The sequence below is a fragment of the Megalops cyprinoides genome, chromosome 22 (genome assembly GCF_013368585.1).
Source record: "Megalops cyprinoides isolate fMegCyp1 chromosome 22, fMegCyp1.pri, whole genome shotgun sequence".
Taxonomy (NCBI): Eukaryota; Metazoa; Chordata; class Actinopteri; order Elopiformes; family Megalopidae; genus Megalops; species Megalops cyprinoides.
This window is the reverse complement of record NC_050604.1, coordinates 4,140,492-4,284,670: the sequence shown is the minus strand read 5'-3', so window position 1 is coordinate 4,284,670 and position 144,179 is coordinate 4,140,492. Positions and strand designations below refer to the sequence as shown.

General features: G+C 42.2%; 3 protein-coding genes across 5 annotated transcripts; 2 read left to right on the top strand and 1 right to left on the bottom strand.

The window, feature by feature from the left end:
- Positions 1 to 29,337: 29,337 nt before the first annotated feature.
- On the top strand, positions 29,338 to 82,824 carry LOC118769581 (rab11 family-interacting protein 5-like). 2 transcript variants are annotated; one of them, XM_036516737.1, is made up of 6 exons: positions 29,338 to 30,281; positions 65,237 to 65,745; positions 66,675 to 67,290; positions 71,596 to 75,207; positions 79,330 to 79,486; positions 80,752 to 82,824. In XM_036516737.1, the coding sequence occupies exons 1-6, from the start codon at positions 29,905 to 29,907 to the stop codon at positions 81,007 to 81,009; spliced, it is 5,529 nt and encodes a 1,842-aa protein (XP_036372630.1). In that variant the 5' UTR covers positions 29,338 to 29,904; the 3' UTR covers positions 81,010 to 82,824. The 2 variants fall into 2 exon arrangements, with proteins under 2 accessions (XP_036372630.1, XP_036372631.1); XM_036516738.1 differs by lacking the exon at positions 71,596 to 75,207.
- Positions 82,825 to 85,835: 3,011 nt separating this feature from the next.
- On the top strand, positions 85,836 to 117,980 carry LOC118769894 (sideroflexin-5-like). Of its 2 annotated transcripts, XM_036517281.1 has the most exons (14): positions 85,836 to 86,006; positions 90,167 to 90,235; positions 93,141 to 93,218; positions 94,386 to 94,412; positions 95,028 to 95,082; positions 95,824 to 95,849; positions 96,220 to 96,273; positions 96,916 to 96,972; positions 97,332 to 97,397; positions 99,670 to 99,760; positions 102,510 to 102,625; positions 107,882 to 107,967; positions 110,055 to 110,172; positions 117,177 to 117,980. In XM_036517281.1, exons 1-14 carry the CDS (start codon positions 85,950 to 85,952, stop codon positions 117,252 to 117,254), a joined length of 978 nt encoding a protein of 325 aa, XP_036373174.1. In that variant the 5' UTR covers positions 85,836 to 85,949; the 3' UTR covers positions 117,255 to 117,980. The 2 variants fall into 2 exon arrangements, with proteins under 2 accessions (XP_036373174.1, XP_036373175.1); XM_036517282.1 differs by lacking the exon at positions 94,386 to 94,412.
- A 7,373-nt stretch (positions 117,981 to 125,353) lies between these two features.
- On the bottom strand, positions 125,354 to 132,962 carry emx1 (empty spiracles homeobox 1). Its single transcript, XM_036517279.1, has 3 exons — positions 132,479 to 132,962; positions 128,404 to 128,588; positions 125,354 to 125,778 (listed from the first exon to the last, which is right to left on the bottom strand). The coding sequence occupies exons 1-3, from the start codon at positions 132,822 to 132,824 to the stop codon at positions 125,611 to 125,613; spliced, it is 699 nt and encodes a 232-aa protein (XP_036373172.1). The 5' UTR covers positions 132,825 to 132,962; the 3' UTR covers positions 125,354 to 125,610.
- Between the last annotated feature and the right edge of the window lie 11,217 nt (positions 132,963 to 144,179).

The window sequence follows — 144,179 nt, the reverse complement described above, 5'->3', positions numbered from 1 at the left end:
TTGTTTCCTGCGGAAGAATATAATGACTTTTGTTGTTGTGCCGTGACATTGTTTCATAATATAACCAATATATGTTTAAGTTCTATGTCGACTGAAAGTTATGTGCTCGCTGTTCACAAATCTAGTTCTTTCCAGTTCTCTCAAATCCATTTGAACTTGCTCTTTGTTGTACATTAAAATGACTCCACTGAAACTTGTTAATTGAGAAGTCAGATCCTGCTCCTGCTTTAATCCACTTGAGACCGAAGTAGGCCTCAGTGTCGTAGGGTTGCCAACAGTCAAGTAAAATATGGAATCATCCCGTAATTGGAAACTAAAAGACGTGTTCCATATTGAACTGGTACGGGACGTGCTTTGTTCCCTATATCTGAGAATCAATTTAGTGCAAATCTATGGGAGATAAATATTACAGGTTAGACTATTAAGACAGGGTGATTTGTATGAGATAGAAGGAAACCCTGCTGTTCTCCCTCAGCCTGTCTGCCATGTTATGTGAGTCACGACCAATGAGAAGTGCTGTTAGCGTTGCCGTGATACGCCTGACAGCACTAATGATTGAAATTCTTTCATAATACCAGGTATGTTTTATTTAAAAGTAGGGCTGGGCGATAACAATAATTATCGCGATATAATTTTCCTCGATAGATATATAACAAATGTTCGATATAATTTCTTTCCATGCTTAGGTAGCATGTACAGAAACGAATCACGAACTGCCAATCATGTAGCAGGAGTAGAGGTATGCATTGCGCTGTTAGGTTGCACGGTGAGAGGTATAAATTCAGGCCAGCACGTAGTATTGTTTACACATACAGTGGCTGACAGGCATGTAGTTGGAGCGGAATAAGCAAAATAAGCGAAATGAGCGACACCAAAGAAAAAGCAGTGCCCATGACCAGCTCCAAGGACGAAGACATCGTCGACAAGAAAGGTCACTCAACTTCAGTAGTTGGGAGATATTTTTGCCATTTACAATCCGACAAAACACAGCAGCGTGCACTGCAAACTGTGCCGAAGACACGTGCCATCAAAGACAGGCAACACCACAAACCTGTTTCATGATTTGAAACAATATCACCCGTTAGAACACGCAGAAAGTAAGAAATTACAGTTCCAAACGAGTGTTGTTAGTGGACCCTCGACAAACACCAGGCCAGTACCCAGTGCGACTACCCAGCAGCAAACGATTGTATGAGCATTTTCCAGCACTGTGCCTTACAAAAAAAGACATCATAAATGCAACTGCATATTGCATTGCCAAAGACATGCTTCCCATCAGCACTGTCGAAAATGAGGGATTCAAGAAGGTTATCGGAGTCCATCAAATGTAGCTTTTATATAGGCCTATATTGTTTTTTTCTTAAAATACAGTTCTGTTTTATTCCAAAGAATGAGAAAATAATATATGTTAAATTGTTGTTTTGCACAGCCCAAATAAAATTCTTGAATGATAATCTTCGTGTTCAATTATTTTGACGACCACTAAGTTTATCACTACTGTCACTCTAAAAAAGCACAGATCAGGTCCAAAAAAGTTACACAATTTGGCAATAAAAGCGCTAAATAGGCAACATCGAACATTGCCACTCTCAAATGCAGGTATACCGCATAGCCATAAGCTGACATATACAGACTGGTCTGAACAGAGCAGTGAAGGGGACAGAGGTGGACACCCCGGCTTCAGAAAGTAAAAGTCCTGCCACGTATTTGTTCCACCCATGCACTACACCAGTTGAATTTAATTAGCACAACTCTTCAGCCAGGTAGAGGAGCTAATTAGTGAAATCACCTTGTTTAATGAATGGCTAGACCAAATACATGGTAGGACTTTTACTTTCTGAAGCCGGGGGTGTCCACCTCTGGAAGGGGAGGTTAAATGTCTAGAAAGAGGTGACCGAATGAGAAGGGGAGTCGCAGAGTTCGGTGAGAAATTGAAACTTGGAAAAAAGTCTTTCTGAAACTTGCAATCGTTGGTGGTCGAAATATGTAGTTATTTGTTTCAGACCTTATACAGTACATCGCAAATTGTGAACTGGTTTATCGGATTAGAAGGAATGATTGCAGGTTAAAAGTGATGATCCTTGAAAACTCCGAACAACTCTTCGGTGCACAACGTAACAGCAAACATAGGGGGAATTCAAAGCCCTTATCAGTTCACAACGTTATTTCATTTTTTGGTAATTGTCTTCAGAGATTTTGAAGACTTGAACCAGTTTAGTAATAAAGAAACAGAACATTTTCATCTCACTACACCTCATGTTTCAACTGACAACAAGCTGTGTATTATTTGTCTTTCGCCCAGTCTCAAGGCAAAGCAAATAATTGCACACATGCGCCTCAAATACTTCAAAAGATTAGGCGAGAGAAAGGCGACCACCTGCATTTCCGTCCAATTATTGAAATGTCACCTGATTTGATCGGACAAGCCTCGAAGACTCAGTTGTATTATCCAGAGAGCGGCTCACAAACGCTTCAGTTTTGCCAAAGACGTTGTTTTCAAATGGTTTCCTAGTTTACGACGTGAACTCAGTCCGTTTGTCTGCTCATTTAAAATGTCTACATTACAGACTGTTTACTCTCTGAGTTAAAAGTATGAGGGCAGACGGTACTATGTTTTCACAATTCAGGTTAGGAAATACTCCGTAAAGTAAAAGTACACGAATGCAAAGATTAATTCACCTGCCCCCTTTGTGTGCTTTAAAATAAGGATTTAGTTCTCCAAGCGCCTTTGTGTTTCTGTCCACAGGAAATTATTTTTAAGCCGTAGACATTTTACGTCGTATACACTGCCTTGATTTTTTATATTTGACTGTCACCGAGATCATTTTGAAGTACCTTGTCACAATGTCAATGCTAGTCACAGTGTGATCAGTGTTTATTTACAAACGAGGGTCGCTTGTAGACGGCCGTTAGGTGTCACTTGCCAGCAGACACCAGGATATTGTGTGGAACTATCAGTGGGAGTGAGGTAGGGGCAACTGCTAGTCGCTGGTGAGCAACTACAACATTACGGCGTAAGGAGGAATCAATACACAGCAGCCAGTCAACAGAGCCATTTTCTCACTATGTAAAGCAGGAGCAGCGATCATCCACCTTGCTGGGTCGCCAGGGAACTTCCTTCACTCACCTCAAGATTCTACCCAACGATACAGGCTCTGTATTCAGCTAAGCGGAAAGGAGACAACTGTGTCTAAATAAAAAGCAAACCTTTACTTAGGCTGTAGGCGTCGTTGTTCAACTTGCGGCTTTATTTGATGAAGACGTTCATGTAAAATTTATGTGATGATGTACATTGGAATGACAGATCATTATACCTGCATAAGTTAAAGAGCGTTGATTGACGCTGTTTTACACAGTCCTTGTATAAAAGGCACCGCTAACTGGATGCTGACATTTTCCGGCGTGATATAGGCCTAGTCCATAACAGTATTTACGGTTTTTAGGCTTCTGTAACGAAGGTCAGTCAGTGAGGTCATCCAGGTTCATGAGCAAGCGGTCACTTTATATCCTCTATAAACACAGCTGCGATTGCTAAATCTTCATGACTTGTATTTCCTATACATTTTTACACACACTTACACCCAGAATACACATAGTGAACATTTTAAGGTGCATCTGGAAGCATCATATATAGTTTATTTTCCATTTCCAAGCTTTTATTGAAGTACATGTCTGTCCTGACATTATTACTTTTTCGGAATGAAAACCTTTTACTCTTTTTTTATAAAACAGTCACTGCGGTACCAGGGTATGATACACAGCTGGGGAAATTTTGTAAATTTTGTTGAACTCAAAAATACCTTTAAATTTCCGTGCGGTGTCACTTAACATCATCGCTTTCATCTGGGACATGATTTTTTCCTCGTTTCGTCATTGCTGTATTCATCTTACTCATCAAAAGTTATATCTAGCATTTTCATGCCGTGCGCTAAGCACAATGGAATTTGATCTGAGTGAAAGCCTCCCATCTCTTTGCCTCCACTTGCGGCGTAGGCCTACAGCTTGTGTGAGGAATTAAACCTCCGCAGCCCCAGCACATCATCGCGGTAAAACACAAAAACAGGAAGTTACACTGAATATTCGCGGGCGGCGCGATAGGGGTGCGTATAGAAACAGCATCTTGGGGTGGCAGTGCCACCTCGGTGGGGGGGCAATCCTGTGCGGGCACGCGAAGCGGGTTAATGGTAAACAGCGAGTTTGGGATCGCTGAGGCGTCGAGCTGAGGGTATTCTTGAGGATCTAGTCCCAACGTCCTGCCGAGGTATTCATCACGGTCGGCGGGGTTACTCGGAGACGGGAGGAGTAAGTTGCGTACACTGCACTAATTACTCCATCCGCAGCGAAACTGTTACAAGTGCGTGTTGCGCAGCGGCGGGGGTTGATATCATGTCTATCAGCCTGCCACGCTAGGTTTCTCACTGTGAGCAGGTGTGCCGGTACATGAATAAAGATTACTGGGGGCCCACGGTGCCATTCAGTACTGGTTAGTGATGACGCTAAGATGTATCGCGTTGCATGGGCTCACCCAGGGCCAAGGGCGTAAAAAAGCTCATTAAAACAACAGACGTGTCAAAACGCTCACCAACTAACCAGAGTCTCAAATCAATGAAAAAAGGGAACGGGTCTGGCATGATAAGCTATCTTGTGATTAGATAAAACACCTTTATATGTCACAGATTATTAAAGTAGCCTATTATGATTTATTTTAAAAACGGCGGTGCTTACCATAATGTAGCTGATTAAACTGGTTTAAATTAGGAGCAGATGAGCAAAAGCATCGTAAACAACATTTGCAAGCAAGCAGCAATATGAACGTGAGCGAGGCAGCGCGTTCAGGGCCATCCATGTGGCCAGACGGTACGACATAGTGCCACAGTATCTATGTCCATGTCGATCACCATGGTCACTACAAGGTCAATGCATCATCCCCTCCGCTTCACAACGTGACCTTCGCCATTCGTTATTTAATGTGAAAGGCCTTTGCCTTTGAAAGAGAGCAGGCCGGACTGTGACCACTTTTGCTGGGAGAAGGTCAAACTAAGCAGGGGGGAGATAGGAAAGCAAACAGATCTCTGGTAATCCTGACCTTCCTTGCACGGCGCCCGTGAGAAGACCATGACGCTTAATAACCACCAGTGTCCACGAGGCACGTCCGACCGTCCCTGTCTTTGGACGTGGATAAACGAGATCAATTGAGCTGTTCAAACGCGCCCATTTTGGTGGGTGGGGCGTGGGGGTAATTTTATTCATTTATGTATTTGTTTTGTTTTGTTTGTGTTTAAAGAAATGGGGAGCGCTTCGTGCTCATCTGTCTCTCTGCGATCGCGCAGTCTGAGCATTTACGATCTTTTCGCTCATGTTCACGCGCAGTTAACGCAACAAGCACCTCTGATTCCGCCTTCACTCTGGTACTGCTACCCTGTGGGGTACACCAGTAGAGATTTAGGTTAAATGGAAGCTGATATCTCAGCCTCGTTTGAAGACACATTCGTATAAAATCTGTTCTGATTGTTGATGCAGCCATTGATGAATCTATAATGCAATTTACGATATTTAATTTATCAATATATTTTCCATATTTTTTATTCACAGTGCTTCAGTGTGGTACAGTACCTAAGGTACAAAACTCTGGTCCTGTGCCCTTGAAGCCTCGAAATCTTTAGCTTCGTGGCTATGTTGATTATCTAAGTTAGATTATGTGCATGAGTTTATGACTAAATAAATCATACTGGACAAAGATAACGCATATAAAATTTAGCCTCTTTACATGTGGGCATGCCCGAAAAAGCCAGCAACACCTGGATTAAGAAGAGCTTTGACTGGAACATCCCTGAATTCCTTTTTATAAACATAAGGGAATGGAATGCATTTTCCATCCCTCAATTTCTAGGATTTTCGATTTCAGTCGATTTCTCTTTATTCTCTCTTTCTCCAACAGGGGGAGCCAGCTAGTCTATATGTCAAACATACAATGGGAGTCAGGATAACTCTTATTAGCAATTAGCTCCTGCTTTGTTCTCCTCTGCACCCACACTTATCCAAGTGCCCACCTGCTGATCTTTTCACCAGAGCATGGGAATGCCTGCCTTCCTCTGTGAAGCCTGCATTTACACAGGGGTTTGTTTGTTCTGGAGTGAATCACCTCTGCATCTGTCAGATTTAAGAAAGTCTACAGTCAAGTGAGACCCTGTATGATTAGCAAATGTAAATATTAGATGCTCAGTTGATAACCCTCTCTGCAAATTGTCAGCACCATAACATGTCTGATTTCCTCAGCATGTATTGGTAGCTGAGAAAGCCATGCGATGTGGTTTTGTGGACTGTGGTATATGTCCATTTTCCTATGTAATGAGACTAGCAGCATGATATACTACATCAGCCATTTCGGTGATCGCAAGGACAAAATGAATTTGTCACCTGTGGTGACCTAGAGGCGTCCTTTCCCACCCCCCGCCACAGCTGGCAGCCAGTCTCAATCACCCTTCCGCCAACATGCGCCTCCCCCACCCTGTACCATAAGTGCTTTTGGCCCCATCTGTAGGAGGTCAAACAAAATGGCCTTACAATCCTGACTTTTTTTTTTCCCTTCAAAACCGCGACCGGTCTAACTAACCTCCCCTTCACTCCAGAGGAATTAACCCCCACCTTAGCAACTCAAAACACACAGAGAAGTATTGGGCTTACACGACTCACATCTCCCCCCAGGGAGATCAAAGGTCTGCCGGCTGGCTCTCTAACCTTACACCCAGGACTGGTAGGCCTCAATGGGACTGAGTCAATTAAAGAGGATTCTGACTCCCCCCCTCCCCCCCTCCCTCCCTCTGTCTCCCCTCTACTTATCACTCCATTGTGAAAGAATCCCCGCCTCCTAAAGACATGGGGTCAGCAGAGTCTCTGTCTTTTTTTCCATCTATCGATTATTGTCATCAAAGCAAATTAGCACCAAAACAAATGGTTGGACATCAGGACTCCAGGGTCACTCAGGAGAGCACGGGCAGGCCATGGGGACGTCTGACATCATGCAAACTCCATTCTGTTTACGTATCAGATAGAACGTGACAATAGTGCTTATGCCATCGGGTGGTGACCTTGGTGGACAACTGTCTTCATTCCCTTCATAGAAGCCCCGGGGGGGCGAAGGGATGTGGTAGCTTTGTAGACATCGACATGGGGGGCCTTGACCTCGCGGACTTTTTGAAAGGAACGGGCCAAAATAAGGACTTCAGTGGCCGTTGTGCAAAGTCAATGCAACGCTCACCCTGAATGACAGCTAAATGGCAGACATCAGACAGTACAGAGAAATTTCTTCATAAAATACTTAAGTGATCAGGATCCATAGTTATGTTGGACATGGCCTCTCGCATTATGTCCAGCATTGATTTTACTAATTGTAACAATTTTCCTGATATTAAACAATTGTCACGAAAATAAATGTAAAGTACATGTCAAGGTGGAGGTCGCAGTCAGTGATATAATGGGAGTATATATAATTTATGAATAAACTGTAATGATGCAATGTGCAAAATGTGACTGGATAAGGAATCAGATCGACGAAATAGATTGTGATGTAAAAAGTTCATTTTAATTTCCAAAGGTAGAGGTCACTCAAGCCTCACTTTCCAAAGAAGCTGCAAATCAAGTCAAAAAAGTATTTCTCCATTCTTGACCAGCAGAGGGAGGTAGATGGTCTGAGTGTTTTGGACGCTGGTAGCAAGTTGGGAATACCGCTGGTATTTGTCGCGCGAAACAAACTACAGTAATTATGTGTGTGTGTGTATGCGTGCGTGTATACTGTATATACACACAGTATATACACACACACACACACTGTCAGGTCAAACCTAACTTTAACTGCAGTTAATGCAGTATCATTTCCCAAGTAAATACAAAAAGAAAAACAAAATACAGCATATAAATTAAATATATCAAACATTGTGATGTGCTTTTGGGCATATATATATATATTATATTATATTTTTGTATTTGTATTTGTATTTAGTTATTATTATTATTATTATTATTATTTCCAATGTAATACTGCAATACTGTTGTGTATATATCTCAAATATATATATATATATATATATATATATATATATATCTATATATATTTATCTCAAATGATATATACAGCACCTGTATACCTGTATACTTATATTGTTACAATCAATTGCAATATCTGCGATATGACAGGTGGTTTTAGATGCAGGTGGATAACTATGATGCCTTCCGCGCTTGTCTATGCGTGATTGGTTTGGAATCGCATGCATTATGAAGCCCGACATTCACTTTTACCTTTGACTTAAAAATAAATGAAAGTCATATTTTTACATATCCCAACATAGTTTGTTAAGTCATTTAGGTTATTGTTGCAAATCTGTCTATAAAAAAAGCATTTGCATTAACTGCAAGTCGGTATTACCGACAAAGAAAGATTGAATCCAGGGGTAGTCTTTACGATGTCACGGGTTTTACTGTGCTGTTACAAGCGAGTAGTTAACGACGTTCTCTCTGGTTAAAAAAAAAGACAAAACGATGATCTATGATCTGTGACGATCAATATTAGTTTAACATTAACATTGGTACAGAATATTAAGGTTTTTTTTTTTTCTTTTAATGCAGCTTTGCAATATTTTCTGAATTATTCTATATATATTAGGCTATTAAGGGGCATAAAGTTTTTGTATTAGAACGACGGTGATGAAGAGAATTTTAAACATTCTCTTTCTTCCCACTTATCATCAGGGGGGTCTCTGCTCTTTATGTGACTGATTGACATCTGTGGAGGTCACAGCGTTGCGCATTCCCACAAATGGCTTCCGACCACAGTTTAGCGGATAATTAAAATATAAATCGAGTTAAACCGCTCAAAGAGGGCGAGCGTCCCCAAGCTCGTAAACCAACACCGAAATAAGCCCCGAAAGAAAAACACACGCCGCTCCGCCAGCTGTTCGGGACAAGTGGTCGCCGAGGAGACAGGTCCAGGTCTGCGCGCAGCCTAGCAGAGAGGGTAGCCTGTGGGCTCCGGGGCTATACCGTTCGGCGCTGAATTAATCTACGGCGCTGTTTAGATAGGATAACAGCCGTCTACAGACAGACAATAGGACAAGCCCGCTATGAATTAAACAGATTTCAGGATGGAATTTCAATACTGGCGAGAGCTTTCCCCTGCGGGCTGGTATTCTGCAATACCAAGCTTCTTGTGGCAAAGGAGGTCTAGTGAAATTGGCATTTAAGAAAAGACCTCTATATTACGTTGTATTCCTACAAATTGAACCCAAAAGGGTATTTCGAATTGGCTTTTAGTTTTGTTTTATCCGTTGCTATTCAAGTAAACAACCAGTAATTACACTGGATATGTGTGGAACACCGAAAAGAGATGAAATGCGACAGAGCAGGCACCCTTACCGAGAGTAGTTTTCAAATGGCCACACTGCACAGTACACGAATGAGAGCCATTCCAAACCAGAAAAAATGATATAGTTCAATATCAATGAATCTTAGCCTCTTAAAAGAATAATACAAAGCATGTACTTTTTGAAATATATTTTTATTTCAAACAGAAAAGCTATCAGAGAGTAACACTGACAAGTAACATTAATTCATCTGATTTAGCATGAATGATAAGCAATGCCTGAAGTGAATTTATTTGGGGGGTGGGGTTCCAAAGTTATCAAACTGAAATGGCCTGGCCCTTATTAAGAGAAGATCAAGGGAACTGTGTAGTTCTTGTGACTACCAAGAAATTCATGATGGCTATTCATATTGGGGAAGGTGCAGTAAAAACAACTAGGGCTGAGCAGGTAAGACACAGGTGGTTATGGGAGGTCACCACAACTGACCTTTGTTACAGGGAGAGGTCAAAAAAGTGAAATTGGGGAAAAAGGTAACTTCAGTTTTTGTAGCTGCTAAATAAAAAATTTATGGTGTCTAAGTACTAGTCCCCAAGTGAGTCTCACAGCCCAGTTTACATCTTGCAGTAGGCTACCTGATAGGAAAAGGTGGGAGGATGCATATCGCAGTGGCCATGATGTGACTGATTGCAACATGAGGGACTACAGTCTGTAATTACCTACGTTTCTGACCGCTCCTGGTCACTGCTGGGTCCCCGCCGCCCGACCCTGTGACCTTTCTCAAGATAAAAACTCATTACTAGGTTCTCACACAAGGGGCCTCCCTCCAATCGACACCTGATCTCATGCCAGCTCCCAAAATATTTGGATTCAACCGAAACTGGTCACAGGAACTGCCTCGTCCCAGAGGGGATGGGGCTCTGTGAGTTCTCACTGAGAAAGGAAAATTGGCTCATACGCAAGCATCGGGTTTGCCAATGCCCTCTCGAAGTCATCCAGAGCCTTTCCCAAATAAGCTGGTTTCACAAACCAACAAACTGCATTTGTCATACGGACCAACCAGTTTCATGTGACCATTGCATGTTATGAGAAGGTGCTGGCATGAGGATGACATGAGGAGGTATCACCTGCAAACCTTCAACATACAAAAACAGATTTCCATTGTTACCTAGCTGCCCTGTTGAGCTAATGTGATGCATTTTCACTAAATCTGCTGTACATTTTGATAACAATGACTGTGGCAGTTGATGCTGGCATACGTATTTTTGGTGCAAAATGAAGCAAACCTGACTTCCCATGAACCATTTCATGTTCCAGTCTGAGTCATACGGAGCACCTGCGGTAGAGTTGTGTACGCCGCTGTTAGAAACTAAAAGGGTGAACAGAAAAGCGGTCGCCCGTGGCACCCCCTAGGCCTATCTGAACATTTCATCTCAAACAAGCCCTTGTGCTGGCTGCAGATGGGGGGGTTGGCTCTCTCGCCATGGCCTGGAGCTGTCTCCGATGGAGAGGATAAGGCACAGACCTGGCCACCTTTCCCCGCCCAACACCACCACCCTCGGCCACAATTACAGCTCTTATCCCATCTTCCATCAAGCCTTTAGTACACTATTATGCACAAAGTCCAAGAGGCGGTCTAAGAAGGCAGCCTCCTGTTAGATGGCCATCACGATGGGCTTTAAACAGGCAGTAATGGGGGAACGGGTTGCGTTCCTGCTGGCAGTGACCACCCAACAGACTATAATGGAGCTCGAGCACAGCACCCGGGGACAGGGTCTGGCCTCTGCGGAGGGGAAGGGCACAGGGAGAGACACGCTTGCTTGCTCACAATGAGGCCTTTTCAAGTGTTAATCTTTACAGTGACCGCCAAGACAACAATAATGCCGGCTGAGTCAGACCCCCATGTCCATGTACCTGCTCTCAAAATGGGAGTCATTTCCTGGGATAATTGCAAACTTATTTAACTTGATTTGGCTATTTGAGAACTCATTACAAGCATACTGAGAAGTAGGCACAAATATTTGACAAATGTCAGTTGATTTTTTTTTTCAGCCTTTCCTTGTCTTTTTGTTGTTGGAACGGGAGTAACAAATGATCATTGCTAGCTTGAAAACAAGAGATACTGGGTGGGGTTTTGTGGCTTTGATTCTGAAACAATTACCTACAACCCACTGCTTGGGTACTCTGATGTTAACCCCAACTGATTGATATAGATCAGTTTGAGCTTTTGGCATGGGATTGGTCAAGGTTTGGAGCAAGACTCAATCAACTGATCCTGGAAACGAAGACAGTTCTACGAAAGTTTGTTACTCAGGGTTTTCCTGGATCCTATGACAATGACCCTGATTCCAGTTTAATTCCAGCATCTACAGATAAACAAATGAAGTTAAAAACACACCTTATTACATCCAATACCACACTTTCATCATTACTTACATGACTTTTTCAAAAACTGAAACAAAAAAAGACATTGGCTAAAGCAAACAACCCCTTTTGGCATAAGATATGCCTGGTAGTTCATTTCATCATATGATGGCAGAAAGAAAATATTTTAACACATCTACACACAGACTGCAAGGCGGTGTTTGGGAGGTGCTGTTTTGAGTGGCGTGGGGAGGTTTTGGCCCCCAGCTGTGTAAATAAATACAGAGGGGGAGTCAGGGACAAGGACAGAAGCCAGGAATTTCATTATGGAGCCCAGGATGTGAACCTCGATTAGATATCTAATTACCCAGTTTAGACCCTAAATAGGTCATTTGCACTTGTTGCTCAAACTGGATCCACCTGGCCCAGGACTCTGTTGCTTTTGGCCGTGACAGGGGCTCTGTGTGCTGACCGCCTGTTTCTAGGTCTCCATGGGTATTTTGGGGGTGTCCGTGCCCCCCCACCCCAAGTATGATTATGTAACAGCTGTAGGGGCCAGACTCTGCCCTTTATTTGAACTTAAGATAACAAGCCTCTGATGGAGTAAGTGACAGCCCCTCATCTAAGAATAGGCAAAGAGGCATCCTCTGTTAATTGTGTTTTAATTGAGGGGCTGTCCTGATGTGCAGCAGTGCTGCCTGTCGACCGTTTGATTCCGTATGTCTGCTCCATGATAACTCAATTGACCTAATGGGTGAGATTAGGTGGTCAAAAGGACCGCATATGTATGGTATTCAATAACTCTTGGATCATAGGGACTTCTGGAGCCCTGCAGGAATGGGGTCACCTACCATTGTGTAAATGGAATTACAGCATAACCATAAAAGTGATCCTCTAATACAATATATATTTTAAATTCTATAAATTGCATGTTTTAATATATAACCAACTGATATGTAAAATGAATGTAACAAAAATAACATTCAGCTTTAAATTAGTGGCCGTAGTATGACTAAACTTACAGCAGGGGGCATCACAAGCTACAACATAGTGTTGCTTAGTATCCAGTTACTGCTGCTTATCAGACAATGCTAGGCCAAGACCCAAACAGAGGCCTGAGGTGAGTGATGTTTCTAATTTGCTAAAATGTTTTCTGAAAGACAGCCAGGCCTGCATTGCTTCTCGTGGTTTGGTGATCAGGAGAGGCATGACATCACAGACAGCTGGAATGCTGCTAGGGATATGAATTATGAGACCTAATATCAGGAGGGAGAAAAGCATGAAACCTCATAAATATGTGCACTTAGCGTGCTCCTGTTTACTCAGATGCATGTGTGTGTAATCTCCATGTTGTTCTACTAAGCCAAAGAGCGACAAGATCAAAGGGTGTCCTTGTTTTCACACCATGCTTTTCCATGTGATTTCATTAAGGCTATTTGAAGCGAAGGGTGGATCTGGTTTTGGCACTTCTTGCATTAGGCATAGTCTCGTCACACAAAACCAAGGTGTTTTGCCTTCCCTATCTCACAGTTGAAACAGTGGAATATGGTTATGATTACTATGTCAGCCAGCCGGCTGATAAGGTTGAAAATGGCTGGGTTGAGTTGGCTGGGCAGGTAATTCAATAGCTACCAAACAATAAGATGGAAATGAAAAAAAAAAAAAGATTGAGTTGGCCTGCAAGCTAACTCGTTAATTAGCTTGCAAACAAGGTTGAACACAGATGGACCTTGTGGAAAAACACAGGCAAAATAAGAAGCAAGCAAGTTTATTAACTTGCTATGGCTATGGCTATCTATTTACAGTTTTGTTCACCAATCCAAGATAAGGCCAGCCAAATCATCATTCCTCAGAAATGGAAAGTGTCTTCTAATGTCCTTCACCTGTTGAACACAACCTTTATTTGCATCTTTCCCTAGCAACTCTTATTATCCAGTCCTGGCAGGTGCATCCTGGCAGTGTTGGGCAGTAGCTAGTTTAACTACATTTCTCGGTAACGTCGCTGTTTTCTGAATCAAATAGCTTTTCAGTAGCAAAGCTCTTTTATTGATCAAGTAGTGCGGTAGCGTCCACACAAGCTACATTTTCCCTAGCATTTCTGAAGCTCAAGCACAGCGGATCTTTCTGCTGCGGTCCGAAATAAACAGTACGTGACACCACCGCCGTACACGGACGTAGCCACAGAAGCTCAGAACCACTTCCGTGTGCCATCACGTACCAATCCTTGGGATGATGCCTACGACATGGGAGTGAGGGAATACAGACATTAGGGATAGTAAGATTCACCGATTCGCATCGGTGCACCGGCATAAAAATTCACGATGCGATTGCCCCGATTAAAAAAGTGTGCACCGGATACAATTTGGGATGAACCCGGGATGCATCGTTTCTAACTTCTTTGCATCAGTAAAATCCAATTTATTTATATATAATTATTAGTAGAGGCCGTATGCCTTTATTATTTAAAAATGTGATCAATTATTTTATATTTAGATTAATTCCTCCTCTCTAAACTGTTTCTCAAGCGCGCTCTCTCATCTCCACTGCTATCAGTGGCCAATTCTCGTCAAGTCTATCGGTCAAGTTTCGCGCGAGTTGGAGGCGTATCAGGGCGAGTCACAGATTATCATGGAGGAGAAAGAGTCACATGTTCCACCGAATTACTACAAATCAAATGTTTGGCGACACTTCGGATTTTTCAAGAGATACGGACAATTTCAGAAGACACATGCAATTTGCAAAATATGCCGTGCCGCTATAAAGTACACAGGCAGCACGACTAACTTATGTCAAAAAGAAACAGCATAAATGAGATGCTTACTGAGTTGCAGCACTAGAGCGAAAAACGTGAAGTAAAATGGCACTTTTTAAAGTTAATTTAAGATTTGCTGTCTGCTTAAGAAGAACCAAAGAAATAAAAGCAAACTATCTGTACCGTATTGAATTGCATAGCATCATATTCTTTTGCATCGCATTGTATCGCGTTGAATTGCATTGTGTTGAATCAAATCGTGTCGAATCGCACTGCATCGCAATAGGGGTGAATCGTATCATATGGCATTATTAGTTGCTTCATATATATCTTTAATGTATCGGATCGTTGGCAACGCATCGAGATGTGTATCGCATTGGCCTCAGTAATGGAGATGCACATCCCTAACAGACATAAGAGCTTGAGTTTACTTGGTGGAAAGATGGCAGAGGGAACCTGTAACGCTGAGGACGGAGAGGCCGTACCTTGACAAATACATATGTTTAACTGTACTCGACACTTTTTTGATATTATGTGGACCACGTTTTTTTTTTTTTTTGTCAAATTGGTTTTGGAGCAGTGAGAGTAACGATCATCGGTTATTATTTAAACAATTGAACTGAACATTTTTTTACCTGCCTATACCTGACAGTTATATTGATCACTGACAAAGCATTGACCATTTTTTTTTTTATTGAACCATGAAGTTGGTTCAATTAAAAAAAAAAAAAAAAAAAAAGTAGCTTCTGATGTAACTACTTTTGCCGTGTTGGTGTAGCTTAGCTTGCTACATTTCGCTGGTGCTAGCTTCGGTGTAGTGAAGCTTCATTTAATGTAGAGTAACTTGGTAGCTCAGCTCACTACACTTTACAAGTAGCTTGCCCAACACTGCATCCTGGTAATACTGCTGTCCTTTTTTGTCTGGTGACTTGCCGTAAGATCTTTAGAAATATAAGCATGCAATTGTAATGTATATGCACTTTGTGGGTAGCAGACCTCTAATTTCATGTGCAATGGCTGTAGGTGGCCAATGAAAACAACTGGAGGCAGTTGAGTTTTGATTCACATTTCCTTCTCCGCATCATATTTCTGTAATATTGCCATTGAAATTTACGGCTTCACCCTCTCTGGTGTGCGGAACATGCTTCATCTCATTAAAATATGAGCAGTGGCCTTTTCACAGTGCTTCCCCTGGCTTAATGACTGGTTTAATGTTCATTAAAAGCAGCAGATCTACAAATGGGGAAGTAGATGGAGGAAAGCTCTCCTTGAAGTGCAAGGTCAACCACAAAATCATCATCATTTTCTATACAGATTTTCCCTGATGTTTTCTACATCCTCCTCACTACTAATACCAATCTCTGACTAAAGGAACATGATGTCTTTGATAAATGTTTTGTACTGTTCCAAAGGCAATAACGTATTTGAAATAACTAATCATGCTTTTATTACTCCAAAACTACAAGCCTGGTTAGGTGTTGTTGCGTACCATTGACTGACTCAGTACAGTTCCCCCCTGTCTTTCAGAATTATGCCACAAGTTAGAACTGCTGTCTGCTTTGATCTTTTCTGCAATGGTCTTATCAGAATCATCTTCTAATTGAGAGTGTCGTATTCAACAGAACAAATTACAGGGTCTGACCTGAATGTTGCAGACATCACAGGAAATACTGTCCCCTGGTCTTTACATACCCAATTCGAAACCAATTTGTGAATAGAAGCCCATTTGCGAATGCTGGGTAATGTATATCACCTACATAAAAAAAAAAAATTATGAGGTTTCTCACAAGGAATATCAAATCATATCAAGATCATTCAAAACTACATATAGAGTGTCCCTCTCTTAGTTACATCTGCATTGATCATATGCTTAATGAACATCAAGAGCAGGACACAGGCAATTGTTTTTATTTTACAGATAAAGTTAGGGAGAGTTATGGTTCTACTCATAGGACCCTGATAAAATGTTTCAGCACATTAATTGGTTCCCTATGAATACCGGATATGTCAGAACTATAACTAGTTTCAGAATGAAACTTGACTCATTTGTGTTCTAAAGATAGAACTAATGTTCAGTGCTTTTTTACTACTATGTTTTTCAGATTGCCTTGACCACATGGTGATTAGCGTACACAGAAGACAAAATGTTGGACAGCACAGTGTCCCAGGTGGTTACAGTTTTCAAAAAAGGTGAGCCTCCTTTCCAAACTTTGTCAGTGGAGATAACCTTATGAAAATTGCCCTCAGTACAGAATAAAAACAGTTGTAAAAAGAGGGATCAGATTGGAACAAGTGTCCCAGGAGATGGAGGCTTTGAATGGACACCAGTAGCAAATGGATTAAATTCACCTGTTTTAGTTCCATGCTTGTGTAAGCCCATGAGCTGGTAAATAGTCGCTGATTGGAGGAGAGTAGCTGATCTCTGTAATTGAGTAATTAGCATGCCTTACCATTTTCTTGGTCTCACAGGAGATGGTTTGTGAGGTAGTGGTCTGTAACTATTCCCTCCACGACCACTTGGCCACCTGTTCAGTCCTGCTGAAGTCACAGAGCAGCTAGACAGCTGAGTTCAAATATCCTCTGTGTTCTCACATGCTCAGGACCCTCCTTTTTAGTTTGTGGTAGTTTGTGGCTAGAAGGATGTCATGCCACAGTACGTAGCCCCAGCCCCATCATTCTCATGGCCACCCCTTCCTAACAAACGTGCCCACAAAGGCACAGTTCTGGTTTCTTCAGATAGCACCTTCTGTCACTGAGGGGCTGATGAGGAAAGGTGAGGCAAGTACAGAATGGATGATCTTGGAAGTAGGAATTGCCAGGCCACCAGAGGTTGCCTAGAGCAGAGCTCGTAACGGTCCTCAGGGTCTCATGATAGCCTGCAGCTTAGAAGAAGCTGTACCCTTGGGTGCCCAACAGGCAACAACCAGGATCTGAAACTTGAGGCTTACTCCAATTAGCAGCCAATGGAGAACAATGAGGTGGAGCAAGACATGGGCATTTTTGGAGGTAGTCAGATAAAACTATTCTTCAAGGAGCCCTCACCAGGTCATGCAATACTAAGAACTATTTTCCCTTACCTCATAATAGCTGTGCCGTTGCCATGAAATCCGTCTCCATGAGGACTTACAGAACTGAAAGTTCCAGTGCAATACAGCTGCTCTGCTTAAGGAAGATGCTGGGTTCCATGGCTGCCATTCAGTGCCCTGTGATCACATCATTTTTCCAACATGGACTTGACACATGCCATGTTTGCCTACTGCAGATTAGAGCTTTTATTAGATCTGAGAGTGGTAAATGCATTATAAAAGGGGGGGGGGGGGGGGGGGGGGGGCTTAAATTAAATCATTTCAAGACTTTTGTGTTTGCAGATACAATCTCCCTGAGGGAGTTGAGGGGCTCAGTGGCAGCACCAGTGTACTAATTCTGTAAGTCATTTATGCAGACAGATTTTTACTGGAGCAAAGGAAGTTAAATACTGTCATCAAGGTTCACACTACAACCAAACCCTCTGCTCTAAAACTAGAGCCCAGAGCTGACACCACCGCATCACCTGATATCTAACAAGCGCTACTGCTGCGACATCAAACCAAGCCGCCAAGTTCCAACCACATACACAAGTATACGATACGATCAAATTACGCATGAATCTCTCCACCTCTTGTAAAGGAGCACTTGAAATTCTTCATCAGGACTTAGAGAGGGGTGAAGCACGTATTGTGGATTCCATCCTGACCCCCAGTGCTATGCCTGGGTCTCACGCAGGTGTTTACATAAACATCGTACTCTTCTGGAAAGTCTCAAGTGCTGCTGTCATCCCTCTGATCCGAAGCTGTCAAAATACCCTTCACACAGATATGGATATCTCAGGGGAAAAGGGCTTCTTTCTATCTGCTCTGGGATTTAACGCTCCCTTTAATGTGGTGGAGATCAAGGCACAGGTCCTCTGGGGCTTTACATATATATGAGAAATTTGTCACACCAAATAATAATAAATCAGGCATCAAGGCAACGCATGCCAGGACAGATTTGGGAATTGTCTCAGAATATCAGGATTTGATATTCAGATATGAATTTTGTAATGCTTTATGACATAAATGTTAGGATTTGATACAATCATTCTGAAATTAAGCCTGGACTGGGAATAATGAAACCAAAACAATGAAGCAATCTAAGAGTCCCCACAAAGTAAGCAATTGGAAACAGGGGCATGGAAACCCCTCTTTGTCAGAGGAAAAAGGCAGAAACTTTAGCTGGAGTTGGAGCCAGGCTAAGTGGGGGAGCCCATCCCCCTTGGACTGGTACTCATGCTGTCCAAACTATTTTACCTCAATATAATAGGGTATCTTTGAGAGAGTCAGCCATGCTGTTCTTTTTAGGTTTACTTTTGTCAAGGTAAAGTTTTGGAAAAGAACTTTCGCTATGTGGTCCTGCTTGTTCATAATTCCCATAATTTGTAGGCTGATAACTAGTCTTCTAAGACTAGGCTGAGCATGATAATGTTAGACCAAGATTCACATTTCTGTTGTTAATATAAAGAAGACAGAAAAGAATGCGAATGACAAGGAAGGAATGAAATTCATCAGATTATTTTTGAGGCTTACAAGTAACCTTTTAAGACCTATTTAAAAGCTTTGTTGTTTTTAAAACCTTGTGATGATATTTTTCAAAGGTTTCCCATATTATTTCTTAGAAAACAATTTCCTGCCACTGAAGATGACAGGAAATATTTTCCTAGCTTCTAGCTTCTAGCTTCATTTGTTTAATTCGCAATTGCATTGATGCTCTGAGGTTTAGGCAGCCTTAATTTCCTGTGATGTACTGTGCTTGTGTATTTGTCCAGAATATTGCATGTCCAGTACAGTAAGCTGCTGATTGTTCAAGAAAATGCCAAGCACAACGCTTTGGAGTTTTGAATAGCTTTTATTAGATCTGAGGGTGGTAAATGCATTTTTGGAGTTTGGAGTTTTGAATAATGATTTTAGGAAACAAAAATGGAGAAGGAATATAGGAAAAATATAAGGCCTCTACTCACAACTCAAAACATGGTCATGGATTCTTCTGTTCACCATGATCCCATTGTAACAATGAAATTCTAGGGCTCCCGAGGGGCTCAGTCGGTGGCTCAGACTGAACGCTATGGCCCAGGTTTGATCCCAACCATGTCACTAGCCGACAGTGACCGGGAGCTCACAGGCGGGGTGGGTACATCGGCAGGGGCTTCAGTCCCATTAGCAACAGTGACCCCTGCTGGTCGATCGGGCGCCTGTGGTCCACGTGCACCTGCATACGAAATGTCTTTCTCCGACTCATCTCTGTGCTAGCTTAGTTTGTGGACCGCAGTGCGAAAAGAAGCAGCGGCTGACATCACGTGTCTCAGAGGAGGGCGTGCTGTCCACGCTCTCCCGGATTGACAGTGGGGGTTGTGCAATGGGACTGAACATCGATGACAAATTGGGCATTCCAAAATTCGGGGAATTGGCCATTCAAAATTGGGGACAAGATGGAAAAATGGGGAAAAAAACAATGAAATTCTATCCCACAATTTTATAAATATAATTAATATTTATAGAAAAAAATATAGCAGTGCAGAAGACTGAACCGAAGTCATCTCAGGCCATCATAAGTGTTGTTTCAGGGAATAAAAGCACAGACTGGTTTTTATAAAAAAATTTTCTGATCACTAAATAAATAAATAAATAAATGTTGCAGTAACAGCCTCAGATGAGATACATTAGTTCTACTGAAAGTGCTTCTTGCAGATTAGAAGTAACAAATACTGTATTCTGGGTGATCTAGTATCAGGTTTGCTCTTTATGGTCATAAGCAGATCCCCTTGACTGAAGGTTCCCTCATCTCCCGAGTGGGGAAAAGCTGCATATATTTCTGCATATGATGCATGGGGTTTTGCAAATGGAATATGAATTCATACTTTTCCATAAGGTGCATATAACCTCATGATGGAAGCAACAGATGGTGGCACACAGCTACAATATATTCCCCTCAACTGAACACTATAGAGTGAAAGATCTAACCTTTTTAGGTAAACCCAACTTTTACTGGCCTCTTTTCAATAAAGCATTGTGGGAATTTTAATGGGGGAAAGTAAGTTGTTTATCTCATGAAACATTTTATTATAGAAAAAGCCATTTCACTTGTTTTCTTACATGTATTTTATTACCCTGAAGTTACTTGATTATAAAACCTGCACATTTTTAAAAACTAATTTTGTGGGTAATAAATCTTATTTTTACATTTGGGTTGTGACAATATTGCCATCATCTGTCCTGATGCAATCAAGTGTGTTTGCCACATGTGGGTAATTCATATGACACTAACACAGTGGGAATTCACACAGCGGGCAGCAGTGTGAGCCTGCTGTTTCCATGGGTGTGGATGAGTGTCAGTGACCGATCAGTCAGCAATGTGTTCCAGAAACAATGACGAATGCTGGGTCCAGTCACAGAGACAGAGGGCTGCCCAAGACCTACAGCCTAAAGTGTCTCCTGTAAAACAGCAGCTGTTTCTGTTCCAGGACTCTCTTTTTTGAAAGGCCCCATTCTAGTGTGCATTTCTCTGTGGGTCTGGCAGATTGAGGCAGCTCGGCCAATGACGTGGTGGCCTTCTCCACTCCAACAACCTCACCATGGTTACACCACTCTTTGACTAACATCCGCTGTGTCCTAATCTGCCGCTCGCACAACCACCAGCCATCACAATGTGCCTGCGGCAAAGAGACGAAGAGGCAGGAAGCACCGTGACAGCGTTCCGTTTGCTATCTGGAAACTCTTGCTGCGTATCCACATCATTCGCATGCCAGAGGACAGGACGTTGTGAAAGTTCACCTTCACTGACTTTGAGAGAGATGATCGAGGAGGAAGCCGCATCTTTGGGTGCCAGAGATATTTCACGCCTCCCATTAAAGTGGAAACAGTGTGATAAACTGAGGAGGTTTAAGGACTACTGCTGTGGCGGCTTATTGTTTCCCCCGATTGATGGCCTGTCTTTGAGCGCTGCGTTAAGCAGCTCGCAGATTCCGGGCATTGCACCTGCGACATTCCTGACATTCAGATGCTGACTATCCCAGTCAGTACTGTAGGCCAATTCATTCCCTGCCCACGTCTTATTGGTTCGTTGATGCCCCTCCCACATGTGCAATATCCACATATGTCTTGAATATCAAGTCACAGTCAAGTCATAAAGGAAAGAAGACCTCTTTGCTCATGGTCTTATATGTCGAGGGGTTTTAAGACAGCAGAGAGGACACACTTCTAGAGCAAACGAGAGAGGAGGGATTAAATGAATCCTTTAGGTTCATTTAATTTTTTAGGTTAGTTACATAACTGTCTTTGTCTTAAATGGTCATTTGTTTTCTTGAGTGTCTTCACTCCCCTTATCTCCTTGTCATTCACCTTGCTCCTGGATCAGGGTGACCATGCACCTTTCCTTTGTAAGGAGGATTAGTCTTTGTATCAGCTTGCTGTCTGTGGTCAAGCATCAAGGATCTGCATTTGTATCTGCAGTTACATGATTCAGATTATAGGCCATGCTCTGCCAATACAGAAAAACAAACAATACCTAAAACTCGTGAATGTATGTTAAATGTACTATTTTTAATGAAATAATGTACTATTATTAATGCAAAAATAATTGGATATTAATTAGTTACCAATATACATTTACAGTGTATGGCAGTGCTGGCAGTGATTGTGTGATTGGTCAGTCCAGGTAGAGTCTGAAGAGATGCGTCTGGGTCAGGTAGCGGGACAGCTACGGACAGCTCCGTTCCACCACTGGGGAGCAATGTAGGTGAAATGCCGTTGCCTAGCAGAGTGAGAACCTCCTGCTTTGTCCTTGCAAGGAGCAAGATGTCCAGTTGCTGCTGAGCGCAGAGGCCAGGCAGGTGTGTAGGGCTGGATGAGGTCTTGGAGGTAGGTAGGGGCTGTCCTGTTGATTGCAGAGAAGGCGAGGGTCAGGGTCTTGAATCTGATCCTGGCAGTGAGAAGAAGCCAGTGGAGGGATTTAAGCAGGAGGTAACGTGGGAGAATTTGGGGAGGTTGAAGATTAGTCAGACAGCTGCGTTCTGGATGAGCTGAAGAGGCTGGGTGGTGCAGGCTGGGAGGCCTGCAAGGAGAGCGTTGTAGTAGTCTAGGCGAGGGAGCACTGTGGCCTGGATAAGGAGCTACGTCGCGTATGTTGTCAGGAATGGACGAATCCTCCTGATGTTGTGGAGGAGGAATCGGCAGCCCCATGACATGCGAGCAATGTGCTCCTTGAAGTCCAGGTTGCTGTTGAGGATAGTGCCCAAGATCTTTGCTGACTGAGAGGATGGTATTGTATTGATGGTATAGAGGTGGTGCCATCGACAGTGATGGAGAGGTCTTGCAGGGGGGAAGGGCAGGCTGGGATGAAGAGCAGTTCTGTTTTTTTGAGTTTCAGCTTCAGATGGTGGGATGACATCCATTTGGAGATGTCAGCCAGGCATGCGGAAATACAGAATTAATGATATCAATACAGTATATGATTATATGCCAAATATAATGTTAACCCAACAGGTTATTATTATTACTGCTTTATTACAGTATATGCATAAATAAAGTATTATTGATTATGCATTCATTTGTACTAGGGGAGTATATTATGAAATAGACATTTTTGCTACAGCTCTTGGGTGTTCCATTTTTCCAAAGACTTGGAAGATATTCTTGTCTTTGGGATAATATATGTCAGCTGCATACAGTAAAGAGGAGCTCGACTTCACTGCTGTGGGTGAGAATATCAGCAGATCTTGAGCTTGCCCTTCAGCAAACTGGCTGGATCGTCCTCCACTTGGGAGCAGGGCGGAGAGGAGAGGAGACAGGAGGCTGCTGTGAATTCCTGTGGTGGTTCAGTGTTGACAGTGCTGATGTTCCAGCAAATCCTGTTACAGAACAGATGTGCAAAACATTTAACCTGAATTGCCTCAGTAAACATCCATCTGTTCAAATAGGTAACCTAAAAACTGTAGTGTAGGATATGTAAGTTGCTCTGGCTGAGAGTGTCTGCTAAGCAATTGTAATGTACTGTAAAGGTTATTGTCATTGAAATGTAGCACGAACAACTAGCGTCAACGTGCATTTATTTCCCTGAGTGCATAGCAGCCTTCATTCCCAGCAGACGTGAGACAAATACCCCCAAACCCCCCACACCACCCCACCCCATCCCCCCCGCCCACCGCAATTGATAAGCCACCCAATGCCTACTGGATCAATGCACTGAAGGACTGCCATTTTCACCAAAGCACTTTCATTCTGTCAGACTCATGCACCATGTAACATTTTTGGTTCAGGTGGGTCTGCAGAAGACCTGTGCATCTACCCTGACGGGAAAGAGGGGGCCAGCCTTGAAACTCAGAGCTTCCTGCTGAAGCTCCTGTAAGGTACATGTTGTGACCTGTATCAGACAGCTCTAGACATCTTGTGACTGGCATTGTCAGATAATTATCCTCACACTCCCCTCCTCTATGGTAAGAAAAGAGAGAGAGAGGGTACAGTTTTTGTCAGGAACTATATGTAATACAATGTTCTCTCCTGAGTTCACTGGCTCCCCTCCTCTTGAAAATATCTCTGCCGATTGTATAATCAGATCCAGACTGGATATTGACCTGATGCTTACTGAGGAGAGTACCCCTTAGGAAGCTGGACAGAAGACCTGTGTAACATTGACACATCATCAGAGTGACATTTAAAGTATGTTTCTTGTCTTCTGTATTGTGTTGTGTTAAACTAGCACATCAAAGATGGTTTCTTAAATGGTTAAATGACTTGAAGAGTCACATAAATAGTTGACAGTATTGGGTACTGTTTAAGGTACCCATGCACAAGTGCATAAAAAGCACATAAAATTGTATGCTCTGGGATGATTCTCTCCACTTTACACAAAGTAGCTGAAAATAAATGGAATATACAGCATAGTGGAATTTCCAAGTGGACTGCAAAAGAGAGCTTCCTCTTTCATACTCAGTCATTCCGTAACAGTGGCCTAAAAACACAGCATATACAGAATTAGACATATGTTTATTGAAACATGGATGGATATAAACCTCCTCTGTTAGGCAAACCAAGGAGAAGATGGGTGGTAGGGGTTCATTACAACAATCTTTCTCAAAAAAAAAAAAAAAAAAAAAACAGATGCAGATGTGATTTTAGGTGCACAATGCAATTGGTTCTGTACTCTTGTTCACTTATTCTATTAACAAAGCCCAATTTCTTATTCAAATAATTGTTAAAGTAACAGAGACACGCACACTCCAATGACAGAGATAACGCCTCCACTGGATCCCCCTGGCCGATATACACATAGCAGAGGTGTGCCTGGGATGGTCATTGCCATGGAACCAGTGAGGCAAGGCTTTTGTGGCAGCTGTCCAGGTCTCTGCCAATTGTGCTAATTTCCCTCTTGAATGCTCTGTTACCCCCTCAGCCCCTTCCAGTGCAGCTCTGGCCCCTCTGATGTTCTAGATAGCTCTTCTGATGAAGGATGCGTTTAAGAGACCCCCCCCCCCAGCCCTGCCTCCTCTGTTGGGAAAGAAGGGTTCACAAAGAGCTTTTTGGGGTGCTGTGATCCCATGAATGTCAGACACTTTAGAGCAAGCATTGTGACCAGAACGCTGACATTGCAAAATGAGCCCCCACTGTCTTTAATCCAGTGTCATAATCAGATTCAATGAGCTGGATTTAAAGAGTTCTCTTCTAAATGTTCTTAGCTCTTCATGGTTCAGTTGGATTTAGAGCTGCCATATGATCACACTTTAACCATAACTTCTTACGAATCAGGGCCATTCAGAAGACGTTTATTCTAAGCACAGATTTCACCTTGTGTGTGGAAACAGCATACATGAGAAAGTGTTTTTGGATACCCTGAGCATTTAACTACTTTGTGTCCATGAAAAAACCACAGACACATGTGCACTCATTCTGAATGCAAAATGATGGCAATCCAATCACAGCCATCATTGCAGTCTGAAAAAGGTTTGTTTTTTCTTCTGCTGAATGCCGATTGGTGTGTGACTCATAATATCAATTCTGCCTGCAGCAACACGCACGTGAAACGCAGCTTCTTGGCCTCGCACTGCAAACCCATCGATTAGCCTCATCATTGGTCAGACTGCCCGTGCTCCAGGCTGCGCCATACCGCCTGCTAAATCACGCTCCAGATTTCATACGCAGGGGGAGACATGGAGCTCATTTGGCATCCTCACCGTGTAGGGAGGACACACTGGCCCCCTGAGGAACAAAGGGTAATAAATTCATTTCCACGTCAGCTCCCCCCTCCAGCACTGGAAATTTGACCCTGTGTTGGCGCGATACAGCCCTCTCAGCAAAATTAAATGCTTACCAACACCCCCCACCACCTCTCACTCCACCTCCCAGTGCTGCTGCAAATCTACATGGTTATGTGGTAGTAGAGGGGGGCAGGGGGCTTGGGGGGCAGGAGGGGGGGGATGCTTTGCCCTTGCTGAACCCCTCACAGCCAAACAAAGACCTGAAAATGGTCTGGCTGCATGTAAGTGGTGACGGTTTGGACACTCAGTTCATGTCCAATGAGTTTTATGTTGTCAGGTGTGTCTGTGTGTGGGTGTGTGGGTGTGTGTGTGGGGTGTGGGGGGTCGCTCCCAGCTGTTCTTCTCTGTGAACTACTCCAATAAATATGCCCAGTTGTTTAAACATGCTGTGTTTTAATGAGCCATCTACAGCAGCTACAGAAAGAGGTAATAACACCTGGTGGTCACATTAATTCGAGTAAGCTTTCGTGGACTTTACTGGAGCACTTCTCAATGTCGCCTTGCTGAAACAATTAATTTCAAATCCCAAAAAGTGGGGAAAACTCTATGCTGTGGCAGCTCAGTAAAATGACAGAGGCCCAGTGAGCAACCACATTGATTTACAGCTAGCTCTGTTTCAGGACAGATTTGTGAAACTATACTTTAGTGACATTGTGCGTTCTCATAAGGGTCAAATGACAAAACCTCAAAGGAGCTGTCTGGCATATTTTGACATTTTCCGTGCAGAAAGCTGGCATCATCAGCACTCGTAAGGAGCACAGGAGCCAGTGATGATGATGAAATTATTTCTGATCAGTTTTGAGCTGCACCCACTGCCCTAGGAAACAAAAAGCAAAGGGGAGCTGTGTGAACCCCTGCCAAGCCATTGAGACCATATACGACCTGTCTGAGGAGAAAACCCTGCTCCTCAAAAGTACTGCCCAGCCAACCCATAATGCTCTCTGAATGTGCCAGCATCAGATTTTTTTTGGATTCCTGCACTTTTCCTGTTCTGCAGGATTTCAGATAATGATATTCATCAGACTTCATTGACTGCTGTAGTAAAAAAAAAAAAAAGCACGATTTAGCCATACTAATTTCTCACAAAGAATATCTATTGTGAAATGAAAGCAGGATTCTCGGGCTTCTCTGTAATAACCTGGATGAAAGGTTGGCTATACTATTGAAAATAAGCTTTGGAGAGCACATTATGAGCTTTGGGAGATCATATTTAAAATGTCAGTGGTCTGAAGATACCCCCAAAGATAATTGAACATATTAGCACTAGCAGTGCTTCATAGCTTGTGTCATGGCTATTTGCAGAGAGGCCTGTGCAAGCAAAGCAATTCATTTTAAATGTGAACCAATATTTATCTTGACAAACTCTGAAATTGGTCTCACTAGAAACCTCACCAAGGAAATCAGTGTGTCCTGTGCTGAGATGTTCTAGATATGTTGGTGTTGTCCAGATTTCCACCAAGTCATTTTTGGGCAGCACTGCTTATGGGCTGCGTCTGTGCCTGCAGGGTTCCGAGCAGCTGAGCATGCTTGGAAGCCGCCTTCATCATAAATTGCTCATTTGGACCTTTGGTCTGCCCTGCCATATGGTCAAGAGTTCATGCCAAAACGCACAACAGCCGAATGCATAAATGAATACATACAGTACAAAGGAGAGAAAACTGAGAAAGCGAATGACACGAATTCTAAATCAAGCTCTTTCACCTTAAAACTGATTGAAGCCCTTTCCACTGAGCTAATTGATCGGTTATGATCAATGTAATTGCTAGTCTGGTGCTGTGAGTAATCAGCCAATGACTACTCACATTCATACACACAAAGAAAAGTAGGGTGAAATCACATGTCATCTAAACAGGGTCAAGATGGTGTGCAACATTACAAGAGCCTTGTGTGAAAGGGGCAGTTTGTTTACAATAGGTGCTGCCATTTTACTACTTTCTTTAGAAGCTGCTGGAAATGTCACTGTATGTTTGTGTGTGTGTGTGTGTGTGTGTGTGTGTGTATAATCCTTTTTGCAGTATATAAACAGTATATTGATGGAAGGGACACCATGACCACATTAACGGATATCATGAAATATCTGGTCAGGTTGACAACACCCTAAATATCCCTGCTCTGCTAATTACTAACACAATAACAGGTCACTCTGTCTTTGTGTTGTTTCCATCATGTGCTGAATGTACTTGTGAAAGCAGCCCCTGCTCATAATACTTCCCGGCAAAACAACCAATCTAAGACAAGGACTTTTTAAACCCAACCCTCCTTGCCACGATGTTGTTTAAACTGCACATGCTGAATCAGAATCAGTGCTTGGGGGCATACACTATCCACACCTTCAGCTTTAGTGCTGTCATGTGACTGCACTGTGGGCTCTAGGCAATGTCACATGACCTCCCTGAGACAAGAACACTGCATTTAGCTTCAAGCAAATTAATTGTTTGAGTTAGCTTAGCTTTGTTGGTCCAAGTTTAATGTTACACACTCTGAAAGAGTACTCCATTGTGTTGTGACAAAGGGAGATTTGTAGTGTTCATTTTCTGGAAACAGCTGGAAACCATGCAGACCTTTCCCCAAAATGGAGAGGGGTACAGTGCTACAGGACACCATGGAGACCAGTGAGCAAAGCAACCATTTCCACACAGCATATTTTACATCATTATCACTATTAATAGATTTGAAAGGTATTGTGGCACTGTGAGATGGCTTGTTGGTTGTTGTCTCATCACTTGAAATGCTTGTTATTTGTTTCAAGACTATTCATGGGAAAAGGGAATAGTATGGTTTACTTGAATTATTCACATTTGGAAACATTTTGTCACAATTTTACTTGGTTTGTGTTGAGCTGCAGATATATTTTGATATGGAATGATTTTAAGCATATAAAATGAACATGAATATCTAGAAAAGGTTTAAGTGTTTTAATTGCATTAAAAGTCTTCAGTAATGTTTAGGGGAGTTAGGTTACTAAATTGTAGTCATAAGGCCTAGAAACATGCTGGTGTTGAACATATTTTGGCTAGATTAACAATATCAGTTGTGGTTCTGTGAGTATAAAATCGGTGTTAGACGTTAAGCTGGAAAACAACTCAATGTACCAGGTTTATAAAGTTAAACGCAATAAAGAACAGCACAGCTGGTAAATAGGACAGTGTAACAGAGCAAACATAACAACACATGTCTACACAAGCTCTTTGCGTTCAGGTAAATTCGTTTTTCAGGGGAGAGAGTTATATAAAGACTAATATGTTCCTAAACGTCCTCCATATTCCGCACTGGGCCACACCCGCGCGTTTCTTTAAGGTCGACAAACTTACTACGCTCCTGCATTGATGTTGGCTTCACTTGTATCAGCGAAAATATACACCACCACAACTTTCTCCTGAATTTTGCACGGGTATGGCAGAACATGAAGAAAGGGTTACAATATAAAGCAGGTCTCTTTCTATTACCACAGTACCATTTTACAAATATTCTCTTGAAACTGGGTTTGATATTTATTTGTAACGATCAAACGCAGAGCACCTGAGCATCTGCAATATTATGTCATCCGGGGCGACGTTTTTCAGCGCTAATGCAGTAGGCTACTCTTGTGGACGTCTTTTTTCGGAGGATGAGTCGGGGTCGCGAGGCAAGGCAATCAGACGAGCTTTCAGATAGTACCGTTGTTAAGACGATCGCGTATTGTTTATCGGTGCAGTAAAGAAAAAAAATACTTAAGAAGTTTGGGGGTAGGCAAGCGAAAGCAGCGGGCAGTTGTTACTTCCTCGTCCTGCAGGGAGGATAAAGGGGTGACGTCGGCGCCTGCTTTGGTTTGCACAGCCACTCAGCGGATTTTGTAGCGACTCTGCAGAGGGGAGCCTGCCCGGGCGAAGCGGAGCGTTGGCAGCAACCAAGCGCAAGCCGCGATAAGCTCCAACACACGCAGGGGCAGGACACCAGAAACAGGAGGAGCGCGGTCGCTAACTTTGGGTGGAGAAACAAAAATAATGCGTTGCTGTCAAGCCGCAGGCTAGGCTCCGAAGCTCGAGTGCTGTGTTGAAGGACGCCGCGGCTATCTTGTCTTTTTATTTCACGCTCCTCGCTCGAAGTCTGCCTCATTTTATTCTGAGGATTTGGAGATGTCTTTGATAAGTGTAGACGATGACCAGAGATGGGTTCCTACACACGTCCAGGTAACAGTGCTGCGAGGCAGGGGCTTGCGGGCGAAGGGCAAGCACGGGACTAGCGATGTTTACACCATTATTCAGCTGGGGAAGGAGAAATTTTCGACTTGTGTGGTGGAGAAGACAACTGCTCCGGAGTGGAAGGAGGAATGCTCGTTTGAGCTGCTACCCGGGCTGCTTGAGCCGGATGGACGGAGTGCATACCCCCCGGGAAGCAGCGACCTGGTCCTCACGGTGATGCACCGAGCGCTGATCGGACTAGATGTGTTTCTTGGACAAGCCACAATCCCCCTGGACAAAGTCTTTCAAGATAGGATATGCATGAGAAACGAGTAGGTTTGACTTTCTTTGTTATGTTGCGTACATGTTTTCTGGCCATGGTACCGTGGTTATATCAAGGAGTGCAGTATAGCATGTGCTGCCCAAGGCATGTGTCGTCGTATTCAGAGCCCTGTGCCAGTTAGCGAGTAATCTGTTGGTTGTCTTACTCCTTTGAAAGATACAAGGCGGACAGTTATTGGTGGAGAACAGTAAGCTGCTTTTTTGTGTTGCATATTGCCACAAGAGTTCAGTAAGCGTTATGGTGAAGACATAAGTGAGTTAGTGAGGTCTAATCAATGTCAATCTTGTCACGGTTCCGCTGACACGCCCTCCGTACTTTGTTTCGCTGTCCCCGGAGAGGGTACGATGAAGCTAAAATTTTGACCTCTTAGATGATGTTTTTTTGGGTGGGGGGGGGGGGGGGGTGTTGAACAGATGAGGCCTACATTGCCACAGTCACACAAGTCTGTCTCTTCTGTTCCGCTTTTATTGAATTTGACTGAATCTCCGACACGACTCATTCGTATTTAATGTGGCCGTGTTGCGTTCCAGGACGAACACACACAGAACAGCAATGCAGTATGCCTTTGCGTTCAGCAACGCATCTCAAAACGATAGCGTCAGACGGGGCATAACCATTGACGAACATTACCTTTAAAATGTAACGGATGTTGCTAGGAGTCGTCATAAACAATGTGCTGGCCCATTCATTGCGCAACGCCTACAAGCCTTGTGAAGTATTTAACAATGCCTCACTAATGGCAGGTCTTTCCAAAAAGAATGTATTAATGTCAGCTTTCTGAATGTCAAAGTTGTCTTGTTGTTTACAGTTCTAGTGGTTAAGGGAGGCAGCCATCTCCTTTCAGGAGAGGAAGGTGCAGAACCCTTGCAACAGAGTTACTGCAGTACAATACACAGCTGCTTCCTCTTGTGGCTGTTCAGTCATGGTTTAAAAGTTGGGCCTCGCTATTTGGCTACTTTTGAGGTCATGTTCACACCATAAGCTCACTGTATAGAGTAGAAACCAAATTGTCTTTGTACACATCTTAGTGTGCAGTCACACCTCTTGCTAATATCAGCATGTTAGATTTCTACTTGTTTTGAAGGTCTTCTCTGCTCTGTGTTCCACATATTGGAGCTGTGAAAGACTAATATTTGGCATTTGGTTCTATCTTGTAAAGTTAGGATCCCTATGCATAAAACAGTGCGAGTATAGCTAAGGACAGCCTTAACCATTTTGCTTAAAAGTTTGCTTAAAATGCTGAGAGTGACTAAAGATGAATCCCAAGGAACTCAAGAGTTGGATTAAATAAAGCTATGGTTTCTGTGAATGTATATGTTCAGGTGTCAGTCCACCTTTAATCATATCTCACTTCTCTCATTTCTTAAACAGCAAAAGGTTACATGAACACCCATGCAATCACTACAAATACACGCATGAACAGACACATGTTAACCTTAAAACCTGCAGGATGCTGTCACTCCTGAGCTGTAACCTAGCTGGATAAGTTTCTAATTTAGGCTTAATTGTGGTATTGTCCTATGCATCACAGTACAGCAGCAGTCCAAACCCACAATTTGCTTCTGCAACCAACTGATTGCCACCACAGTTCAGCAACCACGACCCTACTTCTGTTGTGGGGGGCTGATGTTTGAATTTTCGGGTCATTTGTTGCATGATGAATTAATGGGTATGTTCACCCATCCCTATTTGATTTGGGCCACTGCTTGGACTTTTCAGGGTCAGAGCTATGAAGGAGTAGTCCTGTAGCGTGTCATGATTTTCATGCAAACGGTGTTCCTCATTTAGGCATATATTGCTCCACTGAGACCGCAGAATTTGACTCTGCAAACTGCTTTTTATAAGTGTGTCATCTTGATTTACCATGTGATTGGTACAAGTTGAGGGTTACTAGCTGGTGGTTTGCAGTGGATTCCTATAAATGAATTAAAGATTGTCAAACAAATGAGGCTTTAGTTACAGGTGAATGGGTGGAAAACTATCACACCGTTCAGCCACAAAGAGGTAAGCGTGTTGATTGGTTTAAATTGCATGTGAAGGGTGTCACTGAAGCTTCATTTGTCTATGACTGCTTGTGAGGCTTTAGGCTGGCTCACATGAGCACGTGAACTAGCAACAAAATCTGCAGCTCACAGTAAAACCCAGCATTCAAACCAAAAAGACCCCGCTTAAGGCTCAGCTTGAAATGTGTTGCCGTTTGGGTTTTTAAAGAAAAATAAGTTATTTCATCCAACAAAAGACTTCTCCCTGAGTCTTGCTTAAATTCATGGTGTATTTATGTCTTTTAAAAACCAGAGTCATCCTTGCCAGACATTCCAGGTGCTTTGCAAGGAAGGGTTGTTCCTGAACAGATGTGGCTTACCTCAGTCATGGGTGTTTAGCGGCCTTATTTCCAGGCAGTTGGAGATGTTCAAGTTTTTTCACTTTTTCATCTTATCACTGGGCTGCAAACCTACTTACATTTTGCAAGTAATTGAGTGATCTGTAGGGCAGGGCTTTAAACCTAAAATGCATCAAGATGATCTTTCATAGCAGTGCCATCTCCCAGCAGGTTGTATGGTTTCCTGTCTTTCCAACTGCTGGTAGATGAGTAGTAGCATTTTAGCTTATTTTGTATGCCTTGAAAGAGTAGCAGTATTGGGTCCACTGCTTTTTTAGAGCATTTGTGTTTTTGAGGTGCACATGTGTCCACATCCTCCTGCAGCCACAAAGGTTAGAAGTCATGCAAGGGTGGGGTCACAGACTTGTTGCTGCAGGTTTTTTTCAGGTGGAGAATGTACAGAGGTCCCCCCTGAAGGGCCATATCAGGTGTAGCTGTTTTGTTACACATGAGCGCTTGACCACAGTCTAACAAGCCATGGTCCTTAATGGTATCGGTTCCTTAAAAAAAAAGAGGCAGGTGTGTACCCCGCTGGATGGCAGTCTGCCATGTCCAAGTGCAGGAAAAACTATCATCAGAACTTTCCAGGGCCATGAACTCCACATCTAGAAGAGGAAAATGCTGCTTCACTCAATACTGCAGCAGTTCCAAGCCCACAGAACTGGTACACATTTCTGATGAGTAATTCCTTTTGGCTGGGGTCATACCGTAGAGGCTGATGTGAGTGCTGTGTTATGCAACATAGCAGTGCTGGAGTAATGAGATTTAGCCCTTTCAGGCCTGATGAAGACTCGATGAGGCTGCATTCAGTATGATGGTCAGAAATGGCTTAAATTACTCATACAGTAGGTCTTACTGGTATATAGTAATAGTTTTATTATGTACACAGAGGATTTCAAAGAGGATGTTCAGCCTGTGTGCACCTGAAGCAGAGTTTACATGTGTTTTCTAAAGACAGGTTTGAGGTATTGCCTTTGGGCATCCAAAGGTTTTGACCAAACGCATACTTTCAGCATGAGGAGGCCGAGCAGAAGGAACTGAATGTCCACACGTTGCTTGTTCCTGAAAGCAATTTATGTTGGCGTGGTGCCCTGCCAAGTAATTCTCTTTTCGAAGCAAATGGCGTATGGACATTTGGATCTTTCTGGCTCACTACTTCCTGTCCAGCACCTGAACAAACAGGATGAGCTTCATTTGTAATGCTAAGTGTAGGGTGGTGGGCCACACAGAGATGCTGGAAAGGCTTGTGTTCTGTTCCATTTCAAAAGTTATCATGCTTTCTGTTTCTGAATTAGTGGTGTAACAGTACATAATCATGCCAAGATACCACAGAGAAAATCCTTTGTTTTGATATTTTAGTAGCCAGAGGATAAAACCTAGCTGCATTATATATATTATTATTATTATAATTATAGGGATCACCCATTTCCCACTGTTGACATGGGAAAATTAAGATTTAGACTCGGTGATACTCAGCTCATTGTGCAGAGCACCTCAGCAGTACAAACAGTAGGTCTGTCTGAGATGCTTATGGATGCTTACACCCTCTGGCTCAGTAACTACTCGCATTCTCCATTCAATTTAAACTACCATATGATGTACTTATAGTTAACATCCTGTCTACTGTGAAAATCTGTAGGTAAAATGTACTGCTACATCTGGGTTAATTTCACCAACTTGGATGAGGTTTTAGTTTTTGATGTTCTGTTGGGTTTCAACCTAGGCCTCAAGTAAGCTTCATCATAAATATCAGCAACGTGGACTTTGTCAGCTTCCATGATCACAAAGTGGTTGATTTGTCTTCTTTCTATTTTGAAATCTAATTTATTCTGTGTAAGTAGATTTCCAGCTGAATCCATTTCAAAAGCATTGATATTGTGAAGATCTGAGAGCTCAGCAGGATAAAGCAAAGGGGATCTGTGTCCATACTCAAGTGTTCAGGACAGCAATTAGGGTGCCTTGTTTTGTGCTGAGATTGTATTCAGTTGAAATTGTTGAATTCAAAAGTTAGTTGTGTCAACACTCTTAAAATCATGTCTAAAATTTCAAATATGAACAAACGCTGGTTTTTAAATGCTGCTGTCAGGTGAAAAGTAGCGAGCTCAGCAGTGTATTAGCAAGGGGGTGGTTACCAAATCAAAGAATGTTTTCAGACATTTCATGCAAATCTGTTCTAAAATCAGTGAGGTGCCAAGCGTAACGAACCATGTAAGTTACGCCCTTGCTTTTTATATATAAGTCTGTTTTTATCCCTAATCTTTGCACTAGATTCTCTATATGCTGAAGGTGTAAATAATTGAATAACCAAGATAATTTTGCACAGGGGATATGTTCACAATGAGCCATCTCCCCGAGCTCTGCAGCTAGAGAGACACCACAGTTTGTACACTGATTAATATTCATGTGAACGTCTATAATGGGGAGGGCTTCAGTGAGGGAGGCCAGCAGGCTCTCTAGAACATGTCACCCTGGTGGTGCAGCGCTGCTGTTTTCCTGTGCTCTCCTCAGTCACTGGGTGCCTCTTCTAAAAACAAAGTACAGATGACTTCATTTGTGAGGCTCTGAAGTGTCAAATTAATCTTGCATTTTCAACTCAGGAACTGTGCCACTTAAGGTGTTGCTTTTTAGTTAAGCCTTGTAGTTTATATAGCAGTGTAGCCTTTAAAAGAGGGTGAATGAATGAATGAATGAATGAATGAATAAAATGTCTGCTGTCAGTCTGTGTTTTGTATTTATTAAGGGATCACAGAAATAGTGGCAAAAGGAAGACATGAAAGTAATTTTTGTTGTTGTAACTTTCTTAGCTGTGCATTTTGGTGGTAAGTGTTGTAAAGGGAAACTCCTTTTTTTAATGGTGGTCTTTTCAAGGTGGAAAGGCGATGTGTTAAAAACCAAGCAGTGTTAAACCACTGCATGCCTTTCATTATCCTGTTTGCTTTAACAGTGAGGCTTACGTTTGACTTTAGGCCCCAGCTAATGGAATTCACCCATCTTGCATTTTCATTTGTATATGAGGGAATGTTTTACATTTGATTTTCAGACCCCTCACCCTGCACCCTTTAGCGATTTCAGCAAGCTGTAAGTCTTGCAGGATAAGAGCAACTGACAAGTATTTTGTGCAGGAAGAGTATTAGATATTATTTCACTTGTGGTTATAAAGCTCTAATCTGGAAAGGTAGACCGATGCACTATGACTTCACAGTAGTTGTTCCTTTTCAGGTTGAGTTAGTGCCAGGCAATTAGATACAGGATGCTGATGGAGAGAGGTTATTCATACTGTTATTTACCCTATGTACAGTAGATAACTGTGTTTGACATTAATACTAGAACTTTTTACCTGGCTCAGGTGTGATGTGTATGGAGCATCAAAGGCCAAATGTTGGCAAACAGAGTGTGATTTTGCAGAGTAAGATGTTACTCTACATTACAGTTGCTTAGCAGAAAATCTTATCCAGAATAACTGGTGTAGCTTACAGGTTTTACAAGCCATATATTCAGCTGGATACTTGCTGATCTAATTTTGGTGTAAGTTCCTTGCCCAAGGGTACAATAGCTGTGGATATCATCACGATTGAATCCTCCCCAACAGGGAATCAAAGTGGCAACCTTTAGATCATTGGATCTGTTCCATTGTACCACACTGCTTGTAAAGGTTATAGCAATCTTATGTGTATCATAAGCACTTATTTTTTTTCATATATTTCAAACTATATACCTAATTAGTTAGTTCAAATCACAATCTTTTCAAGTGGTGGTCATGTTACTTTTTTTTTTTTTTTGCTCGTGGTTTGTGAAAACTGGCTATGGCTGGAGAGTTGGTGGTAATTTACTGTTCCAGTCTTGTTTCGTTTTACTGTATTCTTGCAAAAATAATAATGGAAAGATCAAAGTGTTTACTGAGTGAATGTTACCATTCTGACATTCTTGCATATTCTCTTATCGATTTCGCTCAAAGTGGAGAATAGCCTGAAGGGGTTAAGTTCTTCAGGTCAGTGCTGCGGCTACCTTAGCTATTGAATCAACTCTATCATTTGTTTCACTCCATTAAGTGCTTTGTCGACATCTCCAGCTCACTCCAGCTTCAGTGCTTTGAATGGAAAACAGTCGTCATGATTTTCACATAGTCATGGTCAGGTGAACAGGAAAAATGGTTGGGAGGAGGGTGATAACATAGGGGAGAGAATGACCTTGACAGGCTGTCCTAGTTTGTAGGATTCAAGTGTGAGTAGCGAGACTTATGTGTAGGTCTCTCTGTGTCGCTGAGCAGCCCTCACTTGATTTGTGCACACCTTTAAGATTACCTGCCTCACAGCAGAACCAAAGCAATGTTAGCTGTAGAAATACCCATACAAAGAACACATCATTGTCACCTACAATTTCCTGCAGGTGATCAGTCGCACCATGTGACAGAAATCTGTCCTGTATAATGAAGTGTCTCTCATGAGTTTCCTAAATCCTGAAATATTTTTTTCCCAGTCCAGATGGTGCATCTTGCTTTAGGTGCATACAGAATGTGTACAAATTAAATTTTAATTTTGTGCCATACTGCAGTTCTCAGAGCAATAAAGCAGAGGGCGAATATTGGTCATCCACTGACATTGTAAATTAAAGTTATAATAATTCATCCATATGAATACTTCACCAATTTGAATTCTTGTTGTATGTATTGCCTCAAATATTTATGCAAATACAGTTGATGTCAGTCTTGCATCAATTCAAAAGTAATAAACTATTTCCTTCACCTTACAAAATCTAATGTGGTTCATATGTTTTTATTTGTTTCCTTCAATAAATTATCTAGTTTAAGTTAACTGATGGTCACATAATATTGTTCAGTGAGAAATTCAATTAATTTTGTGTTTTAGGATTCAGGCTTATGTCAATTTGCGTTGAACTGCAGTGCTTGGAATCGTGTGTCACTGAGTCATTCTGAATCAGATTGACAGATATCATCACACTATTGTGTCACTACTTGTTTATCAGTATGTTTATTGATTTCCTGCAAAGCCAAATGATCACATCCCTGAAACCTGTTCTAAGAGATGAATGCATGTTAATGTTATGTACAGCATTCTTTTTCATTTGTATTAATTTGGGTAATGAGCCATACCTTCAGTGAAGGATTAGGTCTAGTGTTAATAAACAAAGCTATAATGTCAATTCATGAAGCTGAATATTAAATCTATTTGAATGTTTATGGTTTGCATACCTAGTGATATTGGTTAAGAATATGTCTCCATTACAGAGAATGATGGCTCCCCTGGCTGGTCAATACCAACAGCTGATTTGCTCTCTTGTGCTTGATACATGGGTTTTTTGGCATCATGAACTGAACATTATGAATCTTCATGCTGTGCAGTGGATACTGTTCACTGTATACTTCTGTATGTTTTCTCCACATCACATGAAGAGAATTTGAATTCTTACAGGATTTGGGCATTCATTGGCTGAAACTTTGCATGTGCCCATACACGCTGCGTTATGAGGAGGTCCTGTTTTATTGATTTAGAATTCACAGATTGGTGTTGTTTTTTTTTAAAAGGTTTTTCTCTGTCTATGCTGTACAGTTTGGGTAAAGCCTAATGGAGCCAATGGCCAGAGGTGGAAAACCCCGGCTTCAGAAAGGAAAAGTCCTGCCACGTATTTGTTCCACCCATGCACTACACCAGCTGAATTTAATTAGCAAAACTCTTCAGCCAGGTAGAGGAGCTAATTAGTGAACTCACCTTGTTAGGTGAATGGCTAGAACAAATACATGGTAGGACTTTTACAGGGTTTTCCACCTCTGCAAATGACTTTATTCCTGAATAATCCAAGCTGTGTAGATCAAAGTTGACAGGCTTAAGTCCAAGGTACACACTCACAGGTCTGAATTTGAATCATGGAAGTGTCTGCCTTTGCTTGTTTTCTGGCGTATTTCCTGTTTCTGGAAACATTCATTGACTGGACTAGACTGGATACCAGGGCACAATTTTCTCAGCACGAGCCTGGAATGTGTGTTTTAATCCTTATTCTGCTCAATAGTTTCAGATTTGAAGGTTTTTTTTTTTTTTTTTACAGCATACATACCAGTGTGTGTCAACCCAGACAGACAAATCGGGACATCCAGACAAAGGACATGCCTAGCTGAAGAGAGTTGTCAGCAGTCATGTCCTGAGGTCTGGCTGGTCTCTTGATTTGAGGTCACGGTAGAGTGGTTCTTCCTGAACAGATGGTACTGGTTCTCGCCGTATACTTTGTTGCATTCTAATTAAACCTGAGGTTGTTTGACCACTTTCCTTGTCTGTATTGAGCCATTGAGCCATTGAGCCTTATGCCATTTTTGACTGTCTGATTTAAGAATGGTTTCTTGTTTATACATGTATGTTCACTCAGCCCTTGAGGGGTCATGAAAGACATCAGTGCATCAATTAATTTTGCTCCCTTTTTCTGCTTTGTGGATTAGCAATAGGAACAATTCCTGTGTGGTTCCTGGACTTGAATCCTGAAAGCAGGCCTGGCTGTTTTATCAGTGAGCCAGGTGTTTGTAGAGCTTTGTCTGCACTTTGTACAGGGAGCTCTCTTGAGATGGATCCCCCTGGGAGTTGAGCATTCCCTGATCATTTTTCAGCTGTGACACAGCGACAACCTCTGACCTCACAGGCAGCTGTACCGTCTGGTGAATATTTGTAAACGTCACGGGCTACCATTCACTTGACTTCTTTAAAAGAAACATCATAGGCATTGTTTCCACTCCCCCCTGCTATGTGTTCATCCTTAAATTAAAAAGAGCAAGAAAAGACAGTTGGAGGAGTTGATCTGAGACAGATAATGGTGGCTGACTGCAAATATTACTGTGAAAGGAACAAGAGGTCCTAACCACATCCCTTGATGGTGCGTATTTCTTCAGTGGAGTTTATAGTGGTATTCATAGTGTATTTGTAGTGCTTTGGTCCAGTAATGAGTTGTTAATCATAAATGAGCTTGAAATTATTTGATGTGGGGACCAGCATCATCTTCATAGCAATTTTCCTTTGGCAGTAGCAGTTTTGTGTCAGCTCAATTCCTTCTATGGGCCATATCTTATCCTCCATCACAATGACTTAGAGGCTGATTCATCCATTCCATTTCGTTACACGCGCTCGCTGCTTCAGTGACAACAACACGGAAACCATCATGGGCTCATTGAATTTGATGGTGATGATGTTTGGGTAAAAAATGACCGATGTCCTAATTCCTTTTATGGGAGGGGGAAGCACTGAGATATCAGGCAGCAGTTGAATTTTCTACTGATGCAACGTATGGCAGCATTAGTGAAACCTGCACCTAATGAATCTCCTCTGGAGAGTATAAAGAGGATTAATTCATATGACTATAAATGATTAGAAGCAACTAGACGTCACAGTTGCTATTGATGAGGGTGATTCCCCTTACAATTTTATGTCATACTGATGAAGGTTCAGCTTGAAATTGGCTGTGTTGGTTTTGAACAATAAACTTTTAAAAAGCATCCAGTTGCTGAAATCTCTACACCCAGTATTTTTTCTCTTTCATGTACCTTGGTAGAACTGCAGGGTAACCCCAGTTTGTACTTTGTTCTTCATGGCTTCCATTACCTAAAAGATGACGGGAATTTGAGTTTGTACAAAGTATTGAATTATATATTACCAGTTTTGTTTCTCTAGCTATGTCTTTGCTCTTACTTTCTAATTTTGTTGGTATACCATCCAACACCCACAGTCAGGGTCCAAAATTAACTTTTTGGTCTACCTGCCAATGGCTGGTATATTGAAAAAATTTCCCGGCCAAAATATTTTTCAACCAGCCATAGAACTGCATAAGGTACGATGTCATTAAAAACAACGTAATTACCCAACGATTGACCTTCTGAACTATAACTATATTGTAACTATATTATAATGAAAACTATACTATAAAACTATATTATAATGAACTATAATAATGAAAATTTCAGATGCTGTTGTAAGGATACTCAAGTTTTATTTTAAAATGTTAATTGACATTACATCTCATACACGCACTCTGCAAACACCGTTTGCCAATCACTTATACTCAGCTAACGTTAGCTAGCATTAGCTATAAATCACGGTGACCGCTAACGTAGTGTTGCAGCTGTTGAAGTTTTGTCACAGCTAATGTGGGCTTTTGAGTTTTCGTGGTCTTTAATCGATTCTGTTTTCATACAATGAGTTCCAACCACAAACGAGCAGGTCCTGTTTGTCGAGTACCTGCGGAAAACGCTGCAGCTCATTGTATTAGCATTGCTGTCTCTCCTCACCCCCTTATCTGTGAAACGCCACTTCTCGTTAAATTTTCTTTTAGCCGTACTTCCACCATGATCTTCATTTTTCCTTTTGGTTGTTCTACTCCGGCAATGTGCCGCCACATACTTGCATACTCTCTTAGCGGTTAGCACTTACAGCTAGGTTTAGCTCGAAGGTCATGTAGTAACATTCCCCTGACGTTCTAATTTGTATTGTCATGGAAGTGTCACTTGTCTGTCTTATGACCATCTTTGTCTGGTGGCATATGTGTTTATGCATGTTAATGGCGTGCTTATGAAGGTGTTATGTAAGGCCTGTGAAGGTTTCATGCAGTTCTTATATAGATCCCTTCATAGAAAGTGTTACCCAATTTGAAAAATTCTTTTTTGAGCTTGTTTAACCCACCCCATTACACATCTGTCCCATCTTAAATGGTGCTTGCGTATCCTTATAGCTCTTTTTTCGTCCCATTAGATGAATTTATATTCAGCAGTACAGATGAGGATTCCAGGTGCCACGACCACAAAGGAAAGTCACTCCTCCATTTCTAATATTTATGAAGGCTGGCATCATAAATCACCAATCTTTGGATGGCTCAGGTTCTTCAGTGCATGATAGATATGCTGAGGATTTTACTGCCTCAGTCCTCTGGATGTGTTTTATGGTCCGCATTGAATGCTCTGCTGGCTTCCAATTCTGCCCTGCTTTCTCAGACAATCCAGGTAAAAACACAGTCATGCATGTGGTCTTTAAACCCCTGGGATGGGGTGCAGATACAGTCCAATGAGATGCCTCATTCTGTTGTCCATTTTAAAGCAAAATAGGACATTATTTTTGTTGTGAGTTTGAGAAGTCTAGATGATGGAAAAATCTATGCCAGTAATAAAAATCTGTGGAGACCCCATCTCCCTCCAATTTGAACGAGGGCTGCCAAACCTCCAATGTGACTGGCAGCCGCTCCTTGGCTAGGAGTCCAATCCCTCACCTTGTTTGTCTCTCCCCCAGCTCCAAGATCATTCAGGGGAAATAAGCATGAAAGCTTTGGGAAACATCTGCCCACTCTTGACAGGGGGCCTTGCACCCTGGCGTTATTCTTTGGGGATGCAATAAAAATGGGCATGGATGTGTTATATTCACATATATGGAATTAAAGCTTTGGTATTATTTATTTTAATTTCAGTGAGAGCCTCATGGTTGTGGAAGGTGAGGTGTAGGGATCAGGTTGCAAGCATGCTGTGACAATAATGCAAAGGGAGAAAAAGCATTTTCTATTAGAATTCCATTCCTTTAATCGACTTCTGTTTTTCATCAGGTTCTTGCTTTACCACTGCTGCCAGCTTAGCAAGTTCTCACTTGCTTTCCGGAGAGAGTACAGTTGGAGCAGTTGTGGAGGCAGGCCCAGACAGCAGTGCTGTGTAATGCCGTTCTGCAATCAATATGTAAACAACACAGACTGTGGTCCGCAGAAAGCAAGCAAATGCCGCAGATGTGGGAGCAAAAAAAGAGAAACATCTGTGGAATTTTTGCTACCTTACAAAGTCTCTTTTCTTTTGGTCATGGCAACAAAAAAGTGGTAAAATAAGGAACTGGCTAAAACCAAAATGGAGTGGGTGGGTTGGAGTTCAAAGGCAAAACAGTTTTTGTTTGAAGGTCATATATCTGTCAGATACAGTGTTTTGAAGCAGATAATTAATGGTCCTATTTTTATTTCTTTATTCTTTGCAACCATTTGATATCGTGCTTCTATTAAAACAGTGTTGAAACACCAAGCAAGGTGCCACACAACACACAGACAGCTCAGCTTGGAGCTTAGTTTAACTGCCTGCTTAAGCAGGATAACTGCCTCACACTGCATTATTGCATTGAAAGGATGACTGATTCAACACTACAAGAGGACTGGCAAACTACTGCTACAAATTTAAATCAATTTAAATATTTATAGTTTTACATGAACGTGATTAGTTGAAGAAATTCACCATAAGCAGTTTCTGCCTTTTTGGCTATTGTGTTGGCTTGTCTTCACCTTCTTTGAGGAAGAGGACAGATGGACAACATCTAGGGAGTAAATTCTTCTGAACTTGAAACATCTCAGTGAGGTATATTATACAAGGGGAACACATGACAAATGATATCCCAAAACACAGCAATCATTCAGAGATGAGATACAGCAGAATTCTTACCAGTCACATTTTAAGCAGATGTGTCTGATTTGATTGAACAATCATTTTAGCTTTGTCTTATGATGATCCCACACTGTTATTGCTTCAGCTTGCTAAATGATTTATGATGCCATCTTTTGTAGTTTTTGATTTTTATGAGAGGCGTCACTCATTGGCACTGGGATGGCATGGTGCATCTTGAAAAATAAGACTGATGTAGCATTTGACCAAACTTAAAAAATGTAAAAAGACACATTTCTCCAAATGAGTGACCCTTCATGTGCATAAATCTGCATTTTATTGATACATATGCAGTTTTAAATAAAGTACCTACCACAGCACACTTAAACAGAATGAAGCTAAATCAATCTGAATGAAATACAGATGTTATGCCTCTGTGCTTGTCGGTGAAACGTGACCTCTCTATGACTCTACCCAGCTCAAACATTAGAGGTCTTATGTTGGTGACCTCAACTCAATCTTGACCTTGAGTAGAGAGGAGAGGGAGGGTGGTCTGATTCAGACGATACAGGGGAGAGGGGAGAGAAATGCTTTCTGTGACCAGATAGCACACTGACTGTGCCCTGATAACTCTTGTAGTGATGAAAGGTAGACCCGCAAACAGTTCCCCATTTGTGCACATGCTTCATTTTTCTGAAACACTAATCCTTTCATGTCTCTTATGAGCAGAGTACTGAGGATATTATCATTGTTTTGTAACTATCTAAATGACGAGAGGGAATACCATTTTTCTCTTGCCCAGCAAGATGCTCATAAATCATAAAGCCTCTGGCTAAGGTATGAATCTTAAGATAATGATAGTCTCTCTTTCAGAGACACTGAGGGACTTTGTCCCGTGTTTGTTTTTTTGCTGAGCGATGGAGAGAGGCTGCTGCTAAATCCGTCGCATTGATGGAATTAAGCTAACAATGGGACATTTGTGCCCTGAAGTGCCTGAGAAAAGGTTATGTTTTCAATAATTTTAAAAATGATTTGAGTCATAACTGATCATGAAAATGCCTGGGTTGGCACAGTTATGGGTAATTTCATTTTGAAACCATGTGCCGATGTCTTTTAAGGTTTAGTCTTAAAGAGAGGCTGTTGTTTGTTTTTTCAGTCTTTCGTTGGCTTATGACGTGCTATCCAAGCTATACAGAGGCCCACTTTACAAGCTAAAATGCCACTGTTTAACAGTCTTACAATGTACTAATATAGAAAACAAATTTTGGGCAAGTGTTCGTATAAGCCTCTTATTGCTGGGAGTGACTTTCAAAATTGTGTTAATGTATCATTTTTCAGCTACACTTTCTTGGTATTTCCTTTAGTTAGAGGTACACTAGTCCTGATCTGAGGGTGAAAGCGGCTACTGCATCCCATCGTAGGCATCCTGACTTTCAAGGGGAAAGCTGGTTGTTTGGCTTCTGCTTTAACATTCGCGTTCCCTGTGGCACCCTGCAGGTCAGGCCGGTGTGCCGATGCCAAGAAAGCGATCAATCCCAGACATGCTCCATTCCCAGGCTGGCACTCCACGTTTGCCAATCCTGAACAGAGAGCTCACCTGCACACATAAACAGACTCTATCGTTCTGACTCACTGCCTATAATATGTAGCATGTTGCACCAGTTCTGAGATGCTTTTGGAGATTACAGGAAATTTTTGAGCCTGGGGGATTTAGATTTGAACCTACCAGTTTAAGTTCCTAACCTCTGCAGTACAGTACTGCCCCTTCTCAGATAGCACAAACACTGCAGGCAAAGTCACTCTGGAGAATTTGCTGGAATGTGCATGCTCTGCTTAGGTTTGCCCACTCTTTCAGGAAACCAGATTACTATTATTATTGTCTGCTAAAAGAGAGCATCTGCTAAATGGCGGTATTGTTAAGAAGAAGGAAAATTAATTACATTTATGTAACACCTCAGATCACTGCACAGTGAAGGGGGATGACTGACCCCAGCCACTGCCAGTGTGTGTCAAGCATGTCTGGGTGATGTATGGCAGCCAATGAGGTGGACAGGAAGGGATTTATTTAGCCTGTTAAACAGGGGGGTGACTGGATTACCAAACTGAAAGACCCAAGTTGGGAATTTGGCCAAGACAGTGGAGAACCCCTTACTTTTATTGAGAAGTGTCATGGGACCTCTAATGGGCACAGTGAGTCAGAACTTTGGTTTAGCGTCTCACCTGAAAGACAGATGTCTGTGTCTACCCAGCTAAAGAGAGATATTTACACATAGCACATCTTACTCAGGTGTGTCCTTCATGGTAATTGCCTTTTGCAAGGGGTCAGGGAATAATTTTCCTGTTTACCCCCATGTAGTCTGAGACTTAATCTTATCTTTTCCCTTTGGAAATGGTGCATTGATTGATTTATTGGTGTGAATGAGTGTTTTTAAGGTGGCTGCTCCTTCCCATGGATTCTGCCTGAAATGGAGGTGTACAGTGACAAAGCTGAGGGCTGATGGGTAGTTCAGCTGGAGGATATACACTGCCCTGCACCCCGTTCTTGGCCTAGCACATCTGTGCTCTTGGCCTTTGTTCTGTCAGACCTGCTCCAGTCTGCCAAGTCTGTTCTGTCTCGGTCACCTCTCTCACGGCTGGGGACTCACTGTAGTGTCCAGTTACAGGCAGAAGGTTGGGTGAAAGGGCTTATTGATCCGCTGCGATCTGCTGATCCTGAACAAAAGGTTCCACGTGGGCGGGGTGGGGCGGCTGCGGAGGGCTTGTCCAGGACTGCAGCGGGAACCTGCTCAGTTGCATGAGGAAATACTAGGGCTGGGCTAACATTGGAATTTCACGCTTGTGGTGGGAGTCTGAAGGTTGCACTGGGGTGCGAATTTACCCCAGTGTCACTTTGTGTCAGTCTTTGGTACAAACAGTACACCAATCAGTCTCAGTGGTGGGAGTGATTTGCTATGTAGTGTCCTTACTCTCCAGTTTGTTCCTGATGGGTGTGGGTGTGTAAAAATCAGTATGATGCACTTATTTGTAAGTTGCTCTGGGTCAGGGCATCTGCTAAATGATGTAATGTGATGTAAGGTAACTTACAATGCAGATGCCCCCTGTGATTCCAGTACATAAATGGTGTAGCGTGGTATGGAAAACTCTGTGGCCTTATCTCACTGATAAGGAAACCAGTAATCTTAATCAAAGCTTTTGGTTATCTAGACTAGACTTCACTGACCATTTGCAGATTATTCCCTATAAAGATCTAAACTTGATTAAAATTGCTTTTACTGCTAAACATCCAAGGTGTCGGTGGGACAGATCCAAATTCATGTTTGTTTCCAAGGACATTTTAAATAAACACACTGTTCTTTCTGAGGGTGAACACAGAATTTATGCGGTGATTTTTCCATTTAGTATTGTTCGGATGTTTCTGAATGATGGCTCTTTTGTCCAATAGTAGGAGAGATTTGCACTTCATACAGGTGGTGGGGGAAAGGAATGAAAGCATGAAGACAATCTCTTTATGGGGATTATCTGTCTCTTTAGTAACCAACTCTCCAGGCAGTCATGTTCACTGGCACAATCATGTTAAGGCAGCAAGACTGCTATCAATGAAATTGTGTTCAGCTTGTAACTTTGTACAGCAAGAACTGTATCCTAGAGGGAAGTATATGTTTCTGTGGAATGCATACATCACTGTGGAATACATTGCTTAGCTTGCTAATAGGCATTATGTGTTGGTGCTATTTTCTGGATAGCTGTTTTATGTAGGTGGATTCAGATTTTAGGCAGTCAGCTAAAATGATTTTTTTTTTTCTGTATAGTGTGAGTGGTTGTTGTGACTGTGGGGACTTATGTGAGATGAAAATGCACGGATATAGCTAGCTGTCTGCTTAACATATCATGGTCTACCATTTAACCCAGAAGTCACCAAAATTAGCCAGTTGCAGTTCACTAGCTAACGAAACTTGATGTCTGCCAATGCTGTATACGAGTTAGCAAGACCTCCTTGCTTTTTAAGCTTTATGATTTTTGCCTCTTCTTGAATACAGTGTTAGTGTCCTTCATGTTCCAGTTAGTTTGTTCTGCTTTAGGTGGACTATGACACAGGTGTGAACCCTAAACACACTTAGGTTTTATATGTGTGGACAGGGCTCAAGTGTCTTCTCTCTATGCCCCCAAATGAATTCTTTCATTAGATACTGAAATTATGCATGCACACTCCATCCTTTTTAAGTAACCCGCTGTTGTAAGAGAAATGTGTAAGAATGGTTAAAAATAGGTTATCGCAATAGCAGATGTAATGCAGATGAAATACTTTTGGTAAATGTCAGATTGATATCACAGAGTATGGTTTGTGCTTTCACACGCCAATCATTCACGTGGTCCTTTGTCTTTGCTGATTAACTTGTTTTTGTCTGTGTTTAGAGGTTGTAAGGGGTTTATTTTGTCTGTCTCAGTTTTTGCTGTTCTTTCTCTGTGAAATGTTGCGGTCTTGAGAGGTTCAGAGTGGAAGCTCAGTATTACTTTTGTCAGTGTAGGATATCCTAATGTTGGGTGAAGTATAGCAATTGTGCATGATATAAATTTCTCTGCCACAGTGGTTTGTCACAAACACTTTTTAGATGTTACTTGTCTTTGCTAGCATCCAATCAGTTTTAGCCATTGAGAAACAAATAAGGGAGATGGACAACTGTCTGTACTTATTACTTAATAATCACCTTGACCCTGATTTTAATTGTATTTTGCTGAGTAACCGTGGGCGGTAGTGTAGCATGTGGGTGGCAGTGTAGGTTAGTAAAAAAGAAAACTAGCCAATGTAAGTCGCTCTAGATAAGAGCATCTGCTAAATGCCAATAATGTAATAATGTCATGTAAAGTAAGAATAAGTAAAGATTATCCATTAGCAGCCAATTTCTTTGTTCTTTATTGCATATCTGGCTTTGTTGCAGCTCTGGATTTGCATACTTCACATAACACAGATGCATGAGGAAAGTTGCAGAATGAAAATAAGCATCTTCAGTTGGACAAAGGTAGTTCTTCCATGTCAAATACTTTGTGTTGAAAGAATGCAGATGAATAGTCCTAGTTAAAATAAGATTGTAAATCGTGCAAATCAAGTTGCAGGCGATTATCACTTTAAATGTAAGTACTCTCTATTTTTAGCTGATGGGGCGTCACTGCATTGCTGCCTGTTTGGTGGAATTGTTTGGTTGTTATTAGAAATTGTTATGGCTCCTTTGAGTTTCACATCTTGCAGTAGAGCATGTGACTGTTAATTCTGCACATTCTCACGAAAGTCTCAAAACCTCAGAATTCATTGTCGTAAAGCTCATTAATAGCGTTTGCCTTTCATACGTTTGCTGTGCATGTGAAATAACATGTTTTTGTTGATAATGGACTGTTGCTGTCTGAAGTAAAAAATATATCACATTTTACTTTCTTGCCATGCCTGACTTCGAGCAATTGTACGCTTTTATTATTCATTTGGAGATACCTTTTCATTCAGGTTTTATTGACAGTGATCAAGTAACCACCTTTATTTTCATAATGATTGTGTAGTTTGTTGAAGCATGCAAGCATAAAAATCTCTGCTTTGAATCATTTTAAGCTGTGTTTTTCATAGAATGTTTTTTCAGAAGCTGTACTATATTCAATAGTTGGAGGCTGTTGTTCTGTGATTATGGTAAATGGATGGAAACTTGAGAGGAATATGCCCCCAGACATTCTATGATTCAGCTCCTGTGTTCTTTCAGTCCTCCATCTAGGAGGGTCTGGAGTTTTCTGCTTTTGTGCATTCCTATAGGTGTTCTGTTTTAGACCACACCCCTTAAAAATGTCTAAAACAGGCTGGCAGATTTTAATTTTAACAATGATTCAACAATGGCAGGGACAGAATTTTCAGTGTGGAACACACAGAGTTGATTGGCTGGTCTATAACAGTCTGTGATGTGTTTGTCTGTGTCAGATAAGCAGGGTGTGCCATGAAGCAGTGATTTCATAGGGAGGAATATATTCTTTCTCAGTTGTCTTGTGCCTGACAGGTTTCAGATAATTTCTGGAATTGCTCAGGTGGTGCACTGCGTATTAACGGTCTCATCGGGGGTATCGGTTATATGTTCAGGTAGTCCATTGCCAGTTACTGTTAGTTGGCTGTGTTTCTGTGTCACAGGCCATTCCAAAGCCATTTAGATGACCGACAGCTGTCAGTTCACTTGGACTCAGCACACTTGCAGTCTCTCACTCTTTTTCTCTCCCTTGCTCCTCTTTCTCTCTCTTTTCCTTCTTTATCATTTTCTGCTCCACCCATTGCCTATGTCACAGAACACCAGTCTGGTCTTCATTTGATCCAGCCATGAACCATTAAATGACAGGAAAGTCCTGGTTTCTCCTGTTTTAATCAGGATCAGTGAGGGATAGTGACTTCCCAGTGGATTGGGTGGGCCATCTGATTTCCTGTTTGAGTGATGGGAGATCTGACTGTGCTGTTCCCAGCTGCTCTGGAATGCACAGTGTTTACAAATGAGACTAGATAACTGAGGTATACCATTACCTTCCATTCATTCTGTACATTATCACTGTATAGCGTGGCTCAGAAGGGACTGTCAGAGATTACCACAGGTAATCCAAGCTAGTGTCCACCAGGCTGTAGATTTTGCTGCATTTACATTACCTACAGGTACAGGCCCACCTTGAGCCTGGGCAGGGAGCAGGTCTTTTGACATAGCCAAAGCTTGACAAACTATTATTAAGATCAGGATGTTTTTATTTGCTTACAGTTCTCACAGCTAAACAGTGCACCAAGGAAAGCTCTCCCTTCCACGGGGGAACTCTTCCAAGTTCTCTCTTCCACATTGTAAAGAATGGAACTTTCCTTACTGTTTGAGAAAGCAAAGAGCTCCTTTATAACCTAGCTGTGTTTCATGGAGCTGCTGATTAAAACAGTGAGGGTGTGGTCTGCTGAAACTCCACTAGAGATGCAGTTTTTTTGATGCATGCTGAGGTTTCAAATTGCATAATAAAGCTCCGATTGGCAGAAGGGCTCCAGGGTTATGCACATCTGCAGAGAGGAAAAATGCAGGTGGCTATTTTGAACATTTTCAAGTGTTAGGCTATGTGTGCTTGAATGTGGCCAGGGAAAACTTAGCGTGATGCTACACATTACTGGAGTGTTTGGTTCAGCATTCATGGTCATGTTCAAAGAACTTTAGCCTTTACCCATAGTACTGCCACCTTCTTTCTCCTCTGCACACTCGGCAACCTCTTGATTCTTGCCCTGCTTTGCTCACAGCCCTGTTATCATGTCACTTTGTCTGCTACAGGAAATCCACATTATAGGGGCCACAATCTAAACAGTCTCCAGACAGACACAGCACAACCCACTCTACAGTCTTGGACTTGGTACAGTCAGTGTCCTGGTAGATCTGGAGGATATTTTTTTGTATGTACACTCCAGTCAGTTAGCATTTTGGTGGTTATAGATTGGAACCCATTGGTACCCCTCTCTGGTCAGATTAGATTGATCTTCTCCCTTGTGTGGTTGCTTCAGTGGGTAGCTACTGAAGAAAAGCTGTTGGCTATGGTTTCTCAGGACTAAGCTGGGTGACACCGGTATTAACGCTGATAATTAAATGCACTCTGATAAGCTGTGGTGTGCTGTCCTGTACAGGTTTTTATCAAGAAAAAGCAGGCACGCAAACACAAGACCTGTTCCATTTACCTGCAGTCGTCACGTGATTTATGCAGGCAAAGGAATTAATAGGAACACTCTGTATACTGGGATTAAAAACAGGTTCATAGTCAGCTGTTCAGGAGTGCCAGAGTCCCAGGAAATCATGTACATCCCTTTTCTGGCTTTAATGCCTCATTCAGATCATGCTACCAATCCAGAGCAGTGAAAATTGCACTAAAAAGTCAGTGGTTTGTTTTGAATTTGGCACACCTACCCCCTAGTATCTACCTAGTGCTGTTGGAAGGGACTTTGAACGTTTTCCAGTTGTCCATGTAACACAGAGAACTTGAGGTCATATTGCACTTCCCCCGGCAGTACTGACCAGTGCTAATGAGGGTCGGCAATGCCCTTAGTTTGGTCCGAGCTGCATCCCCTTCTGTCTAACAGTGAAGCCACTGCCAGGGGCAGAGCCTTTTAAAAATAGGCCAGCATGATTCATAGCAAGCTGCATTCCGTATACCTTTCTCTTCTAAATCATACTCAGCATTTTGCTCAATCAGGATTTTTCTCCTAGGTCTGCAGCTGCTGTGATGTACTAGAGCAGCTGCAGGGCCTAAAGTAGATAGGAACATTTGTATTTACTCCTGTATGTACTAAAATATAATAGCAGGTACCCTGTTCCACCTTGAGTTGTTTATTTTTAAGAAGAGGTGGCTGCACTTCATTCTGATACAGAATGACCTTAGTTAGCAAGAATACTGCCACAGTGTGTTCTGTTCTCAGACAGGTGCAGTACTCAAAGTTGTTGCAAAGTTAGACTGTCACTGCAATGACTCCTAATTAGCAGCTTCGTTCTGGCATATGCTGTGCATGTTTATACTTGACTGCAGTTTTGTTCAGGGTTATGACACTTTTTAGGAACATGAAATGGATGTATTTATAACATCATTGGAGACCACGGAAGAGTATATTATATCAGAGGGGACAACTCATTTGTTGGTCGCAAACCTTACACACAGAGAGAAAAGCAGCAGACAGAACAAGATATTCATTGAAAGAATCCCACAAGACAGAGGCTTCTAGTTCCTGCATTAGTGATTATCCATGCTTTAGCTATTGGTGTTTAATAATGGAAACCTCTTGACTGAATGCCATGATTAGTTGAACAAATGAATCTTTGCTTTTCATGATGACTTCACTCTTCTATTACACAGCATAATGGAAACTTAAAAAAGGAGAGATTGCTGGACAGCCTTATTTTCTGCTTCATGTCCTTACTAAAAAACATGCAGATTTTGCCAATAAAGGGTAAAAAGTTAAATAAAATCGTACCATTGTAATTGTTCCGTCGTCCCCATAGCCAGGACATGTTCTGCACAATTAAATTCTGATCTAACCAGTGAACAGAAATGGATGCAATTATGTTAGGACCATGCAGTGAACGCCTCCTTGCCTTAAGGGTCTGACATCCTTAACCAGGTCTGGGAATGCTTTGTGTCTGAAAGGCCGGAGTTTCAGGGCTCAAGTTTCTGTGTTCAGAGTTTATAAATTGTTTGTGGCAACATGTATGAGTGGGACTGCCATCATGATTTTGCCACAATGTGATCATCTCATCTGAATGTGGGCAGACAACCAGTAAGCTTATCAGGGACCAATGATAACCGCTGAGGAACATAGTTATGTGAATGTTGTGAGCGACCATTTTTAATAGGGTAACAGGCCTCCTCTTCTAGTTTTTACAGTGGTCTCAGTGTAAGAACAGCACCAGTAGATGTGTGCTCTTCCTAAAGCCAAGGCTATGGGGATATATGGGTGCTGGGTATCCATCACTGCCAAGCTGTAGCCCAAGTAGCAAATGTTTCCATTCTTTTTCTTAGCCAAGATTTTCATTTTGTAACATGCTAAAATTGGCATCCATTGTCAAACGTTAAAATAAATATACAACTTCTCATACAAACTCAAAACATGGAAAATCATTTTGACTGATACCTTGCTTCAGAGATTTGCACACTGAATAATAACAATACATATCATGCATTACAAATGTTGCAGTTGGACATGAGTGACCTGTCATGAAAAAACATTACACTATTTGAAAAGAAAAAAAAAATTAGGCAGCTTGATATGCGTGGAAGTTCGAGGGGAGCTGTGTTCAAAATGTGTATTGATTGCAATGGAACAAAATCAGTCATGTTATATAAGTTGGAGTGAAACTTATGCAAAACATTTGGTAGCTATAACTTTCCACACCTTTAGCCTCAGCAGTTAAACACACCTACATCCATTAGCACTTGTAAAAATCATCTTAAATAGTGCCTTCTGTAAAGTTGTGATGTTGTATAGCAGACCCACCCTCTGGTTGTGACTGCCCGAAACCCATTCATTGCAGAACATTTTCACAACGTTGCATGAACCACAGCCCAAACATGTTTTGTGCCAGCTGGGAGGGTGCCCCTAGTTAGCATTCTTCAGAGGGGTGTTGGCTTGGCGTTCCTGTGTGAACTGTGGAGCTCACTTCTAAACTCCACCTTGCGCCAGGACCCTGAGGCGGGCTTATCAAGGTACAGGAAAGACAAGACCTGTTATGTAACTTTGCATCTCATGGGCTGTTTCAGAGAACTCTAAAATAAGGCTGCCTTTGCCAGGTGTCTGCTGCAGCCTTTCCTCAAGGAATACTGAAATTAACCACCTCAGAATGATAATTCTATTAGTTCTTATTTGACACAACTTTATTGTTGGTTCATTTGGGGGGAAAAAACTAGTAATGTGTCTGACCCTGTCTTTTGTCACACACATGAGTTGTCTCCTTTTATCTCTCTTGGAAGGAACACTTTTCATTTTTTGTCACAACTTTATTGAGGATACATAGGTAAATTAACTCTTTTGAAGGGGAAATCCATTTCAACTTCTCACCCCCCTGAGACTGTACAGGAATGTTGGCTGTGAGCTGGAGCGCGTTAATAATTCACAGTGAGGGATGTGCTAGGAGCACGGCAGCAGCGTGGCGCACCAGGTTTCCGCATGACACTGCACCTTTTTTTCCTTCTGACAGTCGGTTTGGAAAGTGAAAATGCAAGTGGGGAAAGCTGCCTCTTGCCTTCGTCCACCGGTCGTCCACTTCGTCCAGCTGGCTTTGCGTCGTTTGTCCCATACGTTTTAAACCTGGGCCCTGGGAGGAGAAAGCTGTGGATGTCGATGTTTTGCTTCGGACCTGCACCTTGCAGACAGTGATAGAGAAGAAGCCTCTGGTTGTTCAAATTGGTCTCAAACAAATGTTCTGAGGTTTCTGACTGAATGCCCTGTAAAAAAAAAAGATACCATTATATATATAACTTGGTCTGTCCAGGGGAATCAGTTGCACCATCTGTAACATTGTATTTCTGTGCATCAAATAAGATGTAGATCACAGCCCAAACTCATACTAGCCCCAATTCACATGCTGTGCTTTGCATGCATTCCTCCAGAGGCCTTAATATGTGAAGCCAGTGGTAATAGATTGAAAACACATGTGAATGTGAATATGACTGCTTTATTTCCACTCGTTGGGAGAACAGTTCACATATAGGTTTCTAGGAGATTAAATATAATATAGTAGCTGCTGTGGCTGGGAAGGTACAGCAGACACTGTAGTAGAAAACAGTTTGCAATGTGTGAGGCAATAATCAGCCAACGTCTTGAAATGACATCAAACAACATCTATAAACAGTTATGAGCTTACATGTTCAATGCAATCCAAACATCCAAGTTAAAGGCCTCTTAAGTCTTCTCTTGTGGGGCAGGGGGGAACATTGAGAAGATCAGTACCCAGCTGCCTCTTTATTTAACATGTACGCCTTGCACTAACAAATATTTATATGTTCTGAGACTTTTCCTCATTGAGTATTGAAGTTAAACCTCAGGGATTGTGTTTCTGTTACACAAAACCTGACACAATCCAAATGGGGCCCCTTTACAGTTGATTTTAAATGTTTACCACATCGAGCTAAAACATTTCCATTTCCTACTTTCTGAAGTACCACCCAAAGTGCATTTCAAAAGTGTCCGGGTTAAAAAAGGCAGTATTTCAAAACTCTCTGTTGTGTCCTTGTGAAGAAACCCAAAGATGTACTGAGAAATGAGCTGTAAGCAAGCAGCAATCAAATGGGGTAGAGAGGGAATTACTCAGCCCATCAGCACAGAACTCTGTGCTGAAGTCTCACTCAGGAAACAGAGGACCTGAAAGATGTGTGGTATGAATCACTCTCTCAGGTTCACTTGTAAGCTCCCTGCTCAGCGTTCCACTGGCAGACGTTCTTGCTGTGTCAATGGCATTTTCTCAGAGGGGGATTTCCCAACTGACAACCAGTGGAGGCAGATTTTTTTTTCTTCCCCACTCCTGCCGCATTTCTTCAGCTGCATCCCCGGGGCTTCTATAAAGGGCCCCAGCAGCTTCCGCAGTCCCCTCTGGTGAAATGTGTGTAGTCCTAAGTGTTGCACTGTGTTCGTTGATATACACGCAATCTGTAGACACAAAGCGCAACCCTGCAATGAATCAAGGCTGACAAAAATTGATGCTCTACTGTTCTGGTCTGAGTATTTAGTTTACAGAATCAAGCAACATATAGCCCACAATTTAAAAATACAAATATGATCAAATGCAGTACAAGCTGAATATCGCCAACTGTAATGTGTCTTTGTATCTATGTATCCCTGTTTAGGCCACTGGTTATACATAGGCATGGACACAATGCACAATGCAGTCAACTGACATTGGACTAAAGGAATGTTTAGCTCTGTTTCTCTGGAAGGATTCACTGTTCTGATAGAAGCACTCCAGATTCTTAAGGGTGTGTCGTTTATCTGATGGAATGTTATTGGCTTTATAAGAACATTATTCTGTAGATGCTTGTGGACCTCAAAGGATCGTGGAGGTGTTGTGGGCTATGTCAAAGGTCAAATTCTCCTTTAAAAAAGGGCCAAAATGTTTTGCTGACCCATGTAAAAAGCCTACATTTTGGAGGCCTTCCACTAAGGTTCTAAGTAATTCTCCACTATTTGCCATCATTTTGTTGCTGAGGGTTGTTCTGTCATTCCAAATGTCCTCTTATACATGTCATTTCCTTTGTTCTGCATGTATTAAATGAGCATACATCATTACATTGTTAGATAAATTCCTCCAAATGTGCCAAGGTGTTTCCCCGTGTGGGTGCTGCGTGTGGACACTTCATCCCAAGGCTTCAGTGCACTCCTGTTTCCATGTGGCAGTTGTTGCATTCCTCAGCAAATGTCCAAAAATTCCTCTCGTTTCCTGCCCGCTTAACAGATTCCTGGCCTCAACTGCTGTTAAAATACAGCCTTGCATGAAAGAGAAACAGGAAAACAAGGGAGCGTGAAATTACCATAACCATAGGCCTCAGAGTGAAGTGGGACCTGAGCGGTTGAGAAATGGACCCACAAAGTGCTGTGGGTGCTGGCTTTTAGTTGAGGTACGCCACTCTGCATGTTCTGCGTGGGACGTTTCTGGTGTCGGCCTGCATGTGTCAGCGGCGACCTGTTTTGCTGTTTTCTGTTTCAGTAGGCCAACTTACGCCCAATGCAGTGACAGAAAGGGAAAGGCCTGGTTTCTTGGTTTGACTGCCGCATACACACACATACTCAAGCAGACATTTGCAGATACACTGAAACACTCACATGCAGTGTCTTTTAATGTCGGTTTCAGCATGTGTATTTATAGATCCTGAGTTGCAGGGGGCTGAGACCATTTGCTGGAGAGCAGACCCCCGTTAGAGGTGTTGACCTATGGTGACCTATACCCACTTTGTTCCCACCAGAGCCCCTCAGGGGATCTTCCTAATATGCACTTTCCCACCCCTGGCAGAGGTTTTCTGTCCAACATTTTCGAGGAAGCAATTCTAAAATTGCATTTTATTTTGCTTAAGAGAAGCACAATTATTAAAATGGCAAGTATTAAAGTAGTAATTGCAAATACTACCAATTTTACCTTCTTGCAAAGGCTTTCTGTTTTCATTTCTCAATCAAAACATGCATCATCCTACCAAAAAGTAGTGCTGCCAAGGCACACATACTGTGCATTAAATGGCATATTTGAAGACGTTGTGTTTTAGCATCTTCTTTGGAGGGGTGAGGGTTAACCTCTTTTGCCCAAATTAATTTAATATGCCTATGAAATGCTCAGACAGAGATGAAACCTAACCCTCCTTGGCACCGTACAGCATAGCTGAAGTGCCCTGGAATGGATGCATTCTGTCCTGTGCGCTGGTCATGCCTCTCCCTCAGCCCCTTTCCTCGTTCAACTGTTAGGATCAACCATCATTCACCTCCATCTAATTGATCATTTTAGCAAAAGAAGTATTTATGACCACAAGTAAGAGAGAGAGTGGTATTTCTGTGGCAGACGTAGCATTGTCAGATGGCCACAGCACACAGTTAGCCTTAGCATTAGCACCAGAATGTTACATAAATTTGGGTTGTTATGTGGTAACCCTGTTATATGTGGAGAGGATCCAAGTCCCTTGTGATGGCCGCCTTCTGTTGTATGATGGCAGCCTGAACAGAGAACAAATGGCTAATGAGTGAGGCGAGCTGTAAACAGGTTGCATTAATAACGAGGAGCAGGCTTGCCTGAACAGGCGAGGAAAATTCCCAGAGCACCCCGTGCTGAAACTCTGTAAGGGGATTGACCGTGTGATGATGTCAGTTCTTCATTCAGTCACAAGGAAATGGATTTTTCACATCTCAGTGTCACAGTTATTGCAATGCACAAGATTTTTTGACATTTATGCAGACTGCTACTTGACACTAGAATTATGATGCGATGCAATATAATACACTGTAAATATCCTTTACATCCTGGGTAGAGTATCACATAAGTATCCATTTTGCCTCACATAATAAGTTATATTTATGGCATGTTTCTGACAAAAATAGAAGTTTATTCTGTAGTTGATGTTAGTGATATTACCTTTGGTAAAACAGTTGTAGACCAGTGTGGATGAATGTTCCTGTTGCATGTTGTTCTTTTCCTTTCCTCTTAAAATGTTTATCCTTGTACTGCTTTGTATGCAGTACAAGTTTTTGATAAGACAGATGTGTGAGCATCTATTTCACTTAGCTCTGGGTGCTTCTGGATTTCGGATGAATTTCGATAAGGCTGTTGACTGTCTGGCATGCAGTCTTGGCTGTCTTGCAGGAAATGACTGTGCATTGTGAATAGTCTCTCCCAAAGTCCTGCACTGAAACGCATTAGATAAAAGGCACCAGCAGATCCCAGGAAATGGGCAGGCCTCTCAATTCAGGTTTGTGATCTGGGACTTGTTTTCCTGTCGTTGTTTTGGCTGCCTCCATCAACCAAGGCAGAATCGAGCCTTGCTCCCAGAGCATGCTCGGTAAAGTTGCATGTTTTTTTTCTTTTCCATGCAGTTGAATTCTTCTTCTGCTGCCTGTGTCTGTGGCAGTGTTTATGTCTATGTAAACCATTAATACTCATGCATGCCAATACAGCTGTTTTTCACTATGGTCATGTAGTGCAATACAGTGAAGTGGGTGCTAATTGAAGGATAGGCAGTACTCCACTGATGTCGTTCAAGCAACTCGGCTCTTAGATGAGTTATAGTGTGTCTGAGAACAATGTAACAAGGGGACATTGGCTGGGTTACTCATCTCTATCCCAGGCAGAACAGAGCAAATTAGTTCCAGTGCTGCGGGCTCCTGATCCACGAGGACACTACTGAATTCAAACCTGGGCTTTGTCCACTGAGACGCTGGACGCTCAAGAGCCCTGTATGTGTGTCTGTTGCTGTGCTGTAAGTGTGTTTGCATGACTGTTTTTGTGTGGGAGTGTTTGTAGATGTCTTGCTGGTAGACCCCTAGGCTGAGACTACACCGCACAACAGTGGGGTGAGGGCATCCAGTGGAGCCCCAAAACACCTTAAAACCTGCTCTCTCTTCTGTGGTCTGCTGTTGCATCCATACAATACAGATTGAGACTCACTGACAAGACTTACTGATCCAGTGTATGTGGATGTTTAGTTCACTTTTTGTTAAGTGAACTAAACATTATGACAGATTTGCACATGCAAAGTTGTTTCATGAAGCTTAATAATGTGTCTGTGATATATTTATTTTTTATCTGAAAGCCCCTGAATAGCATGAAAGAAAATGTATTGAGAATATCAGTACTTTGTAAAATTTTATGAGCAAAATCATTGGTGCTGAGTCTACATTGCCATTTAGTTCTCTTGGTATGATAGAGAGAAATATTTCAATAATGGACAGGCTGGAACATTTCTCTGTTTTGAAATGAGTAGGAAATTGTAACGACAAAGAGCTGATTTAAGTATACAAAATGTTCTTTGATAAACAGTATTGTGCCTAAAACACCGAGGGCTTTATATGAATATTGAGACCCAGATGTAGAAGACCTGGGAATAAAGGGCTTGATATCGGCATCAGAATGAGTAATTAAATTAAGTATGTGTGCGTGTGCGTGTGCGTGTGCATGTGCATGTGTATTGTACAGGCAGTGGCCGAAGCACCACTAACCTTGATATGAAAGTAAGTGGAGCTCTTCTGTCCAAAAGAGGAAGAGGCTGGGGTGAAGTTTTGCTGTGCAGCCGCTGTGGCCTTCAGGAAGAAAGAGCTGTTTGTCTGTGATCACAGAGATGATCTTTTCCTTTGGCCGTCTTTCATGTGAATCCTTTATTTTTTTAATCTTGCAGTATGACTCCTCTTCACAGCCTAGCTGTTTCTCTGGCTGCTGGAAGACATACTTTCACTTCAGGAGGCCCCTCACTCCCTGTTGGCCTTCCTCAAGCTGATGAGACACGGCATAAGGGAATGTTCAGTATTTAATGTATCTGCAGTAATGTATATGCATACAATCCTCATCTGTGGATGCAGTGTATTTTTACACTGTCTTGCCTTGTCTACAGGAAGTATGGCCCACATGCAAATCCAGGCATGTAGGCTATCTTAGAAAAATGACAGTAAAAAGCTACCTACTTGCAGCTGTAAATTGGTTTGACCTGAGGAATTCTAATATGAAACTAGTAGCAGTTTATTACATTTTTAAATTGTTTACAGATTAATTACTTTTGCAAGTTTAAAAATTTCAGTGATGAAATATGCCTGCATGAGGCTAACCATGTTTAAGTGGTGCTTGCTAATGAGTTTAATCTTCACACTGTAAAATGAATGACTAGCACCTCACTTGAACCTCAACAGTGTGTTGTGGCACTGATGCATGTTTGAATGTGGTCAGTAGTGTCCTGTTAGTAGAACTTTACTCTTCTTAATCACACCTTGTAAGTCAATCTGGATAAGAGCAAAATGACAGTGCAGTGACATCTGCCTTCCTGTCAGGTAGAAAAATATAAAATAAAGATACTGAAATCTTTAATTTACATGTCAGAAACAGTCAAAGGCTATTTATTGAGAGAGTAATATAGAATATGTCAGTTATTTTTTCAAATAATAATAATAATAAAAAATTGGCACATCTTACTTTCAAAGTTCCTGTAAACAAGAAAAAATATCTGACATCAATAAGGATGCAGTTGTGTCTCCTAGCAGTGATATCCCATCCCATGCTCAATGCTGATGAATTGTTAAACCATGTTTCTGACATTTACCATGGAAAAATAAACGTAGTTGCTGTCAGCTCAGTTGTCTGACAGGATATGCTAATTATTAATCCGTTCAAAAATTGAGTGCAAATGCATTAATGGTTTGCTGGCAGCTACCTTAAGAAATGGTGCCCAGTATTACCTTTTAAAGTAGCAAGCTTACTAATACTGATTTACAGCTTGTTTTTTAGGGCTACTATGTCTTTAAAACACAATGTGGAAAAAGGCTGCTTTCAGCTACCTACAGCTAAAGTTAAAGCTGTCAGGTCCATGAACGATACCCTCTCAATCATAGCACTCCTGTCTGCTTACAGTGGAGATGTACTGTACGTTGTTCTGGTTTAGCTTTTGCTTTAGTATGGAGCTTTTGTAAAATGACCAGAGTACTTGTAGCATGGAACCAACGTAGCAGTATTACACTATGGTCATTTACCTACTTGAGGTGCAATTGTTAACATGTATTCGTTATTATTAAAATTTTTATGTTCGACTTTGAGATTGCCATTCCATGACTCTTGACTAGAATGTGTTTAGTGGAATCCATTTGCTGTCGTACAGATTAGAGTGGAATGGTCTGAGCTTCTCTAAATATGAATGCTGCTCAGCCAATGACTTTAGAAGTTAGGTTTTGATTTTGAAAGGTGATGAATACCCAAATTCACATTTACACTATTAGCCACACCTTCAACAGATAAAGAGAACCTGCAGTAGAGTCTAAGAACAGTGATGGCCTAGTCAGATCAAGCATTTTTTTTAATGTAGAGCTTGTTCATCTGAATGACTTCCATTTTTTGAGTCTCAGTTGTGTGGTGCAATGTATCGGTTTTCGGTGAGGTGTTGGTGTCAGAAGTTGTGGGCGGGACTGAAGACCATGAGGCATAGAGGAAAGTAGGCCAAGTCATCTTTTTCACTCACCAACTCACCATTCCACCCATGTCTTATAAAATGCGAGACTCAAATGTTACCAGTTAAGTTTGCAGTTGTTAGCAATTTAAATAATCATACAGAGATACACGTTTTTGGCCATTTTACACCGTAGCCTTAAATTTTTTAAAACAAAATTTTGGAGGTGAGAGGGTTTTATTAACCAGTGCATATTGCATGCCAGACACAGACAATTTTTTTTTCTGTTTGTTTAACTAGTGTGCATTACATATGAGGTGAATGAATGATTTTGCAAGGTGACTCTGAGCGTGCTGTGTTTGTTGGCTTGTACTGTGATGCTCTTTGCGTGCAGTTCTCACACATCTGTGAAATGTTTTCATTACAGTAAACAAGCAAATCCAATTACTTCTAATGCACCACAGGTCTCATATACCACAAACAACATATTGTTAACCGTTTAGTTGAGTTATTTCAGGGTGTGGGGGCAGGCTTGAACAATGTCACATTTTGCCTGAAAACTTTTACACTTTTGTGTTTTTTTTTTTTTTTTAGTTTTACTTAAGTTGATAATTTAAGGAAGTTAACAAGGATTTTAAGAAGGGTCAGAAAAATACTGCACAAAGTAACTCTTCTGTATCTGGCAGTATTGGCTGTAAAAATCCCAGTGCTGTAAGTGGGACTCAGAGTATGGCAAAAAATATCAAATGGAAAAATGATCACTTCAAACAAACTTTGTGAAGCAGTGAGATATGTGAACACATGATGGATCTGGAAGATTGATCATGTGCTTCACCAAATGAACACCCAAAAACATATCAAATGCTTGGATCCAATATGGGCCTCATTCTGGTGACTTTGAGGAATTCCTCCTTGACCTTGGGTTCCCACAACATTTAAATAGGCACTAGTTAAAGAAACCAGTTTTAGAGCCTCTGCTGATCAAAAAAAAAACAAAAAAAAAAAAACAAAACAAATCTGTCTCCCTTTTTCCTGTTTTCTCTGGCAAACTGTGGAAAGGGTTGTGTCCAACAGGCTATCTCATTTCTGGGCTCAGTGTGATCTTCTTGCTCCTAACCAGTCTGAATTGAAAGCAGTTCATTCAGCAGAAACTGCTCTGCTTTCTGCAGCTGAGGCTCTGAATTCTCCCAGAGCTCCCTCCATATCTTTTGTCCAGTTCCTCCTTTATGTATCTGATGTAAATGATGCAGATAACGGTCAAGTCTTCCTAGCAACCTTAGCTGAACTGAGAAATTTGGACACTGTTCACAAGTGGGTTTCATCCTATAACGCTATAACCACTCCTACAAGTAACATGACCACTACAGGAGCCCCTCAGGGATCTGTCCTTGATCCCCCCCTTTTCCCTACACACAAAATCTCTGGGTTTGGTCTTTTACTGCCACTGCTTCTCCTAATATTACTATGCTGATGATTCAGAACTTTTTCTCTTACTTTTACTCAACAACAAGGTTATTCCCTTATGTATCCAGGTGTGCCTTGATGATGTATCTAATCAGATGGTCATTAAACATCTAAAGGTCAGCTCTTCATAGACAGTACAACAGAATTCAAGCCATCTGGCCTCCTATGCTCGCTCTGATCCCTCCCCCTCCCAGCCCTGTGGTGAAAGTGTTAGTAGTAGTAAAAAGTAGTAGTAAAATGGGTGGTGATTTAAGCATAGAAGATAAACACCTCGTGGCACTTCAAGCTTTTGAAGCAGTTAAAGCTCAGTGGTAATCATGTTGTGGCAATACAAAGCTGTGGCAGTACAAATCTGATTGCTGGAATTAGTGGTAGTAGTTTGAGGCTGTGTACCCTTTGACAGTGCTTACTCCCCTTGTAGCCATGTTTCCCACTATAGTGTTTATTTCCAAGGTGGCACTAATGGATCAGTGTCTCTGCACCTACTTACCTGACTGTCTTGAATACAGTACCCGTAAGCCATAACAATCTGCCAATTGAGTAAATGTAAATGGGAAATTAGGAGCAGGCTGAGAGACTTACCCCTTGGTCACACTAGCTACAAGAGACCGAGACAAAGCGACCGGCTACCATTCATTTTCAATCAGAGTGGGCCCGGGAACGCCCATCAAGCGACAAATGCCAAGTGCTTGTCGTCCTCATTTGTAGCTAGTGTGACCGAGAGGTTACTGTCATGTTTCTGAAACAACAACCACACATCCAGCTATACATTCCCCTCACTAATGACATAGAGTGCACAGTTATCCACGAATGTCAGTTCACCAACCCTGATAAACTGAGCCCAGATTGGAGCTGGAATGTAATATCTGGTTTATTGTAAACATTTCTGCCAGAGATTAACATACGGGCATTTCACAAATGTGTAGATGCTGGGGAATGCACATTTCTCCTGTTCTCTCAAGGGAGAGTTTGTTTTTGTATTTTTTATGCCTCTCTCCATGGGGCTGGTTTTTAGTTCCTTGTCACACACAATGATAAAAACTGCTTTCATCTTTGTAGTCAGTGATTTGTTTTGCACATCTTCATTCTGCCATATCCGTACTCCACAATGCTATAAAGGGGATTGTTTTTAGAACCATCAAATTAATATACCACAGTTTGAGATGAATTATATTTTTCAAAATGTCTCTTCTGCAGTTTTCTCAACAAATATGTTTTAAATCATTAGTTGCCTTGAAATTAAGTGCATAGCCATAATTATGCATGCCAAAGCCAGTATCTTCCTGTTGTATAAATCCATAGTTTTTTTTTTTTTTTTTTTTTTTTAAATCTCTTAAACCTCATGTCTCACTATATGACTGTCAAGTCCCATATATACGTTTTAGATTTAAAAAGTGCCCATGGCTGGCAGCTGTTTTTGTGCTTTATTTCTTGTCCATTCCTGTTTACGGTAGTTAGTATCTTGAGGATGCCCTGCTATTCGTAGCCTCAGGGTGCATTTTTGCTTTGCCGTTTAAATTGCAGATGTTATCTAGACAGTTCCTCCAGTGCAAGAGACGTAACAGCTTTGATCAGATTTTTTTTCTAGGATCAAGTCTCCAAACAGCAGGCTAAAAGCTGGGGCTTGATCAAAACCCTATCTGGAAATCAGAAAGTGTCAGAGATGACAGAGGAACGGAAGAACTGTGACTGATAACATGTACTGAGCAGTGGGCTTGTGTGTGTGCGTGTGCATGTGAGTGTGTGCGTGCGCGTAAATATATATATAAATGTTTAGTAAAGTCCTTTACATTTGCACTTACAATATCTCAACATAAGCATTCAGCCCACAGCTAGATGAAAGACAGGAGAAATGTTTCTGTTTGTACTTGTCTTGGTTGTTTCCTGAACTGTCTGCCTGAGGTGCAGTGCCCTGAAAAACTTGACAAACTATCAACGAAGGACTGTTTGGTCCTTGTGCACAAACATTAGCATTTCGCACCCTGATCTTTCCTGGAATACCTTGGCAGCTTTATTTGCTGTGGTTTCATTTCCAACTTGACGCAAGCAGCTGCATGGCAGTGTTTTCAGATGGATTTGGAATACTGGGATACGTGTTTCTCCGCCTCTTGCCCATACACGAACTTGATTCTCAAGAGGAAGGGGGGGGGGGGGGGGGGGGGGTATGGCGTAAAAGCTTAAGATTCATAATCCATTCGCCCTCAAGTGTAACTCAACAAAGAAAGGAGCTTGTTGTAATTCAATCACAAGATTATCAGGTTTTTACAAAGGCCTATAGAGGCAAAGTTATTCTCTACTGGACAATTATTATGTAATGGTCCCCACATCCGCTCCCAAAATGTGGTCTTTGGTTAAGACAGCCTTGTATGTTGTACTTCACAATGCCTGCTAGTAATTTACAGTGTTGTCAGCTAATCCCTGTTAAAACCATACACATTCAGATTTTACTAGGTGACCTTGTTCCTTATTTAGACATAGAAATAAACTGGGCTCAGAATGATGTAATGATGCAATCTGTTTGACCTTGCAGTGACCTGCCCCAAGTGCTGAAACTGACCACCAACTTTCTGTTGCCTCCTCTCTGTGGCTGCAGGTGGTACAAACTTAACTCCAAGTCAGGGAAGAAGGAGAAGGAGAGGGGGGAGGTGCAGGTGACTGTCCAGTTCACACGCAACAACCTGACGGCCAGTATGTATGACCTGTCCATGAAGGACAAGCCACGCTCCACCTTTGGCAAGCTCAAGGACCGCATGAAGGGCAAGAAGCGCGACGACGCGGAGTCGGCCTCAGCTATTGTGCCGGGCGGCTTTGGGGCGCTGGCGCGCCGACGGGGCCGGCTGCCGAGTGATGGCGGCGGCGAGGAGGACTACGAGGACGATGAGGGCGGCGAGGGCCGCCGGAGCAAGATGCGCAACTTTTTCCTCCGAGGCCGGCTGCGCAAGTCGTCGGACACACGCTCCAGCACGTCGCTGGGCTCGGAGAGCAGCGAGTCGTCGTCGCGCGGCGGCAGCCTTAGCCCGACTGCAGGCATCAGCGTGGTTGTCTCCGACCTGTCCAACTCGCCCAGCGAGAGCAGCAACCTCACCGCCGACAACAGCCCTGGTGAGACTCTCCCCAGACACGGCATTTCCCAGATGCCATTTGGGGGAGGCGGTGTCTTTTTGTAGAGTTTATTTTCAGTGTGTTTACTATAGGGATCTTAAGTATTATAAGCCTATGACTGAACATAAATGAAGGTCAGGCACTTTTGTATGCTTCTTGCCAATGGAAGGCTGGGCTGCAGAAAGAATGCACTTGTTCATACCTCTTATGACAGCTGCAATTGGGAGCATTGTCTGCTCCCAATGTTGGAACGCTCACATTCCTAGGTCAGAGGGAGTGGTGTATCAGAGCACAGAGATGAGCCCTTAGGACTTTTGGCTTGTAGATCTTGAAAAACCAGGAAAATTCAGAAATATGGATTGCACTTCATAGCTGAGGATATGGGGGTGATGACATAGTAACACTGTGATAACAGATCCCCAGAGTCTGGCCCATTACACACCGTGCAAGATTTACACACCATGTTACTAAATTATAGTGGTTTGAAGTTAGAGCTTTGAGATTTCCTTTTGAAGCCATTACCACTGACAGAGCTGAAAGAAGCTAAATTTATATTATGGGATAATATTTCATATTTCAAGTATATTTCAAAATTTTCATAATTCTGTTTGATGTGCTCTGGCTGTCAACAGCAGTGCAAGGTTCCCCCCACCCATGAGAATTATATTTGTGTCATGTCTTTCTTCCCTCCTTTCTCTCTCTCTGTCTCTCTCTCTCTCTGTCTCTCTCTCTCTCTCTCTCTCTTTCTCTGTCTCACACACACACACACACTTTGTCACTTTCTCACACACACTCACACTTTTCTTCTCTCTCTCTCACTCATGCACACACACATCACTTGTTTACACACTCTCCCTCTCTCTCTCTCCCTCTCCCCCCCCTCCTTCTCTCTCCCTTTCCCTCTCCCTCTCTCTCTGTCCCTGCTGCAGAGCACACTACCGCCCCTTCGCCCAAGCTCCTGACCCACAAGCGTGCGTTCAGCGACGAGGCCAGCCAGGTGACGGTGGCACCGCCACAGCCACGTGCCGTGGCGAGCCTGAAGGCCCAGAGTGGGGCGCTGTCCCAGTCCTCGCTGTGCATCAATGGCAGCCACGTGTACGCGGCTGAGCCGCTGGCCCCCGGCAGCTCCAGCACTGCGCCGGCCACGCTGGGGCTTCTGCAGAAGTGCTCCCCGCTCTCCCGCTCCCTGCAGAACCTCACCCGCCGCACCGAGGATGGCCACAAGGGTGGGGCCACCGAGGGCCGCCGCTGGTCCTTCGACAAGGCCGGCAAGGAGGAGAAGGCAGCCATCTCCGCTGTCCTGGAGCAGGTTGGGAAGGCCCCTGCCGAGAGCCGTCCTGTGCAACCGACCGCGCCCATGGTGACCGCGGCCGAATTGGGTGGAGAGGGGAAGAAGCCAAAGAAGAACCTGTTCTCGCATGGGAGGAGCGACTCGGCGGGGAAGAACTTGGAACAGGCCAAGGCAGAGCAAGTGCAGGCCCCACCAGCCACTGAGGAGAAGCACAAGGGATGGTTCACCTCCAAGGACTCCCAGAACAAGCCAAGGTGAGTGTGAGCCTTATTGATCCTGAATGGGAGCTTTTGGGCCTAGATATTCACACTCTCCCTTCTGGGGGTGAACAAGGTAGCAAGTCCACATTTTGTTTGATTTATCTTATTTCAGTTTTCATTCAGTGGTAACTCATTAGACCCTAATTCAGCATGTGGGCATAGGTCAGTATGTCTCTATGGAAACGGTTGCTACGGTAAGGATGTACAGAAGTGGGAAGGTCCAGCTCACATGCCTTTTCCAGGCCAAACCGATAGGTGGTGAGGGCTATCAATGTTTGCCATTGGTTAATGAAATTATAGTCAGACCACCAGTGGCTGTGATATAAGAGTAACCTTAGAGAGGTGGATTCCTTCAATTATCTGCCACAGGTAATACTTAGCATTCCTGGCCTTTTACAAGGAGAAGGTGAACCCAAACAGTATTGCAGTGCATGAAAGAGCCCCCCAATAGAGGCGCCCAATCCCCAGTGCTAGATTCTATTCTGGGGAACATTACAGAATTATAACGTCTAATGTGTTACCAATCAATTAAGCAATTAAGAACACAATCATATACTTAATTGAGAAGGTAAGTTTGGGCAGGAAGGGAAAAACTCCAGCAGGCTTTCTGTAGAGCCCTGTACCAGAGGACATGCTGATATGCATAATTTGGGTGTTGTCGATGCAATAGCCACACTGGCAATTGGGACCAGACTCCCCTTCTGAAAGGTGGCACAGAGGAGTGGTCAGCAGATGGCTCTGGGAGTGGATGTCGCCTCCATGGGTGAACCTCGCCTCTGTGTACTGGGAGGAGCAGAGTGCCTTGCCAGTGTGTGATCAAGAGAGAGATCAAGGGAAACCATAATGACAGTCATGACACAGAAACATGTAAAAGTCTTTTCAAAGCACCTTTTTTATGAAACAGCCCGACCATACTGTGATGTGGAACATTAGTGTTTGGACATCTTACACGTGACTTGATGTAAGCAGATGAATTTACAGGACTGGTCAAAATTAGATTGGAATTGTTAAAAAGAACATTTTAATCTGCATTGAGTTTCACCATTGAATGTACAGTGTATTGGGACAACAATTTCACTTTTAATCAGCTCAAATGGTTTAATTGAAGCCCAAAGTTAATTGAACAGTAGTCTTTTTGCTACGAAAATGAATTCTGTATTTTTAGTCGAGAGAAATGATTGCAGCAAACTGGTCCGGTCTGAAAAGGGAAATATAATCCTGCATGCAATCAGTGAGTACATACGATATTTCATTAGAGGGAAGTCTGGATGGTTGCCTGGCTCACTTACTGACCTGGGTCCTGTTACATTTAGCATCTGCATTGCAGATAGGGCCTTGCCCTTGTGAGATTAACTTCAGAGCTAGAACTACTTCCCTTTATTTTCTACATGCATTGTGATCTCAATCTTCATTTAGGCTGGTCAGATTTTAGTTGATGAATTTTTTGCCATCGCTTGATTAATCGGCAGGTTAATCTGGTTCACTTTTAATGAGAGTAAATGTCTGTTTTGATGCTAACATTTCTGCACAGACCACTTGCTATAATAACATTATGAAGTGCATAAACCTGTTGTGCAATACTGGGTTATGATTTTTGAAGGTACCAAGGGTTATTATTATGTTATTATGATTATGATATAAGATTTATAACAAATCTAAGCATGTTTGGAGGGCTCTGTAATGACAGTATTCAAGTGTTTCTTTGGATTTATAAGGACATATAAGGATTTACAAGAATTTTAAGTTAAGCATTTCCCAGTATTTTATGAAATATTCTCCATCAATTGTTTGTATTCTGTATAAATATTTTCTGTTAACAAAATCATGATATAATTCATTCATTTTTGTTTGAACAACTAATCACAGATTAATCGAAGGTTAAACTGATTGAGCTACCCATTTTATTAGTTAATATTACTAGCTCCAGTTTTGGATCTGATTCAGCAAATAAGATGGATACATCTGCATTTTATGACAGTACATTGGAAATGTTTTTCTGTCATCACTGGTTTAGAGGATTGTTTGGTGAGAACTTTGAGCGGTCAGTAACTGTGATAATTTAGCGGTAACAGGCAGTATCTTACTCTGTCTCAAAGACGACTGCTTTGCAGTGTCAACTAAATGCCTCCTGTCTTTGTATGTTTCCTGTTCTAGGTATGTTAAGTACACCATCGACCATGTGGTATACCCATTCTATGCATTTCTACTCTGAGTGCACAAGGGAAACTCAGTTTGGGTGTGTTCAGGGGTGATACAGCTTTAAAAAAGGAAATGAAACCAGTCGCAAGCTAAAATAAAGAATGCGCCCATTCCCTCTGAACACACACCAATGACTGACTGATTATCTGGGGTGTTAGCACAGCTCTTCTTTCTCAGGCAGTGTTATGGTCTCTCAAAAGCAAATGTCTTTACCTCTGTAATACTATGAGTGCTGTTTGTTTTATCTTCCTGCTCTGATGGGTCAAGCATTATTGTGGTTAGGATTTGTTTTGGTGCAGTCAGGGAAATCTGTAGAAGTTTATACATTTCTGTGTTCTAGTGAAGCATATCTCAGATTGGAGTTGATCTCACAGATTTTGCGTAATCACAATGCTTGCCATTTTACTTGCTGCCTTATCTTGAGTGAGGGAGGCTCTGACGAGAGCCTTCATCTGTTATGAGCCCGATGCTTCCAGCTTTAAATAAGGAGCTGAACAGGAGACTGGTGGTCATAGCGAGACTTCGACCTTCAGTGCACTGCCTGAGAAAGATAACTACAGGGTGGGGGATTTTGTTGTGGTGTCAGGGAGTTAAATGTTAATGGTGTCCCAATCACAGAAGATGTACTTACCAAATCAAATATGAATGCATTTTTCGGTGTGCCATTTCCTTTGATTTCGAGCCAGGTCCTGAGGTGCTTCTGAGTAGCAGCATTTGTTTCCCCACAACCTGCCTCTGTAGCCCTTACTGCATCCTCACTGTAGATACCTGGTACTTCTCTGACTGGTAGTAATTCCTGTGTCATCACGTCCTTTTATCAAGTCATCTTCCCCCTCTGTGTTGCATTCAGTATTACCTTGCATCATTCTACATTGCCTTTCACCCCATGGTCAGTAGCATTTTAAATGATTTTATGCACAAAGGTAAAACATAAACTATATTAATGCAAGAGTCATATTACAGAAATGCTCTACACACTACATACATAGTAATCAATAGTTTTTCACCATCCATCGTCTTGCATTGAGGTTCCTCAGTACCTTATTATTTAGAGCTTCACTTTATCTTGCTTAATATCCTGTGAAAGCAAAACATGGTGCTTAATGCATGTTTTGACCATAAGAGGTCCAAAGCCATATCCACAAACAGAGATTTTTATTGCAGATTCTAAATATTGATAATAAAAATGTCATTTTTAATGGCAGCTATATCAGAGGCTAAAACAGGATTGGAAGCATGTTGCAGTCACTTATGTTATATTCCACATGGGATTAGTATTCTAAAGTGTGCCAGAATCAGAAACACCATTTGCTGGAGATGATATAGTGTTGAACTCTGTTTTTTGCCAGTCTGATCCCCAAGGGAGATGGCAAACACTGCCTACATTGAATTGAATTAGGTTATTGGTGAAATGTTTGTTTTCTTGCAGATTAGGGTATTCATCAAGAGTTTAGGGTCTACATAAACATGCAGGGTTGTTTTCCTTAACAAGGGTAAAAATGCAACACATAGCTTCTCCTTAGAATGATGCTGAGATGCCCTTACATTCTATCGTTGATGTAGGATTTTAAGGGTGGTGGAACCAGTGCCTGTTTCCTGGAAACAAACTGGGATTTTCCCAAGGGGCCCTTTTTCAGCAGAAATCTGACCTTAATTTAGCCTGAGTAGTTTCTGATTATCCATTCCTAGTCTGGTCAGTGAAAATTTTGTTTGATTTAATTCATTTCAGAGGCAAATTGAAAGCATTCAATATTGCTGTGTATCAGCAACAAGAAACTTTGACCCATTTCAAAAACAGGCTTCAAGATAATTTTTAGTTTTTCAGCAGCTGTCAGTGTGGCATTTTCTTTAAGGCCTTGTTATGCTGAAGTCATCAAATTCCTGCTTTACAATTATAAACACTGTAAAGATACCCTTAATGAATTCCGTGTGATTATCATTTGCCCATATGTCTATTTTGGGGTACACAATTAACACTTTGGTGTAATCTTGGCTGTACCCCTTTTTTTGCTGCTGAAAAAGTGCCCTTCTTTTCTAATGTGGTAGGCCTCTTTTGGCATACCACTAACCGAGAGGACTATTTGTGCCTTCCCTCCACAGCCCAGAAGTGTCTCCTAAGTTAGAAACCAGCTCCCACCCATCACCTTGTTCCCCTGATCACCTCTCCTGTCCCCCCTCTGCTTCTGCTGTCGTTCCCGCCTTTCCGGGCAGAGCACATCACCCTAATCCTTTCACCCCCTCACCGGACACCCCACCCATGTCTCCATCCAACCCCTTTTTCACGCGTCTGCAGTGTAACCCCTTCTTTGAAGAGCTCTTGGCCGACCAGACCCTGAAATCAGCCCCCCCTACTCCCTGTCTCTCCAGTTCGGCTCTCTGGCCCTCAGCGGTTTCATCCACCCGGGCCAGTGTCCTAAATCCCACCCAAGAAAGGCCAGGGGTGGGACATGCTTTCCGAAAGAGGGAACATGCCCTCGGTTTGTCCAGGCAGAGTTCTCTCCCTGTGCCTCTTCCAAGGGCTTTGGGAGCAACGAAGAGAGAGTCACCCAACCCTTTTGTCTCTCAGTCTGTGTCCGAAAAAGCACCCGAGTGGGATGAGTCCTTTGAGGCCTTTGCCACCAGCAGATTGAAATCACAGAGAGAGCCTGTCCCTGACTGGCTTTTGGAAGCTTCCTCAACCTACAGCATGAACACCCTTCCTTTGGAAATGGCCACAGAAAAGGTGAATGATGCCATGTTCCCAGAAAGGTCCTCAAAGATTCCCATCCCAGAGACACGTCGGAACAGCTGGCTGGCCTCGATGAAAGAATTCAGCAGGAAGGAAGGGTTGAATCCTCCTTGTCTGATGGATGTGGCCTCGAAGGACTGCATGGAGGAACCACACAACTGGAATGCACCAAACCTTTTCCAAGAAGCCACAGCAGGCACAGATGTCTTCTCAGAGCTGGACCTAGAAAGGCTCCAGATGCTGGAATCACACTGTGTGCAGTCAGGTCCTGTTCTGGCTCCATTCAAGAACACAAGTACAGGACAACCCGCCACCTCACACTACAAGGAGGATTTGGAGAGCTCAGGGGGTGGCTTGTCTGAGCAGGAACGTGGTTCTCATGCAGTGGCTTTAGCTTTCTGTACTACTGAAGGGGCTAGTAAAATAAATGACTCCACTGGGAACAATCCCACTTTTTTCAGAAAAGAAGTGGGAGAGAAGACTTCCCTTCTTCCTGAAGGCATTTCAGCAGCATCTAAAATTCCCACTAATGAAGCAGACTCTTCCCTCACAGAAACACTACCATTTATTGCAACCACACAAACACAGCCATACCTCTTGGAGCAAACGAGCATGAACACAAACATTGCTGATGCACTTGAAATTGCCTGTCAAGTTCCACATAACACCTTTCATGATTCAGGTAATCACTTAACTGACCTTTCCAACACAAAGCTCACCATTACTGACTCAGCTAGTTCGCTTTCAGGCATGATTGCCAATAACACTGACATTAACCATAATAACACTAATGAATTTGCTTCCAGCACAGTTCAGTCTCTTTCTGAAATAATAATGAATGAAATGCACTCCAGCGCACCCTTCAGCTCATCTGCGGTATTGGGAGAGCTGTCGTCAGCAGACCCAATTGATCTGTCAAACAAAGTTGGCAGTCCTCTGACTTTTCCTCCGGAAGGAGCACCTTTTGAATCTTCACCCAAAGTTTCCATGACAGCTGCTGACATTCCAGCTCAGCAGTCTGGAAGTTTGTTCACTTCCACAGCACCATTAAAGCTCACTGCTGGTTCCTTAGTCAAAGTAGTTTCTACTGCACCTGGTATCACAACACAGGGTAATCAGGGTGTCTTTGTCTTAGCTGATGAAGATGGACTGGAAGGACAGAGCACTTGCACAGGGAAGGCTTTGGAGCTGCAGTCACACATACCAACACTTGAAGAGCAAGAAGCGATTCTCAAGAGGCCTATCACATCTGCCCTCACCAAAATAAGCTCAGAAGACACTTTCAGTGATTCAAAGATTAATGGTGTGGTCAAGCCAAGGCAGAATCCTGATAACATGTGCCAAGAAAACTGTAAAGAAGAGGAACCCATTCATTTGAATGTGGAAGAGTCAAGCAGAGGTTCCACTGAAGACTTCAATAATAAAAGCAGTTTAATGTTGGGTGGTCTAGAGGCAAATGAGCCAGTTTGTCTAAAATATAGTATTCCTGGCACAATTGACTTCAAAACTGCAACTGAAGATTCAGCCCCAGGCCAAACGTTTGTTTCATGTTCTGAATTCTCAGAGATGGGACATGAGTGGATTGCATTAAAAAACAATGGCCATGACATAAAGGCTGCATCAGAGGAAGACAGTGTAGAATCTTCACTTCATGTTTTGGCTTCACCTCCTGATATTTCACAAGTGCCTTTGGAGGAGGGTGCTTGCAATAGTCAGGAAGCCAGCCAGCCACCACCTAAACCTCCACGGCTTCTCTGCGAGGCTTTCCCTAATGTCCAGGGGGAGAAGGAAAGCTGTCCCCTTGGTTTAGAAAATGCAGTTCAAACCCAGGAGACTAACCCATCTGAAGAGGCAATGTCCCCTTGTGGTGCCAGTCAAACCCCAAATGTGGGTGCAGAGATAAAGCAGCAACAAACCCACCAGCCCAACATTTCCTTAGAATCATCTGATGACTTCTCAGACGTTTTTATTGAGGGGGAGAGGGTGGGTGTCAGGTCCTTAGCCACAACTTTCACAATCATCAATAGTGAGCCATCCCCTGGGAAAGAGGTGCTGCAAAGTGGCCCTGCTGCAGCAAATAACTTTACTTTTGACGTGACTGAGGAGAATTTTGATGGAAGCTGGTTCCCTGATCAGAGCCGTTTCAAATTCAAAGAGCTTGACACGTCGCATCTAGCAGTGTGGTCTGCTGATGAAGAGCATGCCATACGTTCTGAGTCTGCTCACCTGGACAAAACCGTCCTGATGAGCTGTTCTTTTGCAAGACAGGCCGGGCAAACTCACCCCAGTGCTTCTGCTTCAAAAGGCTCGATTTTGTCCTCTCAGACCTCTTTCCACACAGATGCTGACTGGAACATAATTGAAGGGATTGGGAATTGTTCTCCTCAGCTGCTAAGTACCCAACAACAGATGTGGCCATGGGCTGAGCCTCTGTCATTACATCTGTGCTCTGAAAGCAGTCTGTCTTCAACAGTATCCCAGGATCTAGTCATGGATCTAAATCCAGATGACCTTCGGAGGCCAGAAAACCAGCAGGAACAGCCAGAACCTCCAAAAAGTCAGGATCTGGCACCACTGGCAGTGCCTCAGTCAGGCAATCCATTCCTGGAGTCTGATCTGCATGAGTCCTGCCCAGCAGAGCGCTCTCTCCCAGACGGCATGGCAGCGAACATCTCTGAGGACCTCCTTGCAAAAGAGGCCACTTCCACACGAATTGGCCCTGGCATCCACACCTCATCTGATCTTTTTCTGCATGACTGTGTCCCTCGGGCTTCCTCTACACCCTCCCTGTTGGCTGAAACTAACGCCCAGTTTGCCCTTTTCCCCTGTCCCGTCCTGCCCCACCCTCCTGTGAGGCCAGCCACAGTGACCACCCAGGCCGCCACCCCTTCCTCCAATGCTCAACCAAAGATTGATTCAACGTACACGGTTTTGTCCGAGGAGACACAGCAGGCTGCCAGTCTCCTGTCCAGTCACCAGAGCAGGTGAGACCATACAGGATCGTGTAGCCTGGCCAAGGGTTAGCGCACTCCCTTTTAGGGGTTAGTCCATCCAACTTTTGCTGAAGTGGTGGCTGTAATGACAGTAGTAGTTTTAGCTTTTACTGTATTTAAAGCAACCACATCACCTCTAATACTAGTGCATTGATATGTTAATGACAGAGTATCTTCTGAAACACTGGGTTGTTGTTTGCTACTTGTTTAAACAGCAGAATGCATAGTAAGGAGATGGACACAAAATAGCACATCCTGTTCAAAGAAAGCAAAGTCTCCAGTGCTGATTTTAAATTTCTAAAAATGAAATGTAGTGCACATGGGCACTCCCTTATTGCCTGATGTTTTCTGCATTTTATATATTCTTTCATTTCATTAGTCTTCTGCAATTCCAAAGAGAGGAATTATCAGCAATACTGTAAATAGTATAACAAAATAAAGTAACAACACCAGGAAAATAGTGTAAATGTGCCCAGAACAAGGTTTTAACTGCCAAAGATCATATATTATATTCACATACGGTGCAGGCATGCAAGGCAAAAGAGGGGGGACCCAGGCCTCCATGTGGTGATAAAACATACCCAGAGTTCCAACAATATCCAAAGTGAAAACACAAGGAATTAAGTAACACCTGATAACCTAACAGAAAATAAATCAAGCATGTGAATTGTAGGAGCTGTTGATGGGGAGAACCTATGAGCCATCTTTCTTGCTTGCTTTCACTTTGTGAAACACTCAGGTTTACACCTGTATCTGCTCAGCACCTGATGAAGGGGAGAAAAGTTGCTTCCCCAAGAGGCAGGCAATCAGGCACCAACACAGCACATGAGCGGAACAGCAGATATCTCAAATTAATGTATTTTCCTCTGTTTTGGCAATTTGAAGGGCCTGTAGTAGGATGTGTACAGCACTGGAAAAGGCCCTGTGTTTTTCAGAGTTCTTCTTTCTCTGGAGAGCTCTCCACAGAAGGCACCATGAATCATTAAGAAAACACTTCCTGTGAAGCCAGCAAGGATCACGGTGTGCAGTTGGTGTGAGGTTATGGTTTCTCTTTGTAGAAGTTCAGGGAAAGCAGGACCTTGCTTTTTCAGCGAGTCATTCTCCAAGGAAAATAAATTTGACAGCTTGTGTTTAGATTTGGTTTAATCTTCCATGTTTTATATATTTTAACACTAACTTCTTGAAGTTTTTCCTCTACTTCCTTGCCTTTAAGTGATTAGTGAGAAGTACAGTTTACAGTGTTCTTCTATAGTGTTTTTTTTTCACATAGACTGCTTCAGCAAGGTTGCTTTTCTTCATTATCTGGATCTAGGTTTACAGAACAGGGTTTGGAATCCTAAAGTGTGCATTTAAGTACAATATTTGACCAGAATTGTTTTTCAGTCAGCATCACTGTCTTCATGAAAATGATTAAAAATCGCTCACTGTAAGCGTACCTTTCGTTTGACTTTCAAAACGATAATTTAAGAGCCTGATATACGTGATTTGGGGATATGTTCATCTTCAATAGTAGCACCGTTAAAATACATTCATACATGGATGGTCTTTTCTGTTGCAATTAATGAAAAGATGAAATCTAATTCTACCAAGCCTATTCATATTATATACTGTCATCCCTCTTGTCATGTAAGTACATTCATCAAATCCTGACCAGACCCTTTTTATGTGCAATGTGCTGATGTGGATTCATGAGACTACAAGTGAGTTCAGGTGAGTAGTGGTCATATGAAGGTAATTTTACACATTAAAGAATCTCTGTCAACAATATAAAGCTATATTGTCCTCCTTACAAAATGGGGTGATTCAGAGTAGCAGCTGTTAAGCCTTCTTGCCTCATACTTACTCATTTTATATTTTTAAGGTGGATACTTTGGGTATTATTTTAACCAATCAAAACATCATCCTCACAAACTGTGCTCTGTGGTGGTTATTAATGAAAACTCTGGTGGGATCAAGTACTCAGACTTGGCAGTGTCCACTCCTGATCCAGTATTAAAACAAAATGAAGTCATGAAAAGCAGGCATGTAAGCAGGTACTCTGTTGAATCATTGTACAATTTTTCTCTCCTTGCCTGCCTACACTATGAATAATATACAAGGAATGATAGATAATGGAAAGTGTTACTGGAATGTGATTGGTCTGTTCCCATACTGAAATGGTAAGTATTGTGAAGCCCTTTGAATAGCATTGAAAGGAAGGTTTGGTCCTAATTGTCTGATGAAGCTGTTATGATATTTTACTAAAGAATCTTATTATGAAGTGGGATAGAGGCACAATTTGAAGTACCGGTGATCAGTGAATCCAGTGTGGGCTGCTAATGAAATTAACAGAATCCCTGACACCTCCAAAGTTTATGTGCCTGAAAACAGAATCATCATTTTCTGGCAGAATAAAGACTGCATCTCCTTTGAGTTTGAACAGTATAATTTTAGGGAGAGCTAATGAATTAAAGAAAATATATGTTCAAACCTTTTTTCCATATTGTTAGTGTATTCAATGAACTACAGGTAACTGAATGGAGCAGACTGATTTTTCACACAATGTTTTGTCACTTACTTGCCTACCTGTTTTCTCTCATTGATGGTAAAAGTGGCTTTTGGTAAAAAGGCTGGTCTCCTGCAGTGTATAGCAGTGCTTATCTGCTTTTAGAAGCAGTAAGCATGTCTCTGATTTTTGTATCAGAGTATGTAAAAGCAACTAAAAAAATCCTTGTTATGCAGGTAATGAAACTGGGAAAGGACCATGCCATTCCCATTAGATGTAGCCATGTTCGGAAACTTGTTAGCACCCTCCACCATCTTGTTGCAGAGACGGGAAGGACATCCTCTGTCCATCCCCCATCTTCTCAGGCAATTTCTTCCATTTGGTGTCGGGTTTCCATCTTGATTTCTCCACGGAGACAGCAGCATTCGAGGGCTTGAGCAAGCCCGCCGTTCCCCGATGGCCATCCCGCTGTGCTCGTTTGGTCCGGAAGGCGGGCGGGCCGCCCCAGCCCAATTAGCAGGTGGGATCTGTGCTGATGGGCTGGTTATTTTCTCTCTCCCCTCACCACCTCCTGAGGATGGGTGAGGTGCCAGCAGGACCTGCGCTCCGGGGTGGGCCTGTCAGCACTGCTGAAAAACAGCCGCAGGGAGCCGGGGGTGGGGATGTGTAGCCTCGCCCACCAAGCCCCCACCCTGCCCGAAATGCTACACACCAAGCAGAGAGCATTGGGGGTCCTCCCAGTTGTTGGAAGCATGGTCAAAAGGAATTATTAATTGTTCTCAGCTACTGAGATCTGAAATATTTACATTACATTGGAGTAACTTCATGCTTGGAAATATTGATGTAAGTGTGACAGAACATAATACCATTTAGTAGGGTTTTGGATGAATTCATCTACAGTACAGCTGGTAAGGTGTGGAGGAGTAGGATTTGGGATGCATTGGTCTACAGCTGGTAAGGCATAAAGCAGGTGGGTTTGGTGTGCGTTGGGCACACCAAATGTTAAGGCAGCGCCAGGTTCTCTACCTACTCAATATACTTGTTTCCAGTTCTTCACTGAACCTTTTGTGTTTTTTCCCCTCTACTATCAGGAAACGGGCATCACACAGTCCAATTTCTGATCTTCAAGGCCACTTTGTAGAGGACATTTCATCAGGTTCAGAACCATTTCATTTCAGCAGGAAGAGGTTAATTTTCTCTGCAAGCTGTTTCTCACAGACGCATGGCTTTGTACTTTCTCCTTTGGGGGCCCCCAAATATTAACACATCGGTTTTAATCCCCAGGGGTGGGAGAATTTATGTTTTCATTTCTCGCTGGATCTAATTGTGTCAGTATTTGGACGAGAAGACGTGTCACACGATATCCCCCGTCTCCAACAGTGTCTAATTGAAATGAAACCTTGGCCCACAGGACTGGAACAGTCTGGCCTGCCACTTTTGGTCTCGCCAATTTTCAAACAGGCAATATGGACTCTGATGGAGCAGCATTTGCCAAAAGGGAAATGAGGTGTGCTGACCAGATTTAGCTTCTTGGACATCTCAAAGATCAGGTGAAGCCTGTTTCCATGGTAACCACTATTCGGAACTATATATATAATCACACCCCCTATTTATTCCCCCTTCCGCAGTCCCCATCCAGTCAAGCCACTGACCACTGCAGCCCCCCAGGAGGAGAAAAAGCCAGAGGGCCGCTCAGTCCTGGTGAGCGGGTTAGAGAAGCTCAAGTCGACCATCCACCCAGGGCGGGCAGCTCAGCAAGGCGAGCCTGAGGCTGAGAAAAACAAGGTAGGTCCGGAGGCTCTCATTAGTGAGTGGTTTATGAGGTGGTTCTCTGACTTCTGAATTGTTGGGTTAACTGGTCAGGCAATGACTTGCCTTCAGGTCCTTGGTGGGGAATGAACACCTGCCCTGTCTTGCTGCCAAAATTAGTTTTTACATAGCATAAAAGGTGAGCTATCTGAGGATGAAATTTGATCCCTGCACAGAAAGGAAGGATTCCCTATTGGGGAATACATTTATAGTCAGCTTGAAAAAAATTTAACACTTTCTTATGAGAGCAGTGATATTTTGTATACAAAAATGATGGTTGAAATCATCTAGAAATGTGATTGATGGTAATAATTGATTATCCAGGGTAGACTGCAGTCCATCAAATTCCTCCTGGTTTCAGCTTAATTTCTGAGTATATAGAAGACCTCAGTATGGAAATTCAGTTGCATTATTTGATTACAGCATAGTAGCTGGACTGTGGTGCTAAAAGCTCATTAAGGTAAGTGAGCGGGTCCAGTATAGCAACCTCAGGCTGTTCACTCCCTAGCTCGTTGATTAAAAGGTAGTGATCCACTTACATGGAGCTGTTGCGTACCCATGAGGATGAAGTGGTTGTGAAAGTGTATGTGTGTAGTAGTGCGGCACTTGTGCCCTAGCATTTTATGGCCCTCTGATATTATGTCATAAGGTACAAGTAGTAATGTTTTGGTGCCATTACTGCCACATTTGATGACAAATTAATAGGTGTGATTTGAGAAGACCCCTTCTGGGAAGGGGACAGGCCATTTTCAGCAGTAACTGGTCACATTCAGGCAGTCTGTAGCCCAGCATGGTTTGTAACCTCAACTTTCTTGTCACAGTTTAAGACTGGTCTAAACCTTGGCTAGTGCTTCAGGTGCATTCCCTTGAAAAGTCCCAGCTTCAGGTAGAAACAGGATCTCCTTGGAGAATGACCATTTCTGACCACAGTGCACAAGCAGTGCATACAAACAATGGCCATGATCATAATTTTAAATTGTTTATACTTTTAATTATTAGTCTAGCTAACAGATAAAACAATATACTGTACTCTGAAGGTTGTGAAGTGTGTGTGTGTGTTTAGCAGTATTTGGTCACACTGAATCTGCTGACACCTTGACAAGAGGAATGCCAATCAAATGCAAGGGAGCTGGCTTTATAGGTTTAAAGTGTAACTATTTCTACAGTATTTTCAGTTTCTAACTTTAACTGCATCACCACTGTTTCCTCAATCTTTGTTTTCCCTTCCCTCTTCTTCGCAGTCTTTGTCCGAGGGTGCCGCACCTTACTATCACCTGACCCACAACGAGCTGGTGTCTCTGCTGCTGCAGAGGGAGGCGGAGCTGGAAAGACAGGGGGCGGAGTTTGAGAAGCAGGAGGCGTTGCTGGAGAAGCGGGAGGCAGAGCTGAAGAAGCTGAAGTTGCAGGTGCGGGACCTGGAGGACTACATCGACCGGCTGCTGGTGCGAATCATGGAGCAGACGCCCACCCTGCTGCAAGTGCGCTCCAAGCTCAAGTGAATGGGCTGATGGGAGGGATGAGGGCAGGGTCCTGCGGCTCAGCTCCGCCCAAACACTCAAGTCCTCGTAGTTTCTTTCACTGCTATACTGCCCTGTCAATGTAGTTACAGCACTGGAAAATAGCAGCCAACAAGGTGGTGTTTTTGAGTTAGCATGCTTACTGCCTTGAAACACGTTTGTCAAGGGTCTGGGTTTTGTGGGGGTGGGGGCGTGAGAGGGCAGGGTTTGAGCTGTTTCAGGTGTTTTTAGGTAAAACTTGCTTGGTGTTGATTACAAGGTGAGGTGGCCCTGGCAGTGTAACACCCCACCCTTATGATGGGGTTCTCAGAGTGAGCTTTTTAATTAGGCATCACTATGCTGCCATTGCTGGATATTCTTAGCAATTGGGCATTGAGCACACCTGCAGTTCTCAAGCTACAAGCCAAATGAACAAGTGAAAATAATACCGACCCATGGCTAAATGCAGAAGCTCAGAAAGTCTTAGGTTTTGTCCATCTGGAGCTCGCAAATGGTTCAGTCTCAGTTTCTGTGTTTTTCGATTTTCTCTTTTTCCCCATATTTTTTCAGCATGTCTGATAACACCTCGAGTTCAGCAGCCTATCCTATACGATTGACGAATGACCGAGTGAAACATTCGTTACCTAACCCAGGCATTGTAGCTGATCAGCCCTGAGAGATGCAGCAGCCACCACTGATCCTATTAAGCTTTTGCCTCCTGCAGTATTTACTGTGCGCTGATGACACAGCTTATAGCAAAAGCATCTAGGAGCATACCGGAATGTCATTCTCCACCTCCCTGGTCTTCCTCTACCTTACATGTCATAGCCCCCTTGCTTCGGCTAAAGCACACATATTGCTTCAAGTGCTTTCAGGTACGTGTTAATGGAAGGGATGTATAATAACACCATATACCGTATGCCAGAAATGCCAAATGCTGCCTTATTGTGTTCCCTTTGTTGTGGTTGTGGTTCACTTACTTGTTCCTATCACATGTTTGTCCCAGCACCTGATTTCCTCTGTAAGAACCTATGGCTGGAATGAAGCCATAACTTCTATACAAACCGAGTAATGACAAAAGCCATGCTGTAAAGTATTTTATGGGTTATATACACATAATATGCCAAGTGTGACTTGAACACAAAACGAGAGGGTGGTAACTTTGGAATGCCAAAAGAGCAGGCACAGGCCAAGAGTATGAATCCACTTTAGTGTTATTAAACTTAAAAAGAGGTTTGTACACTTGTGATTTTTTTTGCCCCTTCCCTCTCTGGGATGCATTCTGTTTTAATGCTTACTGATTTGATGTTTAAGTTCTGTTCTTATGTTGGTGTGTTTTTTTTTTTTTTTTTAAATGAACGTCTACCTCCCTTCCAAACTTCCACTAAAAAACACATATCACATATAGAGTCTTGAGCGCATTGTGAAACCTTGCAGTACATAGTCATGGATGTTGTGTGCAGTGCCAGTGTATGACTTAACAGAACCCCTATCAGAAGTATTGTGGTATTGGTCTACTTCACTCTCTGCACTTCCGCAAAAGACTTAACCCAGGGCACTGGCCAAACGAACAGCAAGAGGTCTCATAGCGTATTGTTGCAGTTCCTCTTCAGCACTCAAATAAGTGTCTCAGTGACTTCAATGACCAGCTGTTCAACTGAATGTGATTTCGCACTTAGGAACAGGAGATTGCACCATCATTTTCTTCCACAACTGATCTGAACCTCTTTGACAAACTATATCTTTAATTCTTCTTCTTTATTATTATTGTATATATTTTGCCTATGTGGCCCAAGGAATGTGCATCAATTGGTAAAGGTGGGGAAAGTTTACAGTTCTTAATATGATTCTGTTACACAGTTTTATATATTTAATAAAAATGGGTTTTCTTGTTCATCAATTGTATGTTTGCTAATAATCTTTGTTGATGCTTTATTAAAAATGTATTCTGTTAGTCACTTTGCAATAAAGGCTTATTGTAAAATGTACTGTAAATCTACATATAAATTATTGCGGGTTTCACATCATGTAAGAATAGTAGTTTGCCATATTTATGTTGCTTGTCTGTCATAGTCACTCAAAGGGTGAGTAAAATATAAATTAAGTTGCAATTCCATCAGTATTGTTAAAAATATTTTTTGTGAGCAGTGAGAGAAGATGTGGATTGTTTTGAGTGTTCAGATGCATATTATCAATCTCAAGTGGTCTTTGAGAGCATATGTTATCCTCACTTTGAGTTGAATATGAACTATTATTTCTCATACTAAACCTGCATGTTACATCAGTGGTTCTGTTCAGAGCTGGCTCACAATTGATATTTAATGACCTGTATGTATGGAAAACATCAGCTCTTCCACATAAACCCCATGTTATTGCAGTTTTGGACTTCACCATTTACCTTTATAAGCATCCTTGCTTTCACTCAGAACTGAAACAATCACCATATCTCTGAATAACTGATCTGATATCATTACCTGGGTTGAAACTGAAATGTCACTGATGTGTTTGTAGAATTATATGCTGTCTATAAATTTCCTCAGGCATTTTAACCAAGACTGATTGCCCTGAACAAGGAAAATATTTTATGTTGACTATGTGGGGCAATGTGAGAGAGGTAACTAAAACCAAACATAAGATTGATGTCCATCTTCAAATGAGCCAGGCATTTCTGAATACACAAACAATGGTGTACAGGGGCAGGCATTCTACCAATGTAATCTCTCAGTATTTAGTCCTTGTGTTCCCAGAATCCCTCAGTTCACTGTGTCCATTCCTGCTTTTGTATGGCTAATTCAGCATGATGTATTAATGTCCACACAGATGTCTGACTTTAGCACTGACATGTTAAATAAAGAACTGCTTTTTCTCCTACTGGTACGCATGCCTCTAAAGTGAATGGACAAATACATTTGCTATATGGGGAAACTAATTTCCAAAAATGGGTCACATGGGTGCCTGTTTTAAAATAAATCTCTGATAGTAGCGTGATCTTATTCTGTTCTAGATCAATATGCAAAAAACAAGATAAAAATACATCAACTAACTTTTTTTTTGTAACATATCTATCTATTAATGAGCATTTGCTTAAAATGTCCAATGGCTCCTTAGAACTTCAAGCAGGTCAGTTTTGAGCACATTGAACTAAATCAGTGGGATTATATTTCATGACCACTAGGGGGCCCTGTTAACCTCAAAGTAATTGCAAAAATCCCTCAGCAATTTTGGTGTGACAGGGTGTCAGTAACAAAAAAAACATTAACTTGATAATAATATTCTACAGCTTACTTTTGTGGATTAGACTCCTCTCTCTACATCTCAGCAGTTGTTAGGATGATACGTGAATGAATTAATTTAAATCCTTTCTGTCAGTAGTCAGTCCTTTTCCATATTCCCCGTGGTTTGAGCAGCGCTACTGTGTTTTTTCCGGATTTATGTATTACATAACTGTCCTTGGCTGCTTTGGAATTCTTGACAAATCGGATCTGGTGGCCTGAGGGCAACTGGTTGTCATTTATATTTTACAATGATGTCCCCAAAGAATGCTCTTGGGTTTTATTTTGTGGTACTTTGAATTTTGGTGGTCGGGTCATGCTGCTCGCATTTGTGACATTTCAGATTTTCTGTGCTTGGTTTGTATCTCCGGGGAAATCCATGTGTCTTCCATTTGTTACCTGGGCTGCATGGGAGCATACTGCTCAGCACTAATCATCGAATGCACCCTGCAAATGGTGTTCTACCTTTCCCTTTGTGTATTTAGGTATTGTGTATTCACTTGCAGCACACCCATTTCCATGGCGACGTGCAGAGCATGATTTGGAGAGCAGTACAAAGTGTAAGATCTGGGAACAGTGCTGCAGTTCACCGTCACTGGAGCCAGCAGCAAAGGTCATCTTACAGAAGAGTCATGATTCACTTTTATAGTCTCAGAAATTAAGGTCAAATGTGGTTGTGTTGGACAGATCCAAATTCCGGAAGCAACACGAACTCCACAGCTCACACCTGTAATCTCTCTCTCTCTCTCTCTCTCTCTCTCTCTCTCTCTCACACACACACACACACACACACACACATTTTAGTGTGCCTGTGTCCCTGTTTCATTGTAATCACTTTCAGCCTCATTTCCTTCCCTGAACATTAATCAATAAACTATTTAGAAACGGTATAACCAACACGTCATCAACTATGTTAATGTTTTACTAAACTCTTAGAAGTGTGTAGTCGGTGTTAAACTGCGCTACAGGTGAGAGAGAGAGCATGTGGAGAAACTGTTTCTGCTGTGTTAATACAATTATTAATGTGACATTCATTATTTTTGTCATGACGATGCCTCAATAATAATGCTAAAACAAATGCATGACAACATGCGTCAATTACATAGCGATAGAATACTTGTAATTCAGTGCTAGTTCTAACAACAGTTATTTAAGCAAAATATGTACAAAAGTGGTTCCACATAATATTTGATAATGAAAGTCTTACATTTATGACAACGTAATTATCGCTAAATAAAATGATGTATAGTCTATATATGGTACAAATAACGCGAAACGTGGTCTGCAGCGTTTGTTTCTTGAAATACTTCTGTAAGGAAAGGTCCTTTCTCTTCAGGCGGGGGCTGGGGTAAAACTACAAAGCTCATGTAGAACCATAAAGGGCACGCAAAAAACTTAAATAGGGTCAAGGCTGAAACATGTTGCAGATATTTCGCCTAAAACTACATATCCCACAATGCCTTACACTTTCTATAAGGTTGGGAACTGTAGTCATGTGTTACACCAAAACAAATCCGTGGGTTGAAATACAGACTACACCTCCCGTAAAACACCGATCCATAGCTTCAGTCGTTTCTCCATAAAGTCTGCTGACTAAATGGCCCTTTCTTTGTAATTAGGCCATAATTCGCCTCATAAAATTGCTAGTTTTACAAGAGCGGTCCTGGTCTCATGGAGGAAATGACAGCTTGCCCTCCTTTCCAGCTGGGGAAATCGCGGTTCGATCAGGTAAAACGTCGTAATCGCACCACAGCTAACGGTTACAGCAAATAGCGTATTGTTAGCAAAGTTAGCGAATTTGTTTCAGTTGCTGCTGTTGCATATCAGGTAAAAGTTGCATGGGATTTTTTTGTGTTGTTTAAAAACAACTTCGAGGTTTCCCTTTCGTCGTTGAACTTGTCATTTACGTTTTGAGACCGCCTTCGACAAAAGGGATGGTTTTGACTGGCATGTACAAGTCTTTCCACAACAAAAATACTAAGTACTTCCCCAAGGAAGTTCCCTAAACGATGCACCGGTGTGCAAGTCAGATCAGATCTAGAAAAAATAACCACTTTGCATGGCGTGAACAATTTAGCTGTGAGTAAATGACAAAATTGGCAATAAGAAATTGCTGTAAGGTCTACTGACTTGATCTATCTATCTATCTGTCTGTCTATCTATCTGTTTGTTTGTTTATTAATTCATTTACTTACTCACTTTTACTTACTTACTTACGTACTTACTAACTTATTTATTGGGCCTGGCTTACAAGGCTAACAGTTCATGACATGCACCGATGAGCCAAAACATTATGACCACTCACAGGTGAACCGAATAACGTTGATCATCTCCAAACAAGGGCACATGTCAAAGTCTGGGTAGATTAGATGGTAAGCAAACAATCAGTTCTCGTAATCAACGTGTTGGATGCAGGAGAAATGGGCAGGAGTAAAGATCTGAGCAACTTTGACAAGGGCTAGATTGTTATGGGCAGATGACTGGGTCAGAGCATGTCTGAAACGGCAAGGCTTGTGGGGTGCTCCCGGTCAGCAGTGGTGAGTACCTACTGACAGTGGGCCAAGGAGGGACAAACCACAAACTGGCGACAGGGTGTTGGGCGCCAAAGGCTCATCAATGCACGAGGGCAACGAAGGCTATCCCGTCTGGTCCGAACCGACAGAAGGTCTACTGTGGCACAAGTCACAGAAAATTTTAATGATGGTTACGGGAGGAATGTGTCACAACACACAGTGCATCGCACCCTGCTGCGTATGGGGCTGCATAGCCGCAGACTGGTCAGAGTGCCCATGATGACCCCTGTCCACCGTTGAAAGCGCCTGCAATGGGCACGCAAGCGTTGGAACTGGACCTCGGAGCAGTGAAAGAACGTCACCTGGTCCGATGAGTCCCGTTTTCTTTTATATCACGTGTGTGCTGTTTACCTGGGGAACTGATGGCACCAGGATGCACTGTGGGAAGATGACAAGCCGGTGGAGAGAGTGTGATGCTCTGGGCAATGTTCTGCTGAGAAACCCTGGGTCCACCCATTCATGTGGACATCAATTTGACACGTGCCACCTATGTAAACATCGTTGCAGACCAGGTACACCCCTTCATGGCGATGGTATTCCCTCATGGCAGTGGCCTCTTTCAGCAGGATAATGCACCCTGCCACACTGCACACATTGTTCGGGAATGGTTTGAGGAACATGATGAAGTGTTCAAGGTGTTGCCCTGGCCTCCAAATTCTCCATATCTCAATCCGATTGAGCATATGTGGGATGTGCTGGACCAACAAGTCCGATCCACGGTGGCTCCACCTCGCAACTTACAGGACTTGAAGGAGCTGCTGCTAATGTTTTGGTGCCAGATACCACAGGACACCTTCAGGGGTCTTGTAGAGTCCATGCCTCGGCGGGTCGGCACTATTTTGGCGGCACACGGAGGACCAACAGCATATTAGGCAGGTGGTCATAATGTTTTGGCTCAACGGTGTATAATGCAGAGTCAAAATACCTGAAACCACACACAGAACAACAATATGTCGTTTTGCATAAGGTCAACAAATCTCTTGAAATAACGACATAACATTACAGAGCTACTGCCTAGCAATAGCCCTGTCAGCGACAGGTAGAGCCTAACACTAATCTATAGAAGCAGCATTGTCTGCTTAATGTTTACATGGTGCAAAACAATGAGGAGTAGCTTGAACCTGCGTCATGTTACAAAAAGTACACTCATACATCCATTCATTACTCTATGTTACACATATGCATAAAGCAGCAGTATGCCCTTGACTTTTGGAACTTAACTGAAGTAAATAAAAAAAAACCTGACATCATTACAGGTTTGATCCTCTGTCTGATTGCAGTGTACTGAACAGCACAGTGTTGGCATTGTGACCTAGGCCTTAGCATAGTTTTCATTGTACTCTGCCACTGCATGTCTGTGGTTTTCTGCCAGTTTTATATACCTTCCTCACACCTAGATGGATTATGATAATAACGTGATGTCATGATCACAGCTATCTATGATGGGCTGAATTTGGGCTCCAGGGTCCTATGCCTGCAGACAATCAGCAGCTGCCCCACTACTGAAAAATGCGAATCGATCCCTCCTTTATCTCATGGATGAGGAAGCTGTGGTTATAGGGACCTCTATGGGTTAGGAGAGGAAGTGCGCCCTGCTTAGTTGGTAAGGCTGACACTTCAGGGCTACCATTACACTAACTCTTTACTGCTGTCAAGACAGCTGGCTGTTATGTGGGATGACTTCTTCTAAGTCTGTGGTAAACATATTAATCTTCCTACACACATCACAGATGCCGGTTTACGCATGACATAGACCTTTTATGTTAATGCCATGTAACTGAAGATGAAAACCATGTGCCACAATTAAGCAGCAATTTGTATATGAGTCTTGTACATGTGCTATTATACAAGGGAAGCTGTACAAATATGCTTTGCTCATGATTATTGAGACTGTGCAGGTTTATAAAGCATCTTGCTCAACCAAAGTTAAGGAAGTGATAGTGAATTATTGGTGATGAAGTGCTTTAGTCAATTCCTATGCCATTAAGTCATGATGCAGGAGGCACACACGTGGCAATCACATGAGTTCAGTGGCTTGTTGCTACTCACAGTCCTCTTCAGACATCCAGCAGCTTCTTTTATTATTAATTTTTTATACTGATTTCCAGAAACCACTCTGGTGCCTTTCGCTGAGGTCAAGGAATCAATCTCCCAATTGTTTCCCAATTGGTGTTACGTTTTTCTGTTGTTTTAGTTCCATATGGAAAATGCACTAATTTGTACTTTTGACAAATTGCATTGTAAAATGTGCTATAACAAACAAAATTTGATTAATTGGTTCCTGTCTTTTGCCCATAGTTGAAATTAAATGATATCTGTCACCCTCAATGCAAGAATTGCAAGTGGAATATATATATGAACATGCATCCATGGTTAAGAAGGGGCAGAATATATATCACAACACTCACAGTTTGGACCAGGATCTATGTAGTATGCCTGTTTACCTTCTGCACCCATACATCTCTTGTTATTAATTTAAAGTTTTAATTGATTTTAATTATTGATTTTACATTGTAACTAATAGCAGCTTGTTATTAATAAATATTAATACAATTAAGAGAATGGAGAATGATTCATTGTGCATGTTTGAAAATCTTATTTTAAGCCACCCTTTTCTAGCTCTACTCCTCTCATACATGTAGCAGTTCTACTCCAGAGTAAAAGTGACTAATGTAAGAGTCACCTGTGCGCTGTTTTAAGGCCTCACTGCAAAGTCACATCTGCTTTAATTAAGACAAAAGCAGCTGACAGCTCAGCATCGCTGCCGAAGACTGTTCTCCATCTCTGTGCAAGGGCTCCCTTATGCTCAACAGGCTGGTCCAGCAATCAGTGAATTACGAGCAATTACAAGTGTAATTGAAGAAGCAAATCGGCACATCTTTTTTTCCTTTTAATTGCTCTAATACAAGTTTCATGACTGATAAATGATGCAGAAACAGTTGGTAAAGGATGCTAATAAGTGAGTGCCACCTGGCTCACGGAACACCTGGCTCCTCCTGCACTCTAATTGGCTCCACAACAGCTGGCAGCCCTGTTAAGAGAAAGTTGTAAAAGTTTGTCGCGAAAAGTTCACAGATTTGCAACTTCTCATGGGTCCTTTCGGGGGGGGGGGGGGGGGGGGGGGTGCATGAAGGTGGGGGCGGTGTGTCCTGGGGCCGAGAGAGACTCGGTTGTTGGGACAGGTTGGGGCGAAGCAGACCTTGGTTGAAGGTGGTGGGCAGGGGTCTTTGCTCGTTCGCTTGTTTGTTATGTTGGAATTGGCGGGAAACTTCCTCTCTACCTCTTTCCTCCTCCGCCCCTCTCTCTCTCCTCTAGAACACATTCTCTGGCAGGCTGAAACATTTCCTGGAAGTGATCGACCCACGCACTCTCTTTGTGTCACAGGTACAGTACAGCCTCCTCCGTCTTTTAGTCACTAGTGACTGAAATACCCATATCTTGCGTGCAATTGTGAGTATGTGCTGATGGAAAATTGATACACAGCATAATTTGACATTGCCAGTCTCATGCAAATAATCAGCCAACTTTAGCATTAGAGGTCTCACCATATACCAGGATCTGCATGTCAACGCTGCAAACCTTTTTTTCATTTGTATTGGGTAATGCATTTTTAATAAAAAAGTCCACTACTACTGCACAGCCAATGGCATCCTGCTCCTTTTAAAATTCCATTATGTATAAGATCATTATGTGTGGGTAGTTCCATGTGAAATCAACCTAATTTTGAAGGCATCATCTTAAATTTACATGAAATTTTGTATGCTTATTTGTTATGTGGAGCAAGGAAATAACAAGTGTAAACTGGATCATTATGAAATGAGGTCTATCTGTACTATACTATACTTCACCTGTTGATAGCAGTGTATTCAGATGTGCAAATACATAAATATATACAACATTAATGGGTTTTGAATAATTGACTATTCCAATAATTATCTAGCCTTTATTGTGAAAATTCTGATTTGTAGTGTTGACCTGGGTTTCGAGGAGTGTGTTGTGTTGTAAGACCTGTGTGTGTACAGTACCCTCTAAATTTATTTATTCTATTGATTAAATAAACAGAAAACAGGATATGACAGAAAATGAACACATTACATGTGTATCATTTTGTTGTCTCATGTTTTACTTCCTATTTTATCAGGGATATTCATAAATACTGACAGCACTGTACATACACTTTTCAGTGCCTTAGTCATGTTTTTCATGCAGCAATTGTTAGGTTTTAGACACCTGAAACTCTATAAAAAGCACAAAGACAGCACAAATGGCAGCAGGCTCTGTTTCTTAAATACTACATTTAATTAAAAGGTCTTCTTATCCAGAGTGAGTATTGTCGCTTAAAAATTTAGCACATTATCCATTTATTCAGATGAGTGAAGTAATTCTGGTTGAGTACCCTGCCCAAAAGAACAACAGCAGTGGCCTCTCTGAGAATCAAACTAGCAATCCTTGGGTAAAAAGACCCAGCTCATTACCCTACTGCAGATGGTTCAACAGATACAATCTATATAACACCAGACATTTGATATACAACATATAATATAGGATGTAATTACAGAAATCTGTTTAGCCTCAGCGTAAGGGTTAAAGGAGGCTGACGGGGTAATTTGATGGGGTACATTTCCAGTGGCAGCTAGTTTGATCCGTCTTCTTATTGGATTTAATTAGAGGATGGTTAAACCATGAGTGTATTACAGTAGAAAGTGTTTCCTGACAGAGAGTTATGAGTCCGTAGTGTCACTTGCTAGGCATGTCTGTGTATACTGCAATCTCTTGCTCCCACAAGACCCAAGAGAACTGTGTGTACCTCCCCCAGATTATAACCTAGCAACGAGCTCAGATAGGTGGAGTGGCCTTGCTGGGTCGAAAGGCCTGGTGCTCTCTCGCATTCTTCGTTTCTTTATTCTGCGTGAATCCTAATAACCCTGCTCAGAGGGGTCTAATTACAGCAGAGGCTTGTGGGATGCGATGAAAGGAGGTGTGGATGGGTGAGGTGGGCGTGTGGGGGGGTCGCTGCTGACATGCCCCCGGGTCGTCCCGTTAATGAGCGCTGGACGGCCCTCTTGCCGCGTTTGCGCCAGCTCTGGCCCCGCAACCCCCCGCTGCGGCAGGCAATTAAAGCCGCGTCACTCTGTCCTCAAGGAAGTGGACGGCGCAGCGAGGGCTGTGGGACGCGAAAGCGATGGGTGGTAGAGAGCGGGCCTGACAGGGTTCTGCAGTGTGGCATAGTGGCTCCTAACCATAAGGTTGCTGGCTCAGATCCCTGTTGCGGCACTGTTGTTGTACCTTTGAAGGTGCTTAACGCACAACTGCCTCAGTAAATATCCAGCTGTATAAATGGTTAAAACTGTAACATATGAAAGTCACTCTGGATCAGAGCGTCTACTAAGTGACTGTAATGTAATGTAATGTAATGAGACTGAAGGGTGCCATTTACCCCAGTCAACCACAAGGGGTTCACTCACTGCTGAGGCCTCTGTTAATCTCAGCAGTTCCAGTGGATACTTCAAAAGTATAAAGGCAAGGCCTCATTACCAACCTTACCATAGTAAGCTTCCCAGCATGATGTCCCACTACTGATCGGAGTGGAGGTGGACACTTATTTTGGCCAGGGATTCAGTGTCACTATGGAGCCTGTGGAATATTGATAGGGGAGTTTGGCATAAAAAACCTCAGTGGAGCACTAAGAGAAATCTCAACCCGAGGGCCATGCAAAAGTATGCCAAAATAAAAAAGCAAATACAAAAGCGAAGCCACAGTTGCAAATGAGCATTACTTCGTGTTGTACCCATTTGCATTGCCCTTTGCTAACACTAAATATACAAAATAACCATGGGAAACAGAGGACCGAGTTGCTGTGGTGACCGGCGCTGTGGTCAAGGACACCTCATAGAAATGACAGCGGCCTCTCCTGCCACTTTGGGGTGAGTGTGTCCCACCCACCCCCCTCCTCCCGTATCCATGCAGTTGCATTGTGCTGGATTCTCACCACCCTGACAGCCGCTCTAAACCACGCAATGCATCGATTCAGTTTTAACCTGTGCCTGCAGTAATGATCTCTGGAATGTTCATGACCTGATAAGGACTGGAGTGTGCCTTTCTTTTCAAGAGTAGTAAGGCATAACTTAGAGCAAACCAGCTCTAGTTAGAATGAAACCAGAGGTTAAAATATTGTGAAAAAGACCTTGTTGGTGTGTATGTATGTATGTGTATGGTAGTGTGTGTGTGTGTGTGTGTGTGTGTGTGTGTTTGTGTGTTCATTCTCTTACATTAATGTTTCTCTCCTTAGAGTCACCTGAATGAGAGTGTGAAACTCCTGGATGATTTCAAACATGGAACCCTTCCGCCAGGAGTGTCAGATGAGCAGGTAAGGACATGCATGTCTACTCACACATGTATGCACATGCTCATATGCACACACACATACATGTACACACATTCATAACCATACACACACAAACACATACACATATGCACACATATATGCACAAACATAAACACACGTGCATGCACACTCAAACACACACACACGCACTCAGACGCACCCACATACTTGTATGCACACGTCCACAGACACATACACACTCATGAACATGTATGCATGCACACCCATTAACTCATGTGGATATGTATGCACACACAAATAGCATGCAAACATGTACACAGACACTCATAAACACACAACACAAAATCCAAGGGCGATTATAAAGAGGCCAGTGTGCGTAAGTGCAGGATTAAAGCAATTCTTGCCATGTAGAAATGCCATGTAGAAAACGGCTGGATAGCTTTAACTTTACAGATAAAAGATGATGTTTGTTTCTTGTAAGCCTGTGTGCAGAGTGCAGAAATGTGCAACTGCATTAGAAGTCCTTTACCTCCCCCTTTACAAAGAGAGAGAAAGCCTTTTGGATGTTTTGATTGGCTAAAGAAAGGGGTAGGAGTTTTCCTCATGATTGCATTCCAGGCTCCAGAAGCTGGAACTCATGTGTCTGACAGGTCTAAGGTCAGCAACATATGTTGCTTAGGAGATTGACCAAACAATAACGATCAAGTGAGTGACACTGCTGGACACACACATAATTATGTCAAATCTTTTGAGTCTTAAATTGATATCAAGCATTCATTTCCTTAAAAATTTGTGCATTTCATTCGTTATCACTTTCTCATAATCAGTTGGTTAATTTCTGCTCTGCCATGGCAATTTCAGCTTTGTTTGTCAAATATTGGCCAGTAGTACTAACTACATGGAAACCATTGTAAAGTATGTTCATTTTAAATAATTAATAAAATAATTAATAAATATGTTAATCTTAAATATCAGCAGCTGCCTTTTATTATCTTGGGTCATTACTCTTTTAGTCATTTATGGTTTGATTGGTTTTTCTGTGTATTGCAAAAAAAACATTGTTGCATCCAGCATGGTTAGAGAAAATAGTTACTGGCCTATATTTCCAGTAACTTTTGTGACTGAGAGTTCCTGAGACACAGAGTTCAGCTCTTTTGAAGGACTCACCTGTTGTCATTCTCTCCTCAGCTTTGGCAGGCTCAGAAAATCAAACAGGTAAGGGTCGGCCTGTTTCAAAACATACAGTACCTTCAAGACCTTAATGGCACTGATATTCAGAAACGCCAATCAAAAGCTGAATGGCAAGGTTCAACACGTGCCTAGCCTTCTTTTTCTTATGCATCCTCTCCTTTTATTGCTGTTCTTCTTTGCTTGGCAGCTGACGGTAAATAGAGTCTAATGCTTGACACTTTGTTCACTCACAACTGCAGCTGAGCTTTTGCTTGGGTGAAGTTCGGTCTAAGAGCACAGCGCATTGTCTTTGTGGGGTTCCAACCGCTGCGTGGCGCGCAGTGTTAATTAGTATGAGCACCTGCCACTGCCCCACCTGTACCGTTTCCTGCATGCTCTGCCGTGGCTTTACTGCGAGTCCTGAGCGCATCGCAAGTGCACGTCCGCTCACCTGGCTTCTTGCACCTGAACGCCGGGCTTTGCCACCTCCACGAGCGCCTAATTGCACGGCGCTCACAATGTTGCCCGACGTGTCTGAGAGCCAGGGAGCCGCGTGGCAGCTGCCTGGCGACTTGACGGGGAAAACCGCCCCTCCCCTCTCTGCCTGGCAGTTCACGCCGCCACTCCACACCACGGGGCTCATTATCCACCTAATTGCAGGCCATCATCCATCCAGACACTGGGGAGAAGATCTTCATGCCCTTTCGGATGTCAGGTGAGGGGCTCGTTACACACTCCGTGACTGTTTGGGGGGGCCTCGCCCCCAGTGATGGACCTTGCCTGGCAGGGGGGCCTGATAGGTTCCTCGCCGCCAGGCGCTGATTAGGCCTCTCGCAGAAAAGTGCGGCTGAGCTGTTGGGCCTCAGGGCTGAATATTTTGGTGTCAAGTGTCAAAATACCTGTTTAAAGCCTACCTTGCGTTGTGGCAGGAGTTAAGCGGGAGAAACTGGAAGCGTCAGGAGCCCTCTCCGTATGTGTCTAATGAGGGCTGAAGAACAGTGGAGACTGTAAAGTGAAAGCTGCGGCCAATCCCTGGGCTGTTGTCATAGTCGCAGGACCGCTTTAACAGCGCGTTCACTGTTTACTGTGCATCTGCTGTGCATACAGCCAGTTCACTGTGCACTTACTGTTCATAGAGTCAGTTTACTGTGCATCTACATACACCCAATCACTGCACATCTGCCAAATGTCTGACAAATGTGCAATTTGGTTGGAACCATAAGCAACCAGGCAATGGTTTCATAGAAACCTGTACTTCTCAATGATTTGGCACTAACAAGAAGTGGATTTTTGATTGGGCATGAGAAATAATCATTTTGTGTGGGAAGTAGTTTGTCTGCTTATGATTTCACAGTGCAGGCTTTCACAGTGCAGTTGCATCTCAATAACTGAGATACTCCAAGTGGCCTTGTCATAGCCTCTCTGAAGACACCTGGCTCTTTTTTCTGGTTCACAGGTTACGTCCCATTCGGAACACCAATAGTAAGCCTGTCCTATTACAACCCCCGTTTCATGGACCTGAAGGAAGTGACAGTCAGTTTTAATAGATATTCTGAAGATGAGTAGCTACCATGGCACTCCCATTTGAGAGCAGATGTCTGTGAAGGGGGTAGGATTGGGGGTAGGATTCACATCCTCACGAGTTCTGCTGCTACTGAAACCAACAAACCGTGATTTAAGAATAAAAAAGGTAACATAAATTTGCTTGGTGTAACAAAGAAAAATAGCAGTTGAGCGTTTTTGTCATCTAATCTAATGACTGTAAGTGTTTTAGCACACAGTTCCCCTGAACTGACTAAAAACATGTAGGGCACATTTCCGTGTGACCCAGTAATCCTTGCGTCCTGTCCAGGTGGTGGGGCTGCTGCTTCCAAACCAGACCCTGGCATCCACAGTGTTCTGGCAGGTAAAGACCCCCATTTCCTCAACACCCTGGATGGGTGACCCTCATTCTTACTGTCAGGAACAATTTTTGCACAAATCTGGTGCTGATCGCACAGTAATAACAGAACAGTTGAAGACAGTATATACAGTACTTTCCTAGTGAACACAAAATCTACTGCAAGGTCATTTAGTTAATGGCAATTACAGTCCAGCATCTTAGTCTTACAGTAATTAGTCAATGATTAGACAATGATTAGTCTTCCTTAATTGATTTATCAGACAATTAAGCTAATTAAAATAATCTGTAATCGGACCACATATACATTTATTTTTTCCATTGCTTATATATATTATCCTCAAGTGTAGATATTTCATATGCCTGTTACTGATCTAAGAGTCTTGGTTTACATTCTGGTCAGTACAGAAAGAAAAATGACCTGATGAGTTTGAACGGGAGCCAGGCCAAATGAGTGTCTAGCTCTGGGGCACAGCAGTGGAGTTTAAACCTGCAGCCACCTTGCTGTCAGACAGCAAGTGCCCTGATGGCTGCTTCACCCCCACATAGAACCCGCCTGTCCTTGGGGGTGTGGTGTGGGCTGCAGGGGGTTGTGTCTGAATGAGGTCAGTTCACTGACCCAATTGTTATACCGCTCTCCTCTGACAGTGGCTGAACCAGAGTCACAATGCCTGTGTCAACTACTCCAACCGCAACGCCACAAAGGTATGGTGACGCCATAGCCAGGCACCTGTAGGTCAGCCACAAAATCCATTCCATAGAACTGCTGGCAACTGGAGACTGCCCTGGGGACCGTTAATGCTGCCGATATTTAATTAACTGCATGTTTAAGTCCTCATTTACTTTACTCATTTGCCATTATCCAGAGCAACCTGCATCATCAACATGTTAAATGCTAGCCATTTTAAAGCAGAATTTTTACTGTAGTGAGTCAAGCCAAGTGCCTTGTTTTAAAAGCCAGTGGCTTAATGGATAATAATCTCTGCAGAGTGACAGAACAGATGCACACATGTGCTACGCGTGACTAGGAGGGCGGTTTGAAGTGTTCATTGTGTTGTTTTCAGCCCACGGCAGCCTCCAAGTTTCTCCTGGGATACCTCGGTGCAGTCACCAGCGCCGTCTCCATAGCGGTGAGTCCAGCTCTGGCGTCACCAAGCAGACCTCACTGCAATGCTGCACCTAAGCAGACTGGGAAGCAGACCCTTTGAATGTGAAGCTGGAGTTAGCTGGAGCCAGAATGGTGATCAGGGATTTCTGTAGCCAGTCGCTCACAAATGGGACAACATCTATCTCACAGTTGTGAGATCATTTTGCTGAAGGGATTTTGTGCACCATTACTCCCCACTGCCACATCAGCCCTCATGTCAATAGCTGAAGTTAAACCAATGGCTTGTGATTACAGTGTCAATTACAGTGTCAGTCTTATTTTTCTTAAATATAAATTAAAACATAAATTGTGTGGGGCCTCAAAAATATCAGTAAGTCCTCTACCAATTAGATGAATCAGTAGCTCTTCAAGAATGCAGCTGAGTTTAGCAGTAGATATGCTAGTAGGACCTAGTATTGTGTGACGTCTGGATCAGGATCAGTGTGATCAGTGAGGTTGAGCTGATGGATCACTGGCGTACAGGCTTCACTAGCGTTTCCAGGTAACAAGCTTTGTAGGTGCCCAATGACTGTTTCCTCACCCTCCTCCAGCTCCACCCAGATTGCATATTTGACAGATATGCTAGCGAGAGACATCATATCCCTTGTATAACAGGGCTACATGGTTCCACTGACTGAATTACAAGACTAACAAGTGTTCAGAAGTGCACAATTTTATATCTGAGGTGATACCGAAAGTCAGCAAATAGAGCTTCGACTTGGCATTTGGAGGTCGGTTGGTACACCCAGGTGGAATCCCTGCGAAGCTCAGCCATACCAGAACCCCAGTTCCACCCCTGCACTCCATACCCTGGCCAGGCCACGCCATCGGGGCCCCCAGGCTAAGGTCGGCCCACCACCTCACCTCACCCAGCCGACCATCTCCAAACCACCCCACCCACAGGCGCGATCACAGCACTCCCCCAGAGCCAATTAGCTTTCCCGCTGAGAGGTAGCTGGAAGTCAAGAGACCTGACAGTGGCAGATTGCCCACTGCCCAGAGGGGGAAGACTGGAGGAGTGGGGGGGTGGTGATGGTGGTAATTAAACCAGAGCCCCCCTCTCTGCCCGGGGAGAGGTAATGAGGGGAGTGCTCGGAGGCAGGTGTGTGCGGAAGGGGGCCGGCAGGGAGGGGGGTGGCAGCGAGCAGGTCATGTTTGGAGTTGTTTTAAAACGAGGTGTCTTTAATTGGGACATGATCACCCACTGGTCCACCCCAGAGGCCAAAGGCAAATTAAGACTCGTGGCAATACACTGGAGCCCGCTGTCACAGCTGCTCGCGGTACAGAGCCCATGTGTTACAGTACAAATTAAACCTGGACAAGAAAACCTACGGAAGGACACATCAATCAGTGCATTACAGTGACCTCTTAGCATGCCAGCGCGTTTTAATGGGACAAAGCATGTTTTAAAACAAAGAAAAATTGAGAGGTGCTCTCTCTTCTGTACCAGAGGTCCGCTTTCTTTTTTTTTTTTTTTTTTTTTGCAAATTATTCACCTAGCAGTTATGCTCAGAGGTGTTCTTCGGTCATGCGTCATAAACCTAGCAGTTGGGTAACCGGAGAGAGTTTTTTGGTTGAGTGAGTGGTTTGTTAGGGGAAAGTAATCTGCATGTAGAAAGATGGGTTTCTGGCTGCACATGTCGCCATGACAATGGCTTTGACTATGGGCGATCTGCCTTGGCAAGCCAGGATGTGACCCCCGGAAGAGGGGAGCTCACTTCGTTCTGACCGAGCAAAAGTCTCCTCGCCACTCATGGAGGTCCCATGTCTCGCACCATGGGTACCCCCCTGTTGCTAAGGCAACGGCGTTGTGTCAAAGGGCAAAGCCGGAAAGCTGGAGCAACAGTGTCAGCCAGTTGTGTTTGTTGGGTTGTGGGTGGAATTGAGTCAATTAACCCTTCATACCACACCAACTTACTTTACTGCTTGTATGTGGTATGTGGACTGTTGTCCAGTCAGTGGGGGTCAATTTAGCATGGATAAAGTGCAGAATAAAATGAACCTAATGTGTTAACCCACATGTGTGTTGTCATATAGATTTTTAGCTGGCATTTCCACACCTCTGTTAATACATATTTAGACATTCAGTGGAAAAAAGTGAAAAAGACATGATGAAATTTGGAAATGATTACATGAAAAACGAAAAACAGGCTCTTTGTAAAGTAGCTTTCCATTTAACATTCTTACGTTGTTACTTTGCAGTATGTCTGTGCTCTCCTTAGGATGTTATCACTGTTGTGTGTGTGTTTGTGTAGGTCGGGCTCAACGTGCTGATCCAGAAAGCCAGCAAGTTCAGCCCAGCAACCCGTGTTCTGGTGCAGAGGTTCGTCCCGTTCCCAGCCGTGGGTATGTACAGAATGCAGCGGGTCTCAGAGGCCTGGTCACAGAGGTCCTTCATTACGGTGCATCTTGGCTAATTCCGTCCCCCTTTGCTTGTTGTGGATGGACAAGGCTGCTTCCTCTCAGCTAATAAACTTGACATTTATGAGAGCAGATGGTTGCTTTTGAGACATGTCCTGAAGATGGCAGATATTCTTTAGGAAGGACTCATACATGGCCTGATCCCCACTTATCTCGGGTGCTGGCCGAGCCCTGTGCCCCAAGTTTAAAACCGGCCGCATCATCTGCTGACTTTGACCGAGAGCCCACAGATTGCTTCCATTCCGCTGGGGGATAGGGGTGGCTAGGTCAGTCACAGTTTCCTCATCTCAACGTTCTCAGGCCCCCTGCAATTTGTCACGCACCTGTGAGTTGCAGGGATGACACAAGTGGAGTACCACCTATCCTCCAGTCAGCAGCCACTTAGCTGTACTGCACTTGCACTGTATGACTTATAGTTCCAAAGATAGTCACTGGCTGTATATCAAAGCATTGTGTTTGTCTGTGGCAAAGAGATTGATGTAAAATTGGACATTCCAAAAACAAGGTCGTAATAGGAAAAAATCATAAAGAAGTCAATCTTCATTATTTATTCTATTCATACCCCATTTTAACACAGTTAAACCCGGTTGGATGTTTCTGTAATGTTCCAGAAGCTTCTTTCAACTTTAGAACAGTAGAAAGGTGGCACAGGGATAGATCTGCAGTGTCTTTAGATGATTACAAGGCGGGAATAAAGTTGATCACGGTGAGGTATTTTTACATACAATTATTTGTAAGACATGCTGTTACTGTGCACAGTAAATGCCACCACTGTTTACACAGTTTTTCTTTTTCTTTTAAATTACTGTTTTGTTACAGTTCATCAAAGGTATGAATATATTTTGAAGCCATACTGTGTGTGTGTGTGTGTGTGTGTGTGTGTGTGTGTGTGTGTGTGTGTGTGTGTGTGTGTGGTGTCCTTTAAGCAGTTTTATACCTATTTTTTTTAAACTTGGAGCTTGTTGTTTCACTGAGGGAGTCAAACTCTTGGTCTGCTAAAAATCAGTGTTTGTTTTGCACATTGACATTTGTTATTAGTTTCATGCAGCAGTGGCTTGATACATTTGCTCAGCCGTTGTTCAGCAGCTTTAATGTAATATTCCACCGTTCAGGTGATAAATTAGCTTCTATTAATAAAGCATGAAGCCTTGACCCTTTAAACTCCAGAAAATGTGTTTTGTCCGATCTTGTCCCTGCAAATACTTTCCCTGTTAGGACCATGCTAATTAATTAATTAATTAGGTAATTCAGGGCAGGTGAATTTGCAGTTTATGAAGTCCTTACAGATTGAAACATCTCCATTAAAAATTCCTCAGGACTTTGTCTCTTAATTGCAATAAGTCTGCCTGGCCCACAAACATAACATTGACGTTTGTGTTGATGTTCACCTCATGTTATGGGTTTGTACCATGTTATGGGAGGCCCAGGGCGTGGCAGCTCTCTGTTTACCCTCTGAATCCCTGCCTCTCTGGTCCCTTACCCAGAGGGGCAGTAATTGCTTTCCCAGCATGCCGTCGTTGCCTGCTCGCCTGTAATTAAATTGTTTGCCTACTCCTATAATTAAATCAACAGGTTTCTGTCATCCCTTAGCGTTCGGTGGTAATTGGCACGTTGTTGGGTCAAAGCTGCTGCAAACGAACTGGATAATTACCCCTAAAGTGGTTTCCAGTGTCGAGACCTCATTTGTCTGTTTGTGCGGTTGTCGTTGTTGTTGTTTTTTTAATGTTGTAGTAGCTTTTCCGTATAAAACGGTAATTAAACCCACTATCAGCGGAGCGTGGAAAGCTGAGGTGTCACGTGAAATTCCTCTCAGCCACACGTCACATGGACGTCGGGCTGGCCTCTCCCAGGCTGGCATGATTTGTTTGTAATAGTTCAATCAAACGCAAGGAAGGAGCACATTTAAACTGTTAAGCATGTCCTTATCTCAAATTATAAGCCCAAATGATTTCCTATAGAAGAAACTCACTAATGGCTGTGGTGAGCAGTGCATCGTGCCACGGTTCTGATGTAATCTGGTTTGGCCACAGTAACAGTCCGATAACACAGTTCCTTCTCACTTGTTTAACCTCACTTGTGTTCGAATGATGTTAGTCAATTTGAATTTTTTATTTCCTAGTGAATGAATGATGGCATTTTTTGTTGTTGTTTTTTGCTTTAATTGTTCAAGGCGACAGTGCCTCTTTGTATCCAGTCAAATTAATTGGTTGGTTTGTTATCAGTCCCTTGTAGGGAAAAATAATTAGCAATTTACGCACCAAATTAAATCACCCCCCATCCCTGACCCTCAAGCTCTACATTTTAAGCCTAATACTTAATGTCTAATAAAATTGGAATGCCTCTGGCAGGGACAGCCAAGAACTCTGTTCTTTTTTTTCCCTGCGTTTGGCTTTATTCAGAAGACCGTCATCTTCTTTTTTGTATTCTGTGTGACCTCATCAATGATTAGAGCACACAGTCTACTTTTCATGCAGTGACATGGGAATCTGTTTGTGCCACGTCCTGGATGGTGCTTCTCTAGGCCCCTTCTGCCCTATGGTAGGATGAAGACAAAAATTACCCTGCAGCCCCCACATCCTCTCCCCTCCCCCATAATCCCCACATGAGTGTGGCTCATTGTGCTTTCCCATGTCTCAGTGCCTGCCTCACCAGTGCCTGCTTGCTCTCCCCACAGCCAGTGCCAACGTCTGTAACGTCGTCCTCATGAGGCACACGGAGCTGTCCGAGGGCATCGATGTGCTGGACACCGCCGGCAATGTGGTCGGCACCTCCAAAATTGCGGCCAAACACGTGAGTGGGGGCAGCAGTGTTGGCTACTGGGGGGGCAAACTTGGATTATTTGACACCGTTCCAAACATAAGGCATAGTGGTTCCAAGTGGAAAATATTGGGTGCTAAATTGTGTCATGAGCAGCAGTTTGCTTGGGCCAGAATCACATCCTCCGTTGTGTCTTTAGCTAGAATTAGCATCACATCTTCCTCTATTGTGTATTTAACCAGGGTTAGCTTCAGGTCCTGGATTGTATATTTAGCCAGCGTTAGAATCAGATCCTTGATTGTATGTTTAGCCAGGGTTAGCATCAGATCCTCAATTCTATGTTTAGCCAGCGTTAGCATCAGATCCTTGATTGTATATTTAGCCAGGGTTAGCATCAGATCCCCATGGGTGCTCTTCTTTGTGGTGGATTGGAGACCTGGTTTCAGTTGGCAGTAATGGAATAGCTTTTGACAGAATAGTTCTTGCAAGTAATCAGATGTCTTCTATACTGCTTCTGCAGATGTGGTGGTTGTGGTGGGTGCAGTGGGTTGCTCCTGTCAGATGTAATGCCTGTATTGGTCCCTCAGTGGTGGAATGAACTTCCCATGGGGGTCAGGATAATGGAATCACTGGCCATATTCCATCACAGACTGAAGACCCACCTTTTCAGACTGCATCTCGGTTCCACCTCAATCCCCACCCCCTAACATCTGATACTTGTATTACTTGCAGTTTACGTATAGTATTGCAATGTGTTTTGGATTCTGTAATCTAGTGACTGTGATGTATGGTAGTGTGTGTACTTGGCTTCCCTTAGTTTTTACGCTGGCTAGTCAGATTGCACAAGTTAACTTGTAGTAGGGCTTCAATAGTGTGCTCGCACTCACTGGTCTGGGAGTGTTGCTAGCTTGGTCTGACAGCATCTGCTAAGAGCATCTGCTCAATGAATGTAATGGCGGGTGGCGGTTGGGGACTTAGGTGGTTATTTAGTTTAAAATTTTTGTTTCTTGGAAGAACTTGAAAACCCACACAATGTACTGTCTGTAAAGTGAAAGGGTCCACTGGCGGGACTCTGCACATTTTCACGGGGCTGATCCTGTGATTGGGGAATGGCTCCATATTAAAGGAATGCCCACCTTATATTCACACTGCACCAAAGACCAGTAGGAGAGCATAGTCCCCAATAGCAGATCAAACAAGCTCTGCTGGCCCTTGGAGGAATCTAATGTCTATCAAGGAATCTATGAATCTAACTATGAATATGCAGTCACACAGGAAGGAAGGAATGCAAGGCACAGTATAAAACAAAAACTGATTTTTCCCAACAAATGTCACACTGAAATATAGGGCTGTGTGATATGACCAAAATCTCATATCCCGATATAAGTCATTTCATATCCCTATAACAATACATATCACGATATAGCACGTTTTCTGTAAATTCAATGAATAAATAGTTTATATAAAATGACCACATGGAAAGGCCTATTTCTTATTACATTTTGAATTATAAACTCGACAAATAAAAGGTAATTACTCATATTTGATTATTTTTCTCCTTTTATTTAGAACCTTTGCGCAAATTTTCAATTAACCCTTCCGCGTGTATGGTCACACTGGTGTGATTAGTCATTTAGCGTATATGCTAAAACCGGTGCAATTAAAACACTAGATTGGAAAAATTCTAGCTAATTTTATCTTTGAGGAAACAGCGATTTAAAGTTAAAAAATATAGCAAATTCTAACTGAAAACTATGAGAAGCTTAATAATGCTAATGAAAACACAACAAGCTTAAAAATAAGTGCGAAAGGGTTAAGCATGTAACAGAATATAAATAAAAATATACTCAAATAAAAATACTATAAAAATAGTAATGTATGAAATATAGAAAGGTAAATAGAAAACACTTTTCAACTATAGTTCTGTGTCACATTTACTCTCCTCCATGTTTGTTTGTGTTGCCTTCATGCACATTTCCTGCCTGCATTAGTGCAGTGTGGAAGAACGCAAAGCGTCGTCCAAATGATGAAAAATATTGCCGTAAAGTGTGTGATTTTTGACGCAACGAAATAAACGATAGAGCATAATATGAAACGATAGACGTTTTTCTGTCGTCACATGATATATATCGTCATATCGCACAGCCCTACTGAAATACACAATTGGAAGATTGTCCACAAATGAGTGCATAAATAAAATACCTTAACTGACTTCACACATTTATTCAGTTATGCTATGGATACTAAGGAATGATTGCACAATTTATGAGTGATGCTCCTTACCACAATTTCCAATGATTTTCCAGTGAAGTTTTTGCAAGTATTTTAGCATTATTTAGCAGTATTTTCACAATTGAATCTCATTTAGTGCGTCCATTTCAAGGGAATTGGAATATTTTTGGAGCGGTATAAAATGGATTGTTGATTATTTAATTGTCTTGCTCTTAAAGATTTGTGTAGTCCCAGACTGGATCCAGGTGTGTTTCTTGTTTTAACGTGGATTATGTTGGGAACAGAGGTGTGGACTCGAGTCACATGACTTGGACTCGAGTCAGAATCGAGTCACGATTTTGGTGACTTCAGACTCGACTTGACAAAGTTATAAATGACTTGCAGCTCAACTTGGACTTTCATGCTACTGACTCGAGACTTGACTTGGACTTTGCCTCTTTGACTTGTGACTAATGACTTGACATATGGCATGGGTAAAATTAAATATTTATACCTGATCAAAATATAGGCTAATTTCCTGTCCATACATCTTCAGCATCCTTAAGCTGATCTAACGTTACACATGCAACGCAGCGTTATTTTGCATGGAATGCTCTTATCTATGAGAAATGAAATGGGATAATCACACACTGAATATGTTCCCATTCGTCCCTCTAACATACTGTCGTCTGACAAAATGGATCGGGATCTTTCATGTTGTTTGTTCGGGTAGCCTAAACAATTTTGCTCCACGGGAGCCAACCCGAAAACGTCACAGAGTCTTTATCAATGACTGATTGCATTGCATTAACACCCATATCATCTTCAGCATTGTTTTGCAAAATAAATAGCAAGAAATGTCAAGGTAATGAAATGATTTGTTCACCTGGTGTTGAGTAAGGCCTTGGTGACATAAAACACATAGCCTATGTCGGAATGCGTAGGATGGCAGCGTGGTTATTTGTCTGTAGGCTATTGCAACTTCTGCGGGGGCATGTTTATCCATCTAGTGGAAGTAGATAACTATAATGCACTGCATGACATGTAGGCTATCTGTAGGCTAGTAGGACATGAGTAACATGTAGGTTGGAATCCTTTTTAAAAGCACAGTGTGAATGTTTATAAAATCAATACAATGGTCCACGTTCAACTGCTTTCTTATATATCCACTAGAGGTCTGGTATGGAGGTGCTTGTTTCAAATCACAACGTATGCAAGTGGAATGAACGAAGAAGAGTTACACTGGAATGGCAGAGTTGATGGCGTAGAAGCGATATGATACCACGCATAATTTCATTTGCTTTCAAAGACTACACTGTCAAAACAGAAAACAACTAGCTACATGCAAAACATGAGGAGCAAAAATTTCTGATGGAGAATCAACAACCTCCAACTTTGTTCGCCACTTAAGGCTGCATAAAGACAGGTAAGTTAAGTATAATTATGTGTGTAGCAATCATTGGTAACGCATGGCTTAGCTAGCAAGATAAGAGCGTGTAGCATGGACCTAACTTTAGATTTAGACTGTGAACTTGAAAACAATGAGCTCTTACCCACTCTGTGTGGTAGCATAGTCTTAAATTGTTACACGTGTTGAAAATCTGCTTTCTGTATAAGTAAAGTTAATTTTGGACCCTGGTTGCTTAGCATGTGTTAGACATACTCATACTTAGCTGACAACGGTTGGTAAATTCAGAACCTGTTATCACCCTAATGGGGTAGATTAAAGCCGTGTAATATTACATTTTTAATTACCATTTTAATGTTAACCCTCTATTAAATTGATTTGGGCACCTTTTAGAAAGTTTGAACTCTGTTTTCCATATAGGCTAAACATTTTTACCTTCATCTGCATATTTGTAGGCCTTGTGTAAGAGTATTTGTGATTGCATATGAAATGTAAGTATTAATGTAAGCATGTTTATTTCACACAGATTTGAGGAGCACACACATACTGTTTGTTTTCAATTTTTAGACAGTGTCTTATGTATAAGTTCAGAGCAGGAAGGACTATTGTTCACTTTTCATCTCCATGAAGGGCAATTTAAAATGGCAGCTCCTCTGTTACTCTTATCCCTGCTCATTTTTTGTTGTTTGTACTGTATTCTAGTTTTGCCATTGCAAATTAAACAGTTTTTTTATTGAAATAAAAAGTCAATGTGATGAATGGAAACATTATGACATACTGTAAAAGCAACTCACTCATCCATCCACATAGTCACCCATACACACTTCACTCCCTAACTCACACACACCTCACATGTGCACCTCACCCCTTACTCAGTTAAAGTTGCTTTATTGGCGTACCTGTTGGGACATAGTATTGCCAATCAGTACTCATTGAATTCAAAACCAGTAAACATTTTTTCTCTGTAAGACTACAGTTTTAAAGTATGACATATTGATTAGAAGGATATATTGAAAGTATTGATTAAATGTATATGTTGATTGGTTGCATATTAATATGCTGCTGCATATTAATGCAAGTGTGACTTGTTTAGGACTTGAAAAAAATAAGGGCTTGGACTTGGACTTGACATGGCCTTGGTAATACTTGGACTCGGACTTACTTGAGACCTCTCTGTCTTGACTCGGGACTTGGCTTGGACTTCATGCATTAGGGCTAGAGACTTACTTGTTACTTGCCAAACAGTGAGTTTGTCCCACCTCTGGTTGGGACACATGCTGCTGACCCCATTAAAATCTGGCACTTCTTACTCACAATCTACAGTCGACCCCTTGAGTCCAAAGTGTGTCATATCAGTTGTACGATGTTTCAATTTGGGTTGGTAAATTTTGATTAAAATGCTTGTTGATTCCAGCCAGTGGTATTCACATTTTGTGGATACTGGTCCTTTTCCTACAACAGAATACTGGCCTTTTGCCTACAAAGCTTTTGTTTTTTATTCAAGCAAAACAAAAGAATAAAAAAATATAACGATCGATCAAATGATTAAAAACAGTTTTATGTTTTTATTCCTATTAGATATTAGAAATAAATATATTTGAATTGCAGTCAATGAATGACCTCGTCATAGCCTGTGAGTTATTTGGTTCTCATTCGTTATTTTCCATCAGGCATTATTGGAGACGGCCTTGACTCGAGTGGTCCTGCCTATGCCAATCCTGGTCCTTCCCCCTGTGATCATGGCTTTTCTGGAGAGGTAGGCCAGGGCCTGAAAGCATGCATGAACCCTCCTGCCCCTCACTCTAGCTTCACTGTGTGTCATGAAACGGAAAAACAAACCTTGAAAAAAGAATCCACCTTTCCCAAGCCCCTTATGCATAACATTACATTTACGCTTTTATTCAAAGTGACTTACAAGTCGCAAAAGATGGTGTTCTCAAGAGGTCCTTCCATTACAGGAAGTAACACAGAAACCAGACACACCCCGGTCATCCATGAGCACGGGTCTTTAGCTGGCAGTTACCCAAGCCCTCTTCATCGCTCCGCGAGTACTATCAGCGCGTCTCTCGTGTTTGATAAGCAGATAATACCGTCAGTTAATGAAGTACCTGTTTATACTGGCGTCCCGCGGCGGATGTCATGGCGGCGTGCGCGGCGGACACAGGAATGCAGACGGCTTTTGTAGGCCTGACAGTGTCTGTCCCACAGAGTGGGCCCCGGGGCTGGCAGGCTAGGCCGGCCGCCAACAGAGGTGTGGGTGGGAGGAATGACATCCCAGGTGTGTTTGGGATTCTGGGGAACGAATGAATGAGCGAGCGAGCGAAAGGAGAGAGAGCGGCAGACGGGGACCGGGGGAACGCAACCGCGGCCTCAGGTGAGCCGTGCTCAGTTACCTGCCCAATCCGTTCGCTCTCAGTTGTTCTCAATGGAGCGGGACGGGGGGGAGTCACGGCATGTCACGAAAGGCCCTGTTTGCCCCCCCCCCCCCAGTGATGGATGGAAGCACTGAGAGGGGGGCCCCTCTGTAGTGACAGTGCCCCCCCCCCCCCCCCCCCCCCCACACACACACACACACACACACAAAAGTGGGCGGGGAAAATAGGGCCTGTCGTTAGCTCCACTTTCGTATCAGCCTCCAAGAAGTCATGGCCCACGGCACCGGCCACCACAGCGGCGCTGTAAACTCAGCATCTCACTCGCTGTGCCTGCCAAGGGACTTTGCTTTGCTCATGGGTGCAGCTGATTTTCACCACAGCGTTTTATATTCACTTAGCAGCAGGATGTCATTTGACTTGATTTATCTTCACAAAATGAAAGGCTCTTTTCTGCTGTAGTACTGATTACTCAGCAACATGCTTGGAACAAAATTGTTGTTTCATGATTAAAATATTGTTGTTCTGTGATTGATAATCTCACTCTTTTGAGATTGTTTTATAGTTTATCTGAAGGAAGTTGTAGAGCATCTGATCAAAACTTACACTACTATCTCTACAGCATGAGCACTTACAACTTTCCATATCAAAACTTACACTACTGCCTCTGCACCTCGAGACTTCAGCCTGTGTCTCATTCCGAGGCTCTTTGACTTATGCACACAACCTTTTCCTTCTTTGACAGTTTTTTTTTTTTATTACTCCATCTTATATATGCCTGCTCCAATTAAGACGCTGCACCCGTATGTGTTAATTAGCTGCTTCATTAAGCGACAGCTCCCCTTCATTAGGGGGGTGGTGGTGGTGTCAGGCGAGCTGGTTTTGCTGGGTGTCCCGCTGAGTGCTCATCCCACACACTGAAGAGGGGATTAGCTCAAATTGGGAAGGGGGGGGGGGGTGAAGGGTGGCAGTAGGACAGTAATTATGTCCTAAGAGGGAGATGGACGACAAGCTTATATAACAACATATTCCTCAACACTGACTGAACGCGGGCTGGAAGGAGAGTAGGGCTCTGAAAGGCGGACCACATGAACTTTTTGGGACGCATCATTGTGCACGCCTTCCCCCTCGGCAGCCCACGACCTCAGCGCAGGAGGAATTTTTGTTTTTTTTGAAGCCCTGAAAACACTGACGTTTCCGTCATTGGGATGCGGGTCTCTGTTCCGCGGTGAAACACAGCTGGCCCGTTAAGGCTTCCCCTGCAGCACAGCGGCAGGTTTTGGACGGAGGCCCATGCCTGCATGTTTCCCCCCCCTCCGGCCCCTGGTGTGCAGACCCACCCCCAGCTCCCTTTTTAGAGTGGTGTTCAGGGTTGTGACCCCCCCCCCCACCTGGCCCCCCTGTTTCTCGCCGTGCACCTCACATGGGTCTCACCTGTTCACCTGTGCCTCTTTATGTTTCCCCTCCCCAGACTCCCCCTGCTCCAGACCCACAGGAAGCTGGTTCTGCCAGTCCACAGCCTTGTGTGCCTGGCCGCCTTCGGCTTGGCCCTGCCTCTGGCCATCAGCCTCTTCCCACAGATGTCCCAGGTACCGCTTCCCTCCCACTGCGGCCCCCATTCTATGCTACACCTGCATACAAAGCATTAGAGAAAGGATTTACATCCCATTTGAATATAGCTATACAGTGTCCCTTGAATCCAGCATTTTCAGTCTGTTAATTTCAAAATATAAAAGTTGCCATTAACGTAAAAAAGCTATTTTCACATCTTATAGGAAACGTATTAAATTATCTGCTACAATATATGGATTTCAGAAACGAACGTCCCAGTAATTGAGAATATTTAAGGGGTGTTTTGGCATGCATATGAAAATATAGATTTGACAGCATTTTCCTCAGAGATGGTTGTTGGCGAACGCGGAGTTCTTTTTCTTATCAGACTCGGAGAGCATGCTTCTCTCCATGCGAGCGTTTCCGAAAAGCGGAATCCGACTGGAGTTCCCGCTGTTCGCGGCACCGCCGGGGACACTTGGCTCCGCCGGGCCTCCTCCGTTTCGCCCAGCAGAGCCAAGAAAACAGAGGGGGGGAAGAGATGACACAAACCCAGCGGGGTAACCGAGTCCCCTCCCCCCCTCCTTGCCGCCCCCTTATCGCGCTGGCCCCCCATCTACCTCGGCCAGCTGTGCCTGCTGTGGTCTCTCTGCTGGCGCGTCTTCGTGCCAAGAGCTTTCAGAGGCATGTCTCAGCAGCATTCTCCTTCCTTTGGAATGAGTCTAAGTCAACCCTCCCCCCCAAAAAATAATATATATGTTTACTGAGTGCATTGGGAAGCATCTGGAGGTACCTTTGTGACTGCAACTGATTTGACTGGGCCCTTTGCACTGAATTCGCCTTTATTCACAGAAGAATGGGGGGGCTCAAGCTGGTTCAGGTAAGGTTTGGGCCCAGTTGCCAATGTAGCTGACTGAATAACACGTACACGCACACGCACACGCACACGCACACGCACACGTACACGCACACGCACACGCATTATCCAGTGGTGGCCCCGGCCCATTCTGCAGTACCTCAAGCAAAAGCCTACAGAGGGAGTGATTGACAAATTTTGGGAATAAAGAGATCAATTTAAAGTAGGAATATTCAGTCACATCACCTAGCCTTAGAACTTGTATTAATCTAGGACTTAATAATCAACTTAATAATAAGCTAATGTCCAGCTAATGTTTACCTTCTCTGGGGTGTGTACTTGAAATCTGTGTGTTTTCCAGAAAAGTCTCAACCATTATCAAGCACCAGAGAAATACGCATGTGAAAAGGCATTAGTAGTTTACCTCATAGCTTGTATGTGCTATCCTTTAAACACCATCTCTGGATCGACTTTTCTCTCTTCTCGGGGCCTTTTGAAGAACCGTAGTCTTTATTTGAAGATCATCTTAAAAGACCGAAAAAACGGCCACAAGTGAGTGTGGAGAGAGTGGAGCGGCTGGCATTTGCGGGCGGGTGCAGCTGACCCGTCTGTGTCGGCGGTTGATCTCTGATGCTGGGGAGCGATTCAAGCCCCACAACCAGGGCTAATTTACACCCCCCCCCCCTTATCACAACATGTGCAGTAATGAGATGCCGCACGCACGCCCTCACACGCGCGTGCGTGCACTCAATTGGAGGTGTGGAGGCACAGGTGGGTTTCAGGTTGTGTTCCTGCCTAGGTGTTAACGGCGGAGCCGAAGGCAGAGAGGCTTCGCGCTAATCCCGGCATCTAATTAGAGAACGTTTTATGCATTCACAGCTCTCTAATGGCGATGATTATTTTCGTTATTATTTCGTTATTTGGCAGAGATCCTTATCATCTGCTTAAGTGCAGAGCAAAGTAAAAAATATATAAATTACACAGTTCAAGTACTATTACTAAGATATTCTACAATAATTAAAAATTTTACTAAATAAGCTTTAAACTAATTGATTATTCAAATGTTTAATTGAATAAATAAAATATGGCTTTTTTTGGCTTAACTTGGTAGATTGTCTCAGAGTTGTTTAGAGCTGTTTGTCATCGTTCATGGTCTACGTTAAGAACAGGGTGGCCTAAAGTGTAATCTTTAACCTTTCAGGAGTACAGCTCCACTACAAGTGGTGTTTTTATATTGTTTTTACTCCAGTTTATTAAATCTTAATTGTAATACAGAAAATCTTGGTTAATTTCAGGAAAGCTAATTATGTGTAATTTGTGATATAATTGCAAGTGAGATATATGTGATATATTTAGAGCTCAGTTTAGGTTGTGTTTTCACATGTTCAGTGACACTAATTTATTTCCTGTTGTCTAATCAAATAAAAAGTCAGAACATGTCAGTAATTTCAAAACATGTCAGTTTTACAATGACTGTCATCTGTGAAAGCCTTGAGGTTTGTGAAGGTTTTTTTTTTTTTTGCTTTTGGTTGTCGCCTGATTCTCTGAGTCCCTGCAGGAGTGGTTCACTTGTACCCTTTTTCCAATTCAGAAAAGGTTGTGTTTCACATGGTTGTCTTATCTGGTGTTTCTAGTGAGCAGGAATGACCAATGAAATTTCAGGCCCTATAATTTATCTGGTGTGGTTTCACTGGGACTGACATTGTGGGCAAAGCAGGCAGAGTTGAGCAAACCCCACAGTGTGTGTATACCACACTGTATGAGCAGAAATCTACAGCATGGAAATGAACTCTCATCAATGTCATCAAACCTGATGCTCAACCTGTTTTTTTAAGTAATTTACAAGCCATTACTGACATATCCTTTTCAAACAGTCTTTTCCACTCCAAAGAGTCTGTTGTTTTTTTCTGACCAGTTTTCTGATGCTGGCTGAGCTAAGCTTAGCGCACATAACATTGGTGAAAGTACGGTATGTTCAGATTCTGAAATGGTAATGCAGCGGGTGAAATTACTTGGAAAAAAGGTCATGTTAGTTATCCTTGGAATAGTGGCTCTTTACTGTGTGTGAGGTCTAGATGGAAAATTTTTCAGCTGTAAATAGGCCTCTTATTGATATCAGTATGTCAGGTGGCAGAGTTATTTTTGTAGATGTTTATGTAATGAAAAACAGAGAATATGTCATTTTTATCCATGAGTAATTTGGCATGCTTGTGTGCTGGAGGCATTTTGATAGAGATATATTGGAGTGTGGACAATATGAAAAACATTTGGGCATAAATGTTGACCAGAGTCTACCTGGCTCTAGACATTGTGCTGTATTTTTTTCCACACAGAGCATTATTAATGTACGGAACAGCTAGTGAGTTTATCGTGACAGTGAAAATGTTCAAGACCAGACTTGACAAAGGCTAATGGCCAGCCTTGGTGGGTTGAATGGCCTGGACTCATAGTTAAACCTCTTGTGTTGTAAGCGTTTTGAAGTTCAGGGATTCGGCCATTGTGTTGGGCGGCAGGAAGGGGCGGGGTCAGGAACTCCATGCACACCTTCCCCCAGCCTCCACACACCTGCAGCCATTAGCCTGGGGCCGGTTTACATTTCTGAAGTGACCGGGTCAGGCGAACTTCCCCCTACTGTCAACAGACTCCCGGTGTTCCCAGCCCGCACCCCCCCTCGCCCCCCCTCCACCGGCCCCGTGCTCACATTAGCAGGCCCTGTGATCTTCTGCTGCTCCTGACAACTCCGGATCACAACATCGCCAGCGATGGGGCGTGTAGACTGAGCTCATCCTGAGCAAGCCGCCGCTGCCGCTGCCGTTACTGCTGCGTCTGTAGCCAGAGTGTGGCATGCTAATATGCACCTCGTGGTAGCATTAGCTGTGTTAACTATGGCAGAATTTACCACAGCGGGTTAACCATGGCAGCGTTAACCATGCCAGGTTAACCACAGCATGTTAACTATGGCAGCATTAAATGCAGCAGGATAACCATAGCAGGTTAACGATGGCAGGTTAACCACAGCAGTGTAAACAATAACCAGGTAGCCATAGCAGCATGTGTCAGCCTAGTTTCCTCACAGCATAGCACAGTCACGGGGCAGTTTCTTTTGGTCCCCCCCTTCCCCCAGTCCCATCTCCCTCTGCCTTGCTGAAATGTCTTTCGATTTTGCCTGTAGGTCTGAGGCTCAGAAAGCCACCCCGATTTCTCACCCAGCCCCCTCCACTCCTGCCTCCACCATCTCGCTATTTCTGTCTTGCAGCCCGCGCCAGCGGAGACGCTGAAGCGAGCCAGCGATGCCTTTTAGTGCGCTTGAAAGATGTTTAAGATTTAATTACAAGTGTAAATAGCCCGGGCAGCCATATGGCGAAAAAGCTTCAGACATATGTGCCGCCAAGAATCTCACAACACGCCACCTCCCATGATGCACCGGGCCCCTTTTCACTCTCAGCTCCCTTTGCACTTTCAAGAGGGTTTCCAGGAAGAAAAAAATCCCAAAAAGGTGTATTAATGGTACCCCCCCACTTCACGTCAATACCCCCCTCCCCACCCAACTCCCACCTCCCCAATTTGTCTTCTGAACCCCCCTCCTCTCTACTTCACACTCTGTGGGACTTCTGATTAAGATTCGGCTGCTAAAGCCATAGCCATCTGCTTCTGGTTAAAATATTAGGAGCTTTAATTCAAAATTGGAAGAGTACCAGTTGACTAGATTTTCTTTTTCTGCTTGTGTGATTGTTGACTGTGAAAGTGGCTTCAGACTGCCAAACACAGGAAAAAAAAAAGAATTTCTTTGACAGGCACAAGCTCCACAGTTTCATTCATGTTGCCAGCAGAGCAAAGATTATTTAGGTTCATCTTTGGTGTGAGTTTAACTGTGGCACACTTTGGAAGCGTTTATGTGAGTTTGGCTACATTATTGGGTGTTTTAGAAAGCTAGCAGATAATTGCATATTAGACTGAAGTGTTTGTATCTTTTCTGCAGTAACTTTTTCCACTGTTCGTCCATGTCGTAAACATGATTTAAAAATACTATATAAAAACAATGCTCTATTAAAAATACTATATAAAAATATTATACTACATATGCTAAATATTTCAACATTTTTTTGCCATTTGTAGAGTAAAGTCTTTTCAGGTGTATTATGTGATTTATTTCAGACACACAGTGTATTTGCTGCTGTATTAAGGTGGACCTGAGCTGCTGTCTGACAGTCTCCAGTGCTGGTCAGGGCCCAAGTGAGACTAAACGACAAGCCGATATTACTCATCAACCAAACAAAGCAAATCACTGAGCTGAAATGAAGTTTTTGTCAAGAATAAAATGCCAGCCAAAGTACAAAAAAAGAAGAAACTACCCATATAAATAATTTCCTGGGCACTAAGGTTTCCTGGGTACTTCATTAAAATATCAAATACTTGACTTGGTTGTATTAGTATAATTCAACTGAATGAATGAACTAACTCTGCACTAAGTGTGTGTTTCACATTATATACTCTTAGGTTTTTTTAAAAAAAATTCCAGATAACACGGTTTTTGAAAAATGAAAACAGAAAGCTTTTTCCTTTGGGCTCCCGTTCCTAGGGAGCAGCCTCTTTGAGCTCAGCACTCTTTAAACTCTGTGCAATCCTGTGCAAATTCAGTCTGATCGGCTCAGGTCGGAATCTTGACACGCTAAGCTGCCCGATGGCCGGGTGTGCTCTAACCAAGCTGGTTTGTGTTTGTTGCTCACCTTTGTGTCAATTCAAAAAATTCAAATCAGTTCAATTGCTGCGGTCACTGCAGGCACAGTGAATGCGAGTCACGGCTTGGCGTTCCATCGGTGTGTTTCAAGCCCTGGCGACGTTTCCGGCACTCTGTGCATATGGTGTGAACAATTAATCTTTTAATGTACATTGAGGAGGCTTTGCCTTGCCTTACTGCTGGGTAGTACATGTTGTGTACTTCAGCTGCCAGTAATATCTTTGGTTTTGGCTCCCAATGGTAATATCCTAAAGGTCCTGTGCAGTCAGAAGTACGACTGTATATTTTGTCACGTTAATGACGTTGCTTTGGCAAATCTTTTTTTTCTCTCTCTTCATTAACTCTAAAATGAACAGATGACAACTTCCAGTTTCAAAAAACCCACTAAACCAGGTTGTATTTATAGCGATGTCACCCACCAGCAAAGGGGTTACGTATCACCACAACGCACCCGAAACCACACCCACTCAGACCATGGGACAGGTCAGAACAACAGACATGCTTACAGTCGTCAAATTCCCCCAAGGCAAAAATGAACAGAGAATCCAATGCAGAGGATTCCATGCATGTCATTACAATGACAAGACTTTGTTTCTAGATGATTAGGACGGCAGGCCCCATATCAAAGTGATTTCGCCCTGGTGTTGCAAATGCATAGCTTGTGGTAATAAGTGCCTTTGGCCCATGCAGTGGCATATAACCAGGAGAGCACTCTGTATCCACCAACACATATGGGTCTTTGTGGGGTAACGGCACTTTTGAAGGATTAACCTGAATTAATAAAAACCTTTCAGGCTGTGAATGTTAGTAACTTCTGCTTTTATGTGTGTGTTTATTTGGCAATATGTAGGGTAGCACTAGAAGCTGAATGTACAATGTTGAATTTAATGCTCTGTAAAAAGCAGTTATGAAATTCATTTCAAGAATGACATTGTGGCTTTATTTTGTCCTTACATGCAATGTTCTTCTATGAAGCGTTTTATCCTCTTATTTATGTTCACGTCATATGCAGATATTTTGATATTTTGCAGGTATATATATCTGAGATTTTCAGCATCTTGCTTTGGACCTATGGTGCCTGAAAAAGCATTGGGCTGAAGTTGGCTGTGTTTCCACTGGTTACACAAAATCAATCCCATGTGATACACAAGCAATATGTATTTAATTGCACCTCACACTATGGTACTCTGAAATAAACTGCAAACGCTCCATGGGAATTTGTTAATGTGTTTCAGATATTCTGAACATCTGCAGTGTGCAGCAGTCAACAGAAACTCTTTGCGTATGCTAATGCCAAAGAGTGGATGTCATTGGTGCATCCCAGCCAATGAAATGTCTTTAACTGTGTGTCTCAGTCAGTCTGATGTGGCTCAGCCAATAGGAGGTGATTCAGACAATAGGCTCACTTTATACTCACACTAACCAGTAACCTCCTTTGCCTTTCACAGATTGAGGTGTCACAATTGGAGCCAGAGATCGCTATGGCAACGGATGGCGAGGTGGTGACTTACAACAAGGGCCTGTAGCTTGTAACCTGTAACAGAAACAGCACAGGCGAAGGAAATGGAGGGTTATGTTCAACTCCAGCTCTGCTTTCTGAGTCGCTTTGCTTTTTAGACATGAGCCAGTAATCTTCAATTACTAGTTCTTTCCAACTGGTGGTTGGAAATATCATGAAATGGGACTGGATTAAATGGGACATTTAGGTAAATCATTGCAAACCGAGAGTCAAAGTGAAATGACGTGACAGCCCACTAGGAGGGACTGGGGCTAAGGCTGGGAGGGTTGAGTGTTGGGTTTGACACATCATACAGCTATTTATTGCGAGTGTGGTTCTAAGCCCTGCTGAGAGAGCTGTGAGGAGACTGAATAACCAGTGAACCAGAGTTCAGTCATACAACACCAGGCATTTCCAGACTGGAGCCATGTTCCTCTTGCAAAATGAGGGTGATTTGGGTCCAGGGCAACAGCTGCTGAAAATAACAGGGCAGATACGGATCCCTGACCTGAGCCGGTTCCAGTTCCATCCTCCATTTCAGGATTTTGAAATTTCTTGCTTGCATTTCCCTTTCTTCATTGCACTTCCTCCTCAGTATCAGTTTACGTTGAGGTGGCCAATAGGCTGGTGAGAAACCGTACAGATCAAAAATGCACACAACTATGGACAACTGCCAAGACTTAACATAACTGCATCAATTTGTGGAAGCCCATACAAAAATGATAGATTTAAAATATATTTTTGAGAATATATTTTTACCTCAGTAAGTTTAAAGTATGTAAATTACTGCCATTCTGGTATATTGCACTATATTTCTGATTCACATTAATATATTTTAATTGTATTTGCAACATATTCTTGGGCCTAACAACATACACTATATGGACAAAAGTATTTGGACGCCTGACCATTACATTGTAATGACATTGTATTCAAATACATATACTTTAATATGGAGTTGGTCCCCCTTTGCAGCTATAACGGCTTCCACTCGTCTTGGAAGGCTTTCCGCAAGATTTTGGAGTGTTTCTGTGGGAATTTGTGCCCATTCATTCTGTAGAGCATTTATGAGGTCAGGGACTGATGTTGGACGAGAAGGCCTGGCTCACAATCTTCATTCCAGTTCATCCCAAAGGTGCTCGATGGGGTTGAGGTCAGGGCTCTGTGCGGGCCAGTCAAGTTCTTCCACACTGAACTCATCAAACCATGTCTTTATAGTCCTTGCTTTGTGCACTGGGGCACAGTCATGTTGGAATAGAAAAGGGCCTTCCCCAAACTGTTGCCACAAAGTTGGAAGCATAGCATTGTCCAAAATGTCTTGGTATGCTGAAGCATTAAGATTGCCCTTCACTGGAGATAAGCCCAAACCCTGAAAAACAGGTGTGGCCAAATACTTTTGTCCATATAGTGTATTTCTCAGTACATTACAATATATTTCATTTTTGTATAGCAGTTTTTTTTTTTTTTTACCCTTGCAAGCCACTCCCCGAGTTACCACTGCCACTTGAATCAGCTGCATACCTCAAAATGGTGCCTCCCCTTTGACAGGATCAGTAACGGTTTGCCTGGACATGTGGAGCAGCCGTGACGTCCCCCGCCCGGCTCCTGAACACTCATGCCCCAGCTACCAGGGGTGTTACAGCAGAGGGCCCTCTCAGCAGGTTCACCCCTGCTGCATTCTCACCAGGGCTGTTTAATTAGGGTGTCGAGCACTAGCAGTGCCTTTCGGTGTGGGTGTCATTGTGGTTTAATGAGAGCAGAACAGTAAAAAATTGAACCTGGGGGACAGAGCCAGTGTGCGCTGCCCCCTGAGAGACACCACAACCTCGCGGCCCTAAAGAACAACACTGTGACCAGCTCTTTCCAGTGTTCCAGCATCCTCCATTAAATGTTTTTCAGCGCTGTTTAGATGCAAAATTTTGGACAAAAGTACGAGCGATGCGGTATTCACATTATTGCACCTGTCATTCCAGGTGTAATGAATGTTAAAGCTCTTTTTACAGTGCCGGTTCAGGAACCACTGGCGTGGACTCACCACTGCGTGTTTATTCCGTCCGACCGTGCCTTCGCTCCCAGAGCAAACACGTCAGCTTAGCGCACACAGTAACTCAAAGCGCCATTCTGCTAAGGCCCTTAATGAAGTACAGAGTTGAGAATCGTAGTTAAGAGGCCCCTTTTCATACTTTTTCTCATCCACTGCTTTGCAAAAGTGAAAGCGAGAACCCACAATGCATTCTCATCCATGTTTTTTCTTTTTTTTTCTGCTGGCATGTTTCTTTGCTTTCTGAAATCAGGTAAATCACAAGTTGAATCATAAATCGCCTTCCTCAGTTTACATATGGGATTGATTTCAATAATCAGCATTTACGCACCACATTTTATGTGGGGAAAGCGAATCATTGCAGCCTTATTAGTTTACATTTTGACAGTGTTATGATCTGTCGTTAATGCTTGATGGAGTTAGATAGGAAGAAACTTGCCTTTAGATTCATACGGCCTTATCATCCCATCTGTTGAGATTGTGAGATTCATTTGTTTACATGGTTGTTAAGGGAACGCGGTATGAGTCGATCACTTAGGTCAGTAACATAACAAGAATATACATGTTGGACTATTAAAGGAGAACCCAAATCACTTTTAAGTCTTAATAGAAAAACTCTTTAAATTATCATGCAAAATATTTGGATTAAATCTTTTCTCACTTTATGCAGAAAAACAGGGTTGTTGTTATAACACCTGTTTGGGAATTTATCTCCAACTACCTTCTTAGAGTCCAGAACGCGTGCTGCGTACTGCATCCAGACCTACTAGATAAAAAGATGCTAAGGGAATGCTTGGAAAATAGAAAAAAATCTTACATATTATATAATAATATTTTTTATTACAAGATGAAAGATTTTGCCAGCAAAAAAAACAGTCTTTTGTCTTAATTTTTGATATGCGTATAAAAGAACACTTTGGTATGAAGGAGTACTGTTTGTTTGGATTTCTGTTCAACGGAGAGTTAGCGCAAGGCTCTGTTCTCAAAGTTGCGAATGAAAAGGGAAAGTGCCTTTGCCATAGTGAGTCTGTGCCTGCGAACGCCAGTGATCAAAGATTTGTTGGCTCATCGTTTTTGACCGATGACAAAAGAAAACTGTTTATCTGTGAATTAAGTGCTTTTACTGTGGTTGTTGTACACGTCGCACTGTTCCTTTTATCTGTAATCTGACTTCCAAAAAGTGATTACATCCTCTGCGTTGCCCACAGCCTGGCAAATGATAAGTGATTGTGAAAAAAAGTTCTTAATCTTACAGAGAAATCAATGTGTGCCATCATATATATATATTTTTTTTGCCTTGCTGAAAATTGTATCCTTGTCCACCAGGGTTCCGTGGCAGATTATAAACAGCATTGTTTACTTGCATTAATATTTTAAAAATATTTTTGTTGACAAAGTTAACTATTTCACAGTTTAATTGTTTATGATTTAAACTCAACACCAATGGATTCAGGGAAATCTCCAGATCACATTAGTTAAACAGGGTGGGGTTCATTCTTCTGAGATTTCAAAGAAGAAGATTGCTTTTGTTTTGTTGATTGAGTTCACTAATCTGTGTTTACTGTTTTTGTATGAAGTAAATGCAGTTGCAGTACTGTTTTGTATTGTCCTTGATTTTAATGTTAATTACTGATATGTTTACATTTACATGTTTTATCAAACTACAGGGGGTGGATAACGTTACCTGCTCTGCTGTTCCTTAATACAGACAGTTCAGATACAAAAATCATCTTTGAATCTACCACTCTGGTTTTCCATTCCTCTAAGAGTAAAACAGGATGGCATGGTCCCTTCGGCATGAACAACCAGACACAAAAATAGGCGTCGCTTTTTAATCTAGTTGTAGGCACCATGTAGTGCCTGGTATCTCATGTAGGCTGCTATCGTACTGTCTGTTTGGTCATGGTAAGTGCCACTGCAAATTGAACAGGGGTAAGACTGTATTGTCGCAGGGTTGGCTGAGTTTTCTCTTGCAAGTTTGTCCCATGTGAAACCCCCCCCCCCCCAATCCAGATTCAACATGCTCCCCTCTCCCTCCTGGCTCCCCTCTAATTGGAATGGAGGGGAGAATTCACTTAGACGGCAGAAATCGCTTCTCCCATATAGCACCTCCTGCTGCCCCCGGCGGGGCCGCCGTTACTGGCGACGGTCGCACCTGACAACGGGATTCACACTTGGGGCGGGCAGAGAGGGGCCCCCGCAGCCCCCTTGGGCCTCCCATGGCAAGCTGTTCCTTCAACACCCCCCCCCCCCCCCCCCGGGTTTCCAGCTGTGTACCCATCACAAACCCGTGGGAGAAACTCAGCAATCCCTACCATGTCACATACAGCTTTCGGCAAGGCAAACGACTGACCAACATGACAGCACACAATAATGGACTCTGGACAGGGTGTGGTACTTGCTATTATATTATGAAACAAGTGGTGTTTTAGTGTCCAGATTCTCAAGTGGCTGAGCCTTCCTCGGGTTTACTCGGACAGAAGGAGAAGACTCCAGGGCTGGTTCCTGTGGCCTCCTCTGTCTCTGTTTTGCTCCACGCGGGTATCTACCTGCACTGCCACTGCAGCCTCTCTCTGCCTATGCAGCCCTGGATCAAACGGCATACCTCCATGGCTCGGTTTTGCTGTGCCGTACACACACACACCCCTCCCCCATTCTCTTTTCCATCCTCTCCTGTGTGCTCTCCATCTTCAGGTTGCAGCTCCAGTCCTCACACTTCAGTTCTGTCACTCCCTCCCTTCCTCTGTCTCTCCACCACCTCGGTGCTCCCCCCCCCCCCGCTCAAGGTGAGAGCTGCCGGTAATTGTTTGTTGACTGGAGCGCCGTCAGGCTCTCGGTAGGCCTGGGTCTCGTCACCCGAGTGCCTGTGAGAGGGATCGGCGTCCCTGCGGCGACTCCTCGGGGCGGGGGTGGTCCCTCATCCTGGCACTCTCCCCCTCCTCTCCTCCTCTCAGGCCGTCACACAGAGCAGATCAGAGGCAGAGGTGCCCAAAACACACGACATGCCTCTCACCTGCACGCTCAAGTGACATCACTGGGAGATGCACATTCAGAGGACACAAATAAATGGCGGGCAGTCCAAGTCAACAATGTAGGTGTCCTCCTGCTGAGCTCAATAACTAATATAGGTAATACATAATGCTTGAGTTTTCATTGCTGAGGCTTGATACTAAATTATATATATATATATATATATATATATATATATATATATATATATATATATATATATATATATATATTACTAATAATAATAATAATACATATGTATAATTGCATTTTTTTTCTATTTAATTTTCTTTTTTAAATTTTCTCATAAGTATCCACTACAAAATTTATATATTTTTTTTACTTACAATAATCTGAAAATGTAGTATGTATATGTGAGCCAGTCTGTGAGCTGTACTATGGATTCAGTTCAGAAGCACTGAATGTAGGTTTGCTGAACAAAAAGGACATGATAAATTATGAAATCCATCATTTTAGTCCTACAATAATATATGACTTAACTGCGTAAAAAAAGAAAAATATGCAAAACTGCAGTTTGTATAAAAAGTGGATTGCGTTTAAAATGTACCAAGTCTGCAAAGAATATTACAATTTGATTTGTAATATATGGCATTTAGTTAAAATACAAGGTATTTATTATGGCAGTAATGACATAAATTGTTTTTTTTTTTTTTTTTCCAAGAGAACGATTAGTCTTAATTAATAGATTAATTAATATTCAGAAGCTTGCTCTATAGTGAGGATTAATCTCATGTGTTACATTTGCGCATGCAGGACATGGGTATATTGGTGAAAGTCTGTCAGATCCCTTGTACCCTCAGATTTTAACACAAAACCATAGTTGTATTTGGCAGCTACCCCACTGTTAAATCTAAAGCTTTTTAAGCTAAAACCTATATTTATAACAATGTTGTGCTCTCATGAGGATATCCAAATATTTTGTATAGCTTTTGCCCAGCCTTTTCTTTCAATCTGCCAGTCTCGAACACACATATTATTTAAATATTGATAATATGTAGTCATATTTATGTATAAAAATGATTGATTTCTTGATGACTTTAAAAATGATGTAGGCAACAAATGCTGCAACAAATCCGGGATGTCTTTTCACACTTCAGAAAGAACACAGGTGCAGCTGCATGGGTAAACAGCATTGTGTAGCACGTGCACGGTTTTGACAGACCTCCTGATTAAATCTGAAGCTAGGTGTAGAGGGCTTGATAATCAGAGTTTACCGCTGTTGCGCCCCCCCCCCCCCCCCCCCCCCCCCCACGGCGTAGCGTCCTTTCAGAAACGCTCCTCTGGCGATCCTCACCTCCTCGCCCGTCAGGAGGACGGCGTGTCGGTATGGCAGGTATGCGGAGCAGTGCCGCGCTCTCGGGGCCTGTGTTTCACACCTGTGCGGCATATAAGGTGTCCGGGAAGACCCAAAACAAGCCAACGGGCCCCCTTTGTGCTCAGAGCGGCCTTGCCTGTCGGCATTCTGTGTCCGCACCCCTACCCCCCCTACCCCCGCCCCCAACCGAAAATAAACACCGACATGCATTACGCCGAGGACTTTTTTAAACCCCGTGCGCTACTACTTTATGTGCCTCTTACCCTTACCAAACAAGAGTTCAGGGTCAAAAATATGGGTTTCCTATAAGCTATTCGGGGTCAGCGAGCGCAGATTCCTTGCTGCGACTTCCTTCCGATTCTTTTGTTACGTGCTGGGTGAGGAGAGCGAATGTGCAGGGCGCATTTTCCACGGAGAAGCACTGCCTTTCACAGTGCACCACCACCCCCTCACCTTCAGGATTTCTACAGGTGCATTTAATAAGTGAAAGGCATGTGTCAAACTGTAGCCGTCCCATATCTAGGCCTGACTGGTTAGCTTAGAAGTCATTCTTTTGTCTGGTAGTAAGGTCACAAAAGGGGTAAGCCTACGTGTTGCTTCTAAAACATCTTTATTTATTATTTTACAGTTTTTGTTCTGGAAAATTCTTCTCCACACACCGCCAGGACATTTTAGTCCTTGACACGTGTTCCGTATGTGTTTGGGGATTGTACATGAAGTTACAAAGCACTCATCCTGGCTATCTTCCCATTTGTTCTAATGGTCTGTTTACCCTTATATTTAGAGATAAAAAAGATATATGATCCTTGCGTTAATCCCTTGAAAAGATGTATGGAAAAAAATCTGATTCAAGACTAATGTATGGTATGTAACTTCCATACTTAAAGGTCAGTGGACAGAAAAAAATGGTAAAATTCTCAACTTGTACATATATTTGTTATTCAACACAAAGTCCCAGTCTAATATCTCTGACATTTTTCTTAACAGGTCATTTATTCATAATACCAATATGAATCTGCTGTACCAGACCATAACTTAAACTCATAGTACACTTTGCCACTGTCAATGTTTGTAAGCAAGTGGGTCCCAACCTGACTGTCACCAGGTAGGTGCCTGTACAGTATGAAAATATACTTTTTTGTTCTGAGTGACATCATTTATGCAGGAATTTTCAAAGGGGTGTTTCCAGGGAACCACGGCCCCAGATCATGCGTGTTCCCCCAGTCAGCAGTCAGCCTGTACCAGGGTCCTACACACGGGGGGCGGGGGGGGGGTGACGGGGACTGATTGCAAATGCCTCCCCAAAGAGCTGAGGTATAGCTGTTTTCAAAACACCCCTTTAAATTGCTATAGCATGATTAAGAGGCGGAGGAGCATTTACAGAGGCTGATTTACAAGGGAAAGGTGTTGAATAGTAAAGAGGCAGAATGAAACCCTCTGACAGTGGCTGGTTAGGACTTGGGACTGGGGATAAAGAGCATTTACATGCACTGGGAATTTACTCAGAAAGCAACAGCAAGTTTTACATTTGTAGTCTACATTCATGCCATTAGGTCCAAAGAACAAAATAAACGCACGATAGCAGGGCTTGGATATCATTTGCGCCCCTTTCTCCATGGCTAGGTAAGGTCAAAGGGCAAAGCACGGTGACTGCATGATGAACTCTGACCTTCAGGCCCAAGTGTACAGAGCGAGCCGCAAACGGCGCGGAAGCCAGCACAGAGGGACGGTGAAAGTGCTGCCAGGCAAAAAAAAAAAAAAAAGCTCGCATCTGTTCCGTCACAGCTCGTGCAAGTTTCTCGAATGAGTTTGCCAAAAGAAAAACAGCCTCTTTTCGCAGCTCAGAAATCTGCCCAGTCACATATTCAGTCACTTTGCTAGTTGTTTCGTATATAATTTTGCCTAACAGTATCACTTAATAAATAGGGTTGCAAGTGGAAGTGGTCTCTCTTGTGTCAAAAGGACAGAGGGGTAGGTGCTGGGTTGGGGGGGGTTGGGCTAGTCATCAGAAGTGACGTCGATGTCCTCAGAGCTGGCCTGCTTGGTGGCAATCCTCCACCTGTTGATGTGGTGGTTCCCCTTCTTCTTCTGCTGGCTATCTGGACCCTCCTCCTCCAGCTTCTGTCTCTTGTACTTTGTCCGTCTGTTTTGGAACCACACCTTGACCTGGAGAGGCAGAGCACAGCGAGTTAGTACTGAGTCCAGTTTTCCCCAGATGTATTAGCACACTCTCTCCAGGGCATTCTTGAGCCAACTTCCTTATGTATACTAGGGCCATCTCCCCCAAGACATGCCGGGACACTCTCCTCAAGGTAGAATAGGACACTTTCCTCGAGACGTGCTAGGACACTCTCCTGAGGGGATACTGCATGGGGCTACCTCCCAAGGGCATAGTGAGACAGGTTTACAACCCTTGGGAGTCAAGCGGTGAGAGTTCACAAGCTCCACAGTATGACCCTGAGGGCAGATAATCAACACTGCTGTTTTGTTGTTGTCGAAGGTTTAGGCAAAATGCCCTGTCAAGAGAATGATCCTCAACATGTTTGTGTGTTGATGCTTACACAGCAAGCCAACTTTTGTGTTATGCATAAATTAAGATTGATTTCCCACTTGCTGATGAGCACCTGATTTTTTTTCCATCACTGAATTGTTGATCTGGTTGATTTATAGTGTTTACACTTTCTTTTTGGAATATATGTATACATTTTTTCTACAGCATTTCTACGGGGAATGAATTTGATGTTAATGCCTGTTTCCCTGCATCATAGTGTGCTAGATCTATAGGAGTACAAAGCTAAACATATTCATACATCTGCAAGGCATTTCCAAATTAATAGTGCGTTAAATCTGATACAATTTATTGAACACATTCTATGAGCATGTTTTGTAATAGAATTCCTTATTGCTTCTATTTGTGATTTTCTCAACATTATATTACGTACCATGTTAGCGTAAGTAGCAGAATTTCCTGTTAATGCAAGTTTTTTTCCCTGCAAAACAAAGTTTCTGTTTTAAGCGCACCTTGTCCTTTACTGGTACGCATTATTGCGTAGTAAACTCAGTTATCAGAAATAATGGTGCAGCTGCCCTTTTCCGAAGTTAGTTTTGCCGTACCTGGGAGTAGTTATTCACCGTGATTTAAAAGCCTCTTAAAGTGTAATGAGTTAAACAGTGTCATTTATGTTTTGAACTGTCCCATTCAGAGACCTTTTAGGACCCGCATGTACAGTGACAAATTACAAGGTGGAGCACGAATCTCAAACAGTTATTGTTCTCACGAGTTGTTGTGTTAATATTCACCTGACCCTCAGGTCTTAGGTCCTGAATCCTTAGGTACTGAATCAATCTAAGCTTCGTACACTATACTTACTTTTGGCTGAAGTAGTGAAGCATAAACGTAACCCTGCTGACGCAAATGTAACAGCCGAATCCAAGGAAAAAAATACAGTAACTCTTGATCACATTGGCATGTCAAAGACGAGACACAGTACTATTAAAAAAAAAAAAAACAGACGATGTAGGGTTTTCTCGCCTTTTTTTAAATAGCCCTGCCAAATGAACCAATTTAAATGTGAGAAATTAAATAAGTAGCCTAATAAACGAATTTTCCCATAATAAACCAAAATGTATTTCCAATGCTGGATCATGAAAGTGTTATAAACAAAGGAGTTTCCCCGTGGGGATTGGCTCGTCCCTCTCCAAAGTATTCATTTTAATAACAAATTTTAGACAGCATCACATTTTTTTTTACACGGCAGCTGTCCTTTAAGTTGTAACAGAAGATAATATTGCGCAATTGTGTACATATGTCTAATCTGAAAAAGAGAAAAAAATAAATACAAAGGCACACTTTATTCAAGATAAAGTATGTGCAGTCGTTCAGGTACTTACACACATAGCTATGATGTACTTTCCTTGTCATGAGTCTATTTGTGTGTCGTGGCAAGTCAAGCGATTTGTTGCGGGTACTTAAGATGTCTGCAAATGCAGTGACATTATGAAAAAAAAACTTCTCCCATTATAGGTACCCTTAGGGCTTGTTTGTTTTGAGTGTTTCCTACAGCTCAATCATATCGCCTACCGTTTAAATCGGAATGCATACGGTTTACTAAAAAAAGAGGGAGAAATCCTACCATGTAGAGCTTTACAAGCTCCTTTTAAATGGAACAAAGGCATTGGTCAAGTTGAATTTTGTTTCATAATTTTCCAGTGTACAGTAGAATCGTGAAAGCAGTTTATGAGTGTGTAATTGGATATGGGAATTTACCGAATTATTAATAAATTGATTTTGCAGTTGAACCACACACGGAAGTCATTCCGTTCTTTTTATTCAAATAATGTCTGCCTTATACCCGCTAAATAATAATTCTGCATTTATTACAATTAGTCACAGTATAAAAGCAATTATTGTCATTATCAGCGTCGTCGTCTCATTCATAACCTTAATCATACTATGTGGAAGCCATTATTGGGTCTTTTCTGTGATCACTTGTTTTTCCCGGTCTAAACGGCGGGGTCAGAAATGTAGACAACCTATTTTCTAGAAATACTTTTGGCGTTAATGCCTATCACTTGAAACTGCCGAAGTGAGGTGAATTTAAGGGGTCATTTCCTATGCAAATAATTTACCATAGTCAATGGAGGTTTTTCGGGCCACTGATTGGAATGTCTTTGGCATTTGAAGTGAGGTCATTGCGCAACCACAAGACCAGCTCCAAGAAAAACACAAACTCTGCCACGACGTTTGCTTTTAGAATATGTTTAGACACTGCATCTGCAAAATCTGGTTACCTGAGTTTCGGACAGACTGAGGCTGTTGGCTAGCTGTTTCCTCTCGGCGCCCACCACGTAGTGGTTCTTCTCGAAGGCCCTCTCCAGCCGCAGGAGCTGGGATGGAGAGAAGGCCGTCCGGATCCGCTTCGGTTTCCTGGCGAAAGGGCCATGCAGTAGTAGACTATCCTGGGAAACATCATTTCCTGGGAACACAATCACAGCGCGATTCAGCGCCCGGTCCGCGGCACTCCCACTTGCTTTGTGCGCGCAGTCGAGGCGCCCTATTGGAGTTAAATGTACTAGAAACGGGCCCGGAACGTCGCGCACAGGCCTCTAATTAGCCCGCGGATTATTAGCTCCCTGGGGTTAGCGAATTGAAAGGAAGTGACCCCTGAAAGATTTTGCCTGTTTAACCGTTATGCCGTTTTCCCTAACGTTTTTTGCCCTTCATTTATTATTTTCTGTTCGTTAGGCTTGATATACCAGATCATGAATCTGCTGTCATGTCGTCTGTACATGTAGAATATCATATTCGTAAGATTAATTTGCTTTGCAAAGTCGCAAAGTATTATTATTATTATTATTATTATTATTATTATTATTATTATTATTGTTGTTGTTGTTGTTGTTGTTGTTATTATTATCCCAAGGAAGGGATAAATATGACCCAATATAAGTATGAATTGAAAACACGTCTTCGATTGAAAGTTACATATTTAAGTATGTCACATTTAATGCAAGTTATATAAAAGTTATAGGCTGCAATTATAATCACGTAACACTGTATGTTCCTCTAATCAAACTGCGCCTTAATGAAAGAAATTCAAACACAATTTAATATATAAATACAAGCAATGTATTTAAAATTGTTGTTGAAAAATCGAAAGGAGAAAACAGTATGACAAACGATTTATGTGTAAACAGAAGTGTGTATCTACAAAGCGGGGGTTATATTACGTGACATAAAGGATACTATAAATAATTACGATTTAAGGTAAGGTAGGGGTGAAAATAGATTTTTAATAGACTGCATTCGAACAGAAACATGTTACCATTAAAAAAGCTTTGTATATGGGCTCCATATGTTCCAGAAATCTTTTTTATTATTAATACTACTCGTTTCAGTGATATTTTAGTGCACTCCTCTATTTGGATCACCAAATTTGAAACGTCCGGTAAGGGACTAACTTCAAAGAAGAGCGCCTACATAAATCACCGTAACGTCTTGCTGGGGCTGTGGACTCACTTGAAGGGTTGATCGCCGACAAAGAAAATATTTCCTTTACAAATTGGCTGCACGGGGAGAAAAATAACCGCCAATTATCTCAACACCGCTCTCTCTCTGCTTGAGTGAATATGAACGCCCAAAGCAGTATTTAAACGTTAGGCTCTATAAACTCTGAAATGGGATGTAATTATTCCCAGGGTGATTTAAAAAAATGATTTCCATTTCAGAGTGCGTATTTAGTTCAGTAACATCCGAATTAAGGGAGAGCATTTAGCTGAAAGTAAACACATGTCGTCATAAAAACGAGGTAAGTGATGAACACACAAACCACTGTATTACAAAACTTAAATTGTGCTATTTATTTTCACCGTTTGTCTCCTAGCCGCACACTGAGTCATGTAAAGAGGGCGCCTTCTGACGCAGGAGCACGGCAAAAAGTTACTATCGTCAAAACCCTCAATTACAGCGCATATCATTCCACACATTTATAGACATGTGGAGACTGTTAATTGCCTTTTCTGTAATGAAGTTATGTACTGTGTCCATTCTTATTTAAAAAGAAACGTTACGCTGGGCCCCCTCCAACAGGCAATTTAGGACATCCCTCATTAGCCTACATAGTTTTATTGTTGTTCTTCAACCTACGCATTCAATCGCATTCAATCGAAAGTTCCTCTGGTCTTCCTAAGAATATAATTATTTTGCATTTTTTAACGTACACAATCCTTTCAGTTTGAGCTTTGTGACTACGTCTCGCTTCAAAAAAATTGTCAGATGGACCGGCCCAAGATTGCGCGCTGAATCAGACCCGCTGCCTTAAATACTGTTGAAAAATCCAAACAGCCTTCGTGCTTTCCCTCAAAGTAAAAAGTAAATAAATAAACACAATGATTATTTTTATTTAAAAAAAACCCACATAAAGACCAATCAGCTTGATGCGTACCCACATGCTCTAAGAACATTACAGACTATGCAGAAAGTAAACGCTTAAGGCCCTGCACCTAACACGATGAACTCCCTGTGGCAGAGGTCATCTAACAATGTTTTGCAAATAGTGAAATGAGTAATACTTGCTAAACCTGAGTATTTGATAGGAACTGGAAAAAGCATGACTGAAAAGCTTCCACGATCTAATGAATGCCGATTTTGTCCAGAAAGCCAACGCAGCCACCAGGACATTATAGCAGCCGCGATTAGTGTTGAAGCTTAAGATAAATAATGTAATGACAATAACAAAAATAAACCTAACAATAAGAATTGTATGCTCAAGTGGCTTCTGGTAAGCGGTGGATCTAACATTTCCCCAAAGATCAGCAAGAAAGTATTCTAGATGTCTCAGTGTGTCACACTGGTGGATAATTCAACCCTTAATACGTAAACAACATTGCATTAGTCAGCTTTTGGGTTGTGAGTTACATTGAGTGTCTCCCCAAATATGATTAAATTTAAGAACGAGTCAGTCAGACTGACCGAAAACGTTTATGTCCAGATGCGCTTCGTTCTTTAAAAATGGAGCAAGTGGATCTTGGTAGCTTTGGACAGTAAGAAATGCACAACTGTGCACCATTAATCAAAATAAGTCTTAATCCACGCAAAATAAATTATGAAATTTTAAAATATACAACCAGACTCTTAAAAGTGTAAACATTAATATTATGTTGAGAGAATTTCGCGATAGAAAAAAGATAACTGTTGAGGGAGAACTTCAGATTTTCTCGATTTCATCTTATATATATATATTGAATATGTATATATATATATATATATATATATATATATATATATATACATAGAGAGAGAGAGAGAGAGAGAGAGAGAGTGAGAGTTATAGTTCATTGGCCTCCTTAACACGCTACCTTGTATTCCGTATTTCTTGTCACATTTTTAATCCTTCTGCTAGGTATAGGTGCTTCGTGTAAGGCGAGTGATGGTAAATGCCTCAAATCCCTGTATTATGTGGATAATCGGCTAGTTTCATTATTGCTCCCGACACAAAACAATTTCAGTTATCTGACTCATACCAGTCCACTGACAACGCATAGCCACGGGCGAAGAGAGGACAGCGAGAGAATAAGATAACTCAATATGTTGTTTCTTTTTCCCCAGAACAAAGACTGCATTTTTCTCTCATGTGTAATCCCTTTCCTTTCTATAGATTTAAAATGGTCGTATTAAGATTGCAACGCTTCCGCATTTTTACAGATATCTTATAGAAAATATAGATGCTCTGGAGCAGAGCAAATGGAGGTCAACAAGTCGACAGGGGACACTTTTTTTCTTTTCCGCTTTGAAACGAAAAACGTTGAAAAAATGAACAGATTTTCAACTTCACATTCATGTCATCATTGAAAATAATACTTCCCTTTTCCATCGTCCAGATAAAGTCACATCATCGTGCTGTTGAGCTATATTTACAAAGTGACTACACTTGACTGTATCCCAAGACATGATTAGTTGAATGTCTGACACACTTACACCCATCATGTTACTCGCTGATAATAATAATAATAATAATAATAATAATAATAATAATGCGTGCTATTAGTAGTAGTAGTAGCTGTTGATATTATAGTAGTATGGAACCGTTGCAAATAGCAATATTATTATTTATTTACTAAATAATTTCATTTCGAGTAAAAATAACTTTCATGAATTGTCGTACTTTTATACATCTTTCACCCACAGACTGGCAATATATTCCAAATTAAATGCCTTTTTTTAAACCAGAAAATTACATCCGCTTCAAAGGACGGTTTGGCGATATTCTATTATAGCTATTATGGATGCATATGTACGACAGACAATGAAACTGAGGCACCATAATTATATTGCAAAATGACGTGCAAAACAGTAATTAACATGTACCTTGAAATCTGTGTCCGAAAAATCTGTTCCGCAAAACCCAGGGATAAAAATTTAAAGGGTCACGGTGCTGAGCTCCAAAGAAAGAGTGCGGGTGTTGCAGATGCGAGTTGCCAAGTTGCGGATGATGAACAGTCAATGACGGATGATTAACTGTCTCTGGGAAGACCAACTCCGGGTTCGGATACAGAGACCTGCTGGTTGGGCCCTGATAACCGTTCATAAAGGCATCTGTGGGGTTGGGATAACTTAGGGCGGTTGGTCGGATGGGATCTTCTGCCGTCAAAGGATTTTCCTTTGCTACCAAGGATTCAATTGTGAAGCAGCGCTTGCCCGCTGGCGGAAACATTGTTTGACAGTCCAGGTGAACTCCAAGGAAAAGTAGCGTCTCACTCGTAACTTCTTCAGTTGTGATAAGCAAGTAAACACGTTTAAAAGGGCATTAGGAAGACAGCTGTGTCCAACCGGACGCAAGTAAGGGGAAACAATGCGCAATGAAGATTTAGAATCTCAAATATAAAAATAGGAGATGCGAATCCATTGGGCTGCACGTGCTGATATATGACGAACTGAAACAGTGTTTGAAGCGCCTGTAGAGTGACAGGGGCGCAGATATGTGCAATGCCTATTGGTGCCTGAGTACACAGCTCTGATTGGACAATTGCACCAGCCCTCCAGAGCAGTCCTGCTACCTGGAGAATGGATCGCTCAAAATAGCGGGTTGGAGCTTGCAGCGCTGCTGCGAACTTCAGTTTGGGCGCTGAAGGCTCATGTCATTGAACCGGGACGATTGGCTATGTAAAGTATTGTGACTTGCCATCGAATTACTTGCCATCGAATTACATCAAAACCCCTGGCGGGTCTTTTAGTCGCTTGATGTGCCGGCTGGATTCATCTTTATATTCAATTTGGCGTCTGCTCTCAAAAATATACTGGATTGGATGCATCTTGGAAACAATTAGAAGCAAAATAACATCGCATACTGCAACTGTAGACGAGTCACGGACAAAGCTGCTATGTTTTAAACTAAAAAATTATAATGCGCTCGAAATTCTCCGCAAAGTTTATTGTGGTGAATTGTTCTTACTTTTTAGTTTTTTGATGGTAATTTTACGAACAGTTATCAAAAAGGACATACTGGCAAACGACGCCCCAGTTTCCTTAGGCTGCTTCAATCATAAAAATGTATAGTTATCTAGGTAATTGCCCAAATTCACATAAGAGGAAGCATGTACATTAAAAAAAAACTCATTTAAAAACCTCATAAACGAAGTAACATTCAAATACATCATGAGATTACAACAGAGGAGTGGTTTCCCCTTTTCGTTCACTTTCCCCCATGAATGTATCCCTGTAAAACTAATTACTGATTGACTCGTGTAATTTAAAACAATTCCAATGTCACAGTCATGCAATGCGATGTCAGTGGTAGTCATGAGAATTGTTTTTTTTTTGCGCTCTAAAATCATTGCGAAATTTGGAAAAAGCTGTCTTACGCGTCCCAACACACCAAGCAACTTTATTGAAATTTGACTTCTGCAATATGTAATATATAGATATGCTATTAATGCACAATTAATTGTTCCGTTAAGTACTATAGGATATTCTAGAATTCTAAAAAGTACAGTATCAAAACCACAAAATACCCCTTCCCTCTCCATAGTTTCAAACAGTCATTGTAGTTATGTTTTGCCAAGAAAAGTTGTTCTCTATCGTTACAAGATAAACGCTTTCAAACGAACAAGGTTTGCTTTCCCAAAATTTCTTTTTGACACTTTTCTTTTGAAAACGTAGAAAACGGAGTGTCGTGAAGACCCCGACCTCTCTTCCCCGTCACAGTCCATTCCAGAATTCCACGACGCGGCTTCCCTTCCCCTGCACACCAGCAAGTGCGAGGCACCAGCAAGCTTAGTTTGCGCGCTCCGTAGCAGCTTTGCAGACGATTTCACTGCATACCAGTGGCTGGGAACACCTCTCCTAAGTTAAAACGTAAATTTTGAAAATGTCATGACTTTTAAAATGGTTATCAGTGAATAATTTGTCAATAATAACAATGTTTGTTATTTTTATGAACTGGAAGAAAAATAAAAAAGTAGAGGCATAAGTATGCAGAGAAAATACTATAGCATTTATGAACTCACTTTGTCATTGAACATCCTAGGAGCCTTTTGACTTCTGCAAAAATGCCAACCCTTTTTTAACTTTAATTTCTGCAGAATCACTTCCTTCACTTAAATACATAGCGAATATTTACAGTTCCTTTGGATTTTTACCCTGGGGTTTTTACCCTTTTCCTGAAACAAGAATAGTTTCGCTAATAATGTTCTTGTCCTTTCCCTTCAATGATGGAAATGTAACGCATTTATAAAGGTTGCCTTTATAAAGGTTATCTTTGTTGTTTATATGAGTAACATGCAATGAGTGTTTGTAAAAGCACAACTTGGCTCAAATAGCCTACCTAAATCTAGGATAATAAACTGATTGCCGTTCTCTGTCCTCTGAAAGACTTCATTTTCTCTTTTATCTGAAGTGATAGCTTGAAGTTCGCATTCAAGTTTATTTTATTCACAAATCGCTCAGGAAAACAAGTTTTCTAGCAACACTAGAACAAGGGAAATTTACTAACGAATCTTCTAAGGCAACCGTTTTATTTACACTTCCAGAAGAGCGATATCTTCGTTTTTACTTTTGCTCCGATATGGTGCTGCTGTCGCCGCTAAACTATAACTGATGCTAATTAGTAGTAGGCTAATTGCGGTATTTATAAAAACAACAAAACAGTACTACTATTCAACAATAAAATTATTATTATTATTATTATTATTATTAGTAGTAGTAGTAGTAGTAGTAGTAGTAGTAGTAGTAGTAGTCGTAGTAGTGGTCTGTGATTACTGCACTCAATAAAATAAAAAGAACCTTGAATCATGTTCTGAGATATTCAAATGACTTTAACTCAAGTTGTCTTTTGTAAATGCGCTTCGTTTTGGGTTGTAAGACGGTAATATTTATTTAAAAATCTACAACAGTGATGGGCAGCGCGCTGTACCCAGGCCTCAAATAACGTTTTTTTTTTTTGGGGGGGGGGGGGGGGGGGGCTAACAGGACCCCTACGGGTCCAACAAGAAACCAATATCACGTCTAGTCGAACACACATTAACCCGATCAACCGCAGCTGTGTAGTTGAGGGGTTTCCACCGCTGAGCTCAATGACAGTGAGAGATAACATCTCCCTTGCCAGCCAATGTTACTGCAGCTGTTGCAGGTCTAGTAGGCTACTCAATGGCATTTTCCTTGTGAGACACGTGGAATAATACTGAAATCAAGAGAGAGGTCGATGCATGCAGAGTCGCGTTTAAACACCGACGGAACAGGAAGACGATTTCCTCCTGTAATCGTTGCAGTGGTCATTGTTCAAAGCATGTGAACTCCATGCAAAAAAGCCGCTACTGACCGAAATTCTCGGTAAACTCAGTTTGCCTCAGTGTTCTGAATATCCCTTGCTGAGCGGAGGTCACTTTTCCGTCTCAAGTTGTGCTTTCGCAGTTAATAACTAACATGCTCGTTTACCCAGAGAGTGCATTAGAAAATCATTCCAGATGAAAATAATGAGGCAGGACAACATGTTGATTGGGTGTTTAGAAGTCAAAGGATCCTGCACTCACCGAGTCATCGGTTTAGACCGCCTAATTATTTACTTTACCGCCAGTGTTTAGCGGCAGGCCTTTTTTAATTTGGTCGGCGCGGTGCTTTAACGGAGAGTGTAACTTTTATTTTTGCAGTGATATTAGACATGATAGTGGAAGTATTCCCTACAATCGTATTCCTTTTATGTGATTTTTAACACCACCACCGAAAAAAGAAAACAAACGTATACGTCCTATATACGCTGAAATATTCTTGCACTGATCTTAACCTCCAGAAAATGACAAATTGCAAAATGTTTTCAGGACTTTGCTGGAACTGTCGTGTTGATTGAACAACTCCAAGCTGTGCATTATTTCATACTTTCATTGTTCCTCTGATTGAGTTCTGGCGCGGCGCTGCGTTTTTCCCTTTAAAATATAGCCTCATTAAAATAATTTTCACCATTATCATTGCCACCATTACCTTGCCATTACATATTTTTAGAATTCTTGTATGTGGATGATTTGTGCGTTGTGGACGTAATTACTAGCAGTAGGCTACTATTGAATTTGCGACAATGATGTTTGTAGCTAAGATTTTCACATCGATTGATATTTTTTTCATTATGATGGTTAGCGGTAACGAAATTGGGCTTTATTAGACTGAGCAGTTGTAACACAAAGGTAGTAGGCCTTTACAGCCATAAGGAGACAAAATACTCCATAATTATTATTTTATCAATTGTCATCATTAGCAGGTTTTGAAAGCGCTTCCATTCCTTATTCTAACATAACATGACAGCGAATTTAGTCAGTGTGAATGAACCCTGTTAGGAATCCAATGCATGTGTTGAAACGGCAGTCATTTATTAATGACAGGCCGTCCCGTTGGTGACTCGGTACATTCTGAATAGAAAATGTTCCATTGGGGTGTCGTCACTCCGTATTGTGCCTTGCAAATCCGCCAGCACCATATGCTGGCCATCAAGGTGTAACAATCCTGATATCTGCTGGGTTCCCGCTACACGTTGCTTCTGTGCCGCCTTAAGTGTACGCTTTATAGAGTACTAAAATATTTATGTGAATTATAGTCCCACGTTTTCGGGTTAGTGTAATTCCAGTATACAATTTTTTAACGCCTTGCCAATAACTACAACATCCGGTTATAATTTTTTGAATTGTGAACGCAGTTGGGGGAGTAGATGCACGTTTTGAGGGCATACTATATTTTAAGGTTTTTAGAATTTTCTAATCACGTAGCAAAGGTCACGTTTGATTGTTAATGATTGTTATTATCATTAGTGGTAGTAGTTGTAGCATTGAAAACAACAACGACGACGATGCTGCTGTTGCTGGTGCGAATAACAACAATAATAATAATAATAATAATAATAATAATAATTGTCTGATTTGGCAGATGCAATGCATAGGACAATAAATCCAATTACTTGGGTACAGGAGAACTTTGGTTACAATTACAAAGACATATAAACAATAGTTTTTTAAAACAATATTTTTATTTTATTTATGTGTACAGATACAGCAGGCATCTACAGCTAGATGGCTATACTGAGTAACTGTTATCAGTATCACATCAAATGTTATGGTTAACAGAGCTTACATTTCTCAAACTCTGAAAAAAATAGTGACAGTGGATTATTTAGCCCACCCATCATGGCCCAAATAATGTACAATAGTTCCACTGCTGTTTACTGCCATTACTACTACAGCTACTACTACTGACAACAACAACAACAACAACAACAGCAACAACAACAACAATAATAATAATAATAATAATAATAATAATAATAATAATAATAATAATAATGCATGCTATTAGTAGTAACCAGGTCAGCCACCAAGGAGTACATATGTAACAGTGATTCAGATAGATGAAATGATTCAGATAGATGAGGAAATGGCCTGCCAGTAGTGTGTGGGAGTGGAGTGATTTATCATGGAAAATAAGGTATAAAGCTGAACAGTTAGCACATCATTAAATAAAACTGAGAGTATGCAATGACACCAGGCTGCAACAGGACGTGTGTGTAGGAAGCTAAGCAAGACAGCAGCACTGGGGAAAAGAGGAGACAAGACCAGCCCTTGAACCATAAACAAACACTATGCAATCAGGAAACAGATGCACAGATGTGACAAACATGGCCTAACATGTTTGAAATCAGAGCATGGATGGCAAAGATCTATATGAAGGATAAATTAGTATGCAAAAAAAAAAAAAAAAACGAGAATCCAGATCTCAATTAGAATAGACTCATGACACCTTTGCTTGCCATAGTCAACACATACACACAGATTTGCAGAGTTGCCGCACAATTCATTAAGCCCCACCTTTGTGCCACACGTACACACACGCATACACATATCCAGCGAATGTAGTCACGTGGTTCAATACGCAGTTGGGGGTGGAGGTGGGGGCTATCGGGGAATTTTCTGGAGGAACAGGGTGGATAGGCCCAGGAGCTCAATACGCAAAACAGGAGTGGAAAGAAAGTATTTAACAGTACCGTTTATCAGCCTGTAATATACAATCTCATTGACAGGAAGTTTACATTGTTTCGAATTAGACTTGCCTTAAGATTAGGATAAAACAAACTGGGTAAAATATCACTGCAGTCTGACTTTAAACCAAGAATACGGCGCACCCTTTATCTGGTCTTCACCTTCGCTGTAATACTTTACTTCGTTCTCAAAGCCCGCGCAGGTACATCGAAAGAAAGGCGACGGACACCCTCCTGTGTTTTGCTACTCAGAATCGGCACTTAGAGAAACTAAAATGGAGTGCTTGCCCCATGCCTCTGTCTATCACCCTCCCTCTTGAGGTGCAATTAATGGCTTACGGCATCAGATCGGTAGTGAATGCTAATGGACCATCTGTACAAGAATGAATTAAAATCTTCCATGCTGAGGGACTTAAAAAAACAGACCTAAGCCATGGGCAGTATGATGTGTGTGTGTGTGTGTGTGCACGCGCGTGCAGATTTCTTAATCCTTTCCAGATTTTACATATTTTACATATATACTCCGCTTCCACGGGCTCAGCACTTGTTCCACAGTTAGATTTAAAATGATATTCGAGAAAATTATATTTAGTTTGCCTTGTCCTCTCCACTATAAACTATAGTAGGGCCTAAACCTGTAAAAGATAATTACAGATATTAGCTTTACCACAAAATTAATCATTGCGAGGACTACTAAGCACAGACATATGAAGTACGTTGCTTGTCAGGACAAAAGAAGTTGTTAAAAATTCGCAGGTGCAGTCGGATGATTTAAAGAGATATTCTGGTACGCATTGTTCAGAAGGTCGTTACTAGGCCACAATGAACGTTGATGTCACACTGTTTAAAAAAGGAGATATGAATAAAACAGCTGGTTCAAGTACGCAAGGTATTTTTCCGCATTCATCTCTAGCGGCAACTGTACATTGGTAATAATCTGACACAATGTACTACGCATCGATTCCGAGACTGCTTAGATAGCACACGAACATCAGTCGTACAAATCCTTCCTTGGTCTCGTTACTTGGTATTCTCATAGCTAGTTATACTTTATTTGTTTACTGCATACTCTCATATTACTTAATTTCATTACAAGTTAATTTCATTACTATCCATATAAAATGTAGCCAGTCAAGACGTAGTTTTCTTTTGACCATAGCCACCCGTAACAAATATATTCAAGTGAATATTGGTTTTTATACACGTGTTTCGAAGTAAAATAAAATATGGACGTTTAACCAAAATTCCTTCCCGAGGCTCAAAACCAAACCGCCTTGAACCAATATTTTATAATTCATGATCATTCGTAACTGTAAATATTCAGACACAATTTCCTTAGTAGCTGTCATTGTATTTATGATTTCATTGGAATGTCAACTATTAGTAGAATGGTCTTTCAGTTAGAGCATTTATACTTATCTATTCATTAGTTATTAAAATAATCTGCAGATAAGTGAATGATTGATCGTTATTCGATATTATTATTACAGCAGCATCATCATCAATAATGATAACAACAAAAACAACAGCAACAATAATAATTATAATAATAAGTATAATTATTATTATAGTGGTAGTAATGGTTGTAGAAGAAGTAAGCTTATTATTTTTCAAAAAAAAAATTGTTGCAGTCGAGAGTTAAGCTGTTGGAGGAAGGCGGAAGGAGCACTTTACATTAATGATTAGAAAACATCGCGACCTGACCAATGAACCTGACTGGTGCAAGTTGATGAATAACTACATTGCAGTTTATTAGCAAACCAATTTATTAGCAGGAACTTATTAGGAAATTAGCGGGAGTAAACATAGCTTAACTGAATCGGTAACGTAACCGAAGGCGGTTTTTATTGACCTGACCCTCACGAGAAAATTCCCCCATTGCTAAAACTAGTCACTTGTATTGTAATGTAAGCAGATAGGGATGAATGAAAAGTTATAGCTGCCCTTCGTTTTGTGCGGCTGTTCTTTGGTGGTATTTGTCAGGAGAGAATTTGATGTTCGAAAGGTGAATTTGACAAATTTTCACAAAATAAAAAAAAATTAGGAATTAGAAGAGCCAGATGGATTTTAATATTAAGTTCAACATTATTTCAGACTTTAAGATAACTAACAACAAAATTATAGCTAGTATGTAATTGACCTAAATTTTAAAAAGGCACATGTAATCGTACCCGTGTAAAAGTTTCCATTTAAGATTTACAAGTGAAACTAGAACGTAGCAAGAACATTTTATTCGCAGAACAACCCAAAAAGCACAGTAATGTTGGAGGAATGACAAAACCCAGTGGAAGAGCGAGAACCTACTGTTCTGATGAGGACAAAGCCCCAAATCTGTTACAGCTGTTTCTCGTACGGTCCTTTGCTTCCTCCTTGTGGACGTGAGGGAAAGGACACCACCAAAACGTTACGCAAATGTTTTGCGGACGACAGTATTATCATTACCATTTCGAGTAGGCCTATTATGATTCCAATGATGCATTTTCTTGTGTTATATATGATTTTCGCTTACCATACAGTTGACCAACAGGCACACTCAACGGACATACACACACTCCACAGAAATACAGAGCGCGCGACAGCGAAAAGGAGAACTATCTGTAACTCAGAGGACCACTGCTCCATGACATCACTTTTATTCTTAAACTAGTTTTTGTAAAAAAAAAAAAGATGGGATTATTTTTGCAGTCACATTTAATCCACTCTACATATCGGCCGGGGTCATTAAAATAAGAACAGAAACTGGATATGTATTGGAGACGTAGGGTCTATGCCTACAGAAAAACATGGGTGAAAATCAGTAAAAAGAGTCTAAAAGCAAACACAACTCCAAGGGCGTCAGAGTCATCGCTCATAGGTCAACCGATTAATCGGAATGTGACCGAAAGGACGCAATAATAAGGTGGCTACTGACCTCTACTGGACAAAATGAAAATCTGCATGCATGTTTTCAAGTAACACTCCAGTACGTGAAACATACAACAATATTACAGGGCACAGGGCACCCTAATGATGAAATATTACAGGTGCAAATCTATGATCCTCTTCTGTAATCTGCAAATCTGTCCTAACCTTGACACCCATGAGTGTAAAGTAAGGTAAGCCACCTCACTGCGTTTATTCCTTTGAAACTTTTCTTGAGTGAACCAATTGTTGTGGCACAACCTCCTGAAAGTGTGTCGGTAACATGGTAGCACTTACATTCTTACTGGCTCATTGCTCTATTCAGCTGGATGTCTGTATCACTTTCTTCCTTTTTGTGGTGGGTGAAATATACAGCAGTGCACTGTAAATTGATATTTAAACATTTGGAAGACAAGGTGTAACGTCTTTTCCCACTGAATTTCAAAGCCTCTCATCTGCTAATGCATGGTCTGATAATCTTTCCACTGTTGTGTTTCTGTTTTCATGTTTCATTTATTCATTTTCTCAATGAAAAAGATATATCTTCCTTTAATTGTAACCTACTTGTGCAGAGAGTGATCCTGTAAACACACAGAGAGCTCTTTAATAATAAGAACATAAGAACATACTATGATGAGAACAGGCCAGTCAGCCCAACTAAGCTCGCCATTTCTTAATTAAAGAGTATCCAACACTGCATCAAGTCTAGACTTGAACACAGCAAGGGTGTCTGCCTCAACTACATGACCTGGCAACCTATTCCATGTATTGATAACTCTTTCTGTAAAATAATATTTCCTTATATCATGACTTATGCTGGCTTGTTAGAACACCCAGTTGGGTGATTCTAAAATGTGCTCATTGGTTGTGCTGTTCAGTCACAGGATCCCTGAAAAAATATGCTTGCTCATTGAAAGAGCATTCATGTTTTGACAAGGGAAGCCATTGAAAATAAAAGCTTTATTGGGCATTCCAAGAAATGGATGAGTACATTTTTTGAAATAAATGGCTGTATTCAAGCTTCCCGGGTTCTCATGAGGGCTGGACCCCTGTGGCAAGCCCCCCCGGCCATTAAAGAGATGTGACTTATTTCCCCTGACCAATGCGGGCAGTGCAGGGTGTTGCGCGGTTGTGTTTGAGCAGCTAAAGACCGCCCGACGCCTGGGGAAATGCTGGCAAACAAACCACCAGGCCTGCCGAGAGACAGACGACTCGACACATCGGCGCCAAACATCGCAGGGCACTGAAGGATGCTGGGAAAACCAGCATCAGTAATATACCGCCAATACAGAGGTCCTGACTCCTTACGATTGTTACAAAGAATTAAAAAGGACATTTTAAGACAGACTATATTACTCTACTTAAAACATATTCAGTGCCCTCCATATCTATTCATACTCCTGACCAAAATAGGAAATAAATATATGTAAATATATTATATAAATGTGGTATTGGGTTTGATGGGATATTTTAAACTTAGCAGTATTGCATACAGCAAAACCATACTGTTCACAAATCGTAAATTTCATTCTGAAAATGCAAGGTTCACATTTATTCATGACTTTGAACTGAATATTTTAAAAGCCTTCCTCTGACATGGTTTATATTCAGCAAATGTTTCCTGTAAAGTTTTGTGAAGTTCCAACTCTTCTATGATATTTTTGACCACTACCTCCAGCAGAACCACTCGAGGTCCTTCAGATCTTTTGGTTTTAATTTCTGAACTGCTTCCTTGAGTTGAAACCACAGTTTGATTACATTCAGCTCTGGATACTGAGATGGCCATAGGGGAACATTTATTTTATTCCAAGTTAAGCATTTGTTTAAAGATTTGGATGAATACTTTGGGTCATTGTCATGCTGGAATGGCCAAAATGTCCTGGTACCTGTTGAAGCTCCAGACTTCCTCCATCTTATCAAGGACTCCTGGACTAAGTAAAAAATCCCACCATTTTTACACCTTTAAGTAACATGAACTTAATCTTTTTTACAACAAAAAGCCAGTGAACAAAAATAACAATTCTCTTTTTCATTCACCAACAAGAGATGCATCCAGTTTAAAACTGAAATGGCCTCTTTAGCGTTTTGCCTTCAGAAGACGGTGCTACCTTGCACACTGTCCATGAATGCCACATTAATGCAGACAACACCAAGTCACACTTTTTGACACTTTGTGTCTTTAAGATGCCGGTTTGTTTTGGAGATCTCCAACCAGCTGCTGTACAGGCAGAGCGGTACATTTCTTCATGCAACGGAAGGTGGTAGATGTACCTTTTGGTGATTTTTTTTTCCATCCAAGCTCCCAGTTTATGGAGGTTAACATACATTTAGCCTGCAGCCTTGAACAGTTGTCTGACCTAAACCATGATAATGCATGTCCGTTTTTCTCTTTTATACCCCAATCTCTTTGTCTCCCCCCTTTCTCTTTTTCTTTCTCAAATATGCACACACACACACACAATCACACACACACACACACACACACACACACACACACACACACACACACACACACACACACACACACACACACAAACACAAAGCCGAAAATTAATTATCCACACTGGTAGAAGAGGTGCATTTGGAGTATGCCACCTCTGTCCTCATTGTATGTTGTTCATTGTGTTTGCACAACTTGAAATGAGGGACAACACATAA

Excerpts from the sequence above, each read along its gene's own strand:
- LOC118769581 (XM_036516737.1), top strand. The coding sequence starts at position 29,905 with ATGTCTTTGATAAGTGTAGACGATGACCAGAGATGGGTTCCTACACAC. Across the intron at positions 30,282-65,236 it reads AGGATATGCATGAGAAACGA|GTGGTACAAACTTAACTCCA; the intron begins GTAGGTTTGACT and ends CTGTGGCTGCAG. Across the intron at positions 79,487-80,751 it reads CTGAGGCTGAGAAAAACAAG|TCTTTGTCCGAGGGTGCCGC; the intron begins GTAGGTCCGGAG and ends TCTTCTTCGCAG.
- emx1 (XM_036517279.1), bottom strand. The coding sequence starts at position 132,824 with ATGTTTCCGCCAGCGGGCAAGCGCTGCTTCACAATTGAATCCTTGGTA. Across the intron at positions 128,589-132,478 it reads TTTCGGACACAGATTTCAAG|GAAATGATGTTTCCCAGGAT; the intron begins GTACATGTTAAT and ends TTGTGTTCCCAG. Across the intron at positions 125,779-128,403 it reads TCAGTCTGTCCGAAACTCAG|GTCAAGGTGTGGTTCCAAAA; the intron begins GTAACCAGATTT and ends CTGCCTCTCCAG.
- LOC118769894 (XM_036517281.1), top strand. The coding sequence starts at position 85,950 with ATGGAGGAAATGACAGCTTGCCCTCCTTTCCAGCTGGGGAAATCGCGG. Across the intron at positions 90,236-93,140 it reads GCACTCTCTTTGTGTCACAG|AGTCACCTGAATGAGAGTGT; the intron begins GTACAGTACAGC and ends TTCTCTCCTTAG. Across the intron at positions 96,274-96,915 it reads CATCCACAGTGTTCTGGCAG|TGGCTGAACCAGAGTCACAA; the intron begins GTAAAGACCCCC and ends CTCCTCTGACAG.